This window comes from Aquarana catesbeiana, linkage group LG02 (genome assembly GCF_042186555.1).
Source record: "Aquarana catesbeiana isolate 2022-GZ linkage group LG02, ASM4218655v1, whole genome shotgun sequence".
Lineage (NCBI taxonomy): Eukaryota > Metazoa > Chordata > Amphibia > Anura > Ranidae > Aquarana > Aquarana catesbeiana.
In genome coordinates this window covers 786213988-786341451 of record NC_133325.1, presented here as the reverse complement: position 1 = coordinate 786341451, position 127464 = coordinate 786213988, and the positions used below count along the sequence as shown (strand labels likewise).

Here is a 127464-nt window from a genome sequence, read left to right as displayed (position 1 = left end):
TTATTCTTCTGTGACACGCAACCATGACAGCAAAATAATTAAAAACAATACGCAGTAGCTGTGTACTGTCATCTGCCCCGTCACCAAGAAACAGGGTGGAGGAGATGGATGAAGTGGGAGGAGGGGTGGAGGAGATAGATGAAGTGGGGTGGAGGCGATGGATGAAGGGGGAGACGAATGAAGGGGTGGAGGAGATGCATGAAGGGGAAGGGGGGGGGGATGGATGAAGGGGGAGGAGGGGTGGAGGGATGGATGGAGGGGGGGGTGGAGGAGATGGATGGAGGGGGGGTGGAGAGATGGATGGAGGGGGGGGAGATGGGGGGGTGGAGGAGATGGATGGGGGGGGTGGAGGAGATGGATGAAGGGGAAGGAGGGGGTGGAGGAGATGGATGAAGGGGGAGGAGGGGGGTTGGAGGAGATGGATGAAGGGGGGAGGAGGAGGGGGGTGGAGGAGATGGATGAAGGGAGAGGAGGAGGGTTGGAGGAGATGGATGAAGGGGGAGGAGGGGGGTTGGAGGAGATGGATGAAGGGGGAGGAGGAGGGGGTGGAGGAGATGGATGATGGGGGGGTGGAGGGGGAGGGGGTGGAGGAGATGGATGGAGGGGAGGGGGGGAGATGGATGGAGGGCGGAGAGATGGATGAAGGGGGGTGGAGATGGATGAAGGGGGTGGAGATGGATGGAGGGGGGGAAGGGCAGGGGGGGGAGGGGGGGTGGAGGAGATGGATGAAGGGGGTGGAGGAGATGGATGGGGGGTGGAGATGGATGAAGGGGGAGGGGGGAGGAGGGAGGGTGGAGGAGATGGAGGAAGGGGGAGGGGGGAGATGGAGGAAGGGGGAGGGGGGGGGATGGGGGAGGGGGGGGAGATGGAGGGAGGGATATGGAGGAAGGGGGGGGGAGATAGAGGAAGGGGGGGGAGATGAAGAGGGGGTGGAGGAGATGGATGGAGGGGGGTGGAGGAGATGGATGGAGGGGGGTGGATGAGATGGATGGAGGGGGGGAGATGGATGGAGGGGGGGTGGAGGAGATGGATGAAGGGGGATGAGGGGTGGAGGAGATGGATGAAGGGGGAGGAGGGGGAGGAGGGGGGGTTGGATTGAAGGGGGATTGGAGGAGATGGATGAAGGGGGGTGGAGGAGATGGGTGAAGGGGGAGGGGGGGTGGAGGAGATGGATGATGGGGGGGTGGAGGTGATGGATGGAGGGGGAGGGGGGAGAGATGAACGGGGTGGAGGAGATGGATGAAGGGGTGGAAGGGGGGAGGAACGGTGGAAGAGATGGATGAAGGGGGTGGAGGAGATGGATGGAGGGGGAGAAGGGGGGTGGAGGAGATAGATGAAGGGTGGAGGAGGGGGGTGGAGGAGATGGATGAAGGGGGAAGGAGGGAGGGTGGAGAAGATGGATGAAGGGGAAGGAGGGAGGGTGGAGAAGATGGATGAAGGGGGGTTGGAGCAGATGGATGTAGGGGGAGGAGATGGATGAAGGGGAAGGCGGGAGGGTGGAGGAGATGGATGAAGGGGGAGGAGGGGGTTGGAGGAGATGGATGAAGGGGGTGGAGGAGATGGATGTAGGGGGAGGGGGGTGGAGATGGATGATGGAGGGAGGGGGGGTGGAGATGGATGATGGGGGGAGGGGGGGTGGAGGAGATGGATGATGGGGGGAGGGGGGTGGAGGATGGGGGAGAGGGGGTGGAGGAGATGGATGAAGGGGGAGGAGGAGGGGTGGAGATGGATGTAGGGGGAGGGGATGGAGGAGATGGGGGTGGAGGAGATGGATGATGGGGTGAGAGGAGGTGGAGGAGATGGATGATGGGGGAGAGGGGGTGGAGGAGATGGATAATGGGGGAGAGGGGGTGGAGGAGATGGATGATGGGGAGGGGGGGTTGGAGGAGATGGGTGAAGGGGGAAGAGGAGGGGGTGGAGGAGTTGAATGAAGGGGGAGGAGATGGATGAAGGGGGTGGAGGAGATGGATGAAGGGGGAGGAGGAGTTGGATGAAGGGGGAGGAGATGGATGTAGGGGGAGGGGGGGTGGAGGAGATGGATGATGGGTGAAGGGGGTGGAGGAGATGGATGAAGGGGGAGGAGATGGATGATGGGGAGGAGGGGTGGAGGAGATGGATGATGGGGGGGTGGTGGAGATGGATGATGGGGGAGGGGGTGGAGGAGATGGATGATGGGGAGGGGGGTTGGAGATGGATGATGGGGGAGGGGGGTGGAGGAGATGGATGATGGGGGAGAGGGGGTGGAGGAGATGGATGATGGGGGAGGGGGGTGGAGGAGATGGATGATGGGGGGGTGGAGGAGATGGATGATGGGGAGGGGGGGTGGAGGAGATAGATGAAGTGGGGGTGGAGGCGATGGATGAAGGGGAGGGGGGTTGGAGGAGATGGATGATGGGGGAGGGGGGTGGAGGAGATGGATGATGGGGGAGAGGGGGTGGAGGAGATGGATGATGGGGGAGGGGGGTGGAGGAGATGGATGATGGGGGGGTGGAGGAGATGGATGATGGGGAGGGGGGGTGGAGGAGATGGATGATGGGGGTGGGGGGTTGAGGAGATAGATGATGGGGAGGGGGGTTGGAGGAGATGGATGATGGGGGAGAGATGGATGATGGGGGAGGGGGTGGAGGAGATGGATGATGGGGGAGAGATGGATGATGGGGGAGGGGGTGGAGGAGATGGATGATGGGGGAGAGGGGGTGGAGGTGATGGATGAAGGGGGGGTTGGAGGAGATGGATGATGGAGGAGGAGGAAGGGGTGGAGGATATGGATAAGGAGGGAGGAGGGGGGTGGAGGAGATGGATGATGGAAAACTATTGAGTTCCTTCTTTTATTCTTCTGTGACACGCAACCATGACAGCAAAATAATTAAAAACAATACGCAGTAGCTGTGTACTGTCATCTGCCCCGTCACCAAGAAACAGGGTGGAGGAGATGGATGAAGTGGGAGGAGGGGTGGAGGAGATAGATGAAGTGGGGGTGGAGGCGATGGATGAAGGGGGAGACGAATGAAGGGGTGGAGGAGATGCATGAAGGGGAAGGGGGGGGGATGGATGAAGGGGGAGGAGGGGGTGGAGGGGATGGATGGAGGGGGGGTGGAGGAGATGGATGGAGGGGGGGTGGAGGAGATGGATGGAGGGGGGGAGATGGGGGGGTGGAGGAGATGGATGGGGGGGTGGAGGAGATGGATGAAGGGGAAGGAGGGGTTGGAGGAGATGGATGAAGGGGGAGGAGGAGGGGGTGGAGGAGATGGATGAAGGGAGAGGAGGAGGGTTGGAGGAGATGGATGAAGGGGGAGGAGGGGGGTTGGAGGAGATGGATGAAGGGGGAGGAGGAGGGGGTGGAGGAGATGGATGATGGGGGGGTGGAGGAGATGGATGGAGGGGGAGGGGGGTGGAGGAGATGGATGGAGGGGGAGGGGGGAGATGGATGGAGGGCGGAGAGATGGATGAAGGGGGTGGAGATGGATGAAGGGGGTGGAGATGGATGGAGGGGGGGAAGGGCAGGGGGGGGAAGGGCAGGGGGGGGAGGGGGGGTGGAGGAGATGGATGAAGGGGGTGGAGGAGATGGATGGGGGTGGAGATGGATGAAGGGGGAGGAGGGAGGGTGGAGGAGATGGAGGAAGGGGGAGGGGGGGAGATGGAGGAAGGGGGAGGGGGGGGATGGGGGAGGGGGGGAGATGGAGGGAGGGATATGGAGGAAGGGGGGGGGAGATAGAGGAAGGGGGGGGAGATGAAGAGGGGGTGGAGGAGATGGATGGAGGGGGGTGGATGAGATGGATGGAGGGGGGGAGATGGATGGAGGGGGGGTGGAGGAGATGGATGAAGGGGGATGAGGGGTGGAGGAGATGGATGAAGGGGGAGGAGGGGGGTTGGATGAAGGGGGATTGGAGGAGATGGATGAAGGGGGGTGGAGGAGATGGGTGAAGGGGGAGGGGGGGTGGAGGAGATGGATGATGGGGGGGTGGAGGTGATGGATGGAGGGGGAGGGGGGGAGAGATGAACGGGGTGGAGGAGATGGATGAAGGGGTGGAAGGGGGGAGGAACGGTGGAAGAGATGGATGAAGGGGGTGGAGGAGATGGATGGAGGGGGAGAAGGGGGGTGGAGGAGATAGATGAAGGGTGGAGGAGGGGGGTGGAGGAGATGGATGAAGGGGAAGGAGGGAGGGTGGAGAAGATGGATGAAGGGGGGTTGGAGCAGATGGATGTAGGGGGAGGAGATGGATGAAGGGGAAGGCGGGAGGGTGGAGGAGATGGATGAAGGGGGAGGAGGGGGGTTGGAGGAGATGGATGAAGGGGGTGGAGGAGATGGATGTAGGGGGAGGGGGGTGGAGATGGATGATGGAGGGAGGGGGGGTGGAGATGGATGATGGAGGGAGGGGGGTGGAGATGGATGATGGGGGGAGGGGGGGTGGAGGAGATGGATGATGGGGGGAGGGGGGGTGGAGGAGATGGAGGATGGGGGAGAGGGGGTGGAGGAGATGGATGAAGGGGGAGGAGGAGGGGTGGAGATGGATGTAGGGGGAGGGGGATGGAGGAGATGGGGGTGGAGGAGATGGATGATGGGGGAGAGGGGGTGGAGGAGATGGATAATGGGGGAGAGGGGGTGGAGGAGATGGATGATGGGGAGGGGGGGTTGGAGGAGATGGGTGAAGGGGGAAGAGGAGGGGGTGGAGGAGTTGAATGAAGGGGGAGGAGATGGATGAAGGGGGTGGAGGAGATGGATGAAGGGGGAGGAGGAGTTGGATGAAGGGGGAGGAGATGGATGTAGGGGGAGGGGGGGTGGAGGAGATGGATGATGGGGGAAGGGGAGTGGAGGAGATGGATGATGGGGGAGGAGGGGTGGAGGAGATGGATGATGGGGGGGTGGTGGAGATGGATGATGGGGGAGGGGGGTGGAGGAGATGGATGATGGGGAGGGGGGTTGGAGATGGATGATGGGGGAGATGGATGATGGGGGAGGGGGGTGCAGGAGATGGATGATGGGGGAGAGGGGGTGGAGGAGATGGATGATGGGGGAGGGGGGTGGAGGAGATGGATGATGGGGGGGTGGAGGAGATGGATGATGGGGAGGGGGGGTGGAGGAGATGGATGATGGGGGTGGGGGGTTGAGGAGATAGATGATGGGGAGGGGGGTTGGAGGAGATGGATGATGGGGGAGAGATGGATGATGGGGGAGGGGGTGGAGGAGATGGATGATGGGGGAGAGATGGATGATGGGGGAGGGGGTGGAGGAGATGGATGATGGGGGAGAGGGGGTGGAGGTGATGGATGAAGGGGGGGTTGGTGGAGATGGATGATGGAGGAGGAGGAAGGGGTGGAGGATATGGATAAGGAGGGAGGAGGGGGGTGGAGGAGATGGATGATGGAAAACTATTGAGTTCCTTCTTTTATTCTTCTGTGACACGCAACCATGACAGCAAAATAATTAAAAACAATACGCAGTAGCTGTGTACTGTCATCTGCCCCGTCACCAAGAAACAGGGTGGAGGAGATGGATGAAGTGGGAGGAGGGGTGGAGGAGATAGATGAAGTGGGGGTGGAGGCGATGGATGAAGGGGGAGACGAATGAAGGGGTGGAGGAGATGCATGAAGGGGAAGGGGGGGGGGTGGATGAAGGGGGAGGAGGGGGTGGAGGGGATGGATGGAGGGGGGGTGGAGGAGATGGATGGAGGGGGGGTGGATGAGATGGAGGGGGGGAGATGGGGGGGTGGAGGAGATGGATGGGGGGGTGGAGGAGATGGATGAAGGGGAAGGAGGGGTGGAGGAGATGGATGAAGGGGGAGGAGGGGGGTTGGAGGAGATGGATGAAGGGGGAGGAGGAGATGGATGAAGGGAGAGGAGGAGGGTTGGAGGAGATGGATGAAGGGGGAGGAGGGGGGTTGGAGGAGATGGATGAAGGGGGAGGAGGAGGGGGTGGAGGAGATGGATGATGGGGGGGTGGAGGAGATGGATGGAGGGGGAGAGGGGTGGAGGAGATGGATGGAGGGGGAGGGGGGAGATGGATGGAGGGCGGAGAGATGGATGAAGGGGGTGGAGATGGATGGAGGGGGGGAAGGGCAGGGGGGGGGAGATGGATGAAGGGGGTGGAGGAGATGGATGAAGGGGGTGGAGGAGATGGATGGGGGTGGAGATGGATGAAGGGGGAGGAGGGAGGGTGGAGGAGATGGAGGAAGGGGGAGGGGGGGAGATGGAGGAAGGGGGAGGGGGGGAGATGGAGGAAGGGGGAGGGGGGGAGATGGAGGGAGGGATATGGAGGAAGGGGGGGGGGATAGAGGAAGGGGGGGAGATGGAGGGGGGTAGATGAAGAGGGGGTGGAGGAGATGGATGGAGGGGGGTGGAGGAGATGGATGGAGGGGGGTGGAGGGGATGGATGAAGGGGGAGGAGGAGATGGATGGAGATGGGGTGGATGAGATGGATGGAGGGGGGGAGATGGATGGAGGGGGGGTGGAGGAGATGGATGAAGGGGGAGGAGGGGTGGAGGAGATGGATGAAGGGGGAGGAGGGGGAGGAGGGGGGGTTGGATGAAGGGGGATTGGAGGAGATGGACGAAGGGGGGTGGAGGAGATGGGTGAAGGGGGAGGGGGGGTGGAGGAGATGGATGATGGGGGGGTGGAGGTGATGGATGGAGGGGGAGGGGGGGAGAGATGAACGGGGTGGAGGAGATGGATGAAGGGGTGGAAGGGGGGAGGAGGGGTGGAAGGGATGGATGAAGGGGGTGGAGGAGATGGATTGGGGGTGGAGGAGATGGATGGAGGGGGAGAAGGGGGGTGGAGGAGATAGATGAAGGGTGGAGGAGGGGGGTGGAGGAGATGGATGAAGGGGAAGGAGGGAGGGTGGAGAAGATGGATGAAGGGGGGTTGGAGGAGATGGATGTAGGGGGAGGAGATGGATGAAGGGGAAGGCGGGAGGGTGGAGAATATGGATGAAGGGGGAGGAGGGGGGTTGGAGGAGATGGATGAAGGGGGAGGAAGGGGGTTGGAGGAGATGGATGAAGGGGGAGGAGGAGGGGTGGAGGAGATGGATGTAGGGGGAGGGGGGTGGAGATGGATGATGGAGGGAGGGGGGGTGGAGATGGATGATGGGGAGAGGGGGGGTGAAGGAGATGGATGATGGGGGGAGGGGGGGTGGAGGAGATGGAGGATGGGGGAGAGGGGGTGGAGGAGATGGATGAAGGGGGAGGAGGAGGGGTGGAGATGGATGTAGGGGGAGGGGGGTGGAGGAGATGGATGATGGGGGAGAGGAGGTGGAGGAGATAGATGATGGGGGAGAGGAGGTGGAGGAGATGGATAATGGGGGAGAGGGGGTGGAGGAGATGGATGATGGGGATGGGGGGTTGGAGGAGATGGGTGAAGGGGGAAGAGGAGGGGTGGAGGAGTTGGATGAAGGGGGAGGAGATGGATGAAGGGGGAGGAGGAGATGGATGAAGGGGGAGGAGGAGTTGGATGAAGGGGGAGGAGATGGATGTAGGGGGAGGGGGGGTGGAGGAGATGGATGATGGGGGAAGGGGAGTGGAGGAGATGGATGATGGGGGAGGAGGGGTGGAGGAGATGGATGATGGGGGGGTGGAGGAGATGGATGATGGGGGAGGGGGGTGGAGGAGATGGATGATGGGGAGGGGGGTTGGAGATGGATGATGGGGGAGATGGATGATGGGGGAGGGGGGTGGAGGAGATGGATGATGGGGGAGAGGGGGTGGAGGAGATGGATGATGGGGGGAGGGGGGTGGAGGAGATGGATGATGGGGAGGGGGGGTGGAGGAGATGGATGATGGGGGAGAGATGGATGATGGGGGAGGGGGTGGAGGAGATGGATGATGGGGGAGAGATGGATGATGGGGGAGGGGGTGGAGGAGATGGATGATGGGGGAGAGGGGGAGGAGGTGATGGATGAAGGGGGGGTTGGAGGAGATGGATGAAGGAGGAGGAGGAAGGGGTGGAGGATATGGATAAGGAGGGAGGAGGGGGGTGGAGGAGATGGATGATGGGGGAGGGGGGGTGGAGGAGATGGGGGAGAGAGGGTGGAGGAGATGGATGATGGGGGAGGGGGGGTGGAGGAGATGGATGATGGGGGAGAGGGGGTGGAGGAGATGGATGATGGGGGAGGGGGGGTGGAGGAGATGGATGATGGGGGAGAGGGGGTGGAGGAGATGGATGATGGGGGAGAGGGGGTGGAGGAGATGGATGATGGGGGAGAGGGGGTGGAGGAGATGGATGATGGGGGAGAGGGGGTGGAGGAGATGGATGATGGGGGAGAGGGGGTGGAGGAGATGGATGATGGGGGAGAGGGGGTGGAGGAGATGGATGATGGGGGAGGGGGGTGGAGGAGATGGATGATGGGGGAGGGGGGGTAGAGGAGATGGATGATGGGGGAGGGGGGAGGAGGAGATGGATGATGGGGGAGATGGATGATGGGGGAGAGGGGGTGGAGGAGATGGATGATGGGGGAGGGGGGGTGGAGGAGATGGATGATGGGGGAGGGGGGTGGAGGAGATGGATGATGGGGAAGAGGGGGTGGAGGAGATGGATGATGGGGGAGGGAGGTGGAGGAGATGGATGATGGGGGAGGGAGGTGGAGGAGATGGATGATGGGGGTGAGGGGTGGAGGAGATGAATTATGGGGGAGAGGGTGTGGAGGAGATGGATGATGGGGGAGGGGGGGTGGAGGAGATGGATGATGGGGGAGGGGGGTGGAGGAGATGGATGATGGGGGCGAGGGGGTGGAGGAGATGGATGATGGGGGAGGGGGGGTGGAGGAGATGGATGATGGGGGAGGGGGGGTGGAGGAGATGGATGATGGGGGAGAGGGGGTGGAGGAGATGGATGATGGGGGAGGGGGGTGGAGGAGATGGATGATGGGGGAGGGGGGTGGAGGAGATGGATAATGGGGGAGGGGGGTGGAGGAGATGGATAATGGGGGAGGGGGGTGGAGGAGATGGATGATGGGGGAGGGGGGTGGAGGAGATGGATAATGGGGGAGGGGGGTGGAGGAGATGGATGATGGGGGAGGGGGGTGGAGGAGATGGATAATGGGGGAGGGGGGATGGAGGAGATGATTGAAGGGGGGGGTGATTCAGCATTGAAAACAAGTATGTGGCGCTACTCCATCCTCTGATACCAAACAGCCTGAAACCAAATCAAATATAACAATCAGTGATCATATAATGAGATTAGATGGATAGGCGCTAATCTGTCCTTCAGAGCAAATCTAAAAAGATAAGAGCGCCTATATTAAAATACTGGGTAACGTACAGTCCTCCTATTGAAAAATAGGTGTATAAATGGTACACCTCTATGGCCACTCCACACAGCAGAAGAAACTCAAAATACAGTGTAGAATGCTAGATATGCGACTTTCCTACTTAATATGTGCACCGTGCTTCAAGCCAGAAACATGATATCCACAATAATCTCTGCGTGGCAGTGTAAACTAAAATAATGTGGTACCGTGCTTAATGGAAATAATCTTTCCTAATACCATACCCAAATGCATAATATGGAGTGTGGGATATTTCTAATGTGACATAATGAGTGAATGAAAATCCAACCCGAAACTTGTAAAAAATGCAGCAAATAACAATAATGATGATGAGGTACCTTGTGCTATAAAATATATAAATATACAATATAATAATTAGAAGATGTCACATGTGAATATTAAATCAATAGAAAGGTATCACTAATAATGTGAAATCACAATAAATCAGATAATATAAAATAATAAATAATAAATGGTGATAATTAATGTCCATACAAAGTGCCAATAGTGCAATGCTGTCCACAATAACGTGCAAAAGTGATTAAAAGTGTCCACACAGCAGTCTGTATATTTAAGTGCAAATAGCAGTGCCTTGTGCTGTTCTTCAATTCCAGGTGCCGACGCTTCCCGCTTCCCGGGGACGGCCGAACCTGGAAGCGCTACGTTGTTTTACTGTTCATCTGATACTGATATGTAAGTTACTGCATTTTGTTTAAATAAATCTGACCTTTAACTACTACACTATGGGAGCTGTTCCTTTCTTCATTATGGCTAAACTGGGATTACTGTGAGTGGCGGGAGGTGAGACGTGAGAGCCAGATCCACGGACATCCCTCGGGGAAGGAGAATTGCTTCAGGTTACCCATCCGCTCCACCAGAGCACTATCTATTCTGCCTGATTTGGCCCATTGGGGGCCGCTACTGGAGGTGAGAGGCTGGGGAATTGAAGAACAGCACAAGGCACTGCTATTTGCACTTGAATATACAGACTGCTGTGTGGACACTTTTAATCACTTTTGCACGTTATTGTGGACAGCATTGCACTATTGGCACTTTGTATGGACATTAATTATCACCATTTATTATTTATCATTTTATATTATCTGATTTATTGTGATTTCACATTATTAGTGATACCTTTCTATTGATTTAATATTCACATGTGACATCTTCTAATTATTATATTGTATATTTATATATTTTATAGCACAAGGTACCTCATCATCATTATTGTTATTTGCTGCATTTTTTACAAGTTTCGGGTTGGATTTTCATTCACTCATTATGTCACATTAGAAATATCCCACACTCCATATTATGCATTTGGGTATGGTATTAGGAAAGATTATTTGCATTAAGCACGGTACCACATTATTTTAGTTTACACTGCCACGCAGAGATTATTGTGGTTATCATGTTTCTGGCTTGAAGCACGGTGCACATATTAAGTAGGAAAGTCGCATATCTAGCATTCTACACTGTATTTTGAGTTTCTTCTGCTGTGTGGAGTGGCCATAGAGGTGTACCATTTATACACCTATTTTTCAATAGGAGGACTGTACGTTACCCAGTATTTTAATATAGGCGCTCTTATCTTTTTAGATTTGCTCTGAAGGACAGATTAGCGCCTATCCATCTAATCTCATTATATGATCACTTTGGTTTCAGGCTGTTTGGTATCAGAGGATGGAGTAGCGCCACATACTTGTTTTCAATACTTTTATATTGGGGGGCTGAGTGGACCTATCTGTGTTGGCAGCTCTCTAATTGGTGTTTTGTGTAGTTTCAGCTGTGGTTTTGCGCATTCGTTTTTTGTACTTCTGGTGATTCAGCATTGCAGATCATTGGACCAGTAAATAGGTCCTGTTGGACTTTTTTATAATTTAGAAAATAAAGGGGTTGGTTTACTAAAACCAGAGCATGCAGAATATAGTGCAGCTGTGTATGGTAATTAATCAGCTTCTAACTTCAGCTTATTCAATTAAGCTTTGACTATAAAACCTGGAAGCCGATTGGTTATCATGCAGAGCTGCACCGGATTCTGTGTGCTCCAGTTTTAGTAAATCTCCCTCAAAGTGTCCTCAGATGAACCCGCACTCCACTTTCCTTCATCAACGGCACCCGACAACATCCAGCAATGTATCGGACGTGAAGATTGTGTCAGCAGCTTTGTTCTGCAGCCGAGCAAAGATTCAAGAAGTAGGTGAGTATAAACTGGGGTTGCACCAATACCAAGTATTTTCAAGCGTACTCGTGAAAATGCACCGATACCTTTGCGGTGCAATTTGAACAGGAATGCTGCTTGATTCCTGTTCAAAATCACATGTGGTTCCCGCACTGTACAAGTGTGAACCGGTGTTATGTCAGATTAGGCGACCCGTCAGATTTTGTAACGGAAGGGACCTTCTGTCACGGCCATCTTGGTACACCCCGCACTCAGCCACACTAAGCCTACAGTCTGAAGTCGCCAACTGAACATCATAAACAGTGTCACTGACTTCTAAGTCCTGTATTTCACTATATAAGTTCAGTTTAGTGGTAAAAATAAGTGTGAAATGCGAGACTCTGGTGGGTGTAAAAAGATGTCCGTTTGGTGACTTCAGACTGCAGGCTTGCTGCGGCCAAGTGCGGGGTGTACCAAGATGGCCGAGACGGAACACCGGCGCTCATACAGGAACTGAATGCAATTTGGACAGGATTATCACCACATACCTGTTCAAATCGCATGCAATTCTTTGCAGTTCGATTTGAGCCCATTCATTTCATATGGATTCTAATCGCACCGCAATGGTATTGGTACTCGTCTGTATTAAAAAAAAAAAATCGTAATCAATATAATGTCGCTATTTAGTCAATGACATACGACTTTCCGAATTACAATAGTACAGAATTTAAATGAATCCGAAATAATGAAAAAAACTTCGGACAAAATTTGAATTCGAATAGTTTTTGCATACTTTTCTAATTCAAATAGTTTTCAAATTCCAAAAGTTTTTGAATTCGAATACCGTTCCAATTTCCAAAGAGAATAAAATAGAATAGAAAATAAAGGAATAGAATAGAAAATAGAATAGAAAAGATTAGAACAGACAATAAAAGAATATAATAGAGTAAAACAGAAAATAGAATAGAAAATAAAAGAACAGAATAGACTAGAATATAATAGAAACAAATAGAATAACATAGAAAGAATATACCCATCTTCTGAAATTCAACTTTCAAATAGAATAAATAATAAAAGAATAGCAAAAAAAAAAAAAAAATAGAATGGACTATAATAGAATAGAAAATAATATAATAAGAAAAAAACAATAGAATAGAAAGCATATAACTCCCAAAATTCAAATAGAATCAATTCAAATTTGAAAAGAATATATTAGAATTAGAAGATTTTTATAGTCATTCTATTCTATTTTTTTCTATACCTCGTGTTATTTTCTATTCTATTCTACTCTATTCAAATTTAAATTGATTCTATTTGGATTTTGGAAAATGGTTATATTATTTCTATTTTATTCTATTGTTTTTTTAATTCTATTCTATTCGAACTTCAGAAAATGGTTATAATCTATTTGATTCTATTTTTTTATTCTATTCTATTCCTCTTTATTCTAATCTTTTATTTTCTATCCTATTTTGTTCTGTTTTGCTCTATTATATTCGATTTATATTTTCTGTTACATTCTTTTCTACTTCATTCTATTTTTATATTCTATTTCTTTATTTTCCATTCTATTTTATTCTCTTTGGACATTGGAAAACTATACAAATTTGAAAACTATTTGAAATGGATTCGAATTCGAATCGATCCAAATTCGAAAATTCAAATCAGTTTGAATACCAATAAAGGAAACAAACTCCGAAAACTAATTAAACAAATTTAACTAAATGAATTTATGTAAATAACGAATCAAAACGAATTTATATACATAGCGAATCGAAACTTAAACATTTTTTTTTCGTTCTGCACATGTCTACTTACCTTTTGTAAATCAACCCCAAAGTCTTACAGTGCCTTGTGGGGCTTGACGTTCCTTAACAGCTGAAGGGCTGTACTATGGAGACCCTGATTAAAATATTTTTATTAGAGAAATAGGGTTGTTTTTTTGTTTGTTTAAACATGCTTGCCTCTAACACTGAGAACCGAGCGATCAAACACTGCCGATTGCTCGGTTCAGAGATCTCCCTGAACAGAGAGCTGGAGACTATCAGCCAGCAACTCTCTGCTCTGCCCTACAAAAAAGGCTGTAAGAGATCTGCAGCGCTGAGATATAACAAAGGATGAAAAAACAAGATTTAAAAAAACAAATAAAAAAAATAAATATTCATGATACAAATATATAAAGAATGGAGCTGCACTTGCCCAATATGTAAAACAAACTCAATATAAAAGGTGCTACCGTGCAATAAATATTTATGTGTCACTCAATAAGTGGTACTGAATAGAATCAGCAGAAAAATTCATAAATATCATAAACAAATCAATGTTCTTTGAAAGTGCAACTAAACTGAAACTACACAAAGTGCCCAACGAGTGCCGACCCACAAATGGGTATACCGCCCATCAACATGACTGGTGCTTGACGTTCATCTCCAGCAAGCAATCCTCAGAATGCTACCAACACTTTCTCCCTTCGGGGGGCGCACTCGCCAGTAGGTGGGTATTGACCCCTTCTTAAAAATAAGGAAAGTCAAACTGCGCTCAGAGCTCCTCTGTTGGTCTGGTGCCTCTTGATGGTATCGTGGGAACAGTATGCCTGGTGTGCTCATATATGGGCATAAGAGATAAACCAGGGAAGCCATCATAGTGTAACATGTTTTTTATTAGAAATCCCCCAAATAACATATAAAAGTGATGCGCTCACAAGTTTGGTGCCCTCCTCTGGCACCTGGAATGACTTGCTGACAGTTTCCTCTAGGGGTGCTGCCGCTTTGTGCTGCTATACAGCCAGAATGCAGAATTGACGTGGTAACAGGAAGTCCCACCTCTGCGCGTTTCGTCACATTAAGGAAGTCATCAGGAAGCGTGCTTGTGCTGGTGTTTTATGGTTATTTATCTAATTAATTATGATACACAGTGCACAGAGCAAGCTATAACATCATTCAGTAAGGGGTATATCTCGTTCCAGGTCTATCACTGAAATATTGCCCAGTGTAGAAAAGAATTGACAAGCCGACAATCAAATATTTAAAACAAATACATTCTTTTTAATCAAAATAGGATTCCAGGCGTGGATACGATTATATAGTTACATTGTTTCAGCTTGGACCAACATACCTATATACCATACCTCGACTTGACATGAAGCTTGGAGCCCCACTCTAAGCTATAGAGGAGATTCTTCCCTTTGATCTTAGTAAGTGTTTCCGCAAAGGTGGTGGGATCTGCACCCTCAGCCCCTTCAGGAAGGCCCAAGATGAGCAAATTATTTCTTCTATTGCAGTTTTCTGCATCTTCAGCCGGGCCTCTAGTGCCTTGACTTTAGTTTTTAGGGTATGCAGGTCAGCCCCATTATCACGTACCATATCTTCGATCTGAGAGACCCGCTGCTCCACCTCATTCATTCAGCCATGGAAGGTATCAAAGTCCTTTCTGATGAATTCCACGTTGGCCTGTATATGATCCACCTTGTCAGTTAGGGTGGTTATGGCTTGCATGACTGCTTTGAAATCGGCCACTGTAGCAGGCAGCCATTCGAGATCGTCGACCTGGTTCACCGTTAGGGCACAGTTTTTAGGCGAGACCGTGGCCTTGCCCGCGATGTCCTGCACCGCGGCCTTTTTCTTAGATTTTACCTGGGATCTTCGCCTGTGCATGCCCCAGAGAGGCTACTGAGGCTGGGGGATCGCAGGAGCACTGTTTGGTGTGAGTCTGCACTCTATAATTGAAGGATTCAGCGGCAGTCCTTGGGAGCTCAGACACTATATGTCTGCTCCCAGTGCCATTCTGGACACGCCCCCTTCCCTTTGATCTTAGAAGACGGGGTCCCGGCTGTGACAGACCTAACCAAAATAGGGGCTCCCCTTGAGGACTAGGAGCAAGCCTCTTACCCACCGATTATAGGCCCTGGGTTTTAGGTGAACAATACTCTTTGTGAGTTGTATGCCTGGGGACCCTTGAAGTAATGTTACTTTGGATTCAAGTCCATGTCCCCCCAAGACACACAGACTCTGGGAACCCTGTATAGGGCCTATATGCCAGATTGGAAATAGTGACTGCTTCACACTGTTGGGACTCATAGCAGATGCCGATGTCATCAGCCAACCACCTATCTTAAAAATACAAATCTGTTGCGCTTAAAAAGTAGTATACACTCAAAAAAAGCAGCTGACACTGTATTGCTAGGTGAAATGATACAAAATACAAAAAGAGAGGTGTAGCGCTAAAAAAAACCCCACAAAATAAATAAAAAAGTTTGTTAATTTTAGATAAGTTTTAGTTTTTTAGTTTAAGACGATCAAAACAAAAGTCCTCTGATAAATGAATCTGGATAAGGAACAATAGGAGAGCCACCACCAGCACCCAAAGCTACTGACTCTTACCATCAGTGTGCAGGATATACACATTAAATGTATAGGCTATGGCCCCAATGATCCTAATCCACAGATCGATCGACTTCACAGGAAGTCAGAATAATCCTTTTACAATAGAGTAAAAAAGACCTCCAAAGCCTCCTTCATAAACAGGAATCCCACGAGTAAACTCCAGTGTCCAGCACATAGATATGAGAAAGAAGACCGCTCATTGCGCAGGCATCCAAGAATAAAATTAATTCAGTAAAAGAAGCTGTCACACTCACATGTTTATAACATCTGTCAGGCAAGTGGAAACGACCAGTGTTTCCAACCGACAAAATGGCCGGCGTGTCCCAGTCAGCGTCCTACGTCACACGTCCTTAGTTCCACCCAAAGTTTCGTCATCAAAAATGCGTCATCAGGCACCGATCAGCGTTTTCAACCAACAAAATGGCCACTGTGTCCCAGTCAGCGTCCTATGTCACACGTCCTTAGCTCCACCCAACGTTTCTTCATCAAAAATGCATCAGGGATGACGCATTGTTGATGACGAAATGTTGGGTGGAGCGAAGGACGTGTGACGTAGGACGCTGACTGGGACACGGTGGCCATTTTGTCGGTTGGAAACGCTGGTCGTTCCCAATTGCCTGAAAGAGTCTTATAAACATGTGTGTGTGACAGCTTCTTTTACTGAATAAATGTAATTCTCGGATGCCTAAGCAATCTTCTTTCGCATATCTGTGTGCTGGATGCTGGCATTTACTCGTGGGATTCCTATCGTTGGGGCCACAGCCTATACATCTAATGTGTGAACCCTGCACACTGATGGAACCTGTCTTGGATTGTCTGCTATAATATGTATTGTAGCTAGGGAGCTAGGAGATTAAAAGGCTCGGACCTGAAAGGTCATATCTCAGTCACCTAGTCTGGAAATGATTAGTTAATTAGCTCATGTTAATTTAGGTTTCTGGTTAGCGTTGTATTGTTAGAGTATTATGAGCAGGAGGCAGGAACCTCCCACTCAAATGTTTAAAAGCCTGTATTCTGTGTTCTAATAAACAGTTTGATTTTCAGCAGCCAAAACGAGTACTGTCTAGTTATTGGTTGTCAACGGTTTGGATATCTGATATCTATATTCAGACTAGAGGAAGTGGTATATGACAAAAGCACTCAAGCTGAGTGTGGGACGTTTCGTTACACCGGCGTCTTACTGTATTCATCCACAAAGTCACATGCAAAAGAGTGGAATAGACGCCACTCTCAGCCAGATGAGGAACGGCCTACCCTTCTCTGCAACCCCCACCCGACACGTTTCGCCCCATCCACCGGGGCTTAGTCAGAGGTCATTATAACTCTGTATATACCATGCATGTGGGATCCCCCTAGAACAGGGGTCTCAAACTGGCGGCCCTCCAGCTTTTGCGAAACTATAAGTCCCATGAGGCATTGCAAGGCTAACAGTTACAAGCATGACTCCCACGGGCAGAGGCATGATGGGACTTGTAGTTTCACAACAGATGGAGGGTATCCAGTTTGAGACCCCTGCTCTATAAGCTGGAAATCACTGGAATAGCGGTGTCTATATAGAGATCTCCACTAGCGTCCAGGTCCTTTGCTGAGCAACTTCCCTGGTACATTCTGAACACAGGAGGTCGGGCACAGTTCAGAGATCTAAAGAATGCAAAACGCTCTCCGATTGGACAAGGTGGAGCGATGACGTAAAGATCTCCACCTCTTACAAGGCCCCGGGGCAATATTTGGTCAATGACATTGTCCAAATATGATCATATTAGGTCAATGATGTCACCAGCATCCCTGCCCCTTTGTTACGTGCGGCTGGGGGGCGGGGAATTCCTCAGCCGATTGTGTCAGCAGCTTGTTATCATGAGAGTTGGGCTGAACCTTAGCAGATCACTAGTCTTTAATCAATCACAGCTGGGCCCTGCTCCTCTTGCTGCATGTTTGCAGCTCTACCAGGTTAGGGCACAGCTGCACCAATCACTATCCTATGTGAGCAAACAGCGGAACAGGGCAGCACCAATTTAACGCCGGGCACACACACTGCAATTGTAACATTCGATTATTGCAGTCTTTTTTTTTTATATTACTGCCACAAATCTGCTGGGTTATTTTTTGTTTGTTTTAACTACTTCCCTACCAGGCCAATGTTGCCATTTCTCTCCTACATGTAAAAAAAAAAAAATTCTGGATTTTTTTGCTAGAAAATTACATAGAACCCCCAAAACATTATATATATTTTTTTGCAGAGGCCCTAGAGAATAAACTGGTAGGTGTTGCAATTTTTTATGTCCCACGGTATTTGCGCAGCGTTTTTTCAAACATAATTTTTTTTTAAATACACTTCAATGAGTTGTATTGCAATTACACACTATATAATACCTAATTGTTTGTTAAACTATAAAAGATGATGTTACGCCGAGTAAATAGATACCCAACATGTCATGGTTTAAAATTGCAAACGCTGTGGAATGGCGGCAAACTACAGTACCTAAAAATCTCCAAAAGCCTGTATTGGTTACCAGTTTAGAGTTACACAGGAGGTCTGGAGATAAAATTATTGCTCTTGCTCTGACATTCGCGATGATATCTCACATGTGTGATGCGATCAGCGTTTACATATGGACTTACGTATATGCTCGTGTTTGCGCATAAGCACAGGGGGAGGGGGCACTTTACATTTTTTTAAATTATTTTATTTGAAACTTTTTTTTTTATACTGTAACTTTAGTTTTTGTTTTTTATAATTTTTATTGCTTTCACAAGGACAACAACATCCCTTGTGAAAGCATGGGCAGTGACAGGTCGTCTTTATGGAGAGATATGGGGGTCTATTAAGCTCCAAATCTCTCCTCTGTGTCTGAACGGCTGAATTGGAGCCCAGATTGGTCTGATCTGCTACAAACGGCCAGGTAAACAGGAAGCCGAAACCAGAAGTGCCTTAGAGGTTTGGGGGGACCCACTTGTGCTGCCGACAGAAAGGGAAATCGCCGGCTGCAAATTTTTATAGCGGAATGATGCCTGTAGCTGGAGGCATCATCCTGGTATAACCACTCCAACCCAAGGACGTCCATGGACATCCTACGGTTGGAAAATGCTTACAGAACCAAATCTGTAAGTGGTTACAGATTTGAGGAACAAAAATAAATAAAATGAATGGCTTGCCTTACACACTTAAAAGAAAAATATTAAAAACACGAACAATTTGAAATTTAGGGCAATCGTACAAGCACACCACACACACAGTGATCTCCCTCCTAATATAAAATATAATCTAAACCTGAGAAGGGAAGGGTTAAAACCTCAGCAGGTTATAGCTACCAATAGTTAGTCACATTCAAGAACATTGAAGATGTTTCGTAGCTTCTCTAATGCACTTTTTCGTTTCTAATGAGTGTCAGGAACATATCCTGACATTTATATCCACACAGGTATCTCCGACACCTTAATCCAACCACTATAGAATGTGTCAATGCAGATATTGGTTGTCCAAGGGTTGTGAAAATTGTGGAACCACCCTGTTCTAGTTATATAATGATCCCATCCATGGTGTCCAGAAGTCTGCATGGTTGGTAATCCTTGGGATGTGTCAAGGCAAATGTTGATTTTCCAACTACAAGATGGGAGGTATGAAGGTAGTGCTACCACCTCGTTCTAATTACATAATCCCATCCTTGGTGTCCAGCAGTCTGCATCGGTGGTAATTCTTCGATTTACATGGCAGAAGGTGTGAATTGTCAAGCTTGAGGCATGTTTCTGACACTCATTAAAAATGATGAAGAGGATCTCCATTGGGAAAAAGACCCCGAAAAAAAGAAAAGCTGATGGATCTGTGAAGGTTCTCATGTATCCAAGTCATATATTAGCTAGTATTAGTCAGTTACATTCAATTGTAAATGTTCTGTGGTGTTGGAAGACTTTCCTAGCTTCTCCAATCCACTTCCTCAGTTCTAATGAGTGTCAGGAAGATAACCCAACATTTCTATATACACAGGTAGCACCAACATCTTAATCCAATCACCATGAAATGTGTCAAGACAGATGTTGATTGTCCAAATACAAGATGAGAGGTATGAAGGCTGTGGTACCACCCTGTTCTAATTACATAATCCCATCCTTGGTGTTGTAGATTCTGCATAGGTGGCAACCCCTCGATTTACATGGCTGAAGGTGAGAATTGTCAATCTTGAGGAATGTTCTGACACTAATTAAAAATGATGAAGAGCATCTCCATTGGGAAAAAGACCCTCCCAAAAAAAGAAAACCTGATGGATCTGACTACAGGACAGGAAGTAAAGGGAAATCTCCTCATTGGTGAAAAAATATTCCAAAAAGAAAAACCAGATGGGCCTGTGAAAATTATTGTATATCCAAGTTATAGTTTATCTAGTAGCAGTTGGTTGCATTCAATGGACTTGTTCTGTAATGGTGAAGACTTTCCTAGCCTCTCCAAGCCACCTCTTCAGTTCCAATAAATGTCATGCAGATACCCCAACATTACTATCCACACAGGTTGCACCGAAACCTTAATCCAACCTCCACGGAACGTGTCAAGGCAGATGTTGATTGTCCATATACAAGATGGGAGGTATGAAGGTTGTGGTACAACACTGTTCTAATTACATAATACCATCCATGGTGTCAAGGATTCTGCATAGGTGGTAATCCTTCGATTTACATGGCTGAAGGTGTGCATTGTCAATCCTGAGGTTCGTTCCTGACACTCATTAAAATGAATGAAAATGATCCCCATTTGGAAAAAGACCCCAACAAAACCTGATGGATCTGTGAAGGTTCTCGTTGATCCAAGTCATAGTTTATCTGGTAATAGTTGGTCACATTCAACTGGACTCGTTCTGTAGTGTTGACAACATTCCTAGCTTCTCCAAGCGACTTCTAATGAGAGTCATGAAGATACCACAACATTTATATCCCATTTATAGGGTGCCACCCTGTTCTAATTACATAATTCCATCCTTGGTGTCAAGGAGTATGCATAGATGGTAATCGTTCAATTAACATGGCTGAAGGTGTGAATTGTCACCAGGTGTAGATGTTAAAATGGCATTATGTGTGGAAGACAGATGGTCCTGAAGTCCTCCACCCCTGTTCAATTGTGGTTGTTACATTCTGACATAGTTGGCCTTTTCTTCTGAACCAGTTGTCCTCTAGTAAGAACCTTGGACACCATCTGTCTTTCACATCCTGTTCTTAGACAATCAATATCTGCCTTGACAAATCCCATGGTGGTTGGATTAAGGTGTTGGTGATACCTGTGTGGATTTAAATGTTGGGGTATCTTCGTGACACTCATTAGAACTGAAGAAGTGGTTTGGAGAAGCTACAAAATGTCTTTAACATTACAGAACAAGTCTAGTTAAAACTTGACCATCTACTACTAGATAACCCAGGATTTCTCCACCAGAATTCCATGGAATCCTAGGGTTCCTCCAGAGGATGAGGACTAAAGGAACTAGGGACTAAGGAACTAGGGGTCCTTCAGGAACGAGCAATTTCTGCCTCTCAGATAAGTTCCCACTGACACCATTGATCTTTTTATCTATCTGTAAGGGGGGATTCTTCCCAATGACTACAAGTGTAGGGAGCATTCTTCCCACTGACCATCACACCAATGTATAATGAGTTGTAGATATGGTCATTTTTAGCAGGGGTTCCCTGAGACTGGAAAGCTATTTCAAGGGTTCCGGTGTTGAAAAGGTTGAGATAAACTATGACTCGGATACATGAGAATCTTCACAAATCCATCAGGTTTTCTTCTTTATGGAATATTGTTCCCAGTGGGGAGCCACTTCTTCAGTTTTAATGTGTCAAGAACATACCTCGAGATTGACAATTCACACCTTCAGCCATGTAAATCAAAGGATTACCACCCATACAGACTCCTGGACACCATGGATGGGATCATTATATAACTAAAACAGGGTGTTTCCACAATTTTTACAACTTTTGGATAATCAACATCTGCCTTAACACATTCCATGGTGGTTGGATTAGGGCGTCGGCAATACCTGTGTAAATGTTGGGGTATCTTATTGACACTCATTAGAACTGAAGAAGTGGATTGGAGAAGCTAAGAAAATACAAAACGCCTTTGATATGACAGAACAAGCCCAGCTGAATGTGACCAACTACTACTAGATATACCATGACCTGGATACATGAGAACCTTCACAGACCCATCTGAGTTTGCCTTTTGGGATCTTTTTTTCCCAATGGGGAGATTTCCCTTTACTTCCAGTCTTGTAGGCACAATGTGAAGCAAGAAGAAATCTCTCAAAAGTGAAGGAAGCTTGGATAGCTGTGGTGACAATTAAAAATTAGCGATCTCCCATCACTTTCAGTTCCACTCACAATGATCATCAGGACAAATCCAGGAATACCTGGGCTCAGAGGAATTGGGCTGGATGATACTGTCCTTCAGACATCTAATGGCAGAAATAAAGAACTGCAGGAAAAAATGTATTCTATTCCATGCAACTGGAACTTCCAATCACAGCTAATAAAAAAAGTTGTCAGTTGTACACAGAACATGTACTGGTGAGGGGTACTTTGGGTTCAGAAGTCCAATGTAGAGTATGTGGGAGAGAATCCCAATCCGGCTGTGGATGACACCCAGGTGAGTGTCAGCTGGTGGGGTTGTCACCTGACACTCGGTAGTCGGGCAGAATCTCGGCCACCCTCTTCCTGAGAGAAATCAGCCTCTCCTCCTTCATCCTCAGCTCTTTCATCCGTTTCGGGAACTGTCTCCATGTCCTGAAGGCCGAACTGAGAATCCTCCTGAAAGGTACACAATGATATCATATCAGCGACACGATCACTACAGGGGAGAATATAAAGAGACCCGTGACACCATCACTACAGGGGGGGGGGGATATAGACACCAGTGACACCCTCACCACAGGGGTGATATAGAGGCACCACCACTACGTGGGGGAATATGGAGACACCACTGACACCATAATTACAGGGGGAATATAGAGAGACCACTGAAACCATCACTACAGGAAGAATATAGGCACCAGTGACACCATCACTACAGGAAGTGATATAGAGACACCAGTGACACCACCACTAAATGGGGGAATATAGAGACACCGGTGACACCATCACTACAGGGGGAAAACGATGATACCAGTCACACCATCACTGCAGGACAAAATATACAAACACCAGCTACACCATCACTACAGGACAAGATATAGACACCTTTGACACCATCACTACAGGAGGGGATATAGAAACGCCAGCGACACCATCACTACAGGTACACTAGTGACACCATCGTAGGGGGGAAATATAGAGACAAAATATACAGATATCGGTGACACCATCACTACAGGGGGGAAAAGAGACACAGGTCACATTATCACTATAGGAGGAGGTATAGAGACACCATCACTGCAGGACAGAATATACTGTAGATACACCAGTGACACCATCACTACAGAGGGAATATAGAGACACCGGTGACAACATCACTACAGAGGGAATATAGAGACACTGGTGACACCATCACTACAGGGGCAATATAGAGACACTGATGACACCATCACTAGAGAGGGGAATATAAAGACACGAGTGACACCATCACTACAGGGGCAATATCACTACAGAGGGAATATAGAGATACCGGTGACACCATCACTACAGAGAGGAATATAGAGATACCAGTGACACCATCACTACAGAGAGAAATATAGAGACACTGGTGACACCATCACTACAGAGAGAAATATAGGGACACCGGTGACATCATCACTACAGAGGGAAAATATAGACACCGATGACACCATCACTACAGAGGGAATATAGAGACACTGGTGACACCATCACTAGAGAGAGGCATATAGAGACACCGGTGACATCATCACTACAGAGGGAATATAGAGACACCAGTGATATCATCACTACAGAGGGAAAATAGAGACACCGATGACACCATCACTACAGAGAGGAATATAGAGACACTGGTGACACCATGACACCATCACTAGAGAGAGGAACATAGAGACACCGGTGACACTACCACTACAGAGGGAATATAGAGACACTGGTGACACCATCACTACAGAGGGAATATAGACACTGGTGACACCTTCACTACAGAGAGGAATATAAAGACACTGGTGACACCATCACTAGAGAGAGGAATATAGAGACACTGGTGACACCATCACTACAGAGGGAATATAGAGAGACATTGGTGACACCATCACTACAGAGAGGAATATAGAGACAGCGGTGATACCATCACTACAGAGGGAATATAGAGACACCAGTGACACCATCACTACAGAGAGGAATATAGAGACACTAGTGACACCATCACTACAGAGAGGAATATAGAAACACTGGTGACACCATCACTACAGAGGGAATATAGAGACACTGGTGACACCATCACTACAAAGAGGAATATAGAGACACTGGTGACACCATCACTAGAGAGAGGAATATAGAGACACTGGTGACACCATCACTACAGAGAGGAATATAGAGACACTGTTGACACCATCACTACAGAGGGAATATAGAGACACTGGTGACACCATCACTAAATGTCCTCTGTTTAGGAGATATTCACTTAAGCAGCGCCAGTGTTGTCCCCGGCACATGTTCACTGAACTCTCATTGGACAGCACTCCGTCCATTCAGAGAGAGCTGTGCCACGGCCGTGACTCCCACACGCATGCTCGGGAGTGATGACATCGCGGCTCTGCCAATCAAATGGGCGCAGCCCGCGAACCCGGAAGGCAGCCCTGTCAGTGGAGATAGCGCCCCGCTGGAGGGCTTTGTTTCAAGGTAAGACTGTCATAATGTGCTAGTATGTGGTGCTTACATTATGACATTAACTTGCAGGGAGAAGATTTTTTTTTTTTTTTTTGTGGTTTACTACCGCTTTAAATGCTGTGTCAATGTACCTTTTCAATGGTATTTATTACCTCTCAGAGATCACAGGACCCCCCTAACAATAAGTTAATTTCTCTCCAGAAGGATGGAGCCAACTTTGTTCAGGCATCATCCAGGGTCACCATCTACTTCCTGGACTGAGATGCCAAATTAAAGACGACACAATCCTGGTACCCATGCAGTTCTTTTGTTCACAAATGTCTGACACAGATCAGGCCCCTCTGCCACCTCTCACCTTGCTGCAAAGTTACGATGCTACAGTCTGATCATTGGGGGGAGACTGAGGAAATGCTCTCTCCTGCCTGCAGCAGACTGATGGCATCATTTTAGCCTAGGAAAAGTCACTGCAATTAACTTCAGTAGCTTTTACTGAAAAGGTCACTTTATTACCTTTAGCCAATCATATGTTATCCTCATCCTGCCAACCCCCTTACATTCCAGGTATGTACTCTATATACTTTATACCTATATATATATCTATATAATACATATCCTGGGTGCTCTGATTTCTATGGGGAGGCTAGAAAACGCCGCCCACCTCTGGCTGTGCTCCGCCACCATCCTTTGCTTCTCCCACATGGCAAACTTTTCCTCTTGTGTCAGATCCAGCCAGGCGATAAACATCTTTCTCCGCAGATTGGCCTGATAGCGCCGCTGTGCCCTCTCCTCCTGGACAGACAGGTAGTCCTTGTACTGGAAGACAAGAAAGTCTTGTTAAGGAGAATGTAGTGTAGACACTCACTGTCACCTTATATACAACCTACTGATCCAGCACTAAGTAAATCAAAATAGCTGCGCGCTGCCACCTAGTGATAAGTGAAGAAAATGTTTTATATAGAGAAAGCTGCTGCTATCACCTATATGTTTCCACATCAACAGCAATAAACTAAGCTATCAAATATATTTCTTAGTTTACTGATCCAGCACTGCTTCCTCCCCCTTTCACTTTCGGACACAGCACACACTGTCACCTTAAATATGGATTAACATTCTATTATCTCCCACTAGCCACTTAACTGGGAATGTAGGGTCTAGTAGAGGAGTGTAGCCCATAGGAGAGAAGTCTTAGTGTCCAGCTTCCTATAGGCAGGGCCCCAAGGGTCTGCTACACCCCCCCCCAATAACAGGGCAAAAAATATCTGCATACTCTGAGCCCCAGGTACCATTATGTGAGACAATGAGGTCTCCTGAACCTACCTTTAACCAGCTGCGGAAACTCCTCCGTAATAGGATTGTAGCCCATAGGTGATCTGCCCGTCGGCTCTTCTCAGCGGCAATCTCTCTGACAGTGTGTAACCAGGTCTGCAGGGTTCTTCTCAGAAGAGCAGAGTGGTGATGGGAGTCCGCCCGCTAAACACACCAATAACACCAATCATTTCTAGAATGCATTTTATACACAGAAAGATCACTTTCGTTTAGCAATGACTGGCTGCTCATACATTTCTTGCAGCCTTCTTTTCCCCCTAAAATATTTATGTTGCCTTAAACTCTCACAACCCAACCTCCCAACATGGTCATAAGTGACTTTCCATAATCTCTCACAACCCAACGTCCCAACATGGTCATAGTGACTTTCCATAATCTCTCACAACCCAACCTCACAACATGGTCATAGAGACTTTCCATAATCTCTCACAACCCAACTTCCCAACATAGTAATAGTGACTTGCCATAATCTCTCACAACCCAACCTCCCAACATGGTCATAGTGACTTTCCATAATCTCTCACAACCCAACCTCACAACATGGTCATAGAGACTTTCCATAATCTTTCACAACCCAACCTCCCAACAATCTCTCACAACCCAACCTTCCACATGGTCATTGTGACTTTCCATAATCTCTCACAACCCAACTTCCCAACATAGTAATAGTGACTTGCCATAATCTCTCACAACCCAACCTCCCAACATGGTCATAGTGACTTTCCATAATCTCTCACAACCTAACCTTCCAACATGGTCATAGTGACTTGCCATAATCTCTCACAACCCAACCTCCCAACATGGTCATAGAGACTTTCCATAATCTTTCACAACCCAACCTTCAAACATGGCCATTGTGACTTTCCATAATCTCTCACAACCCAACCTCACAACATGGTCATAATGACTTTCCATACTCTTTCACAACCCAACCTTCCAACATGGTCATTGTGACTTGCCATAATCTCTCACAACCTAACCTTCCAAAGCTCTCATATTGATATTACTTAAAGGGGTTGTAAACTCTTACATTTTTTAACCTTAATACATTAAGGTGAAAAAACTTCTGGCAGTCACTGACCCCCCAGCCCCCCCCGTTTTACTTACCTGAGCCCTGTAATTCCCACGCCGGAGCCGCACTGTCCCTCTCTGGACAGGGTCCCAGCTCTTGATTGGATAGATAGCAGCGCCGCCATTGGCTCCCACTGCTGTCAATCAAATCCAATGATGCGGGCGCCGGGGGGGGGGGGGGGCTGAGTCCGGCATTCGTGTCTATGGAGGCTGAATGCTGGACTCGGGAGTGCGCCCGCAAGGTAACCCCCCCCCCGGGAAAGCACTTCTCCTAGGGGGTTATCTGAAGTGAGAAGGAGCCTCAGGAGCCACCGGGGACCCCAGAAGTCGAGGATCGGTGCCACACTGTGCAAAACGAGCTGCACAGTGGAGGTAAGTATGACATGTTTGTTACAAAAAAGGATCCTTTACAATCACTTTAACCTCCTATAATCTAACCTCTCACAACCTAAACTCTCAGCACTGCCATGGTGACCTGCCTCAATCTCTAATAACCTAACTTCCCAGTTCTGCCATGGTGTCATGCCTCAATGTTCCACAAGCTAACCTCAAAGCATTTCCAGTATTACACTCCACAATCTTCCACAAACTAACCTCCAAGTACTGCCATGGTGACAAATCTCAATCACTCACAAATGAACCTCAGAGCACTGCCAGGGGAACATTCTTTGATCTTCTACAACCTAACCTCCCAGTACTTCCATGGTGACATACCACAATAAACCACAACTTAATCTCCCAGCACTGTTTAGGTGATATCCTTCAACCTCCCACAACCTAACCTCCCAGTCCTCCTATGGCGACATCCCCCAGCCTGTCACAACCTAACTTTTTTTTTTTGTTTTGTTAATTCTTTTTTTTGTCTCACATTTTAAAAAGTAAGAAAAAAAAAAAACGGAAAATAACTTTGCAATGCTTTGTACCAGAATGATAATTTTAGTTTTATTTTAAACAAAACACATTTTTGCTTTTTTTTTAAGATTTTTTTTTTAAAGTTTTTTTAGAATTGCATAAAAAAAATTTTGCACGACAATATCCTGAAAAGAAAGCCTTGTATGTAATACTTTGTTATCTTTAGGAATGACAAGTTATTACCAAATAGGTCTATAGCAGAAATGTAAAAACTGTTCTGGCCCATAGGGGGCAGTACTGGGGTGAGAGGGGAAGGGATTAAACAGTCTGTTTCAGATCTCTCCATAGAGGTAAATAATATGAGTGCACCATAGTGGGGTGCTGTCCCTGATTGCCATGCCCATACCTCCATGTTTTGTTGGGTCTGAGCCATAAGTTTCCTCCAAGGCTCCAGGCCGTGGGACCTCAGCAGCGCCCGCTTGTAGTGTGACAGCGCCACCTCCTGGAGCTCCTTCTCTCTCTGCAGGCGCCTTTGCTTCTCCTCCTCTTTCTGGTAAATACATAAAATTTTAAAGCTGCATTAAACCTTCCTCTTTTTTTTTCACTTTCCACCAAGGAAACCTACAGCATCAAGTATTAAAAATTTTAAAAATATGTCCCCAATTTCTTACATTTTGTAGTCATAACACCCACTCACTTCTTATGGCTAAGTGGCACTTTCCTGAACTTCTGGTAAGAAAGAGCAGGAAGCCTGCGCTGTAGACGTCATATAATGGTCACAGGGCATTGGGAGTACATGGTCCTTCATCCCCAGTGATAACACAGAGCATGCGTCCCCCTGTCCCGAGCATGCACCCACATCAGGAGTATGCCGTCCTTCAACCCTGCTGATAACAGCACATGAGCCCACCCACATCAGGAGTACAGGGTCCTTCATCCCTGAAAACATCACATGCGTACCCCTGTATCGAGCCCACCCACATCAAGAGTACACGGCCCTTCATCCCTGATAACAGCACATGCGTACCCCGGTTCCGAGCCCACCCACATCAGGAGTACACGGTCCTTCATCCCTGATAATAGCACATGCGTACCCCGGTTCCGAGCCCACCCACATCAGGAGTACAGGGTCCTTCATCCCTGATAACAGCACATGTGTACCCCTGTCCCGAGCCCACCCACATCAAGAGTACATGGCCCTTCATCCCTGATAACAGCACATGCGTGCCCCTGTCCTGAGCCCACCCACATCAGGAGTACATGGCCCTTCATCCCTGATAACAGCACATGCGTGCCCCTGTCCTGAGCCCACCCACATCAGGAGTACACGGTCCTTCATCCCTGATAACAGCACATGCGTACCCCTGTCCCAAGCCCACCCACATCAAGAGTACATGGCCCTTCATCCCTGATAACAGCACATGCGTACCCCGGTTCCGAGCCCACCCACGTTAGAAGTACATGTGCGCCCCCCTGTCCCGAGCCCACCCACATCAGGAGTACACGGTCCTTCATCCCTGATAACAGCACATGCATGCCCCTGTCCTGAGCCCACCCACATCAGGAGTACAGGGTCCTTCATCCCTGATAACAGCACATGTGTACCCCTGTCCCGAGCCCACCCACATCAAGAGTACATGGCCCTTCATCCCTGATAACAGCACATGTGTACCCCTGTCCCGAGCCCACCCACATCAGGAGTACACGGTCCTTCATCCCTGATAACAGCACATGTGTACCCCTGTCCCGAGCCCACCCACATCAGGAGTACACGGTCCTTCATCCCTGATAACAGCACATGTGTACCCCTGTCCTGAGCCCACCCACATTAGGAGTACAGGGTCCTTCATCCCTGATAACAGCACATCCGTACCCCTGTCCCAAGCCCACCCACATCAGGAGTACACGGTCCTTCATCCCTGATAACAGCACATGTGTACCCCTGTCCTGAGCCCACCCACATCAGGAGTACAGAGTCCTTCATCCCTGAAAACATCACATGTGTACCCCTGTCCTGAGCCCACCCACATCAGGAGTACATGGCCCTTCATCCCTGATAACAGCATATGCGTACCCCTGTCCTGAGCCCACCCACATCAGGAGTACACGGTCCTTCATCCCTGATAACAGCACATGCATGCCCCTGTCCTGAGCCCACCCACATCAGGAGTACATGGTCCTTCATCCCTGATAACAGCACATGTGTACCCCTGTCCCGAGCCCACCCACATCAGGAGTACACGGTCCTTCATCCCTGATAACAGCACATGTGTACCCCTGTCCCGAGCCCACCCACATCAGGAGTACACGGTCCTTCATCCCTGATAACAGCACATGTGTACCCCTGTCCCGAGCCCACCCACATCAGGAGTACAGGGTCCTTCATCCCTGATAACAGCACATGTGTACCCCTGTCCCGAGCCCACCCACATCAGGAGTACAGGGTCCTTCATCCCTGATAACAGCACATGCGCGCCTGTGTCCCGACTCCACCCACATCAGGAGTACACGGTCCTTCATCCCTGATAACAGCACATGCGCGCCTGTGTCCCGAGCCCACCCACATCAGGAGTACAGGGTCCTTCATCCCTGATAACAGCACATGTGTACCCCTGTCCTGAGCCCACCCACATCAGGAGTACAGGGTCCTTCATCCCTGATAACAGCACATGTGTACCCCTGTCCTGAGCCCACCCACATCAGGAGTACACGGTCCTTCATCCCTGATAACAGCACATGCGTACCCCTGTCCTGAGCCCACCCACATCAGAAGTATACGGTCCTTCATCCCTGATAACAGCACATGCAGGAACAGGTAAGTAAAAAAAACTTCTAAGGCAAAATGCAAAAAAGTGACTGTCTGCAGATAGAAAGAAGAGCAAAACATTGTAAGTCCTGTAGCGACTGTGGCAATTAATTTCAATGAATTGCCTATTGGTTGCATAAAGATTTTCCAGTGTGCTGACAAATCTCTTTCTGCAATAACTTCAACACTTGCAATGGCTCAGTACTGAACCCCTATATGGCTGTATGTTGTGAGTGATCCTTGTCTATGTTGGACCATGCAGGATGTCACACTACACACACAGCTGAATGATCAGAGGAAGGACACGCCCCTCCCTCCTACCTACCAGGGATGTGATCACTGAGATTTACACAGGAAGACATCAAAGTGTAAAGGCAACTCTGGGCTCTCTGATCAGAATGCTCAAAGCAAAAAGTTTCAGCCAATCCCCAATAAACTCTCTGCAAGGATCAGATGACATATTCTAATCACAATACTAATTTCTATAAAAGTATATGAGATAGTAATGATAGCAATACCAGCTTCTGCATCCTCCTCTCCTCTCTCTTCTTCTCCAGCTGGGCTTCTCTCTCTGCCGCCTCCATCTGTACCCGCTGCTCCTCTGCTGCCCTCAGCTGGGCCTACAAAGAATCACAGTCACAGCAGATCAAATCATACACTCGTTAGTGCAGTTAGTTAGTGCAGTTTTTTTTTAAAAACTTGTTTTATTGAGTATATGCAGATAAATGAACATTCACATAGGAATATTCTGAATACAGGATAGCATAATGTCAGTTAACACATAACCAAACTATAAATAATACAGCAGCTTGACCCCTAAAAAAAAAAAAAAAAGGGGGTCATTGTTGTGCTCATCCACGTTCTTAAGCATATTAAACTGGAGGGCCCCTGCCTGAAAAAAAAAAAAATCAAGCAGGTCTCGTCTGTGCTTATTAACCACTTCAGCCCCGGAAGAATTTACCCCCTTCCTGACCAGAGCACTTTTTGCGAGTCGGCACTGCGTCGCTTTAACTGACAATTGCGCGGTCGTGCGACGCTGTACCCAAACAAAATCGACGTCCTTTTTTCCCCACAAATAGAGCTTTCTTTTGGTGGTATTTGATCACCTTTGCGTTTTTTATTTTTTGCGCCATAAACAAAAAAAGAGCGACAATTTTGAAAAAAAACACAATATTTTGTACTTTTATGCTATAATAAATATCCCCATTTTTTTTTTTTTTTAAAGCAATTTTTTTCTCAGTTTAGGCCGATATGTATTCTTCTAATATTTTTGGTAAAAAAAAAACAAAAAACGCAATAAGCGTATATTGATTGGTTTGCGCAAAGTTATAGTGTCTACAAAATAGGGAATAGATTTATAGCATTTTTTATTATTATTTTTTTTTTGTTACTAGTAATGGTGGCGATCTGCGATTTTTATCATGACTGCGACATTATGGCAGACACATCGGACAATTTTGACAGATTTTTTGGGACCACTGGCATTAATACAGCGATCAGTGCTATAAAAATGCATTGTGTAATGTAAAAATGTCACTGGCAGTGAAGGGGTTAACACTATGGGGGCGATCAAGGGGTTAATTGTGTTCCCTGGGAGGTGATTCTAACTGTAGGGGGAGGGGACTGACTAGAGGAAGTGACGGATCGTGGTTCCTGGCTAGTAGGAACACATGATCTGTCACTCCTGTCAGAACAGAACAGGGAAGTGTGTGTTTACACACACTCGTCCCTGTTCTGTCTCTCCTGCTCACGATCGCTCGTGGCTGGCGGTCATCGTGACCGTCGGCCACGAGCATCGGAATCCCCGCTGTGCAGCGGCGCACCTACTATCCCGACTCTGCGAGCCGACGTATTGCTACGATGGCTCGCGCAGGGGAGCCAAATTGCCGCAGTATAACTGCGGCGGTTGGTCGGGAAGCGGTTAAACCATATGGTGGCCAAACATTAGATACAGCCTTCAGGGCAATACACAAATAGGGGAACTATGGTGTAGGATCCGCTATCAAGAAAAGGAGAGAGTCCGCAGTATCCGGTGTATCTTAGCCAGGGTCCCAAAATGTTACAAAATTTCCCCGGGCACCCTCTAGCCTCATATGTCAGCTTGTACAGAGGTAAGGTTTGGTTAATACATTCTCTCCACAAGCTTACAGTGCATCCGGAAAGTATTCATAGAGCGTCAATTTTTCCACATTTTGTTCTGTTACAGCCTTATTCCAAAATGGATTAAATTCATTATTTTCCTCCAAGTTCTACAAACAATACCCCATAATGGCAATGTGAAAGAAGTTTGTTTGAAATCTTTAGAAATTCATTAAAAAAAAAAAAAAAAATCCCATGTACAGAAGTATTCACAGCCTTTGCTCAATACTTTGGTGAAGCACCTTTGGCACCAATTACAGCCCCAAGTATTGAGTATAATGCTACAAGCTTGGCACACTTATTTTTGGGCAGTTTCTCCCATTCTTCTATGCAGGACCTCTCAAGCTTCATCTAGTTGGATGGGGAGCGTCGGTGCACAACCATTTTCAGTTGTCTCCAGAGATGTTCAATCGGGTTCAAGTCTGGGCTCTGGCTGGGCCACTTAAGGACATTTACAGAGTTGTCCCTTAGTGCCTCCTTTGTTATCTTGGCTGTGTGCTTAGGGTCATTGTCCTGTTGGAAGATGAACCTTCACCCCAGTCTGAGGTCCAGAGCGCTCTGGAGCAGGATTTCATCAAGCATGTCTCTGTACATTGCTGCATTCATCTTTCCCTCCATCCTGACTAGTCTCCCAGTTCCTGCCACTGAAACACATCCCCACAGCATGATGCTGCCACCACCATGCTTCACTGTAGGGATGGTATTGGCCAGGTGATGAGGGATGCCTGGTTTCCTCCAGACATGATGCTTGCTATTCAGGCCAAAGAGTTCCATCTTTGTTTCATCAGACAATTTTGTTTCTCATGGTCTGAGAGTCCTTCAGGTGCCTTTTGGCAAACTCCAGGTGGGCTGTCATGTGCCTTTTACTGAGGATTGGCTTCGGTCTGGCCACTCTAATATACAGGTCTGATTGGTGGAGTTCTGCGGAGATGGTTGTTCTTCTGGAAGGTTCTCCTCTCTCCACAGAAAAACGCTGGAGCTCTGTCAGAGCGAACACCGGGTTCTTGGTCACCTCCCTGACTAAGGCCCTTCTCCCCCGATTGCTTAGTTTGGCCAGGCGGCCCGCTCTAGGAAGAGTCCTGGTGGTTCCAAACATTCTTCCATTTATGGATGACGGGAGGCCACTGTGCTCATTGGGACCTTCAACGCTGCTGAAATTTTTCTGTACCCTTCCCCAGATCTGTGCCTCCATACAATCCTGTCTTGGAGGTCTACAGACAATTCCTTGGACTTCAAGGCTTGGTTTGAGGGCCAGTGCGTTTTTGTTCATCGGTTCAGTTGCAAATGAGGTCCGAATTTTTGCCTGAATTTGCACCTGAACGGGACCCAAAAATGCACAGCCCCTTTTGCAATCTGCTTCGCGTCCACCCTGGACCTGTGTGAAGCGGCTCTATTGAGAGCCGCTCACACTTGCATGTCATGCAAATATGATGCAGGTTAACCGACATCCAATTTGCCTATATGTGAACCCAGCCTTAAGTCTGGGCTCTGACTAGGCCATGTAAGGGTATTCACCTTTTTCTCCTTCAACCAATGTGTGCTCATTGTTGCTGTGTGCTTTGGGTCATTGTCTTGTTAGAAGGTAAACCTTCTTCCCATTGACAACTTTCTGGCAGAGAGCAGCAGATTTTTCCTCAAGAATGTGACAGTATTTTGCCCCATCCATTTTTCCCTCTATCCTGACAAGTGCTCCAGTCCCTGCACAGAGAAACACCCCCAAACCAGGATATTGCCACCTCCATGCTTTACTGTAGGAAGGGTGTTATGTGGATGGTGGGCTGTATTGGATTTCCGCCAGACGTATTGTTTGGTGTTGAGGCCAGTTATAACATTTTAGTCTCATCTGACCAGAACACCTTTTTCAATGTGGCCTCAGAATCTTCAAGGTGAGTTTTGCCAAAGCTCAGTGGTGACTACATGTGGCCTTTCTTAAGGAGTGGCTTTTTTCTTGCACCCTCCCATACAAGCCCCATTTGTGTAGAATTTCTGTTATTGTTGTAACATGCACACAATGACCACTCTTTGTCATAAATTCCTGCAACTGCCTCAGAGTTTCTGTAGGCCTCTTGGTGGCCTCTCGGACCAGTTTCCTCCTGGCTGTATCATCCACTTTGGAGCGACGTCCTAATCCAGGGAGGTCTGTGTTGTACCAAACACCTTCCACTTCTTCATAATAGACTTCACTGTGCTTCTAGGCATAAATAAAGCCTTGGACATTTTTTTGTTCACCATCTCCTGACTTGTGCCTGTCCACACTTTATCCCGGAGATCACAGTGACAGCACCTTGCCAGCCATAGTTGATTGTTTGCTTCAGTTGCACTATCAGAGACTGAAATGCTACAGGAAAGCTCTTTTTGTGCTAAGCTAATCAAAATGACCACAGCTGATCACAGTTGAAAGTCAAATGGCTTTGTGTGCCATTGAGAAGGTGATTAGCTACACCTGATTGAGTTTACAAGTCATTTTTCGTTTTTGTTTTTTTTCTGACATGTTGGTGTTATATCTTTCACTTGGATGTTATATGTTGCACGTAAGTAAATACAACTGAATAGAACAAAAACTGTGTCTGTCTTCATTTTAGGCTGCAAAGCAAGAAAATGTTATTATTTTAAAAGGGGGGTGATCCTCACTGTATCCAATACCTAGGGACAAAAATCCCTGCAAATCTAAACTCCATAATTAAACTTAAATTTCCAGTCCTTTTTGTCCTCCTTATCTGCTGATTTAGAAAGATGGAGCAATCTGGCCTTACCGTGTTTCAGCCGCTGTAATAAGCTTAAAAGGAATGTGATGCCCAGGCTTTCATACCTGCTGCAGGCCTTGCCTATTAAGATCCCCTTAGACGTACTTCCGCTCGGTGAGAGACACCTCTGTCATTTTGTCTGGCGTAGTAGACCTCCCTAACTCAACAGAGCGCTTCTACTCAGACCTAAACCTAAGGGGGAATGGGGTTCCGAGACCCGGCTTTTTACTATACTGCGGTCCACTTGAATAGGGTGGTAGACTGGTGCAGACATAGTGCCAATAAATTATGGGTCTCTTTGAAACAGGACAACGCATAGGCACACATTCCAGGCCTACCCTGGGCAGGCAAACTATATACCTCTCACCTTTCCCATCACCCCTTAATTGGACCCACTTTGACTGAAACTGAAAGGTTTTATAAACATTCCTCTCTCAACAGTTTTTCCTCTCCTGTGACACCGATAATAAGTCATCCCACATTTAGTCTAGGACTGTCGGACCCAGCATTTATCACGCATTCGCCCGCGAGCTGGATCACGGGCAGAACCCTATTGTAGGGTAAACCGGATCTCTACCACCAAAAGGCCAGTGCAGCTACATGCTCACGCACATGCACTTATGCTAATATTTATAAGCAAAAGACCAATGTCATTTCTGCAGTGCCAGTTCATCGTGCACATATTTGTGCGCATGCGTGAATACATACGCTCGCGTGCACATACCGATTAGCATTTGGTGCCCAGTGGCCTATTTAAAACTGCTCTATCACTGTGAACAGTTGCTGGATGGTCTTCAGCTTGTTCCTGACTTCCCAAGACCCGATCTGCTTTTCCTGTTTACTTGTGTATGACCCGGCTTGTCTTTGGACTTCGTCTCTGCTCGTGCTCTAGCTCTGTTACCTACCATTCCGACCTTGGCTTGTTTACTGGATCTCATCTGCCTGCTGACTTTGTTTTACATTGCCCAACTGTTACCAACCCTGGTCTATCCTCTGGACTTGCTTTTTCTGCCGATTCGGTGCCTCACTGCCCGGGTGCCGCTGACTGCTGCTTGTCTCCTGGTTCTGTTTCCGTCCCACGTTCTGGTGCCAAGCTGCTTTTGCATCCTATTCCGAGGACTGTGACTATCAGCTCTACCCACCTAAAGAGTGGACATCACCAGCCAGCTGCTACGGCACTCGTGCCACTCCTTGCCTTTATACTCTCTAATTCCTACTTTCAGGAGCGTTAGGCGGGAGGTGCAAGAGAGCCCTCCACAACACTGCTCTAGGTCTCTGTTCCTGGACCACTGGCGAGCCCTCCAATTGTCGCATTTCTTCAGCACACTACCCAAGCCATACTTTTTCCAGAGGCCCCTCAGCTAGTTTGAAGAACTCTGTTTGGGGGGGGGGGAATGGTCTGATATGAAAATCTTTGCAATCTTCATATAAATATCTACTTGATCTCCATGCGCAATCGAAGCCCCCCTTTCTTGCCAAATGGGAAAAGGTCCTTCAGGTCACTTTTACAGAACAACAAAATGATAGGATTCTCTTTTTTGCCCATACATCTTCGTTATGCTGCAAGTATCAGAAAACGGCTATTATAATCGTGACACAGTAGTACAGAACCCCATCCTTACTGGCCAAACTATTTCCGCAATTAGATGATCGTTGTCGGAGATGAGACTCTCACGGGGGAATGGGGGGGGGCACACTTTTGCACATTTTTTGGGAGTGTCCTGGCACCCGTCCATTCTGGTAGCAAGTCCTTGAATTCATTCACAAATTCACGGATATCTTGCTGTCCCGATGACCCCACGGCGGTCCTTCTGAACCTGACCCCTCTTCTCCAAGAAAAAGTACCATAATTCTTTGCTTAAACATTTACTTAACGCAGCTAGAGCATGTATCCCTGCCATGTGGAAACAACAATCCCCTCCTACTCTTGCCCAATGGTTTGCCAGAGTAAATGATATAGAAAGCATGGAGCATCTGAAATCTGCTTCCCGGGGCAAATCAGAAGAACATAAGACCAGATGGAAGACCATCTGGAACCAGTTTTGTTTCTCTGATGAATATCCTCAGTACCTTTGAACCATCTTATACCTACAGTTTTTTCGATCGAGTGGTTTGTGGCCATCTTGGCACTACTGGCAGCCTTTGTAGTAACCGCCGCTTTTGTTTTTTTTTTTCTTTCCCACTACTTTTTCCTTTCCTTACCCACCATTCACCCCCCTCCCCCATTTTTACAACTCTTGAGATCAAAAAGGGTTGATGCACATTGCTACGGCTTGGTGCCAATTTTTAGAGATCCTTTTTAGTTAGATATCTTGTAGTCATTATTGACTTCACATGCCAGCCTTCTCCAGCCCTATTTGCATGGACTGTTGGACTTTGGTTTTTAAGATGATTTTTGTTTTCCTGTTGACTGTATTGTTTTCTGGCACACCAACTGCTTGCAATTTACTCTTAATTTTCCTCTTTTGTGCACCTTTAAATAGCACAGATAAAAATCAATGATTTTTTTAAACAAATTTAAAAAATCTGATTTTTTTGATTTAAAATTTTTTTTTTGATTTTTAGCAAATTTATTTTAATAGAATGCTTTTGGAGTAAAAATCTATATAAAAGATAGTTTTCTATTTAGGATACATTAATAATTTAGTTTATTCAGCATGAAATGGAGCTTAGTTATGTAGCACGAGGCTGTATATTCTGCAATCGTTACATTATTGGTAAAGTCATTCAATGAATCCAAGCTCTACAAGCTGAGATAACAGGCACTGCATTGATGCATTCACACAATTTCACAGTAACCATGAGAAAAAAAACAAAGTTCCGGAATATTCCTTTATCCCATTGGTTTGCAAATCTATGTACACTACAAACTGTATGATTGAATCGGTTCTGAGATCGCCGCTTTACTAACCTGACAGCCTTATTATTCTAAATAGCAAACCTTCATTTTGTTTGCAAATATTAAAGATTCTAACTCCCAGCAAGAATAAGTCCTTACATTTAAAGAGCACCTGTCATTTCAGATCCATCATGGCAGTGCCCGTTAGCGGGCATCCACTCATCTGCTGCCGCCATGTCCCTCACCTTGTTGGGTCACTGCCGCATCAACCAGCCGTCCCATTAAAGTGAATGGGACTGTCGGTGAGTCAACAGCGGGTCAGAGAAGGAGCCGCTGCGGGACAGAGACGACAGTTGCTCTTTAAAAATGATGATCTAAATAAAGCATTTTTACTAGTGATTTAAATTGTGATTTAAATTAACTTGATTTAAATCAAATGCCCCTTTGGTAAATAGATTTGGCTAATTTTATTGTACAAAGATTGGGAACCTTCCTAGTGGGGCCACAGACAGGAACAAAAACCGGACAGATTGTGTGACCCTTCCACGCTATAAAAAAATTGCCTTTCCAATACCTGTATCATGGATTTAGTCCCCAATATGTGTCATTGGCGGGTACTACCCTGTTTCCCCGAAAATAAGACATTGACATTGTCTGCTCCTTGCCATGGCAAACAAGAAGGATATGAGTGCAGCTGCAAACCATTGTCTTTGGGCTTCTATTTTTTTTATGGGGGTCCCTCACTCCTACCCTGTTTCCCCGAAAATAAGACCTAGCGTGATTGTCAGTGATGGCTGCAATATAAGCCCTACCCCCCAAATAAGCCCTAGTTAAAGTCCTTGTAGGTCTTATTTTCAGGGGAAACAGGGTAGGGCTTATTTGTGGGGTAGGGCTTATATTGCAGCCATCACCGACAATCACGCTAGGTCTTATTTTCGGGGAAACAGGGTAGGAGTGAGGGACCCCCATAAAAAAAAAATAGAAGCCCAAAGACAATGGTTTGCAGCTGCACTTATATCCTTCTTGTTTGCCATGGCAAGGAGCAGACAATGTCAATGTCTGTATTTCTCTTATGGTGGAATTACTAGAAAACGACTTGATTTATATCCTCCCTGGTTTGTAGTGGTGGGGAGTTGGCTGGTAGGAGTCACCCACAATACACAAGGCCATTGGACATGCCGGCCTGGCATGGTGGCAGACTTCCCTTTCACTGGTGAACACAGCGATTCCACTTCAAGGCGGGGGTCTGTGTCCAGCTGTGGTTCCCCCTCCCCCCAATGGGTACATCCACTGTTGGAGAAATGTCCCCCACAGTTCACATAAACAGCATACAGGACTCACCAACTTCTCCTCCTCGCGTTTCTTTTTTATCTCCTCCAGCATTCTCCTCCTCTCGGCTCGCTGGGCTGCTCTCTCCTCCATCGCTACAACACAAGAAGACCATAGATGAGAACGTTCCAACCCGCAAAGCCTCTTTAAAGTGGAACTTTAGTCAGAAGATTAAAGTGATATTAAACCTTTGTTTCTTTTCTTTTTAAACTAAAATAACAAACATGTCATACTTACCTGCTCTGTGTAATGGTTCTGCACAGAGCAGCCCCAAGCCTCCTTTTCTGGGGTTCCCCCCACCACCAGCGTTCCAGACCCCTCCTCTTCGGCAAGTGCCCCCATAGAAAGCCACTTTCTCTGGGGGGGCACCTGTGCCTGCTCACTCCTGAGCTGCAGGGTCTGCATCTAATGACACAGACTGGGGGACTCAGCCCTGCCACCCGCCCCCCTCCCCCAGTCCATTCCCTTGTCATAGTGTAGCATTTGATTGACAGCAGCAGAACCCAATGGCTGCTGCTGCGATCACTCTGCCCAATGAGGAAGGAGACAACCACTTTAAGTCCTGCTAGATTACTTCAGGCCGGCCCCTTTTGCAGACATCGCTATGTAAAACATTAAAAATAAGGGCCTATACTGTTTAAAATCCAGTAATACACTGTCTTACCCTGCTCTGCACATGCTCAGTTGCTCTTTATTTTTAGGCACTGTGTCGAATTTGTAGAGGCCGATCTGCTGACAGATTTACTGCTGCTCAGGGGCTCTGGGCATCAACAAAATGGCAGCCTCCAGCAAGAAAAAAAACAGGAACACCACTAGAGGCAATTTACAGCACACAGTCAATTTAGTAGCATCATTATTAATGCGGAATATAAGTTCCTTGCTAAAGAACATCATTTTTTTTATCAAGTTGTTATGAGTAAAGTTCTGCTTTAATACCAGCTGCCTGTACTGCCAACCAGGACCAATCAGATTCAATCTTACCATACTTCTGTTGGTATCAGTCTGTGGGGTGTTAGATATTACAAGTAAATCTTAAAGCTGAACTTCAAGCAGATATAAAAAAAAAAACCATACATTTTATCCAGCAATGCATTTATTAAAATATACTTTCACATACAGCTAACATAAGTACCTAAATCTGTTTTGAAATCAGCCTCCTGGGAGAGGGAGGAGCATAATTCTGATCCATTCAGAGCTCCAATGCTTTGCACAGTTGACACTCCCACAGGAGGAGAGAGCAGACAGATGACCTCAACAGTGTACTGCTGATCCTCCAACGTCCAATCACAGGTTAGGGTGGTTCCTGTAATACTCTGTATTTCTTATCTGCCTGTGTGATTTACAAGGAGGCCAAGGGCCTGAGTGTGCTTGTCTAGCATGGTGTCTGGATTAATGGGGCAAAAAATCTATCAAAGTTGAAAAAGAGAATTGCTGAATTTCTGAGAGTCATCAGCACCACATCCCTTGATTGATAAATTCATAGCAAGAGAAAAGAATATGGGATTTTTGGAGGTGCCAGAACACGACGACGACAAATAATATATAAAAATATATCAAAATTTTATTTAGAAACATCTAAAAATCAACAAGTTGTCGTCATAAATGACCATACAATACATGGATCAAATGCAGCCGATTCTAATCTCTACATGTTTCACCAAAGGATGGCTTCTTCAGGAGAACTTTTATCAGGCACTGCATATAAGATTACTATAAATTGAGAATAACAAAATTTAGACAAAATACAAAACAAAATTATTATTACAAAATGTTATTGTCTAATTATATAATTTTGTTTGTATTTTGTCTAAATTGTGTTATTCTCAATTTATAGTGATCATATATGCAGTGCCTGATAAAAGTTCTCCTGAAGAAGCCATAGTTTGTGAAACATGTAGAGATTAGACTCAGCTACCCATATGATTTCTGAAGTACAATATCTTCATAGAGCCAGTATACAGAGTGTTTATTGTTGTTGTTTTTTTGTTGGTTTGGATGTTCTATATTGTTTTATGTCCCACGTTTTTGTTGTTATTTTCCCTACTATGAACAAGTTTTGTCACTTCCCAGCTTGTGATATATGTCTTTCATATAACAGAACTGTATTGTATTTTTTCTATCCCTAAATAAAAGACGTTTGTATTAAAAAAAAAAGAGATTAGAATCAGCTGCATCTGTTCCATGTATTGTATGGTCATTTATGACGACAATTTGTTGATTTTTAGTTGTTTCTATATATTTTTATATATTATTTGTCGTCGTCGTGTTCTGGCACCTATCAAACAAAAGTGGCCCTTTCTCTCCCACCCCTATGAGCTCAACTAAGGTTAGTTGATAAATAAAATAATACTATTTTGTTGAGACGGGTTCTCTTTAATAAGTCATCAGGGGCCTATTAGACCCCTGATATCTCTTCTGCCCTCCACTGAAGCTAATGGAGTGCAGATCGCGCTGCTGGGGGGTGCGTGGAACTACCCTCCTACACTTAACTAGCTCTTGCCACCGTGGTCCCTCCGCAGTGTTTATATCCTGTGGCCAGCCTATTCCTTCTGATGCCCATACCTAGGGCAGTACATCCTCATAGACTTCTGAGTGTGCTCCGTGTTCCCAGCGGGCTCTGGTTCCAGGACTGACGTCTGGTTATCCAGAGTGCGATCTGTGCACGCCATACACCGATTTCTGCCCCCTTGGTGACACCACATTCTTCTGGTGCCTACTGGACAGTCAATGAGAAGGCAGTGATGTGGATGCTCAAAAGACACTTCTACTCTGCTGTAGGCAAAGGAGACTTCAGGACCCATTGTGTCATGTGACCGTTTCTTTATGTGAGAAAAAGTGTTAAAAAGGCTTTTGGGTAGCTTTTTCTTTTTAACCCCTTTCACTGTCACTGACGTATATCAAATTTCACAGCAACAGGGGGTTTACACACACACTCTGTGTAAATCTGACAAGTCGACTGTCAGGTGGAAGCAACGGGGCGGGTGTACATCCACCCAATCTGTTCCACGCACCCCCAGCAGCGCGATCTGCACTGCATTAGCTTCAGTGGGGGGCAGAAGAGATATCAGGGGTCTAATAGACCCCCTGATAACTCATTAAAGTTAATGTAAACCCATTTTTTTAATGTCATACTGTAGAGTATAAGATTTCCTATCATTTGAGCCCAGTCTTGCCACAAAGAGTTAATCCAGCTCTGAGCAATCCTCTTTTATTGTTCAGTGAGATAAATCTTGGCAAACAGAGAAAAACTTTGTCAAATCCTCCCCCTTGCTGTGAGTGACAGGTGATTTACATATCTTGTGCACTAGCCTAAGACCCGGTTCACACAGGGGCGGCACGACTTGCAGGTCGCCTCAGCGAGGCGACCTGCAAACGACTTCCGCAGCGACTTGCAAAATGACTTCTGTATAGAAGTCTATGCAAGTCGCCCCCAAAGTCGTACAGGAACCTTTTTCTAAGTCGGAGCGACTTGCGCCGCTCCGATTAGAACGGTTCCATTGTACAGAACGGGAGGCGACTTGTCAGGCGACTAGGTCGCCTGACAAGTCGTCCCTGTGTGAACCGAGGCTAAGACATAGGCATTATTTTTTAAATTCCTCCCCCACTCCTTTCTTCAGAAGCTCTGCAAGGATTGGCTGTTCCACACCTCAGCATGATTTGGCATGCTGGAGTCATGTGGTTACTTTCCTGTCTTTTCACTGGATGCTAGAGATCATAGCAGATGTTCAGTGTAAGAAATACACAGGAGAAAATGCATATTGACAAGGGGAGTGTAGAGGGGGGCGGGGAGTGTAGAGGGGGCGGGGAGTCTACTGACATCACGACTCCACCCACCGAGCTCCAGACAACAGACCCGCCCACAGAATCTGCAGTTTTTCAGGTCTCATGACAGAGGGGAGACATTTGACAGGTAAAGATACATGCAGGAGACGTGTATATCCTTATAGATAACCCCTATGGCAGTAGTTTAGAAAGGATGACATTGGGTTTACATCCACTTTAAAGAGAACCCATCTCAACAAAATAGTATTATAAAAGGGGACTTTTGGTTTCCCTATGTGATAAAAAATAAAGTTTAGTGAACGAAAAAGGGTAAAAATAATTAAATTTACACCCAAGCACATACCCGTGGTAGTGTAATCTTCAGATATGTGAAACCCAAAGCCCCGTCTATTTTTTCATTGCCACTAGTCAATGAGGACCTGTCATGGTTACAAAGCCTCGCTGGTATCACAGGGCCAGTGGCGGCTGGTGTTTTTTTTTTGGGGGGGCAGCAAACAACCACCCACCTCGCCGCTGTTTGCCGGTCAGTCCGGCAATTACCCTATCATGGCGGGTGGCAGGCACTGTGGTGCAGCGGCTCTGAGTCCTCTCCTCCATGGCGGCTTCCAGATCCTCCCCTCCTCCTCCTATGTGTCCAATAGGTTCGTCTGTCCTTTCAGCCAATCGGGTGACCGGTGTCAAAACCCCTTTCCTGATTGGCCGGGAGGAGGATCAGTGTTACAACAGTGAATATTGATTTGCTGTTGTAACACACCTTGGTGGGCTCGGAGCGCACACTCTGCGACCCGAGCCCGTCCTATATTGAAACCTATTAGAGCCTCTGGCTCTAATTGGTGCTTAAAAAAACAGCCCCTCATTGGAATCCATGGTCCGGTGTCCTGAAAGGGGCCAGACGCATGGATAGGGGAGGCGGCGATGGGCAGGAGGGAGGGAGCGGCGCCCGTGCTCCCTTAATGGACGGGCCGCCCCTGCATAGGGCACACCTCACAGCAAATGATTTTGTAATATTTTCCCATCCACCTCATTCTATAAAACACTTACCTCTCACTGTAGGGTGCGGGGTGGAGCAGATGCTGGCTCTCCGTGATGAAGACATCGTGCTCTGGCCTGGGCTCCCATTCGGGCCCTCAAATTGAGAAGAAGAAAACGAAAATCTGTGGAAGACACAATAAAACCCTCAATCCTTGCTAAAAGAGAATGTCAATTTGCCCATTCATGGGAGTTCTCTGTAATACATATGTATTTGTAAAACAAAGATCTTTATACAGTATATCTATCTATCTATCTATCTATCGATAGATAGATAGATAGATAGATAGATAGATAGATAGATAGATAGATAGATAGATAGATAGATAGATAGATATAAAAAATACATATACATACATATACACATTTCTTTCACTCATGGTTAGTGTTTGGGTGAAGCCATTTATTATCAATCAACTGTATTTACTCTTTTTAAATCATAATGACAACAGAAACTACCCAAATGACCCTGATCAAAAGTTTACATACCCTGGTGATTTTGACCTGATAACATGCACACAAGTTGACACAAAGGGGTTTGAATGGCTAGAAAAAGGTAACCATCCTCACCTGTGATCTGTTGGTTTGTATTTAGTGTGTGTGTATAAAAGATCAATGAGTTTCTGGACTCCGGACAGACCCTTGCATCTTTCATCCAGTGCTGCACTGATGTTTCTGGATTCTGAGTCATGGGGAAAGCAAAAGAATTGTCAAAGGATCTGCGGGAAAAGGTAGTTGAACTGTATAAAACAGGAAAGGGATATAAAAAGATATCCAAGGAATTGAGAATGCCAATCAGCAGTGTTCAAACTCTAATCAAGAAGTGGAAAACGAGGGGGTTTTGTTGAAACCAAACCACGGTCAGGTAGACCAACTCAAATTTCAGCCACAACTGCCAGGAAAATCGTTTGGAATGCAAAGAAAAACCCACAAATAACTTCAGATGAAATACAGGACTCTCTGAAAACATGTGGTGTGGCTGTTTCAAGATGCACAATAAGGAGGCACTTGAAGAAAGATGGGATGCATGGTCGAGTCGCCAGAAGAAAACCATTACTACGCAAATGCCACAAAGTATCCCACTTATAATACGCCAAACAGCACAGAGACGAGCCTCAAACCTTCTGGCACAAAGTCATTTGGAATGATGAGACCAAAATTGAGCTTTTTGGCCACAACCATAAACACTACATTTGGAGAGGAGTCAACAAGGCCTATGATGAAAGGTACACCATTCCTACTGCGAAACACGGAGGTGGATCGCTGATGTTTTGGGGATGTGTGAGCTACAAAGGCACAGGAAATTTGGTCAAAATTGATGGCAAGATGAATGAAGTATGTTATCAAAAAATACTGGAGGAACATTTGCATTCATCAGCCAGGAAGCTGCGCATAGGACGTACTTGGACATTCCAACATGACAATGATCCAAAACACAAGGCTAAGTTGACCTGTCATTGGCTACAGCAGAATAACGTGAAGGTTCTGGAGTGGCCATCTCAGTCTCCTGACCTCAATATCATTGAGCCACTCTGGGGAGATCTCAAACGTGCAGTTCTTGCAAGACAGCCCAAGAATTTCCAGGAACTGGAGGCTTTTTGCCAAGAGGAATGGGCAGCTTTACCATCTGAGAAGATAAAGAACCTCATCCACAAATACCACAAAAGACTTCAAGCTGTCATTGATGTTAAAGGGGGCAATACACGGTATTAAGAACTGGGGTATGTAAACTTTTGATCAGGGTCATTTGGGTAGTTTCTGTGGCCATTATGATTTAAAAAGAGTAAACACAGATGATTGATAATAAATGGCTTCAGCCAAACACTAACCATGAGTAAAAGAAAAGTTTGTGTGTTATCATTAATATTCTCTGAAAAATGGCCAAGAAATCATAAATTCTGCCAGGGTAGTATATAAACTTGTGAGCATAACTGTGTGTATATATATATATATAATTGTTAACTGATATATATAATCTACTGTATACTTGTGTTTTTAAAATTTTTAACTGAACTGATCCCAAATGATTAAAGTATAACTACAGGCAAAACTTTTCTTTAGCTTTGGATAGAGTGTAGATGGGTTAGAACCCCTGTCAGTTTTTATTGCTGGCTCTGTCTCCTTTAAGGAGGTTCACCCTCTCCATTTGTCCTGTTTACCATTATCAGTGAAAGTTGGAGTAAAAGAAAATACCAAATTTTGGGTTGTCCCCAGAAATGTAATAGAGGGGAAATCTTCCAATGGGGACACTAGGTCTAATTTTGACTTTCCTATCATCCTGGACCATCAGCCTTCCTCACTGTGCTATGTGTTTTCTGCTGCACCATTGGCATGGTTATATCTTCTTAGTCCTCTCCATAAAATTATCAGAAATTTGTGTTTGAAGTAGAACTATAGGCATCAATTTTTTTTTTGGATAGAATAAGGGAGGGTTATAACAGTGTCAGTTTTTTTTACCATCCCTGTCCCATTGCAGAGATTTCCCTTCACTCCCTGCCCCATAGACAAACAGGAAGTGAGAGGAAATCTATGCAAATTAAGGGAATCCACTGCCCCCCCCCCCCCGAACTAGTGTCCCCACTCGAAAATTTCAGGGCGGGGCTTAAACAGCAAGGGGTGTGGCCTTGACATCAAGCGGTGGGTCATATTTAAATTAAGGGGTGCACGAGTTTAGTCAGGCCTAGGGCAGCACAAAACCTAAATACACTACTGAGTAGTGGTAGTGGTGGTGGTGGTGGTGGTGGTGGTGCATGATTCCCTGCACTCACAGTAGGCCCTCAATCTTTCAGGTTGAATGATGTGTATCATTCAACCCAGAAAAGACTGAGGACATCTAGTTGCAAAATGAAATGACTCCAGGGGACAGCGCCAAAGAAATTTCAGACACCTTCTGGGGTCAGGTTTTAAAGTTGTATACAATGTAGGGCCTTATTATTAATCTATCAGTTAATCCCCCACAGTTATTACTTTTTGTATCACTTGACCCTCCCTCTTAGATTGTAAGCTCTAATGATCAGGGCCCTCTGATTCCTCTTGTATTGAATTGTATTGTAACTGTACTGTCTGCCCTCATGTTGTAAAGCGCTGCGCAAACTGTTGGCGTTATATAAATCCTGTATAATAATAATACCTGCGAGGTGCCTCTTGTTTGGCAGGAGAAGATTCTTCAGTCAATGGGACACTTTCTTTTCTTCGGGTCACTCTTGGTTTGGCGGCATTGCCCAACAGTTGTGCAGTCACGGCGCTGGCGTTCTTGGCTTCCCCTCTTGCGATCATCAGTCTCTGGTTCTCCATCAGATCCTGTATCATCTCTTTCTGTTCCTGGAGCTGCCGCCTCTGCTCCGAGATTAGCAGCTCCTGGAACTGATGGCGGTTCTCAAAGTTCTCACCGTAGGGAGGACCTTTCCTCTGGAGCACTGGTGTCCGAGGGGCGGCGCTGGGCTGTAGCCGCTGCTGGTTCAGCTCGTCGGAGGTGAGAGCCGCGTGCTGCCTGGTCACCTGCCAAGCATGCTTAGGGGTCTTTGGTACCAGGGAGGCCTTGTGGAGGACCGGCGTCTGACAGCCGCTGATTGCACTGCCGTTTTCTTCCCCCTGAAAGCCAATATATGCAAAGGAAGATATGTTAGTAGAGCACTGAACCAAAATCTGGGGCCAGCTTTCTGTCAACTAAGGTGTCCTCAAAGGGTCCCCAGGACAGTCTGAGAAATGTAGAAGGGATGAGTGTGCCACAACCGTAGTATGAGTCCAGTATGCTAACCGACGCGTTTCGGGGGGCTTCAGACCTCCTTCCACATCGAGACGAAAAATGCTGGGAATGATTTGAAGAGAAAAATTGGACAAAAATGATTACTAAGCATATGGAATGTGGCCATGGCCTTTTAATTCTTTATGGAAGATGACGCATCATATCACATGTGATGGGACAAAAATGTTTTCTTAACCACTTCAGCTCCAGAAGGTTTTACCCCCCCCTTCATGACCAGAGCTTTTTTTGCTATTTAGCACTGTGCTACTTTAACCACTTAAGGACCGAGCCTCTTTTTATGATTTGCTGTTTACAAGTTAGTAAGGTTTTTTTGCTAGAAAATTACTTAGAACCCCCAAACATTATAGATTTTTTTTCGAACACCCTAGAGAATAAAATGGCGGTTGTTGCAATACTTTCTGTCACACCGTATTTGCGCAGCGGTCTTACAAGCGCACTTTTTTTTGGAAAAAAATACACTTTTTTGAATAAAAAAAAAAAGACAACAGTAAAGTTAGCCCAATTGTTTTTATTTTGTGAAAGATAATGTTACGCCGAGTAAAGTGATACCCAAAATTGCACCCGCTCCTGGAATGGCGACATACTTTTACCCTTAAAAATCTCAATAGGCGACGTTTAAAAATTCTACAGGTTGCATGTTTTGAGTTACAGAGGAGGTCTAGGGAGAATTATTGTTCTCGCTCTACCGATCGCGGCGATACCTCACATGTGTGGTTTGAACACCGTTTTCATATGCGGGCGCCACTCACGTATGCGTTCGCTTCTGCACAGGAGCTCGGCGGGACGGGGCGCGTTTCTTATTTATTTTACCTTTTATTTTTACACTGTTCTTTAAAAAAAAAAAAAAAAATCGTGTCACTTTTATTCCTATTACAAGAAATGTAAACATCCCTTGTAATAGAAAAAAAGCATGACAGGTCCTCTTAAATATGAGATCTGGGGTCAAAAAGTCCTCACATCTCATATTTACACTAAAATGCAATAAAAAATAAAAATGTCATTTAAAAAAACTTTAAAAAGAAATGGCCCTTTAAGAGCTATTGTTTACATAGGCATCTCCCCGTTCTGCCGCTCCGTGACACGATCGCCGAGAGACCGGCAGACATCGAGTCAGCGGGTCCCCCAGGCACAGTCGCGCTGTACGACCATTAATTAAAGGGGACATACAGGTACGTCCATTTGCCCACCGCTGCCATTGTGCCGATGTATATCTGCGCAGCAGTCGGCAAGTGGTTAATTGAAAGCACGTATCAAAAAAGTTTAAAATGACTTGAAATTTTATTAACATGGAAAAGCTTATATGGAAGTTTAGTACTTGGGGAATCCTCATCTTTAACTGACAATTAAGAGCGCAAGTTCAACTTCAATCCATATACATGAATGTGCGGTACAGAAGGGAAGATCACCTTTTGTTCAGCAGTTTCTGGGCTCCCGATGGCCACCTCAGCACCGCTCTCATTGTTTTGTTTGTGGCCCCCCACGGAGGAGGCCGCTTCCAGCAGAGCCGCCATCTTCCTCTTGGTCTCCTCTTTTTGAGCCTCCAGCTCTCTCCTCTCCTTCTCTGCTCGGCACCAGAGCTGCCACTCTATCAGGCAGTGACGCAGGAGGCGTCTGTGGTAGCTCTCTACTGCCACCTTCTGTTTCCTGGAAGGAAGACAAGGGAGATGAAAAACATGAAAAAAAAAAAAAGACTGGAGGTCAGACGTATTCGCGGGTCTTTAGGAACAAAATGGGATTTAAAGGGAACCTGTGGCCCAGACTATGCATGCTAAAGTATTCACATATTCTGAAGAAGCAGTAAAACTGCTTTAACCGCTTCAATACCTGGGACTTTTTACCCCCTTCCTGCCCAGGCCAATTTTTCAGCTTTCAGCGCTGTTACACTTTGAATGACAATTGCACAGTCATGCTACACTGTACCAATATGACATTTTTTAAATAATTTTTTTCACACAAATAGAGCTTTCTTTTAGTGGTATTTAATAACCACTGGGACTATTTTTTTATTTAAAAAATGTGTTTTATTTATTTTTCGCTAAAAAAAAAAAAAAAAAAAAAAAGACTGGAAATATTGAAAAAACAAAACAAAAATAAAAATGTTTTTTCTTAGTTTTTGTCAGAAGATTTTGTAAATGAGTAATTTTTCTCCTTCACTGAGGTGCACTGATGAGGTGGCACGAATATGCAGCACTGATGGGCACTGTAAGGCCTCATGCACACGGACGTTTTTACAGCCGCCTTTTTTGAGCGTTTTTTGCAGCTTAAAAACGCCTGTCTATGTTAGTCTATGGCTTCATGCCCACCTAGGAGTTTTTGAGCTGCAAATGGCATAGGTGTTTTTAAGCTGTAAAAAAAAAAAAAACGCAAAACTAGTGGGTCCTGAGAGACGTTTTTCAGCTGTAAAAACGCTCTAATGCTGATAAACGTCGATGAGCGCTCACCAACGTTTTTGATCCATTGAAAAAAAAAAAAAAAAAAACGCTAATAAAACGCTAAAAAACGATATTGCAAAAATGTTGAAAAAAGCTGAAAAAAGTAAAAAAAAACCTCACTGCAAAGCTACTGGCGTTTTCATTAAGTTATTTTAACGTCCAGTGTGCTTGAGGCCTAAGGCTGCACTGATGGTAAGTATAGGTGGCACTGATAAGTGGCACTAATATGCAGCACTGATAGGCACTGATGAGCACTGAAAGGCAGCACTGACTTGCATCACTGATGGGCACAGATTGGCTTCACTGATGGGCACTGATATGCAGCACTGATGGGCACTGATGAGCACTAATAGGTGGAACTGAAAGGCAGCACTGACTTGTATCACTGATGGGCACAGATCGGCGGCACTGATGGGCACTGATTATCTGTACAGTCTCCCCTGTGAGGAAATGCGGCTGATCAGCTCTCCTCTCCTCACACACAGCTGATCACATGGGTAAAGGAGCCGAGATCCCTGCACCGCGTCCCAGTGACACAACGGGCGCACGAACGCCGTGCCGCATACCCCCTATGACCACCCAAGTGCTGTGAGACTGGGTTGACATCATATGAAGTCCTGAAGTAAGTATAACCGCTAATCCTTGGAGTATATTTAATGCACTAACACCATTAATATTTCGAACTTTACCGATTTTCTTTTTTTTTTCAGATTTTCAAATTTTTCGGAATTCGAAAATTCAGAATTCGAAAATTCAGAAATTCGAAAATTCAGAAATTCGAAAATTCAGAAATTCGAAATTGTGAAATCCGGAATTCGAAAATTCAGAAATCCGAATTTCCGGAAATCCGAATTTTATCATTTTCAAATTTCCGAATTTTGAATAAAAAAGCAAAAAAAAACTAACAATATTTTTTGTCAGTGCACATGTCTAACAGGCAGCAGCTTCAGTTGCCCATTGTTAAAATGGCTGCAGCCAGACTCAGTGGAGGGAGATTTCTGCAGCATATTTTGCAAGTGCAAAATCACAGTGTATATAAAATAATATGCAAAGTGGTTGGAGGGAAGCTTCAGAATGGCAAAAATGTTTTCATTACAAATTATGTGAGCAGACTGCAGTTCCTCTCTAAGTCTGTTTCCACCCACCTGTCTATAGACATGTGTGGACCATCAGGTCTGCATGACACACTGACAGGTGGACCTGATCGGAAACGCCCGCCATGTTCCCTTTAAATCACACTTGTTCCTCCCCGAAGAATTATGCCCCGTACACACGGTTGGATTTTCCGATGGAAAATGTCCGATCGGAACATGTTGTCGGAAATTCCGGCCGTGTGTGGGCTCCATCGGACATTTTCCATCGGATTTTCCGACACACAAAGTTTGAGAGCAGGAGATAAAATTTTCCGACAACAAAATCCGTTGTCGGAAATTCCGATCGTGTGTACACAAATCCGACGGACAAAGTGCCACGCATGCTCAGAATAAATAAAGAGATGAAAGCTATTGGCCACTGCCCCGTTTATAGTCCCGACGTACGTGTTTTACGTCACCACGTTCAGAACGATCGGATTTTCCGACAACTTTGTGTGACCGTGTGTATGCAAGACAAGTTTGAGACAACATCCGTCGGAAAAAATCCTAGGATTTTGTTGTCGGAATGTCCGAACAAAGTCCGACCGTGTGTACAGGGCATTAGTCACCTACCTGTTTTGATCCCGGAGCTCGCTCTCCATTTTTTGGGCCTCTTGTTCCAGCTTCTGTGACCACACCTGTTGCTTCCATGCACGGAATGTCCTCAGCTGAAGCTTCCAGTCTGCCAGTGCCCGGGCTTTGCCCATCTTCACCCGCCGCTCCAGGACCAGCTTATACCAGGCAGAGAAATACTTCTGTAGGCACTGGAGAAAAAGAGGAGGAGCGGTATGAGATCGGGGAGCCTGATTGGATCAGTACCCTAATGCTGACATCTTAGTCCAGGGGTCTCAGAGCTTTCTAAACAAAAGGGCCCAGTTTACTGTCTTAGGAATTCGGGAGGGCCAGGCTGTGTCCAGAGGAAGAAGAAAATGCCCCAGGGTCAGTGGGAGGAAAACAAAAATACATAGCACCCGTGGTCAGTAGGGGGAGAAATAGTGCTTCATCATTGATATCAATGGAGGGAATAGTGCCCCATTGTTAGTGTCAGTGGGAAAAATAGTGCCCCATCATTGGTGTCAGTCAGAAGAATACCTCCTCATTGTTTTAGTAAGTGGGAGGGAGAGTGCCTCACTGTTGCTGTGAGTGGGAGAAGCGCTGCTCCATCATTAATATCAGCAGGAGGAATAGTGTCCCATTATTGAAGTCAGTGGGAGGAATAGTGCCTCATCATTGGTGTCAGTGAGAGGAATAGTGTCTCATCATTGGAATCAGTGGGAGGAATAGTGCCCCATCATTGGTGTCAGTGGGAGGAATAGTGCCCCATCATTGGTGTCAGTGGGGGGGAATAGTGCTCCATCATTGGTATCAGTGGGAGGAATAGTGCCCCATCATTGGTGTCAGTGGGAGAAATAGTGCCCCATCATTGGTATCAGTGGGAGGAATAGTGCCCCATCACTGGTGTCAGTGGGAGGAATAGTGCCCCATCATTGGTATCAGTGGGAGGAATAGTGCCCCATCATTGGTATCAGTGGGAGGAATAGTGCCCCATCATTGTTGTCAGTGGGAGGAAAAGTGCCTCATCAATGGTGTCAGTGGGAGAAATAGTGCCCCATCATTGGTGTCAGTGGGAGGAATAGTGCCCCATCATTGGTGTCAGTGGGTGGAATAGTGCCTCATCACTGGTATCAGTGGGAGGAATAGTGCCCCATCATTGGTGTCAGTGGGAGGAATAGTGCCCCATCATTGGTGTCAGTGGGTGGAATAGTGCCCCATCATTGGTGTCAGTGGGAGGAATAGTGCCCCATCATTGGTGTCAGTGGGAGGAATAGTGCCCCATCATTGGTGTCAGTGGGTGGAATAGTGCCTCATCATTGGAATCAGTTGGAGGAATAGTGCCCCATCATTGGTGTCAGTGGGTGGAATAGTGCCTCATCATTGGAATCAGTTGGAGGAATAGTGCCTCATCATTGGAATCAGTGGGAGGAATAGTGTCCCATTATTGGAGTCAGTGGGAGGAATAGTGCCCCATCATTGCTATCAGTAGGAAGAATAGTGCCCCATCATTGGTATCAGTGGGAGCAATAGTGCCCCATCATTGGTATAAGTAGGGGGAATAGTGCCCCATTATTGGTATAAGTAGGGGGAATAGTGCCCCATTATTGGTATAAGTAGGGTGAATAGTGCCCCATCATTGGTGTCACTGGGAGGAATTAGCTATGGAGGGAATAGTGACATGTATAAATGGGAGGAATAGTGTCCCAAGTGCCAAATAAAAGCAAGCATAGAGCTGCATCTGGCCCACGGGCCGCAGTTTGGAGAACACTTCTCTAGCCCATCCTTCCTCAACCTGTCATAGAGGAACCCTCTAAACAATTATAGGGTCTCTGGGAACCCCTTCCTAAAACAATGATGCCCACAGCTCAGTACCTTGTATGAAGTTCTAAAAAAAAAGAGAATAAAGAATGTGGTGTACCTGCTGTGACATGCAGGGCCAGATTAGACAGGAGACAATTATCCCACCCGGTATGTGTTTGGAGCAGTGCTGGGGCGAGCCTATGAGGAGGAGAGAGAGCACAGCCTGCACCTCCTCCCGGCTCTCTCCTCCTCTCCTTGCTGCTTCCAGCACTGGGCTGACAGAAGTAGTGTTGCCTCTGTCACTACTTCTGTCAGCCTTAGTAAGAACTTGCGGCGCCCCCATCCCTACAATACATGCTGCGCCCGGGGCGGGCCGGCCCTTCTGCCCCTCCCATAGTCCCGCCCCTGGTTTGGAGTGTGGGAGGAGACAGATACAAGCACTAAAAACTGACCCAAATCCCTCATAGTTATTCTTTAGGATTCCTCACCTTGCGATTGTCGGCATAAACCTGGCTGAGCAGCTCTTGGATCTTGGCCTGCCTCTCCCGGGTTCTTCTCTCGGTCTCCAGCTCTTGGACCCCTCGCTGTACATGGAGCGTCTCCTGCATCCTCTTATCCTCCTGCTGCCGTCTCTTCCACTCTCTGCACACAAACAGGGCAATACACGGGGAGATAGAGAGGAAAAATCTGAACTTTTCAGTCTCATCCACACTAGTGATAAACGATGAGCCATAAAACCTGATAATTAGATCTGATCTCCATCCTCTAGTTGTACCGGCTCCCCTCCTGGACTGAAAAAATGGCTTCCACTGATTTCACTGCACACTGCGAGATCCTCACAATGTGCATTAGAAGCTGCAGCAAGTCAGAGAGAGCTCCGCCTCATTTCCTGGCTGGAGGACATCCGGCATCATCTACCTGACTGTCCCTGGCCCCGCCCCCTTTCATTCATTGGATTTTACTTCTTCCAATCATAAAGGCTCAACATGACCCAGAGGGCGGCCTGGAGGAGGATGAACCCTGCCTGGGAACGCCCACAAAGGAACCTCCTTTCATAGGGTGACAACTCGCTTCCTTTTTTATCTCTTTATTCTATTTTATTCGAAATTTGAATTTCGGAAGATGGTTATATTCTTTCTATTTTATTCTACTCTATTATTTTTTCTATTCTATACTTTTATATTATTTTACTTCTTCCAATTTGAATTTATTCTATCTGAAATTTGAATTCCAGAAGATGGTTATGTTCTATATATTGTTGTTTTCTATTCTATTCTTTTATTTTCTGTTCTATTCTAGTCTATTATACTTGCATTTGAATTTATTTTATTCAAATTTGGTGAAATGGTTATATTCTTTCTATTCTATTGTTTTTTAAATTACGGTATATTCTTTTAAATTTATTTTATATTCTATTATTTCAAATTTATTTTATTTGAAATCTGAATTTCCGAAGAAGGTTCTATTCTATTATATTCTATTCTATTGTTTTTTTTCTATTCTATTCTCTTCAATTCTGTTTGTATTCAAGTGTATTCTATTTTAAATTCAAGTTTCAGAAGATGGGTATATTCTATTTACTTTTTTTTTTTTACTTCTACTCTATTCCTTTATTTTCTATTCTATTTTGTTCTCTTTTACTCTATTCATTTCTAGTCTATTCTTTTATTTTCTATTCTATTACTTTATTTTCTATTCTATTTTTTCTATTCCATTTCAAGTGTATTCTATTTGAAATCTGAATTTCCAAAGAAGGTTCTATTCTATTGTTTTTTTTTCTATTCTATTCTATTCTATTTGTATTCAATTTTATTCTATTTGAAATTCATATTTCCAAAGATAGGTGTATTCTATTCTATTTTTTTACTTCTATTCTATTCCTTTATTTTCTATTTTATTCTGTTCTTTTATTTTCTATTCTATTTTTTCTATTCTATTTCAAAATTTATTGTATATGAAATCTGAATTTCCGAAGGAGGTTCTATTCTATTGTTTTTTTCTATTCTATTCTTTTTGTATTCTAATTTATTCTATTTGAAATTCAAATTTCAGAAGATGAGTATATTCTATTATCTATTTTTTTTATTCTACTCCATTCCTTTATTTTCTTTTCTATTTTTGTTCTCTTTTACTCTATTCATTTCTATTCTATTTTTTCTATTCAATTTCAAACTTATTCTATTTGAAATCTGAATTTCCGAAGAAGGTTCTATTCTATTTTATTCTATTGTTTTTTTTCAAATCTATTCTATTTGTATACAAATTTATTCTATTTGAAATTTGAATTTCAGAAGATGGGTCTCTTCTATTCTTTTTTTATTCTACTCTATTCCTTTATTTTCTATTTTATTCTGTTCTTTTATTTTCTATTCTATTTTGTTCTCTTTTAATCTATTTATTTCTAGTCTATTCTTTCAAAGGAATTTTCTTTACCTTTATTTTCTATTCTATTTTTTCTATTCCATTTCAAATTTATTGTATTTGAAATCTAAATTTCCGAAGAAGGTTCTATTCTATTGTTTTTTTTTTTCTATTCTAGTCTCTTCTATTCTATTTGTATTCGAATTTATTCTATTTGAAATTCAAATTTCCAAAGATAGGTATATTCTATTCTATTTTTTTACTTCTACTCTATTCATTTATTTTCTATTCATTTTATTCTGTTCTTTTATCCTCTATTCTATTTTTGCTCTCTTTTACTCTATTCATTTCTAGTCTATTCTTTTATTTTCTATACTTTCTATTTTATTTCAAACTTATTCTATTTGAAATATGAATTTCCAAAGTAGGTTCTATTCTATTTTATTCTATTGTTTTTTATTATTCTATTCTATTTGCATTCAAATTTATTCTATTTGAAATTCGAATTTCAGAAGATGGGTATATTCTATTTTCTATTCTTTTTTTTTTATTCTACTCTATTCCTTTTTTTTTTTTTTTTAATTTCTATTCTATTTTTGTTCTCCTTTACTCTATTCATTTCTAGTCTATTCTTTTATTCTATTCCCTTATTTTCTATTGCTATTTTTTCTACTCTTTTTTTCTTTTGTATTCTGTTCTGTTTTACTCTACTACCGTCTATTCTTTTATTTTCTATGCTATAATATTCTTTTCTATTCTGTTCCTTTATTTTCTATTCTATTTTTTCTATTCTTTTATTTTCTTTTCTGTTCTGTTTTACTCTACTACAATCTATTCTTTTATTTTCTTTTCTGTTCTGTTTTACTCTACTACAATCTATTCTTTTATTTTCCACGCTATAATATTCTTTTCTATTCTGTTTCTTTATTTTCTATTCTATTTTATTCTCTTTGGAAAGTCTAATTCGATTCGAAAACTATTCAAATTCAAATTTCATCATTTTGTTTCGTTATATCGGATTTGTTTAAATTCGTTACTATCGTAATTCACAAATTCGGATACATTCGAATTTCCGAATAACTAAAAATTTGGCAGAATTTCCATTCGGAATGAAATGAACCGCACATGTCTAGGCCCTTTAGCTAGACAACATATTGCTCTATTTGCGGGTCCTTGGGGTCCCTATATGCGGGTCCTTGGGGTCCCTACTACCCCTCCGGCACTGTCCAGCAGGAGAAATGCAGCTTAATGATTGTATTTACCATTAAAAAAGTTACATCAAGGCCTAAAAAGCCCCGTTTATTACTCTGAGGGGAAAAAAAATAGATGAGCTTTATTAATATGCATAAAAATCCCATATTATTGAGCAAATATCCATAAAAACGCTCGAATTCATCCCAAAGGTGTTCTATGGGACATCGGGCCAATATTTGATGCACCATATTCTTTTTAGATGGTTTTATTTCACCCACTCCCAAGGTACCCCACCATGTTGCTCTTCAAGCGATTCTTTACTATGGACGATTGTCCGAAAGCTCAATGTGCCATCTCCAAGTTGCTATGATTGTTTTTATGAATATTTGGTAGACATGTGCGATTAGTTTCGTACGAATCGAAAATTCGTACATTCGGGAGGATCCGAAATACGATTTGCTACGCTTCCGAATTTTGTACGAAATACGAAATTTCGTTTACGAATTTCGGATCCGAATTCCTAACGCACATTCGTGATCGTTACGAAAAGTTAACGAACCTAAAAGTTAAATACCCAGGAAGTCAGCACAGCACAGGGATGGTGGGAGCCCCTCATAATGAGCACAGCACAGGGATGGTGGGAGCCCCTCATAATGAGCACAGCACAGGGATGGTGGGAGCCCCTCATAATGAGAACAGCACAGGGATGGTGGGAGCCCCTCATAATGAGAACAGCACAGGGATGGTGGGAGCCCCTCATAATGAGAACAGCACAGGGATGGTGGGAGCCCCTCATAATGAGCACAGCACAGGGATGGTGGGAGCCCCTCATAATGAGCACAGCACAGGGATGGGGGGAGCTCCTCATAATGAGCACAGGGATGGTGGGAGCCCCTCATAATGAACACAGCACAGGGATGGGAGGAGCCCCTCATAATGAGCACAGCACAGGGATGGTGGGAGCCCCTCATAATGAGCACAGCACAGGGATGGAGGGAGCCCCTCATAATGAGCACAGCACAGGGATGGTGGGAGCCCCTTATAATGAGCACAGCACAGGGATGGTGGGAGCCCCTCATAATGAGCACAGCACAGGGATGGTGGGAGCCCCTCATAATGAGCACAGGGATGGTGGGAGCCCCTCATAATGAGCACAGCACAGGGATGGTGGGAGCCCCTCATAATGAGCACAGCACAGGGATGGTGGGAGCCCCTCATAATGAGCACAGCACAGGGATGGTGGGAGCCCCTCATAATGAGAACAGCACAGGGATGGTGGGAGCCCCTCATAATGAGCACAGGGATGGTGGGAGCCCCTCATAATGAGAACAGTGATGGTGGGAGCCCCTCATAATGAGCACAAGGATGGTGGGAGCCCCTCATAATGAGCACAGCACAGGGATGGTGGGAGCCCCTCATAATGAGAACAGCACAGGGATGGTGGGAGCCCCTCATAATGAGAACAGCACAGGGATGGTGGGAGCCCCTCATAATGAGAACAGCACAGGGATGGTGGGAGCCCCTCATAATGAGCACAGGGATGGTGGGAGCCCCTCATAATGAGAACAGCACAGCGATGGTGGGAGCCCCTCATAATGAACACAGCACAGGGATGGTGGGAGCCCCTCATAATGAACACAGCACAGGGATGGTGGGAGCCCCTCATAATGAGCACAGCACAGGGATGGTGGGAGCCCCTCATAATGAGCACAGCACAGGGATGGTGGGAGCCCCTCATAATGAGAACAGCACAGGGATGGTGGGAGCCCCTCATAATGAGCACAGGGATGGTGGGAGCCCCTCATAATGAGAACAGTGATGGTGGGAGCCCCTCATAATGAGCACAAGGATGGTGGGAGCCCCTCATAATGAGCACAGCACAGGGATGGTGGGAGCCCCTCATAATGAGAACAGCACAGGGATGGTGGGAGCCCCTCATAATGAGAACAGCACAGGGATGGTGGGAGCCCCTCATAATGAGAACAGCACAGGGATGGTGGGAGCCCCTCATAATGAGCACAGGGATGGTGGGAGCCCCTCATAATGAGAACAGCACAGCGATGGTGGGAGCCCCTCATAATGAACACAGCACAGGGATGGTGGGAGCCCCTCATAATGAACACAGCACAGGGATGGTGGGAGCCCCTCATAATGAGAACAGCACAGCGATGGTGGGAGCCCCTCATAATGAACACAGCACAGGGATGGTGGGAGCCCCTCATAATGAGAACAGCACAGCGATGGTGGGAGCCCCTCATAATGAACACAGCACAGGGATGGTGGGAGCCCCTCATAATAAGCACAGCACAGGGATGGTGGGAGCCCCTCATAATGAGCACAGCACAGGGATGGTGGGAGCCCCTCATAATGAGAACAGTGATGGTGGGAGCCCCTCATAATGAGAACAGTGATGGTGGGAGCCCCTCATAATGAACACAGCACAGGGATGGTGGGAGCCCCTCATAATGAGCACAGCACAGGGATGGTGGGAGCCCCTCATAATGAGCACAGCACAGGGATGGTGGGAGCCCCTCATAATGAGCACAGCACAGGGATGGTGGGAGCCCCTCATAATGAGAACAGCACAGGGATGGTGGGAGCCCCTCATAATGAGAACAGTGATGGTGGGAGCCCCTCATAATGAACACAGCACAGGGATGGTGGGAGCCCCTCATAATGAGCACAGCACAGCGATGGTGGGAGCCCCTCATAATGAGAACAGCACAGGGATGGTGGGAGCCCCTCATAATGAGCACAGCACAGGGATGGTGGGAGCCCCTCATAATGAGAACAGCACAGGGATGGTGGGAGCCCCTCATAACGATAAATTCATCATAACGAACATTCGTAATTGTTCCGAAAAGTAATGAACCTAACGAAAATTCGTATTTCGTACGAAAGTTCGGACACGAATTACGAAATGCGAATTAATTCGAATACGGAAGGAAACGGAACAAAACGAAACAAATTTATTGATGGCGCACTTGTCTAATATTTGGTCAATAATATGTGATTGTTATGCTTATTTACTATGCATGTACTCGTATTGCTATGTCATGTTTTTTTTTTAATGAATAAAACATGTTGTGTTACATTGACTCATCTTGTAGCCATGCCAGATCTTTTTCTTGTACGTGTTACTTAACTGCAGGAAACAAAAAACAAAAAAAAAAAAAAACAAACAAGGTCTCCTGTCCTGCCAGACAGGGCTGTGCTGTGTAGCAGAGCTGTTTAACCATAGGACTGGATGGACAAAAATATAAATCTTTTGGCAGGCAAAACAGTTCCCATATACACTATGTTACCAAAAGTATTGGGACGCCTGCCTTTACACGCACATGAACTTTAATGGCATCCCAGTCTTAGTCCGTAGGGTTCAATATTGAGTTGGCTCCACCCTTTGCAGCTATAACAGCTTCAACTCTTCTGGGAAGGCCGTCCACAAGGATTAGGAGTGTGTCTATGGGAATGTTTGACCATTCTTCCAGAAGAGCATGTGTGAGGTCAGGCACTGATGTTGGAGGAGAAGGCCTAGCTCTAATTCATCCCAAAGGTGTTCTGTTGGGTTGAGATCAGGACTCTGTGCAGGCCAGTCAAGTTCCTCCACCCCAAACTCGCTCATCCATGTCTTAGTTCCAGTGAAAGGAACGCTTATGCCGCGTACACACGATCGGACATTCCGACAACAAAATCCATGTTTTTTTTTCCAACGGATGTTGGCTCAAACTTGTCTTGCATACACACGGTCACACAAATATTGTCGGAAATTCCGAACGTCAAGAACGTGGTGAGAAAAATGAAGTTCGATAGCCAGTGCGGCTCTTCTGCTCGATTCCAAGCATGCGTGGAATTTCGTGCGTCAGAATTGTGTACACACGATCGGAATCAAATCCAGATCTCAAATTTTGTTTGTCAGAAATTCCGCCGGAAAATGTCCAATGGAGCCTACACACGGTTACAATTTCCGACAACAAGCTCCCATCGAAAATTTGTTGTCGGAAATTCCGTGTGTACGCGACATTAAAGCGCCAGCATACCAAGACATTTTGGACATTTTCATGCCCCCCAACTTTGTGGGAACAGTTTGGGGATGGCCCCTTCCTGTTCCAACATGACTGCGCACCAGTGCACAAAGCAAGGTCCATAAAGACTTGGATGAGCGAGTTTGGGGTGGAGGAACTTGACTGGCCTGCACAGAGTCCTGACCACCAGATAGAACACCTTTGGGATGAATTAGAGCAGAGACTGCGAGCCAGGCCTTCTCGTCCAACATCGGTGCCTGACCTCACAAATGCTCTTCTGGAAGAATGGTCAAAGCTGTTATAGCTGCAAAGGGTGGGCCAACTCAGTATTTAACCCTACGTGCCAAGACTGGGATACCATTAAATTTCATGTGCGTGTAAAGGCAGGTGTCCCAATACTTTTGGTAATATAGTGCATGTATTTCATATGTGAATGTGTCAGTTTGCCCGGAGTTCAGCTTTCAGAGCAGAGATACCTGACTCCTGACTGGTACACTTTAAAATGTCATTATGTTGGCAAGAATCTCTCTTACAGTTTCCTGGCCTCCTCCATGACTCTTCTACGTTCGTTCATCTCTTTGCGCAGTTTCACCACCTCTCTCTGGATCTCCTCCTCCTCCTTCTTGGCCTTCAAGGTTTTCTTTTTGCCTTCCTCCTGGACCAGCAGTTGGGCCTGAGCCAGAGCCGCCTTCTTCATGGCCCTCTCCTGCTTCTGCTTCTCCAGCTCCTTCTGCCTCTGAGCCCGGTTCTCCTTCACCTGCACAGATCATGTGACATCCCAAACAGCATGTCAGTACAAAACGACAGGGACAGTCAGAGGTTTTACAAGACGGTCTTCCAGTGGAAGTATATAACAAGATTCTGTAGCACTGTTGCCTTAAAGTGGTTGTTAAGCCGCTCTAACCTGTATACACCATCAGCACTGCCTCCTATTGTAGTATCCCCCTCTGTGTGTGATTTATAAATATAAATGCTGTAAATACCTCATTTCACTGCCGAGATTGCGATCACATGACCGGCCAGCTTCTCCTTTCCTCCTCTGAGAGATGCAGTGGGCAGGGCTGAGATTCCTCTGCTGATGTCAGTTTGGAGGAGAGAAGGAGAGAGCTGGCTGGTCATGTGATCGCAATCTTGGTTGTGAAATTAGGTATTTACCGCATTTATATTTATAAATCACTCACAGAGGGGGAATAGGAGGCAGTGCTGATGGTGTATACAGGTTAGTGTTATGAGAGCAGGAGGAGGGGGGGAGGGGTGACTCACACACAGACAGAGAGGGGAGGAGGACACAGGAGAAGAGAGGAGAGCAGATAGCAGGCTGCTGATGACAGAGGCACCTAAACTGACCACGGTGTCTGGTCTCAGCAGCCATGATACACTGTGGTCAGTTTACAGAGGGGAGGGGAGAAACTGGCAGGATCAGCCAGGTTTTTTTTAGGTGTTACAGGGGGCCAAATGACACAGGACAAGCACCGTGTCATATAACATGCTTTAAAAAGGAGCAGGATCCATTTTTTTTTTTTTGGGCGGGTTAACAAACGCTTTAAATTCTGCACACACCAGGGGAAGCTTCTTAGCTGAATTCCCTCCTTTGACTCTAAGTATGAAGTTATTATTGCAGTAATCCCAAAGCCTGATAAGGATCCCTCCAAACCTGATTTGTACTGACCAAGCCCTTTTTTTTGGCTGAACTTGTCTTAAGCCCTGTTCACAGCAGTGCGACTTGTCATGCGACTTGACAGTCCAAAATCGCAACCCCATTTGCGGCAAAGGAACCGTTTAAATTTAAAAAAAGGTTTCTGCACCATTTCTGTGCAATTTCAGTGTGGCTTGTATGGACAATCTGTTAAAATGAAAATCACACAGATGTCAACAAGCTGCACATGAAATCGCACGGATAGTCGGCTTTGAAGTCCTGCTGAAGTAGCTGCACTGGTGTGAATCAGGGTTAGGGGTGTACAGGAGTACATTTAGGCTACTTTCACACTGGGGGGGGGGTCGATGGTAAAGCGCTGCTATGTTTGTCGTTTTTGCGGCCCTTTTAAACCCCACTAACGGCCGAAAAAGGGTTAAATGCGCCCGCAAAGCACCCGCTTTGCCGGCACTTCGGCGGCACCGCCCAGTGATTTCAATGGGCAGGGGCAATGTAGGAGCAGTGTATACACAGCTCCCTACAGCGCCTCAAAGATGCGGCTTGCTGGACTTTCTAGCGTCCTGCCAGCGCACCGCTCTGGCAGGCTCTAAACAGGCGCTATTTTTAGCGCTATAGCGCCTGTAAAGCGCCTCAGTGTGAAAGAAGCCTTTCTATTCTACTCCTGTGCCCATAGGCAGCTAATAGTGGGCTATAAACTAGACATGTGCAATTCGTTTACTTCCGAATTCGTTTAACGAATTTTAACAAAATTCGTTAATTTCCGAACTTTGACAAAATTTGTTAATTTCCGAATTTTAACAAATTCATTAATTTCCAAATTTCGAATTTTCAAAAGTTCTAAATTTCGGAAATTGGAAAATTCTAAATTTCAGAAATTCTAAATTTGGGAAATTCGGACATTTGGGAAATTTGAAATTAGGAAATTCGAAAATCCAAAAATAAGAATGAAAATCTGAAAATTCGAAAACCCGAAAATCTGAAATAACAACTAATAATAAATTATAGGTATTGGAATTTCCTTTCAAATTTGGCTGTCAGTGAACATAAAGAGTACGAATTTATCCGAAGTTACGAATTATCTGAAATAACGAATGCCGCATCTAAACGAATGGAACGTAACAATCTAATAATAATAAATAACAATAATGAAACCTTTTTATTATTATTATTAATTTGTTCCATTCCATTTGTTTAGATGCAGCATTCATTTTTTCGGATAATTCGTAGCTTCAGAAAAAATTGTATTCGTTGCGTTCACTAACAGCCAAATTTGAAAGGGAATTCCAATACCTATAATTTCATAGTTAGCTATTATTTCAAATTTTACTGATTTTCTCTTTCTTTTTTTCAGATTTTCGAATTTCTCAATTTCCAAATTTTCGAATTCCGAAAATTCGGCATTCAAAAATTCAGAAATTTGAAAATTCGGAATTCAAAAATTGGAAAATTCAGAATTCGAAAACTTGGAAATCCGAATTTTCAGATTTCTGAATTTCCGAAAAAAGCAAAAAAACCGAATGAAACAAAAAACGAAAATAAACACATTTTTTTTGTCAGTGCACATGTCTACTATAAACTTGCTATCAGCTGACAGGGCAGAACCAGGCTTGGGAAGGATCCTGACAGTTTTGTTAGCATCCACCTGGCTGCCTGATTGACAGCTGGCTCCACCTTTCAGCACAAGGTCTACCCTCTCCCCAGCCTGGCGCTCCAGTGAGCACTAGAGTAGAGAAGCAGAGAGCGGTGACTGACAGTCGCTGTTCTCTGCTGCAAACAGACCAACAACGTGATCAGTGGTCATGTGATCAGTTAGCTCTCGGTCTTGGAGCTGGCACAGAGATGCTGCAGCGTCACACCAATACTGCAGCATGAATTTAGCACGTAGGTTTGTTTTTTTTAGTAATCCCAAACTTCTCATTTACAGTGAGGGAAAAAAAAAGTATTTGATCCCCCTGCTGATTTTTGTACGTTTGCCCACTGACAAAGAAACAATGAGTCTATAATTTTAATGGTCGATTTATTTTAACAGTGAAAGACAACAAAACGCAACAAAATGCATTTAAAAAAAAGTTATAAATTGATTTGCATTTTAATGAGTGAAATAAGTATTTGATCCTCTATTTATCAGCAAGATTTCTGGCTCCCAGGTGTCTTCTATACAGGTAATGAGCTGAGATTAGGAGCACTCTCTTAAAGGGAGTGCTCCTAATCTCAGTTTGTTACCTATATAAAAAGACCCCTGTCCACAGAAGCAATCAATCAATCAGATTCCAATCTCTCCACCATGGCCAAGACCATAGAGCTGTCCAAGGATGTCAGGGACAAGATTGTAGATCTACACAAGGCTGGAATGGGCTACAAGACCATCGCCAAGCAGCTTGGTGAGAGGGTGACAACTGTTGGTGCGATTATTCACAAATGGAAGAAACACAAAATTACTGTCAATCTCCCTCAGTTTGGGGCTCCATGCAAGATCTCACTTGGTGGAGTTTCGATGATCATGAGAATGGTGAGGAATCAGCCCAGAACTACACGGGAGAATCTTGTCAATGATCTCAAGGCAGCTGGGACCATAGTCACCAAGAAAACAATTGGTAACACACTACGCCATGAAGGACTGAAATCCTGCAGCACCCGCAAGTTCCCCCCACTCAAGAAAGCCCATGTACAGGCCTGTCTGAAGTTTGCTAATGAACATCTGAATGATTCAGAGGAGAACTGGGTGAAAGTGTTGTGGTCAGATGAGACCAAAATCAAGCTCTTTGGCATCAACTCAACTCGCCGTGTTTGGAGGAGGAGGAATGCTGCTTATGACCCCAAGAACACCATCCCCACCGTCACACATGGAGGTGGAAACATTATCTTTTGGGGGTGTTTTTCTACTAAGTGGACAGGACAACTTCAGTGCATCAAAGGGAAGATGGACCAAGGGGCCATGTACCATCAAATCTTGGGTGAGAACCTCCTTCCCTCAGCCAGGGCATTGAAAATAGGTCGAGGATGGGAATTCCAGCATGACAATGACCCAAAACACACGGGCAAGGCAACAAAGGAGTGGCTCAAGAAGAAGCACATTAAGGTCCTGGAGTGGCCTAGCCAGTCTCCAAACCTTAATCCCATAGAAAATATGTAGAGGGAGATGAAGGTTCGAGTTACCAAACGTCAGCCTGGAAACCTTAATGACTTGGAGAGGATCTGCAAAGAGGACAAAATCTCTCCTGAGATGTGTGCAAACCTGGTGGCCAACTACAAGAAACGTCTGAGCTCCGTGATTGCCAATGAAGGTTTTGCTAAGTCTTGTTTTGCGAAGGGGGCAAATACTTATTTCACTCATTAAAATCCAAATCAATTTATACGTTTTTTGAAATGGGTTTTTCTGGATATTTTTGTTGTTATTTTGTCTCTCACTGTTTAACCACTTCCCTACCCGCCTATAGTCAAATGATGTCCACAGATGGGATCTCCCATCCTGGGTGGACATCATATGACGGCCTTGGGTTCCCGGCCGCCTACGGGGCGCGCGCGCCCGCCGCGTTGCTCGGGACCCGGTGCGTGTGCCCGGCGGCCGCGATGCCCGCCGGGCACCCGCAATTGCCCGTTAACTGGGCCGGACCGTGGATCTGTGTGTGTAAACACACAGATCCACGTCCTGTCAGCTCAGAGGAGAGCGATCTGTGTTCCCAGAACAGCGGAACACTGATCGGTCTCCTCCCCTTGTACGTCCCCGCCCCCTACAGTTAGAAGCATTCCCTAGGAAACACATTTAACCCCTCCCCGCCCCCTAGTGGTTAACCCCTTCACTGCCTGTCACATTTACACAGTAATCAATACAATTTTATAGCATTGATCGCTGTATAAATGTGAATGGTCCCAAAAATGTGTCAAAAGTGTCCGATGTGTCCGCCATAATGTCGCAGTCACGAAAAAAAATCGCGATTGCCGCTATTATTAGTAAAAAAAATAAATAAATAATTTTTTTTTAAAAATGCCATAAATCTATCCCGTATTTTGTAGACGCTATAACTTTTGCGCAAACCAATCAATATACGCTTATTGCAATTTTTTTTACCAAAAATATGTAGAAGAATACGTATCGGCCGAAACTGAGGAAAAAATTTGTTTTTTGTTTTTTTAAATTGGGATATTTATTATAGCAAAAAGTAAAAAATATTGTGTTTTTTTCAAAATTGTCGCTCTACTTTTGTTTATAGCGCAAAAAATAAAAACCGCAGAGGTGATCAAATACCACCAAAAGAAATCTCTATTTGTGGGGAAAAAAGGACGTCAATTTTGTTTGGGTACAACGTTGCACGACCGCGCAATTGTCGTTTAAAGTGCGACAGCACTGAAAACTAAAAATTGGTCTGGGAAGGAAGGGGGTGAAAAGGCCCGGTATTGAACTGGTTAAATAAACCGACAATTAAAATTATAGACCGATCATTTCTTTGTCAGTGGGCAAACATACAAAATCAAAAACTTTTTTCCCCTCACTGTAACTATTTACAGTGCCTTGAAAAAGTATTCATATCTCTTGAAATCTTCCACATTTTGTCATGTTACAACCAAAAACATAAATGTATTTTATTGGGATTTTATGCGATAGACCAACACAAAGTGGCACATAATTGTGAAGTGGAAGGAAGATGAAAAATTGTTTTCTACATTTTTTACAATGAAATATGTGAAGAGTGTGTTGTACATTTGTATGGCGCCCCCCGGAGTCAATACTTTGTAGAACCCCCTTTCACTGCAGTTACAGCTGCAAGTCTTTTTGGGTATGTCTCTACCAGCTAATTAGGTGACTTCTGAAGGCAATTGGTTCCACTAGATTTTAGTTAGGGGTATCGGAGTAAAGGGGGCTGAATACAAATGTACCCCACACTTTTCACATATTTATTTGCAAAAAGAAATTTGAAAACCATTTATCATTTTCCTTTCACTTCACAATTATGTGCCACTTTGTGTTGGTCTATCAGATAAAATCCCAATAAAATACATTTACGTTTTTGGTTGTAACATGACAAAATGTGGGAAATTACAAGGGGTATGAATACTTTTTCAAGGCACTGTATATACAATATCTCACAAAAGTGAGTACACCCTTCACATTTTTGTAAATATTTTCTTCTATCTTTTCATGTGACAACACTGAAGAAATGACACTTTGCTACAATGTAAAGTAGTGAGTGTACAGCTTGTATAACAGTGTAAATTTGCTGTCCCCTCAAAATAACTCAACACACAGCCATTAATGTCTAAACTGCTGGCTACAAAAGTGAGTACACCCCTAAGTGAAAATGTCCAAATTGGGCCCAATTAGGCATTTTCCCTCCCCGGTGTCATGTGACTCGTTAGTGTTACAAGGTCTCAGGTGTGAATGGGGATCAGGTGTATTAAATTTGGTGTTATCGCTCTCACTCTCTCATACTGGTCACTGGGGGTTCAACATGGCACCTCATGGCAAAGAACTCTCTGAGGATCTGAAAAAAAGAATTGTTGCTCTACATAAAGATGGCCTAGGCTATAAGAAGATTGCCAAGACCCTGAAACTGAGCTGCAGCATGGTGGCCAAGACCATACAGAGGTTTAACAGGACAGGTTCCACTCAGAATAGGCCTCGCCATGGTCCACCAAAGAAGTTGAGTGCACGTGCTCAGCGTCTTATCCAGAGGTTGTCTTTGGGAAATAGACGTATGAGTGCTCCCAGCATTGCTGCAGAGGTTGAAGGGGTGAGGGGTCAGCCTGTCAGTGCTCAGACCATACGCCGCACACTGCATCAAATTGGTCTGCATGGCTGTCATCCCAGAAGGAAGCCTCTTCTAAAGATGATGCACAAGAAAGTCCGCAGTTTGCTGAAGAAAAGCAGACTAAGGACATGGATTACTAGAACCATGTCCTGTGGTCTGATGAGACCAAGATAAACTTATTTGGTTCAGATGGTGACAAGCGTGCGTGGCGACAACCAGATGAGGAGCACAAAGACAAGTGTGTCTTGTCTACAGTCAAGCATGGTGGTGGGAGTGTCATGGTCTGGGGCTGCCGGCACTGGGGAGCTACAGTTCATTGAGGGAACCATGAATGCCAACATGTACTGTGACATACTGAAGCAGAGCATGATCCCCTCTCTTCAGAGACTGGGCCTCAGGGCAGTATTCCAACATAACGACCCCAAACACACCTCCAAGACGACCACTGCCTTGCTAAAGAAGCTGAGGGTAAAGGTGATGGACTGGCCAAGCATGTCTCCAGAACTAAACCCCATTGATCATCTGTGGGACATCCTCAAACGGAAGGTGGAGGAGCAAAAGATTTATAACATCCACCAGCTCTGTGATGTCATCATGGAGGAGTGGAAGAGGACTCCAGTGACAACCTGTGAAGCTCTGGTGACCTCCATGCCCAAGAGGGTTAATGCAGTGCTGGAAAATAATGGTGGCCACACAAAATATTGACACTTTGGGCCCAATTTGGACATTTTCACTTAGGGGTGTACTGACTTTTGTTGCCAGCGGTTTAGACATTAGAAATCCGTTGTCGGAATTTCCGATCGTGTGTACACAAATTCGACGGACAAAGTGCCACGCATGCTCAGAATAAATAAAGAGATGAAAGCTATTGGCTACTGCCCCGTTTACAGTCCCGACGTACGTGTTTTACGTCACTGCGTTCAGAATGATCGGATTTTCCGACAACTTTGTGTGACCGTGTGTATGCAAGACAAGTTTGAGCCAACATCCGTCGGGAAAAATCCTAGGATTTTGTTGTCGGAATGTCCGATCAATGTCCGACCGTGTGTACAGGGCATAACAGATAAACTGCAATCAACGTATTGAGGGTGTTCCTTAATACAACACTATCCATAAAACAAACCATCCTATTGAACACTTGGAGCAGACCAATACTCTCTCAGGGGTGCCAAACTTAATGTTATCACAGGCTGCATCAGCATTAAGGTTGCCCTCAAAGGGCCAGACTATATACCTGACTATATACTATATACTACGTACCTGACTATATAAATGTATCCAGTGTTTTTTTTTTTCCCCTTTTCGCAGAGAATGAGTGCAGGAACTCAACCATGAGCAGTGGTGGAACACATCGAATGGTGGTTCTGGCCAAAGAGTGGGAGGCTCTTAAAGGAGAAGTTTGGGTTTGCCTTTTTTTCCCTAATCATACTTACCTAGGTGGATGCAGCATCTGTCCCCCCGTGTCTCTGCACTGAGACCCGAGCCATCGAACATCCATTCTCACAGATCCCCGAGAGGAGAGCTGCTGCCTGTCAATCAGCAGCTCTCCTGCTCTGATCCTCCATGCTCACTGGAGCGCTGAGCTGTGGAGGGGGCGGAGACTGGCTGTCTCTGTGTCTCAGCGGCTCGTTGAGAGGCTGAGACTGCCATCAGTCCTGGACTGAACTTGGTGACATCAGCAGAGAGCGGACTTCAGACCGCTCTCTCCTAAAAATGGGTCACAAAAGTGCAAAACAAAATTGCACTCCTGTGACCCTTAGGAGAAGCCCAGTCAAACGAGCTCAGTCTGGACTTCTCCTTTAACCACTTTAGCCCTGGAAGATTTGGCTACTTAATGACCAGGCCAGTTTTTGCGATTCAGCAGTGAGTCGCTTTAACTGACAATTGCGCGGTTGTGCGACATTGCGCCCAAACAAAATTGACGCCCTTTTTCCCCGACAAATAGAGCTTTCTTTTGGTGGTATTTGATCACCTCTGCGGTTTTTATTTTTTGCGCTATAAACAAAAAAAGAGCGACAATTTTGGAAAAAAAAAAACACAATATTTTCTACTTTTTGCTATAAAAAAATTACCCTTTTTTTTTTTTTTTTTTTAAAAGCTAATTTTTTCTCAGTTTAGGCTGATATGTATTCTTCTACATATTTTTGGTACAAAAAAAAAAAAAAAATCGCAATAAGCGTATATTGATTGGTTTGCGCAAAAGTTATAGCGTCTACACAATAGGGGATAGATTTATGGCATTTTTATTATTTTTTTTACTAGTAATGGCGGCGACCTGCGATTTTTAACAGGACTGTGAAATTATGGCGGACACATTTTTGGGACCATTGGCATTTGTACAGCGATCAGTGCTATAAAAATGCACTGATTACTGTAAAAATGTCACTGGCAGGGAAGGGGTTAACACTAGGGGGCAATCAAGGGGTTAACTGTGTTCCTTGTGTGTGTTTCTAACTGTGGGGGGAGGGGACTGACTAGAGGAGATGACAGATCGTGGTTCTTAGCTATTAGGAACTCACAATCTGTCACTCCTCACAGAACAGAACAGGGATTTGTGTGTTTACACACACGTCCCTCTTCTACCACACGTGCCCGCGATCACTCGTGGCCGACCGTTATTGCGACAGTCAGCCACGAGCATCGGCACCCCCGCAATACCTGCTATCCCAATCCTGCGAGCCGACGTATAGCCACGACGGCTCGTAGGATCGTGCCAACCTGCTGCAGTATAATGATGGCGGCTGGATCGGCAAGCGGTTAAAGGGGCAATAAATACCAAGAGTGCGTTATGTGCAGGTTTCATACCGTGTGCAGTTTTAGGAGTGCGATACATACAGAGCGCAGGGTTGAGGCAGGCGCGACAAAAGCTTCCTCCATCTCACCTTTCCTGCCCAGCTCTAGTACCTCCCGGCAGTGTAGATTCCTCCGCCTCCTTCTTTCACTGGCAGAGAGATCGTTGGTGGGTATCACAGTGTAGCTTACCATGTGATGCCCCATCCCACACTGCACCTGCACCTCCCTTGTCCCAATCATGAGTGCAGGGCAGGCGGGAAGGGATCTGTGAGAGCTGCCAAGAGGAATGCTGCCCTTGTAACCACAGAAGTGATAGCAGTGACCGGGGAGTGGAGGGTGGAAGCTGAAGGTGGAGGAACAGAGTTCCACCATGTTCTGGCTGAAAAAAGCCCTGGGTGGGATGGCCACATGAAATGGCTTGGGGGGGCCATATTCAGTCCGCGGGCCTTGTGTTTGACACTTGTGCTTTAGGTTAACGCTGTCAGTGTTGAATAGGATTTGTTAAATGTATACAGCTTACATACTTGGTTGTGAGCGCTGAACTTATTCTCTCTGGAGAAGAGACGCTTGAGAGGGGATATGATTTCAATGTACCAATACCGTACTGGTGACCCCACAATAGGGAGAAAACTTTTTCGCGGAATGGGGTTTAACAAGACTCGTGGCCACTCATTAAAATTATGAGAAAAGAGATTTAACCTTAAACTACGTAGAGGGTTCTTTACTGTAAGAGCGGCAAGGATGAGACCACCGCCTTCCACAGGCGGTGGTCTCAGCTTTGGGCATCGATAGTTTCAAGAAACTATTAGATAAGCACCTGAACGAGCACAACATACAGGGATATACAATGTAATACTGACACATAATCACACATAGGTTGGACTTGATGGACTTGTGTCTTTTTTCAACCTCACCTACTATGTAACTATGTAACTATACTCTCCCCCAAAAGGCCTGAACAGTCATCAACTCTCTCTTGCAACCTGTCCCACTGGAGAGAGGCACTAGACAAGGCTGTACAATTTATGCCAATAGTTGGCGGGTCAATTAACCAGTTACCCCCGGGAGTGAGTATGTTCTCCCTCTATATATATAAAAGGAAGCAGCATTTATCCATCAATACAAGCCCCTTATTTAGTTCTGGTCCTGTAATTCCCCTTGTGTTGTGTTTTCTGCACCCCCACCTGCTGGTGCCTCACTTCCATGGTGACCCGGGGGTCCCTCTGCTTGGCCTTCCTCTCCCCCTCCTCACTCCGGAGGTTCTCAAGTATCCCGGAATCCACCACTTCTTTCTGGAGAAGCTTCTGCAAGAAGTCCTGGGTGTTGGTGTCCTCTGTCTCATGTTCCAGATACTGATAGAGATCTGCAGGAAGACAAGTAAAAAAAAAAGTAAGAGCAGAAGTGACATTTAGGGGTCCGTGTTTAAAAAAAAAATAAAAAAAAAAAAAAAAAAAAAGTGTATGGCCTTAGGCGTGGCGATACCCTTGCTTAAAAGGGAAAAAAAAAAAAAGCTGGGAAGAGAGTCCATTCGTGTGCCCTGACAAAGTTATGTGATTGGCCACTCATTTAATTAATAGTTCTCTCTGCAGCAGTAAACAGAGAGGAGATTGAGGACTTCACACCTTTCATTATATGAATGGGCCACAAAATTCAGCCAGTGGTGTATAGCTAAGAGCAGATCGGGATATCCTCTCTCCCTTACTAATGATCCTTTAGTCACTATCATAGCTCCCAACTGTCCCGGATTTCGAGGGACTGTCCCTGATTTGGAGCAATGTCCCTCTGTCCCTCTTTCCTCCTCATTCGTCCCTCATTTTGGTCTGATCCATATAGTTGTATATAAAATGCACTTTTTATCTATCAAAGAGTATTTCCCAGCACTAAACCTTTCATCTGATTTCTAAATTGCTGCATTTGTAAATTCCATAAGCCAATATAAAGGAATAATAGTGGTAAAAAAAGCACTTGTGGGTTTAACCATTCTTGTTTTTTTTTTACAATTCTCCTTTAAGGAGGTGTGGCAAGGGGGTGTGTCCTATGCCTGCATGCTTTTGCTGATAGGTGTCCCTCATTCCCATCTCAAAAAGTTGGGAGGTGTGGTCACTATTGTATTGGACTTTTCTTTTTGACACACTTGGAGTCAGTGATATATATATTTGTTTCATTGAATATATTTTTTTTTAATTGAATACTATATATACTTTTATACTGAGCTATACAGCGCAGTGAAGAAGTATTAGCCCCCCCCCCCCTCCTGATTTATTTAAATTTTTATTTGTTATATTTACCATACTTAAAGCAGAACTTCAGTCATCGATGTTTCGGTTTCGGTTTTCGGGATCAAGGAAGATTTATTTTCGGTATTGGTTTCGGCACCAAAAAACCCATTCGGTGCATCCCTAATTTTTTCATTTTTCCATCTATTAAATCTTCTTCTCTCGTTGTTGTTGTTTTAACTTTGGATAGTAAAACATTTTTTTTTTCTTTTTAAATCCCTTACACAGCACTTCCTGTTTCTTGTCTGGTCATTAGTCTAGGCTTATGACATCATACACAGCGCTCTCTCTCTCTCACTCTTATGAGAGTTTGCCAGGAAGGGAGGGGGGAATGAGTCATAAGAGGGCCAATGAGAGCTGCAGAGCTGGAGGTGTGCCTCTGTGTGTCTGTGCAAATCCAGGAAGTGAACAGGCAGCAGCTTCAGCTGCCCTCAGTTAAAATGGCTGCAGCCAGACTAAGTGGAGGGAGGTTTCTGCAGCATATTTGGCAGAATCACAGTATACATAGCTCCCAACTGTCCCTGATTTGGAGGGACTGTCCCTGATTTGGAGCAATGTCCCTCTGTCCCTCATTCCTCCTCATTTGTCCCTCATTTTGGTCTGATCTATATAGTTGTATATAAAATGCACTTTTTATCTTTCAAAAAGTGTTTCCCAGTGCTAAACCTTTCATCCAATTTCTAAATGGCTGCATTTGTCAATTTTAAAAGCCAATATGAAGAAATATTAGTGGTAAAAAAAAAAAGCACTTGAGGATTTAAATAACATTTTTTTGATTATGACCCCTTTAAGGGGCGTGGCAGGGGGCGTGTCCTATGCCTACATACATTTGCTAGTAGGTGTTCCTCATTCCCATCTCAAAATGTTGGGAGGTATGCAGTATATATAAAATAATATGCAAAGTGGTTGGAGGGAAGCTTCAGAATGGCAAAGATGTTTTTATTACAAATTATGTGAGCAGACTGCAGTTCCTCTTTAAATGCTTCAGATCAAACAAAATGTTAATATTACACAAAGATAACCCGAGTAAATACAAAACGCAGTTTTTAAAACGATGATTTCATTTATTAAGGAAAAAAAAGCTGTTCAAACCTGCCTGGCCCTATGTGAAAAAGTAATTGCCCCCTAAACCTAATAACTGGTTGGCTGTTTAACCACTTCCGAACCGTCGCACGCCGATATACATCCTTACTTTGAAGAGGGATGACGTTGTTATGGCAGCAGCTAGCTGCCATAACCCCGGTATCCTCTTGTTCGGCCGGCGGTCCGGATTCCGATAATAGTGGTCTCTGTGGCGGATTCGCGGCGAGATCACTTTTATCAGCGGCACATTTTCTTTCACAATATAAAAAAAATTGGGCTAACTTGGTCTTATTTTTTTAATTCAAAAAAGTGTATTTTTTCCCAAAAAAGTGCGCTTGTAAGACCGCTGCGCAAATACGGTGTGACAGAAAGTATTGCAACGACCGTCATTTTATTCTCTAGGGTGTTAGGAAAAAAATGTATAATGTTTGGGGGTTTTAAGTCATTTTCTAGCAAAAAAAGAAAAATGTTTTTAACTTGTAAACAACAAATCTCAAAAAGAGGCTCGGTCCTTAAGTGGTTATGATCATGCCACAGCATCTCAGGGGGACTTAAGTCCGGACTTTGACTAGGCCACTCCAAACCCTTCATTTTATTTTTTTAGAGCCGTTCAGAGGTGGACTTGTTGGTGTGTTTAGGATCATTGTCCTGCTGCAGAACCCAAGTGCTCTTGAGTTTGAGGTCAGGAACTGATGGCCAGACATTCTCCTTTAGGATTGGTAGAGCGCAGAATTCATGGATCTATCAATGATGGCAAGTCGCCCAGACCATCACACTACCACCACCACGTGTGACTGTTGGTGTGATGTTCTTGTTATGAAATGCTGTGTTAGTTTTACGCCAGATGTAATGGGATGCACACCTTCCAAAAAGTTTGACTTTTGTCCCATCAGTATTTTCAGTATTTTCCCAAAAGTCTACGGGAATATCCAGATATTTTTGGCAAATGTGAGACTATCCTTTGTGTTCTTTTTGGTCAGCAGTGACTTTGGCCTTGGAGCTCTTGCCTTGAGGCAAGTGAGGCCTGCAGTTCTTTAGATGTTGTTCTGGATTGTTCTATGACCTCCTGGATGAGTCGTCGTTGTGCTCTTGGAGTGGTTTTGGTAGGCCGGCCATTCCTGGGAAGGTTCATCATTGTTCCAAGTTTTCTCCATTTGCGGATAATGGCTCTCACCGTGGTTTGGCCTTGGAGCTCTCCCATGGACGACATTTTTGCCCAGTCTCTTTCTTATTGTTGAATCATGAACACTGATCTTACCTGAGGCAAGTGAGGCCTGCAGTTCTTTAGATGTTGTTCTGGGTTCTTTTATGACCTCCTGGATGAGTCGTCATGGTGCTCTCGGAGTGGTTTTGGTCGGCCGGCCACTCCTGGGAAGGTTCACCATTGTTCCACGTTTTCTCCATTTGTGGATAATGGCTCCCACCGTGGTTTGCTAGAATCCCAAAGCCTTAGAAATGGCTTTGTAACCCTTTCCAGGCTAATATATGTCAATTACTTTATAAATAAATGCAGCGCTGAGTGAAATGAAAACAATGGGGTGGTCTAGCACTCCTTGCATATATATATTGTGTGTAACAACAAATAATTCCACGTGGTGATGGTTAAACACCACAACAGATAAAGTGAACAAACATACTCCAGTTATTGGAGGCAGTGTCCATAGTAAAAGTTCATCAACATAAACAGTGAGATATTTCTAGTGGTAAGAGGAAGAAACATATGTGGGTGATGTTCAAAATCAAATGAATGGTCTTCATGTACTCAGGATCCACACGTAAATGGAAGGGGTAAATACGCTTACCAGACAGGGTGGACACACTCACCATACGGCGGAGTGTCATTCAGGCTTATGGATCAACCGATCCTACGGGTGCTTGCTGGGAGGTGATGGTAATAGGTTCCAAAGGTCCCATCTAGGGCAACCGTGGGTAGAAATGGTACTTTGATCTCCAACGGATGGATGGATTCCCCTTCACAGCGAGCAGGCAGCTTTCACCACACCAGATATGGGTTCATAAGGAGAAAGAAAAAGGTCTCCACACAGTGCGTGAATCTCGGCTCTCACCGTCTTACAAGCGCACTTTTTTGGGAAAAAATATACTTTTTTGAATAAAAAAAAATAAGACAACAGTAAAAGTTAGCCCAATTTTTTTTTACATTGTGAAAGATAATGTTACGCCGAGTAAATTGATACTCAACATGTCACGCTTCAAAATTGCGCCCCGCTCGTGGAATGGCGACAAACTTTTACCCTTAAAAATCTCTATACAAAATAGAATACAATTATATACAGAACTTACAAATTTCCATTACATAGGTGACGTTTAAAAAATTCTACAGGTTGCATGTTTCGAGTTACAGAGGAGGTCTAGGGCTAGAATTATTGCTCTCGCTCTACCGATCGCGGCGATACCTCACATGTGTGGTTTGAACACCGTTTTCATATGTGGGTGCTACTCACATATGCGTTCACTTCTGCACGCGAGCTCGGCGGGACGGGGCGCGTTTAAAAAATTTTACCATTTTTTCTTATTTATTTTACCTTTTATTTTTTATTTTTACACTGTTCTTTTAAAAAAATGTAAACATCCCTTGTAATAGAAAAAAAGCATGACAGGACCTCTTAAATATGAGATCCGGGGTCAAAAAGACCTCACATCTCATATTTACACCAAAATGCAAAAATAAATAAATAAATAAATTTTGTCATTTGAAAAAAAAAATGGCCCTTTAAGAGGTATGGGCAGTAGTGACGTTTTGACGTCACTTCCGCCCTGCAATGGTATGGAGACGGGTGGGGGCCATCTTCCCCTCACTTCCCACGCCGATAAAAGTGATCTTGCGGGGAATCCGCCGCAGAGACCGCTATTATCGGAAACCGGACCGCCCGCTGAAGAAGAGGATACCGGGGTTATGGCAGCTAGCTATCCCTCTTTAAACAGCTGACGTATATCGGCGTGCGGCGGTCTGGAAGTGGTTAATTGTAATGTGCCTATGTACACAGGCAAGTAAACAAGAGGCGAGTATTCTTCAGTAAAAAAAAAAACAAAAAAAAAAAACAACGCATTTTTGGTCAGTAATTTCCCTCATATGCGCGATTGCGCACAAATGTGTGTAACATATTGTGCAGAACAAAAATGCGAGAGTATGTTTTTCGCGCTCGTGCGCAAATTTGCGCGAAAATTGTGCGAAAGCATATGCGCTTCTTTGAGCTCCTTTAATTGCAGTGTGCATGAGCTCTTAGGTGGTGCAGCTGTTGGCATTGGTCTGAGCGCATGTTTTTTTTTAATTTGTTTTCCACTAATCAACAAATGCCAGGAGAAGTGTGCAACCTGCCAGCTCCCTATTTTACCTGACATAGAATACTATCTTATTGTTTCTTTCTTTTTATCTTCATTTATTTTATTTTTTTTATTAAAATAATAAAAACCTCTTTAAGCAAATTACTGTGCTTGTAAACATGTTTGAATTTTGTATACATTATACTTTTATTAGGCATTATTAGATTGTAAGCTCTTCTGAGCAGGGCCTCTTAATCCTCTTGTATTTTATTGTATTATAACTGTATTGTCTCCCTTTTATATTGTAAAGCGCTGCGTAAACCATTGGAGCTATATAAATCCTGTATAATAATAAAATAATAATATTTCTGCAGCCTACAGGGGGTCTTCCCACCCCTGCTTCCCCTTATCTTGACAGCTGGAGAAGCCCCCCCCCCCAGTAATCTTACCATCAAACCTGTTGTATTTGATGAACTCTGGAGCGGGGGGTTTTGCGGGCTCTGCGGGGGTGTTACTTGGCTCTTCATCTTCTTCATTGGCTAGTTCCAGCCTCAGCTTATTGCCCAGCCACTCGCTCAGCAGCTCCTGGGCTGGAGGGAGAGAATCTGGATTAATGACCCGATTACACATCACAGGGATACAGTCTAAGATACTGAGAGAATGTTAAAGCTGAACTACAGATAAATATACAGATGAAATACATCTAAGGGAGCTGTTTTACATAAGGACTGGATGGACAGAAAGTCAAATCCTTCCAGAGAATTACACAGCTCCGCTACACCGCACAGCCCTGTCTGGAAAGGCAGGAGACCTGATTTTTCTCTGCTGCAGATAAAGCGGAGTTCCAGTCATTAATTTTTTTTTACATTAATCAGCGGCATTAAATCTAAATAGCAACCTTTGGAAAAAAAATTTTTTTTTTTACTCACCTTTTCAGGTCTGTTGCTAGGGGGTCCCTCGTAATCTGCCTCTTCCTCTCCAAGGCGCCTGACGTCATTTCCCTTGGCGCCCGTGCTCGCTAATGCTCCTGGGAGAGGTCTATCATCATTTCCCAGGAGTCGCTGGGCAGCGCCAAGGGGCTTCGCTGCCATCACAACGGGGGCGGGCACTTCCGGCGAAGACGCCTGCTTGTGATCACAATGTCTGAAGTGTACGGCACTGCGTCGTAGATGCGGCGCATGCGCGAGAACGGGCGGTGCATGCTGGTCGCTCAGCTACACCAGAGCCCAGAAGATAGAGCTTGTGGGCTTCACATGCCCACAAGCACTTTGGAAACTGCTTTCAAACAGGAATATAAGTTATATTCCTATATGAAATCGGCAATCGAGTGCAGATTAATCAAACAAACACGAGTTATCTAAATAAACCTTCTAAAAAAAAAAAAAAAAAGATATGCATCCTACAAAAAAAAAAAAAAAAAAAATTTCAACAGTGGGAACTCCGCTTTAAGTAACACTTACAGGTCTCCCCCCCCCAGTCTGTGACTGGACAGTCAAAGGAGAAGCAGCTGACTGATGAGCTCATCTCCCTGTCAAATCTGGGTACTTAACCACTTCAATCCCGGGCACTTTCCCCCCCTTCCTGCCCAGGCCAATTTTCAGCTTTCAGAGCTGTCGCTTTTTAAATGACAATTGTGCGGTCATACAACACTGTACCCAAACAGAATTTTTTATCATTTTGTTCCCACAAATAGAGCTTTCTTTTTGTGGTATTTGATCACCTCTGCGGTTTGCTAAACAAGTAAAAAAAGACTGAAAATTTGAAAAAAATAAAAACATTTCTTTGTTTCTGTTAGAAAATGTTCTCCTTCACTGACAGGCACTGATAAGGCGACACTGATAGGTGGCACTGATAGGCAGCACTGATGGGCACTCATAGGTGGTACTGATGGGCACTGATAGGCGACACTGATGGGTACTTATGGGTGGTACTGATGGGCCCTGATAGGCGGCACTGATAGGTGGCACTGATGGGCATCACTGATAAGGAGGCACTGGCAGTCATTAGTAATGGGCACTGATTCTCATCATTTGTGGACATGGATTGGCAGATTGGCATCCCTGGTGGCCATCAGTGGTGGGCATCCCTGGTGGTATCCCTGGTGGTCCTATGTGGGCATCCTGGGGGGGGGGGGCTCCACTAATAAGCAATCAGCACAGACCTCCCCATCAGGAGAGCAGCCGATCGGTTCTCCTCTAGTCACATCTGTCAGACACAATGGAGGAAAAGCCAATACACGGCTCTTCCTGTTTACAACGTGATCAGATGTGATTGGACACAGCTGATCACGTGGTAAAGAGCGTCAGTCAGAGGCTCTTTACCGAGATCGGTGTTGCGGTGTGTCAGACTGACACACCGCATCACCGAACACTGCGGGAGCGCGCCGGCTTATCCTGAAAGATGTCATATGAAGCCCGGTCAGGATAACGGAACCGCCGCCCGGCCATCATTTTGCTATAGGCCGGGCGGGAAGTGGTTAAAGTGCATGCATAAATACGCACCCACAAGTGTACTGCAAGTGCAGTTGCTCTAGATCTCAGGAGGGCATGCAAGGAAAACAAAAAGCTGCATTTTTTGCTTGCATATGATTGGATGATAGAAATCAGCAGTGCTTCCCTTCGCTTCAGAGCTTCCCTTCTAGTGCACAGTGTATTAGTAAATCAACCTCTATGTCTCTACACCAGTGCTTCTTAACCTTTTTTTCAACCAAGGCACCCTCTAAATTTATTTACAGTCTTGAGGCGCCCCATTCTAAAATGTAAAATATATTTTAAAAGTATTACATAATGCAACAAAATCTACACATGTAGGACACCCAACGTTAGAGGTGATTTATTCTTCCACATCCAACTTTTTGCACGTGGGTACTGACTAGTATTCCAATGTTTCTCTTCTCCCTCAGCTAATGTGACCCCCAACACTGATGGAGAGGGGCAGGGGAAGAGAGTCGTTGGTTGTTAGGATGTCCAAAGCTAGAAGGTTGTAATGGTGCACAATGAAAACCTGTGGCTTTGTGTAACTAAAAGGTGGTCTTCATTCATCTGCTGGTTTGTATACAATTTTGGGGCAATTTTTAGGCACTTTGCCAAGGCACCCCTGAAGAAGTCTCAAGGCACCCCTGAAGAAACCTCAAGGCACCCCTGAAGAAGTCTCAAGGCACCCCTGAAGAAGTCTCAAGGCACCCCTGAAAAAGTCTCAAGGCACCCCTGAAAAAGTCTCAAGGCACCCCTGAAGAAGTCTCAAGGCACCCCTGAAGAAGTCTCAAGGCACCCCTGAAGAAGTCTCAAGGCACCCCTGAAGAAGTCTCAAGGCACCCCTGAAGAAGTCTCAAGGCACCCCTGAAGAAACCTCAAGGCACCCCTGAAGAAATCTCAAGGCACCCTGGTTGAAAAAGGCTGCTCTACTCCACCTCTGGACTACTGAACTTCATCATACTACTAAAACCAGTGCCCACGTCTTCCAAACAAAACACTTCTCCCAGCAAGCACTGCCACCACAGACCCAGTACTATATTTTAGTGGGCATGGAAGGGTAAGGACATAGTCCGTGGTAAACAATAGGGCAAAAGTTGGGATTGATGTAAGAACCCTTTTCCCTTCTGCCTTGCTGTGGTTACCATTGTGACTGCTGCGACCCTTCCTATTGGTTGATTAGTGCGTTAGTTATTTTTTATAAGGTCAATGGCCACAAATCCTTCTTTGAGTACAGAGTATGCTGCAGATCTCATAGACTTGTCTTCATCCTGATGTCTATGCTCCTTCCCCATTCAGTTCAATAGGGTTATAGAACACCCATTCCTGTAGAACAGTTATCCTTTAACCGCTTAGCGACCGCCCACCATAGGTATACTACCTAAGGGTGGCCGCTCTGCGCCAGATCACGTACCTGATACGTGATCTGATACTTCCAGGTCTGGGGTACGCTGCCGGCGACCCGCTCCCGCTGTGATTGGACACAGCGGGAGCCAATCAATGGGTTCCAGCGGACGCAAGGTCTGCCGGGACCCGCCGATGATCTTTCTGGAGAAAGGCAGAATGGCGGTCTGCCTATGTAAACAAGGCAGATCACCGTTCTGCTTTAGGGGAATGTGTTGATCCTGTGTTTCTGCTTAGCAGGAACACAGACCTTTACATTCCTCCAGTGAAAGCACCCCCCCACAGTCAGTAATCACTCCCAGGAAACACATTTAACTCTTTGATCGCCCCTGATGTTAACCCCTTCCCTGTCAGTGTCATTAGTACAGTGACAGTATATATTTTTTTGTATTAAGTCTTTATAGTAAAATTGTACTTGTGAAGGTAGTTTGTGTTTCCACCACTAGATGTCGCCGTCTCGTGGTCCCATTCCGCGTCCTAATTTTCTCCAGTTTAAATTACTGACGTAGTCCTTGTGCTCAATAAATCGCTTTTTTAGCGATACTTTTATGTTTATTATTTGGTACTTTCATTAATAACCACTCTTTTCAATGCCTGGAGGTTTACTGTGCTCTTCCTGTTTCCAGAATTAGTGCATTTTGGGCGTGTGGAGTGCATTTGATTTCCGGTTTTGCAGCCAGTCTGCTCTCTATAAATACACCGCTTCACACATCCTAGACCACGCCCCTGATGACGCATCTTTATGTCGAAACGTCGGACGGAGCTGAGGACGTGTGACGCGGGAAGCTTATTGGAGACACGGCGGCCATCTTTTGGGTTGGAAACACTTATGTTTCTATATGTCTGGCAGTCATTTTAAATACATGTGAGTGTACCAGCTCTTCTTTTAAACAATAAATCTTTTTATTGGATGTCTGCGCAATGAGCTTTTATTATTTTCCATATTCATATGTGGATGCTGGAGCTGTCTGGGGAAATATAAGTGATTTGTTCATCGAGAGAATGTTAGGCTGTTTTGTCATCTGAGGTTATCGATCGTTGCAGAGGGATCGTTGGGGCCATCTATCCATGCTTACTCTGTGCCCAGTGCCGCCCATCAGTGAACATCAGTGCCGCCCATCAGTGTCACCTCATCAGTTACACCTCATCAGTGACACCTATCAGTGCCCATCAGTGACGCCTCATCAGTGACGCCTCATCAGTGACGCCTCATCAGTGGCGCCTCATCAGTGGCGCCTCATCAGGGCCGCCTCATCAGTGACGCCCATCAGGGCCGCCTCATCAGTGACGCCCATCAGGGCCGCCCATCAGTGTCACCTCATCAGTGACACCTATCAGTGCCCATCAGTGACGCCTCATCAGTGCCGCCTCATCAGTGACGCCTCATCAGTGACGCCTCATCAGTGACGCCTCATCAGTGCCGCCTCATCAGTGACGCCTCATCAGGGCCGCCTCATCAGCGCACATTGGTGAAGGAGAAAAAAAATATTTTTTTTACAAAATTTTCTGACAGAAATTAGTTTTTTTTTTAGCAAAAAATAAAAAACCCAGCAGTGATTAAATACCATTAAAAGAAAGCTCTATTTGTGTGAAGAAAATTATAAAAATTTCATATGAGTACAGTGTAGCATGACCGCGGCGCAATTGTCATTCAAAATGCGACAGCGCTGAAAACTGAAAATTGGTCTGGGCAGGAAGGGGGTGAAAGTGCCCGGTATTGAAGTGGTTAAAGTATAGGGAAAACTTTTTTTTTTTTCCATTATGGATAGAGTAAGGGAGGGTTGTAACTCCTGTCAGATTTATTTTTTCCTTCACCAGAGTCCCCTTGTGGAGATTTCCCTTCACTTCCTGTCAAACAGGAAGTAAGAGGAAATCCCTGCAAATAAAGGGAATCCCTTGGGGACCCCCCAGGTCACCAGAACTAGTGTCCCTATTGGAAGATTTCCCCTCTATTACTTTTGTGGGGACAACTCAAAAAACAGAGGAGGGGAATCTCCTTAATTGGGGGCACAGACAGCAATAAAAACTGACAGGGTTCTAATTCCTCTCCACTCTATCGAACACAAAAAAAAAAAAGTTTGCCTTTATGTATTCCATAACCCCTTCAGATCCGAGCTATAGCCGAATGACGGCTATAGTGTGAACCTACTTTGCCGGGAGGCCATCAATAGACGTCCTCCCCTTTGCATACCCCCCGTGCGCCCCCTGCAGGGCACATGCGGCGTGTGCTATGATCACTGAGTCAATGGGACTCGGGTGATCACAGATAGAAGTAAGGGGCTGATCCCGGCCTCTTACCACGTGATCAGCTGTCAGCCAATGACAGCTGATCACGTGATGCAAACAGAAGATCAGTAATCGTTTTTTTTCCCCTCACACTGACAGCGCAAGGAGAAAAAAAAGCCGATCACCGGCTTCTGTGCAAGGGACATCGTTTCCGAAGAGGAAGATGCACAGCCATCTCATCTGTGCCCACCAGTGCCGCCTGCCAGTGCCCACAGTGCATAATCGTGCCACGAATCAGTGCCCACCAGTGCATAACAATGCCAGCAATCAGTGCCACCTATCAATGCCCACAAGTGCCACCTATCAATGCCCACCAGTGGTGGCAATCAGTGCCACCTAGCAGTGCTGCCTATCAGTGTCACCTACCAGTGCCGATCAGTGCCCATCATTACCACCCATCAGTGCCCATCACTGCCACCTATCAGTGCCCTTCAGTGCCGCCCATCAGAGCCACCCATCAGTGCCCATCACTGCCACCTATCAGTGCCCTTCAGTGCCGCCCATCAGAGCCACCCATCAGTGCCCACCAATGCCACCTATCAGTGCCACTTCATCAGTGCCGCCTTATCAGTGCAGCCAATCGGTACCCATCAGTGCTCATCCGTGCAGCCTGCGGGAGTGACGTCATTGCGGCTCCGACCAATCACAGCACTGGAGCCCGCGATACCCGGAAGTAACTCCGGGAGACATGTTGCTGGCCAAAGCAGTGTGCCGGGACCGATATGGGGGCTTCGATCTAAGGTAAGTATATCATAATGAGCTAGTATGCTATGCATACTAGCTCATTATGCTTTTGTCTTGCAGGGAATTTTTTTCCTCCGTGGGTTTACAACTACTTTTAATCGAGCGACAATTGTTGGATGTGGTTGTGATGTGTATAGCCAACATCATAAAAGACAAAGATTGTATTAGAGTTACTTCCTATGGCCCTATACCTTTACCAGCAGCTCTATAACCCGTATCCGGCTTACCTTCAGTGTAAGCATCATCGTGGTCGTGGAGCTGGTCGGTGGTTTCAAGATCCAGCGTGGGACGCGGGGCTCTCTGTGTGCGATGAGTTGGCTTTTTATTGGAGAACACTTCAGAAACGGCGAATTCCGAGGCCTCCTCCACCCTCTATACATACAAAAAAAGACAGAACACAGGAGAAGCAAGAATAGTGACTTTGTATTCACTGATTATTTGATTACAATGCAGCCAGATATCCACAAGGTGGCGCCAGCTGTCATGTTTCTAGTTGCTAATCTGTTGCTTCTTTTAAAGTATAAGAAGACTTTTATTATTAGTGTTATTCATTCAACAATGATAACTTCATAAAATCGCTTCTAAATATCTTTTCTTCAAATTATTCTAGAGGTCACATGACTGCCAATGGGCTTCCAAGCTGTTCTTCCCTTCCCGGCAGTGGGTGGGCTCCAATCACACGCTTACTTCCCTTACTAGACAAGCCAGCGATCAGCAACCCTGTGGGAGGAGTCAGCACGTTGGCCCCGCCCACAACGCCTGTGTCAGGCCTCTTTCACACGATACTACTGTTTGAGCATCTATTTTTTTTAAGCCTTTATTTTCTTTTAATGTATGTATTTGCGCGTATTTTCGTTGCATATGCGATTGCGCAATTTCATGCGTGAAAACGTATTCTCGCGTACACAATATGCTAATGAACATTTTGCGCAAACGCGCATGAGGCCTAAATTACTGACCAAAAATCCAGATTTTTCTATTTTTTTTTACGCTTGTTTACGCGCCTGTGTGCACAGACACATTACAAGTAATGGGCTGTATTTTAGCTCAGTAAAAAAAAAGCTGTACTGAGCTTTTTTAAGCTGCAGTGTGCAAGAGGCCTTATGGTGGAGTTGACGGTGGGCAGCTGTGGGGGGCATGAGCTTTGCTGGCTGCAGAGCTATCGGTCTGGACCTCTCTCGACCTCTGCAGAGAGACCACTGCTTCCTCAAATAGAGAAAGGGTTTTTCTTTACAGCATGCTGGCAGGGGACAGGATTTTCTACAGCACCCCCCCCCTCCCCCACCAAGCGGAATAAAACCACAAGGCACAGCTGTGGGCCACAATATAATCACTTACCATAGAAACATTTATTACATCTTCAATCTTTTTTTATTAAAGAGTTATTATTTACAGGAAAAAAATATATGATTAGGAACATGCATACATATATTCAGTAAGATAGAGTCTGCAGGACCCTTATGTATCATGTGACCACAGAACAGGGAGTACTATTGGATGAATTCTATAAAGTCAGCAGGCGAAGACCCGCCTTGGCTTAGTGGGCTGTTCAATAGGAATGAAAACAACAAATGACTGGTATTTGGGCCTATATATATACACACATACTGTACATATATACTAATTAAAGGTAAAGTCTTATATTGGAGTATACAGAAAGGTAAAGTCCTATGTTGGGAGTGTATAGAAAGGTAAAGTCCTACAATAGAGTATATAGAAAGGTAAAGCCTTATATTGGGAGTATATAGAAAGGTAAAGTATTATATTGGGAGTATATAGAAAGGTAAAGTATTATATTGGGAGTATATAGAAAGGTAAAGTCTTATATCAGGAGTATATAGAAAGGTAAAGCCTTATATTGGAGCATATAGGGAGGTAAAGCCTTATATTGGAGTATATAGAAAGGTAAAGTCCTACAATAGAGTATATAGAAAGGTAAAGTCTTATATTGGGAGTATATAGAAAGGTAAAGTCTTATATCAGGAGTATATAGGGAGGTAAAGTCCTATGTTGGAGTATACAGAAAGGTAAAGTCTTATATTGGAGCATGTAGAAAGCTATGACTAAGGCTATTGCCGAAACGCGTCAGTTTTATTGTTTTATTGTCACTCTGATGTACCAATAAATGACACTTCAAGGATTACCGTTTTGCCGCCTCTTCTTACTACTGGAGCATATAGAAAGACAAAGACTTATGTTGGAGTATATAGAAAGGTAAAGCCCTATATTGGAGTATATAGAAAGGTAAAGCCTTATATTGGAGTATATAGAAAGGTAAAGCCCTATATTGGAGTATATAGAAAGGTAAAGCCCTATATTGGAGTATATAGAAAGGTAAAGCCCTATATTGGAGTATATTAATGTTGATTTATGTTGTTGTTGTTCCTCTTGCGCTCGGTCTTACCTTTATCCAGTGCTCCACACTGTTGTGGTCGAAGGCCGACTGTAAATAGAGACGAGAAGAGTGATCAGGTGACAACGCTCATAAATATTTCTCATCTCTGACAACATTTCTGTAATGAGGCCTCCGTCTGTCTGTCTGTCTGTCTGTCTGTCTGTCTGTCTGTCTGTCTGGGTGGATCTGACCTCATGCTGGGACACCCCAACTTAATATATCACACACATCATTAAAGCAGAGATCCCCAAACTTTCTGGCACCAGGGACCGGTTTCATGGCAGCCAATTTTTCTACAGTGCCCCTTTACAGTGCAGTCCCCATTACATTACAGTGCACTCCCCTAGTAATCACAGCCCCCCCCCCTTTCCTCACCCCTACCTACCTTGTCACCATTGCCCATGTGTTGTCACTCCTACCAATGTTGTCACAATTGCCCATATGTTGTCACCCCTACGCATGCTGTCACCATTGCCCATGCTGTCACCCCTACCTACCTTGTCACCATTGCCCATGTGTTGTCACTCCTGCCTATGTTGTCACCATTGCCCATGTGTTGTCACTCCTACACATGTTGTCACCACTGCCCATTTGTTGTCACTCCTACCAATGTTGTAACCATTGCCCATGTGTTGTCACCCCTACTCATGTTGTCACCATTGCCCATGTGTTGTCACCCCCTACTCATGTTGTCACCATTGCCTATGTGTTGTCACCCCTACACATGTTGTCACCATTGCCCATGTGTTGTCACCCCCTACTCATGTTGTCACCATTGCCTGTGTGTTGTCACCCCTACACATGTTGTCACCATTGCCCATGTGTTGTCACCCCCTACTCATGTTGTCACCATTGCCTGTGTGTTGTCACCCCTACACATGTTGTCACATTTGCCCATGTGTTGTCACCCCTACTCATGTTGTCACCATTGCCCATGTGTTGTCACCCCTACCCACGTTGTCACCATTGCCCCTGTGTTGTCACCCCTACTCATGTTGTCACCATTGCCCATGTGTTGTCACCCCTACCCACGTTGTCACCATTGCCCCTGTGTTGTCACCCCTAATCATATTGTCACCATTGCCCAAGTGTTGTCACCCCTACTCATGTTGTCACCATTGCCCATGTGTCGTCACTCCTACCAATGTTATCACCATTGCCCATGTGTTGTCACCATTGCCCATGTGTTGTCACCATTGCCCATGTGTTGTCACCCCTACCAATGTTGTCACCATTGCCCATGTGTTGTCACTTCTACCAAAGTTGTCACAATTGTCCATGTGTTGTCACTCCTACCAATCTTGTCACCATTGCCCATGTGTTGTCACCCCTACTCATGTTGTCACCATTGCCCATGTGTTGTCACTTCTACCAAAGTTGTCACAATTGTCCATGTGTTGTCACTCCTACCAATCTTGTCACCATTGCCCATGTGTTGTCACCCCTACTCATGTTGTCACCATTGCCCATGTGTTGTCACCCCTACTCATGTTGTTACCATTGCCCATGTGTTGTCACCCCTACTCATGTTGTCACCATTGCCCATGTGTTGTCACCCCTACTTATGTTGTCACCATTGCCCATGTGTTGTCACCCCTACTTATGTTGTCACCATTGCCCATGCTGTCACCCCTACCTACCTTGTCACCATTGCCCATGTGTTGTCACCATTGCCCATGTTGTCACCATTGCCCATGTGTTGTCACCCCTACCAATGTTGTCACCATTGCCCGTGTTGTCACTTCTACCCAAGTTGTCACAATTGCCCATGTGTTGTCACCCCTACTCATGTTGTCACCATTGCCCATGTGTTGTCACCCCTACTTATGTTGTCGACATTGCCCATGCTGTCACCCCTACCTACCTTGTCACCATTGCCCATGTGTTGTCACCCCTACACATGTTGTCACCATTGCCCATGTGTTGTCACCCCTACCTACCTTGTCACCATTGCCCATGTGTTGTCACCATTGCCCATGTTGTCACCATTGCCCATGTGTTGTCACCCCTACACATGTTGTCACCATTGCCCATGTGTTGTCACCCCTACTACTCATGTTGTCACCATTGCCCATGCGTTGTCACCCCTACACATGTTGTCACCATTGCCCATGTGTTGTCACCCCTACACATGTTGTCACCATTGCCCATGCGTTGTCACCCCTACCCATGTTGTCACCATTGCCCATGTGTTGTCACCCCTACTCATGTTGTCACCATTGCCTGTGTGTTGTCACTTCTACCCAAGTTGTCACAATTGACCATGTGTTGTCACTCCTACCAATGTTGTCACCATTGCCCATGTTGTCACCTCTACCTACCTTGTCACCATTGCTCATGTGTTGTCACCCCTACCCATGTTGTCACCATTGCCCCTGTGTTGTCACCATTGCCCATGTATGTATACTCTCGCTCAGGCCCCCAGGTAGTACAATGCTCCTCTCTCACCCCCACTCCCCCCCAGGTATGCCCCCTCCTCCCCCCGGCCCTCACCTTGGTGCCCCCCGTCTTCTGCCTCCTCCAGCGGTAAAGCTCCGGCCGGGCGCCCCCAGCACCTGCCCTCATCTCCCCGGCTCCAGTCAGCATTCTCCCCTCCGCTCCGCTCCCTGCCAGAAACCGTTCCCGCTAAGACTCCTGGGATTGGTAGTTCTACAAGGAGACCTCCCCCTCCACTAACAATAGAGGCCGGACTACATATCCCGGCATGCCATAGGGCGCAACGGAAGCGTCCTGCGGTATCTATGGTAACAGAACTTAATTGCTAGCAACGGGCGGCGGATGATGACGTTCCTGCGGCGGATTGGAGGACGGTGGTGATGGAGAATGTGAGCGACTTCCGGGACACATGCACATGGGACGGGTGAGAGTAATTCAGTGTGTCCGGTGGCACCGATAATTCTGTGTATCCGGGCTCTTCACCGGAGATTCCAGGGAGAGGTAGAAAGCGGGATCCTTCCTCCCCAGATGTGTGCTCCCAATGCACAGATCCCAGACATTGTACTGGAGAGGTGGCAGTTCGGTTACATCGATATTACACCCTCAGTATTTAAAGTGTTACTAAACCCAGGAGCTTGCACTCACTATATGTGATCTCCCACAGTACACAGAACATGGAAATGCAATTATTTTAGTAAATATAAACTGCTAAATACTTTTTCTAATCAGCAGTATATAGCAGTCTTGTGACTTCTATCAGTGTCTGGTTAAAGCTTATAGGAGGAGTTTTTATTCTCCTCTGACTGTCCTATGAGGCTGCAGGACCACTGACCCTCTGTCTGGACAGTGCTGATTGGCCCTGTGCTGATCACATGCACCATTCCAAGAAAACAAAAACCCTCTCTGACAATACACACCAAACTGAGCATGTGCAGCTTGTCCCCCCGCCTTCTATAATATCAGGAGATGGATTGGGGAGAGTGGAAGAAGGGGAGGGTCAGAGAAGACAGGATCAAACTGCATTTGTACACAATGTGTGGGATTAACCCCCTTGGGTTCCACAGTGAGTATAGCAAGCATTCTTTACTGCAGATACAGACTGATTTTACTGTAGTGGGTTTAGTTACACTTTAAGCACTTTCAGCAGCTGCTTGAATCACTTACTGAGTATGCAGCTTCTTTATCTTTTAATCCTTGCCTATGTTCCATGACCACCTCCCCAAAATTCCTGTATCAGGGTGGCTCCTTCCTTGGAGGCCCTGGTGACGTAGCCTTCCCAGGAGGCAGTTGGGAGGCCCCGGTGATGTAGTCTTCTCAGTGGTCAACTGGGAGGCCCCAGTGACTTAGCTTTCCCAAGAGACAGTTGGGAGGCCCTGGTGACGTAGCCTTCCCGGTAGGCAGTTGGGAGGTCTTGGTGATGTAGTTAGAAGGCTCTGGTGTTGTAGCCTTCTCAGGAGGCAGTTGGGAGGCCTTGGTGATGTAGCCTTCTCAGGAGGCAGTTGGGAGTCCCTGGTGACGTAGCCTTCCCGGGAGGCAGATGGGAGGCCCTGGTGATGTATTCTTCTCAGGAGGCAGTTGGGAGGCCTTGATGATGTAGCCTTCTCAGGAGGCAGTTGGGAGGCCCCAATGACGTAGCCTTCTCAAGAGACAGTTGGGAGGCCCCGATGACGTAGCCTTCTCAGGAGGCAGTTGGGAGGCCCCAATGACGTAGCCTTCTCAAGAGACAGTTGGGAGGCCCCAATGACGTAGCCTTCTCAAGAGACAGTTGGGAGGCCCCGATGACGTAGCCTTCTCAGGAGGCAGTTGGGAGGCCCCAATGACGTAGCCTTCTCAAGAGACAGTTGGGAGGCCCCAATGACGTAGCCTTCTCAAGAGGCAGTTGAGAAGCCCCCCGATAACGTAGCCTTCTCAGGAGGCAGTTGGGAGGCCCCGATAACGTAGCCTTCTCAGGAGGCAGTTGGGAGGCCCCAATGACGTAGCCTTCTCAGGAGGCAGTTGGGACGCCCCGGTGACGTAGCCTTCTCAGGAGGCAGTTGGGAGGCCCCAATGACATAGCCTTCTCAGGAGACAGTTGGGACGCCCCGGTGACGTAGCCTTCTCAGGAGGCAGTTGGGAGGCCCCAATGACATAGCCTTCTCAAGAGACAGTTGGGAGGCCCCCCGATGACGTAGCCTTCTCAGGAGGCAGTTGGGACGCCCCGGTGACGTAGCCTTCTCAGGAGGCAGTTGGGAGGCCCCAATGACGTAGCCTTCTCAGGAGACAGTTGGGACGCCCCAGTGACGTAGCCTTCTCAGGAGACAGTTGGGAGGCCCCGGTGACGTAGCCTTCCCCAGGAGGCAGTTGGGAGGCCCTGGTGATGTAGCCTTCTCGGGAGGCAGTTGGGTGGCCCTGGTGACGTAGCCTTCTCGGGAGGCAGTTGGGTGGCCCTGGTGACGTAGCCTTCTCGGGAGGCAGTTGGGAGGCCCTAGTGATGTAGCCTTCCCCAGGAGGCAGTTGGGAGGCCCTGGTGACGTAGCCTTCTCAGGAGGCAGTTGGAAGGCCCCGGTGACGTAGCCTTCCCATGAGGTAGTTAGTAAGCCCTTCAGGGCTGAGGGCTCTTGAGAAGAGTACTGAGTCAGGAAGCTATGTACAGCACCCTTTTGGTCCCTCCCACCAGCCACGATCTGCCTTCATTGTATAGAGAAGCAGAGAGACCCAGCGATAACATCACCGGGTCTAAAATAAGGTTTGTTGTCGGGTTCCTGATCATGTCAACCCATAAACACCTCTTTACTTTCTTCCAGCATCTGACGGGATAAGTCACCATGATGAAGCTGACGATCAGTAAGGTGACGGGAAAAGCTCGTCTTGGAGTCATCACAAGTCTGGGACAGAATGGAGAGAAGTCTCTGGAGGTTCCCAGCTGTCTCCTGTACACGAAGACGGCATCCCCGCCCCATCTCACCCACGATACACTGCAAACCATCGAAGGGGTCCCCCCAGTCACTCATGTCACACTCTCCACACTGTAAGTACTGCTTTATACGGAAATCTCCTGTTAGTTGTCACCAGAGCAGGTGTCCCCATCGGAAGATGTCCCCTCTGGCTCTCAGCACTACGGGAGGAAATGGAGACAATTTGTGGTGTCTTTGTTTGCAGGGCTGAACATCAGGAGGTCCTGGAGGAGTACAAGGACGGGATTGGAAAGTTTGCTGGTGAGTACAACTGAGGCTTTTCTGGTACCGTCACAGAGGAAACCTATTTAGGTCATGCTGTATACCTAGTGATGTCATCGGTCTCTAGTGAATGGATAGGCTGCATTCTCAGTGATGTCACCGGTCTCTAGTGAATGGATAGGCTGTATTCCTAGTGATGTCACTGGTCTCTAGTGAATGGATAGGCTGTATTCCTAGTGATGTCACCGGTCTCTAGTGAATGGATAGGCTGTATTCCTAGTGATGTCACCGCTCTCTAGTGAATGGATAGGCTGCATTCTCAGTGATGTCACCAGTCTCTAGTGAATGGATAGGCTGCATTCTCAGTGATGTCACCGGTCTCTAGTGAATGGATTGGCTGCATTCTCAGTGATGTCACCGGTCACCAGTGAATGGATAGGCTGCATTCTCAGTGATGTCACCGGTCACCAGTGAATGGATTGGCTGCATTCTCAGTGATGTCACCGGTCACCAGTGAATGGATAGGCTGCATTCTCAGTGATGTCACCGGTCACCAGTGAATGGATAGGCTGCATTCTCAGTGATGTCACCGGTCACCAGTGAATGGATAGGCTGCATTCTCAGTGATGTCACCGGTCACCAGTGAATGGATAGGCTGCATTCTCAGTGATGTCACCGGTCTCTAGGGAGTGGGTAGGATGGAATTCTCAGCGATGTTGCCAGGCTCTGTTAACTAGGGCCGAAACACCTAATCCACAACTAATCAATTATGAAATTAATCGATAACTATTTTCATTTCAAAGTATTTTATTTTATTTTCAAAAGTATAAAAGTATAAACAAAAGCAAACAAAATAATACAATAATACAAACCCAATCTCTTGGGTAATGTTCAGATGTTATAGATGAAGGTCAAAAAGCAGAGTATCTATCAATGGAAGGAGCAGCTCCTTAAAGCCCATCCCAAACAACCGACAATCACAGATCCGTCAAGTCTGGAAAAAGAACTGGGAGAGTTCTCGTAGAGAATCCGCCAGCACCCCGGAAGGGATCAAGCTGTGCTCGACCGATTTCGATAACTATTTTCATAATTAATTAATCTGCCAGTAACATAATGGGGTTAAAAAAAACTAAAATGAGCCCTTTAGAATCCAAAAAAAGAAAATAATCGCTACTGTAAATATTACTTTCAGTGTTGCACAGTAAAAAAATGAACCCCTTACAGTAGCCATTATTTGCTCTTTTTGTACTTTAAAGGGCTATTTTTTTTAACCCCATTATGTTACTAAACGTCTTAGGCCTGGTTCACACTCGTGTGTTTTATGGTACTTTTTGCAGAAACGCACTGCAGTTCATTTAACGTTCACATCTATGCTTTTTTCAGCCGCTGCATATTTGGAAAGGGTCAGGTACTTTTTTTCAACGCGTGCTTTTTTGCTTCAATAGACTTCAATGCTGCAGAAAAGCATGTAATGCGTTTTTTCTGCAATTTGTGTTTTTTTTTTTTTTAATCTGCCCAACAACAAATTGGCCAAAAAAAGGCATAAAGAATGCAAAAATGCAAATAGCAGCAAAATCACGTGCGCAAAAAATCAAAACGCACAGCAAAAAGCACTGCAGAAACAGATCAAAAGCAAACTGCATAGGTGTGTACCGAGCCTTGTGCTGGCCACACGGATTGATTTTCAGGCGAGAATATTCAGACGAAAAATCTTTACATTCGCTGAATGAAAGAATGTTGTTTGAAATTTTTCACTTGCTTTTAACATTTTGTTTTTTAAAACGGATGTAATTTCTGAACGAAAACCTCATACATCGTCTGAGAATTCCTTTCACCAAGAAGTTTTCTATTATTTCTAAATTTTCCCGTCACTGAGGTTGAAAACGAACATCGATTTGACCCCACTAATGATTAGAAAATCGAACGAACGTTCTTAAAATTACATTTTTTTTATTTTTTTTTTTTTTTTGAAGGAAGACATTGTTTTTGTATGGCCAGCATATAATATATTACAGTTCTGTTTGAAAATCTGCAAAACCATCTAACCTTCTTTTTTTTTTTCCTTTTAAATAAAAAAATGTGATCTCTGAGTCTGATGATATTTACTAGATTCAACCTCTAATAGTATATACAGTATATCTCTCCTCTAATAGTATATACAGTATATCTCTCCTCTAATAGTATATACAGTATATCTCTCCTCTAATAGTATATACAGTATATCTCTCCTCTAATAGTATATACAGTATATCTCTCCTCTAATAGTATATACAGTATATCCCCTCTAATAGTATATAAAGTATATCTCCTCTAAAAGTATATACAGTATATCTCCGCTAATAGTATATACAGTATATCTCCTCTAAAAGTATATACAGTATATCTCCGCTAATAGTATATACAGTATATCTCCTCTAACAGTATATACAGTATATCTCTCCTCTAATAGTATATACAGTATATCTCCTCTAACAGTATATACAGTATATCTCTCCTCTAATAGTATATACAGTATATCTCTCCTCTAATAGTATATACAGTATATCCCCTCTAATAGTATATACAGTATATCTCTCCTAAAATAGTATATACAGTATATCTCCTCTAAAAGTATATACAGTATATCTCCGCTAATAGTATATACAGTATATCTCCTCTAACAGTATATACAGTATATCTCTCCTCTAATAGTATATACAGTATATCTCTCCTCTAATAGTATATACAGTATATCCCCTCTAATAGTATATACAGTATATCTCTCCTCTAATAGTATATACAGTATATCTCTCCTAAAATAGTATATACAGTATATCTCTCCTCTAATAGTATATACAGTATATCTCCTCTAATAGTATATACAGTATATCTCTCCTCTAACAGTATATACAGTATATCTCTCCTCTAACAGTATATACAATATATACCTCCTCTAAAAGTATATACAGTATATCTCCGCTAATAGTATATACAGTATATCTCCTCTAACAGTATATACAGTATATCTCTCCTCTAACAGTATATACAGTATATCTCTCCTCTAATAGTATTTACAGTATATACCTCCTCTAATAGTATATACAGTATATCTCCTCTAACAGTAAATACTAGGGGTGCAACGGATCGTCACCAATCCATGATCCGAGTGGTTCAGCCTGTTCGGATCGGCACACATGCGCTCCGCGGAGCACGCCGCTGCCTCGGGCTTAGGAAAGGCCGCAGCTTCGGCGCGACCACCATCTTGGTACACCCGGCGGCCGTTTACCACGTGATCGCTCCGTCAAATGAGGGAGCGATCACTTGTAAACAAACTGGCGTCATGTCATGACGCCGGTTCCTCCCTCCCCTCTGTGTACTGATCTGTACAGTGGAGGGGAGAGATCAGATGGCAGCAGTGCCAATACTCTGCCATGCCCTGCCAATACTCTGCAATGCCCTGCCAATACTCTGCAATGCCCTGCCAATACTCTGCAATGCCCTGCCAATACTCTGCCAATACCCTGCCAATACTCTGCCAATATTCTGCCAATACCCTGCAATACTCGGCCAATACCCTGCAATACTCAGCCAATACCCTGCCAATACCCTGCCAATACCCTGCCAATACCCTACCAATACCCTGCCAATACCCTGCCAATACTCTGCCAATACTCTGCCATACTCTGCAATACCCTGCCAATACCCTGCTAATATATTATTACAGTGGGGGAGATTTTTTTTTGTTGATCCGAAAATGATCCGAACTGTGAGTTTTTTGATCCGTTGCACCCTTAGTATATACAGTATATATCTCCCCTAATAGTATATACAGTATATCGCCTCTAATAGTATATACAGTATATCGCCTCTAATAGTATATACAGTATATCTCTCCTCTAATAGTATATACAGTATATATCTCTTCTGTCTGTCTGTTATTCTAATGCCCCGTACACACGGTCGGATTTTCCGATGGAAAATGTCCGATCGGAGCGTTTTGTTGGAAATTCCGACCGTGTGTGGGCTCCATCACACATTTTCCATCAGATTTTCCGACACACAAAGTTGGAGAGCAGGAGATAAAATTTTCCGACAACAAAATCCGTTGTCGGAAATTCCGATCGTGTGTACACAAATCCGATGCACAAAGTGCCACGCATGCTCAGAATAAATAAAGAGATGAAAGCTATTGGCCACTGCCCCGTCTATAGTCCCGACATACGTGTTTTACGTCACCGCGTTCAGAACGATCGGATTTTCCGACAACTTTGTGTGACCGTGTGTATGCAAGACAAGTTTGAGCCAACATCCGTCAGAAAAAATCCATGGATTTTGTTGTCGGAATGTCCGGGTGTGTACGCCCTATTAGAGTGGATTAAAGATTTCACTCCCTAACCATACAGTTGGTTATTTATATTTACCACTACATATAGAGATATTTAAAGAGGGAGTCCACCTAAAAAAAAAATATTAAAAGCCAGCAGCTACAAATACTGCAGCTGCTGACTTTTAATAAATGGACACTTACCTGTCCAGGAGTCCAGCGATGTTGGCAGTCAACGCCGATCACTCGCTCGGTTCTCGGCAGCTGCCGCCGCCATCCTAGGTGAGGGAATCAGGAAGTGAAGTGTTGCGGCTTCACTTCCCGGTTCCCTACTGTGCATGCGCGAGTCATGCTGCGCGTCGTAACTGGTCCCTGCTATCTCCTGGGACCTGTGTGTTTCCCAGCAGACAGCGCGATGGGGACGGGAAGAGGCGTAGACTCCCATTGGAGTCTATGCCAGGAAGTGGGTGCAAATACCTGTCTAAGGCTGGGTTCACACTGGTGCGACACGACAGCCGTCCTACTTTGGATCCGACTTTGCCCTGCGACATGAAGCCGGCATGTGTCCGACTTTCAATGAACGGGGATCCGACTTGGATCCCCGCCAATGCCGGCACTGTGTTTGGTATGAATCTTTAGGGGGGAACTCCGTGCCAAATTTTAAATAAAAAACCGGCATGGGTTCCCCCTCCAGAGGCATACCAGGCCCTTGGGTCTGGTATGGACCTTGAGGGGAACCCCCTACGCCGAAAAAAACGGCGTGGGGGGTCGCCCCCAATCCATACCAGACCCTTATCCGAGCACGCAGCCCGGCCGGACAGGAATGGGGGTGGGGACGAGCGAGCGCCCCCCCCCCCCTCCTGAACCGTACCAGGCCGCATGCCCTCAACATGGGGGGTGGTGCCTTGGGGGAGGGGGGCGCGCTGCGGCCCCCCCACCCCAAAGCACCTTGTCCCCATGTCGATGAGGACAAGGGCCTCTTCCCGACAACCCTGGCCGTTGGTTGTCGGGGTCTGCGGGCGGGGGGCTTATCGGAATCCGGGAGCCCCCTTTAATAAGGGAGCCCCCAGATCCCGGCCCCCCACCCTATGTGAATGAGTATGGGGTACAGCGTACCCCTACCCATTCACCTAGGAAAAAAGTGTCAATTTAAAAAAAAAACACTACACAGATTTTTAAAGCATTTTATTAGACAGCTCCGGGGGTCTTCTTCCGACTTCGGGGGTCTCTCCGGTTCTTCTCCACGCTCTCCGGATCTTCTGCCGGGCTCCTCCGCTCTCTTCTGCTCTTTTGCCGCTCTTTTGCTAAAGCGGAGGAGCCCGGTCTTCAATCTTCTGCCTTCTGCCTTCTGCCTTCTGCCTTCTGCCCTCTTCTCCTGATGTTGACACGACGCTCTCTGGGGCTAGAATGCTCTCTGTGCGCTCTGCTCTGACTTATATAGGCGGTGACCCCGCCCCCTTATGCCGTCACAGTCCCTGGGCATGCTGGGACTGTGACGTTTTAGGGGGCGTGGTCATGATGACCACGCCCCCTAAAACGTCACAGTCCCAGCATGCCCAGGGACTGTGACGGCATAAGGGGGCGGGGTCACCGCCTATATAAGTCAGAGCAGAGCGCACAGAGAGCATTCTAGCCCCAGAGAGCGTCGTGTCAACATCAGGAGAAGAGGGCAGAAGGCAGAAGGCAGAAGGCAGAAGATTGAAGACCGGGCTCCTCCGCTTTAGCAAAAGAGCGGCAAAAGAGCAGAAGAGAGCGGAGGAGCCCGGCAGAAGATCCGGAGAGCGTGGAGAAGAACCGGAGAGACCCCCGAAGTCGGAAGAAGACCCCCGGAGCTGTCTAATAAAATGCTTTAAAAATCCGTGTAGTGTTTTTTTTTTAAATTGACACTTTTTTCCTAGGTGAATGGGTAGGGGTACGCTGTACCCCATACTCATTCACATAGGGTGGGGGGCCGGGATCTGGGGGCTCCCTTATTAAAGGGGGCTCCCGGATTCCGATAAGCCCCCCGCCCGCAGACCCCGACAACCAACGGCCAGGGTTGTCGGGAAGAGGCCCTTGTCCTCATCAACATGGGGACAAGGTGCTTTGGGGTGGGGGGCCGCAGCGCGCCCCCTCCCCCAAAGCACCAACCCCCCATGTTGAGGGCATGCGGCCTGGTACGGCTCAGGAGGGGGGGGGGCGCTCGCTCGTCCCCACCCCCATTCCTGTGCGGCCGGGCTGCGTGCTCGGATAAGGGTCTGGTATGGATTGGGGGGGACCCCCACGCCGTTTTTTCGGCGTAGGGGGTTCCCCTCAAGGTCCATACCAGACCCAAGGGCCTGGTATGCTCTTGGAGGGGGAACCCATGCCGGTTTTTTATTTAAAATTTGGCGCGGAGTTCCCCCTCAAGAACATCTGAGCACAAGTCGCGTGCCAAAGTCGGATCATGCAAGACGGCAATCCGACTTTGATCCGACTTCAATGATAGTCAATAGACTGAAGTAGGATCAAAGTCGGACCAAAGTAGTACAGGGAGCATTTCTAAAGTCGGAACGACTTGTGTCGGACCAGTTAGGACGGCTCCCATAGGGAAACATTAAATTTCACACGTCATGCGACATGAGCTCCCAATGTCGGAGCGTTTGTCGGACCAGTGTGAACCCAGCCTGTGACAGGTATCTGCACCCCCCTCCCCCCTGAAAGGTGCCAAATGTGACACCGGAGAGGGGGAGGGTTCCGAAAAGCGGAGGTTCAATTTTTGTGTGGAACTGCGCTTTAAGAATAAGTTGCCTTTTTTTTTTTTTTTTTTTTTTAACTTTACATATTAACTAAATTATACACCACACTTTTTTTTAAGATTATTAATCAATTAATCAAAACAATAATCGGCCAACTAATCAATTATGAAAATAATTGTTGGTTGCAGCCCTGCTGGTAACCTTTTCCTCTGCTGATAGGTGGAATTGCTGTTCTCTGGTAGGATCAGTTGTTTTGGAACAGAAACTGATGTGATGTTATCAGTTACTTTCTGTGATATTTAACACTAAAGATAGGAACAACTCAAACAAAGGAAGTGACAAATATCAGACTTGATCATTGTGATTTCAGTTCCCCGTAAACAGCGGTCTTCTTGTGGCCTGCTCTCAGCTGCGGTGATCAGTGACGGTGTTCTATATGGGCCCGTCCTGTGGGGGATGTTTGTCTCTTCTGTGATCTGTGTGGTCGGAAAGTAGTGACAGAGAAACAGCAGAACAGGAAGTGGCCCCAATAACGGCTCCGGCTTTGTGCTTTGTTTTCAGGTCTGAGTGACTCTGTTCTGTATTGTTCTGTCAGTGACCCCGTCACTCCCGGCCCGTCTGGATACAACACTATCAAGGTAAAGTCCTCACCGGGGACAGATCTCATCCCACCAGCATCTGCAGATAAAATTCAGTATCATCCACAACTTCATTCTGTGTTCTGTTCCTAAAGCTTGTATGCAGATGACCAGATATATGTCTTCTGTGTGTTCCCCCTGATGAGATATGAGCACACTGTCCACCCAATAATGTATAATAAAGATGTCAGTGGTTGCCTCAAAGTGAACCTGTAACATTAATGCCCTCACCTTACCTTCTGTTCTGTCCTGTAATTTCCTACTTACCTCCCGGTGAAGTGACATGCCCAGTACTTCCAGGTATAGAGAACATACAAGCATTTTGTGACCCTGCCGCTACAATAAAGAAAAAAAAAAAGAGTTACTACCTGTCCCATCATCAATGCGTCGGTAGTACCTTCCCCCCCATCAAAGCTTCAGTAAAATCTGTACCCCCCCCCCCCCCCCATCAACGTCTTTGTAGTTCCTGTCCCCCCATCCATGTCTCAGTAGTATCTGTCCCACCATCCGAACCCTGGTGGTACCCCTCCCCCCCCATCCCTGCCTCTGTGGTACCCCTCCCCCCCCCTCATCCCTGCCTCTGTGGTACCCCTCCCCCCCCTCATCCCTGCCTCTGTGGTACCCCTCCCCCCTCATCCCTGCCTCGGTGGTACCCATCGGTGCCTCAGTGGTACCCCTCCCCCCCCATCCGTGCCTCGGTGGTACCCCCCCCCCATCGGTGCCTCAGTGGTACCACCCCCATCCATGCCTCGGTGGTACCCCTCCCCCCCTCCATCCATGCCTCAGTGGTACCCCCTTCATCCGTGCCTCGGTGGTACCCCTCCCCCCATCTGTGCCTCAGTGGTACCCCTCCCCCCCATCTGTGCCTCGGTGGTACCCCTCCCCCCCATCTGTGCCTCGGTGGTACCCCTCCCCCCCATCTGTGCCTCGGTGGTACCCCTCCCCCCCATCTGTGCCTCGGTGGTACCACTCCCCCCCATCTGTGCCTCGGTGGTACCCCTCCCCCCCATCCGTGCCTCGGTGGTACCCCTCCCCCCCTCCATCCATGCCTCAGTGGTACCCCCTTCATCCGTGCCTCGGTGGTACCCCTCCCCCCATCTGTGCCTCGGTGGTACCCCTCCCCCCCATCTGTGCCTCGGTGGTACCCCTCCCCCCCATCTGTGCCTCGGTGGTACCCCTCCCCCCCATCTGTGCCTCGGTGGTACCCCTCCCCCCCATCTGTGCCTCGGTGGTACCCCTCCCCCCCATCTGTGCCTCGGTGGTACCCCTCCCCCCCATCTGTGCCTCGGTGGTACCCCTCCCCCCCATCCGTGCCTCGGTGGTACCCCTCCCCCCCTCCATCCATGCCTCAGTGGTACCCCCTTCATCCGTGCCTCGGTGGTACCCCTCCCCCCATCTGTGCCTCGGTGGTACCCCTCCCCCCCATCTGTGCCTCGGTGGTACCCCTCCCCCCCATCTGTGCCTCGGTGGTACCCCTCCCCCCCATCCGTGCCTCGGTGGTACCCCTCCCCCCCCATCCGTGCCTCGGTGGTACCCCTCCCCCCCATCCGTGCCTCGGTGGTACCCCTCCCCCCATCCGTGCCTCGGTGGTACCCCTCCCCCCCATCCGTGCCTCGGTGGTACCACTCCCCCCCATCCGTGCCTCGGTGGTACCCCTCCCCCCATCCGTGCCTCGGTGGTACCCCTCCCCCCATCCGTGCCTCGGTGGTACCCCTCCCCCCCATCCGTGCCTCGGTGGTACCCCTCCCCCCCATCCGTGCCTCGGTGGTACCCCTCCCCCCCATCCGTGCCTCGGTGGTACCCCTCCCCCCCATCCGTGCCTCGGTGGTACCCCTCCCCCCCATCCGTGCCTCGGTGGTACCACTCCCCCCCATCCGTGCCTCGGTGGTACCCCTCCCCCCCATCCGTGCCTCGGTGGTACCACTCCCCCCCATCCGTGCCTCGGTGGTACCCATCTCGCCATCCTTGCCTCAGATCTTCACTCTTTTGCAGAGGTACAACTGCCAACGTACATTCAGCATCCAGTACTTCTTGGTATGTCAGATTCCTTTGTCAGCCCACTTTGGCTTCCCCCCCCCCCCCAACCACTACATCTTTTGCTTGTCCTTGCTGCTCTGAATGGGCCCACTAGTGACATAGAGGTCAGGAGGGGAAGGGTGGGCACAGCAGGCATCTGACACCTCCAGAAGTGCTGGGTGCTGGAGATTCCCACAACGGATGAAGTTCTTCAAGAGAGCAAAGAGCCAAATCCAGGACTAGCAAGTATTTTGTGTTTTGGTCTGTGAAGATTTTCATGTATCCAGCTCATGGTATATCTAGTAGTAGTTTGTCACATTCAGCTGGACTTGTTCTGTAATGTTGAAGACATTTTGTATTTTCTCCAAGCCACTTCTTCAGTTCCACTGGGTGTTGGGAAGATACCTCAGAATTTATATCCACACAGGTAGCACCAAACCCTTAATCCAATCACCACAGAGTGTGTAGATTATCCAAGGACTTGGTGGGAGGTGTGAAAATTGCAGAACCCCCTTGTTCTGGTGACCTAATCCCATCCTTGGTGTCAGTAAGCCTGCATAAGAGTTAATCCTTTGGTCCACATGGTTGAATATGACATTATATGTGGGTGACACTTGGTGTTGAAGAAGTGGCTTGGATAAGTTCTGAAATATCCTCAATGTAACTGAACAACTCCATTTGAATGTGACTACTGCTAGTAGATATTATGTGTCCTTCAACTGACTTGGACAGAATTGGCATTTTTTTAACCACTGAATGGACATTTCCTGCTTCACAGACGGTATCGGTGTGGGGATCCGGAGGACGAATCGAACTGACAACTCAGAAGTTCATGTCCCTTCAGAGCGCCCTGAAGGTGGACTGGTTCCAGTGTCTGGCTGATGGTGAGGTGATGCCCGGCGGTTCCTCTAAGAAGAGGGCGAAGAAGTCAGTTGACCGATCTCTGAACTTCTTGGATGAATGTCTGCAGCTACTGGCCAAAAATGACGTGAGTGCATTGTGTGTATGTGAAATGACGTGAGTGCATTGTGTGTATGTGTGTGTGTGTGTGTGTGTGTATATATATGTATATATATATATATATATATATATATATATATATATATATATATATATATATATTATATTTATATATAATATATTTATATATAGTAAAACCTTGGATTGTGAGCATAATCTGTTCCGGAAGCATGCTTGTAATCCAAACACTTGTATATCAAAGCGAATCTCCCCATAAGAAATAATGGAAACTCAAACGATTCGTTCCGCAACCATTTATTCATAGGTTCTTCAGTTTATAGTTCATATAAAAAGATTATAGCAATGTGACCATAAAATGCCCATCCACAAATGGAAGCCTCCACAAGGGGATTAGAAGCAAAATCCAGCAGGAGCTCCAGAGTATAAAAGAGAAGAGAGGCGCCTCTAAGTGTAGCAATATGGTTACAATCTAATGAAGGTACAACATTTAGCAACTCATGGTTGATGATTAAAAGAGGCACATCTAAGTATACAGGCATCCAGGGTAAAGCGGTTTACATAGACCATCCCCCGCACCGCCGTCTCTCACTGCTATCAGTTTGTACTCATGACCAGGAAGACTACCCTGCAGTAGAGCGATCAAAAAATGAGGCTTGAAGTGCTTGTGGAAGGAACGATGTCTATGGCAGTGCGGGGGATGGTCTATGTGGACAGCTTTACCCCGGATGCCTGCATACTTAATGTGTTTTAATCATCAACCATGTAAACTCTTGGAGGGGATGATAAGGGACTATATACAAGATTTTAGTAATAAGAATGATATCATTAGCAGTAATCAGCATGGATTCATGAAGAATCGTTCTTGCCAAACCAATCTATTAACCTTTATGAGGAGGTGAGTTGCCATCTAGATAAAGGAAGGCCCGTAAACGTGGTGTATCTGGATTTTGCAAAAGCATTTGACACAGTTCCCCATAAACGTTTACTGTACAAAATAAGGTGCGTTGGCATGGACCATAGGGTGAGTACATGGATTGAAAACTGGCTACAAGGGCGAGTTCAGAGGGTGGTGATAAATGGGGAGTACTCAGAATGGTCAGGGGTGGGTAGTGGGGTTCCCCAGGGTTCTGTGCTGGGACCAATCCTATTTAATTTGTTCATAAACGACCTGGAGGATGGGATAAACAGTTCAATCTCTGTATTTGCGGACGATACTAAGCTAAGCAGGGCAATAACTTCTCTGCAGGATGTGGAAATCTTGCAAAAAGACCTGAACAAATTAATGGGGTGGGCAACTACATGGCAAATGAGGTTCAATGTAGAAAAATGTAAAATAATGCATTTGGGTGGCAAAAATATGAATGCAATCTATACACTGGGGGGAGAACCTCTGGGGGAATCTAGGATGGAAAAGGACCTGGGGGTCCTAGTAGATGATAGGCTCAGCAATGCCATGCAATGCCAAGCTGCTGCTAATAAAGCAAACAGAATATTGGCATTAAAAGGGGGATCAACTGCAGAGATAAAACGATAATTCTCCCGCTCTACAAGACTCTGGTCCGGCCGCACCTGGAGTATGCTGTCCAGTTCTGGGCACCAGTCCTCAGGAAGGATGTACTGGAAATGGAGCGAGTACAAAGAAGGGCAAAAAAACTAATAAAGGGTCTGGAGGATCTTAGTTATGAGGAAAGGTTGCGAGCACTGAACTTATTCTCTCTGGAGAAGAGACGCTTGAGAGGGGATATGATTTCAATTTACAAATACTGTACTGGTGACCCCACAATAGGGATAAAACTTTTTCGCAGAAGAGAGTTTAATAAGACTCGTGGCCACTCATTACAATTAGAAGAAAAGAGGTTTAACCTTAAACTACGTAGAGGGTTCTTTACTGTAAGAGCGGCAAGGATGTGGAATTCCCTTCCACAGGCGGTGGTCTCAGCGGGGAGCATTGATAGCTTCAAGAAACTATTAGATAATCACCTGAATGACCGCAACATACAGGGATATACAATGTAATACTGACATGTAATCACACACATAGGTTGGACTTGATGGACTTGTGTCTTTTTTCAACCTCACCTACTATGTAACTATGTAACTATGTGAGTTTCTAAATGTTGGACTTTCATTAACCGCTTGCCGACCAGCGCACGCCTATTTACGTCGGCAAAATGGCACTGGTGGGCAAAAGGGTGTACAGGTACGTCCCCTTTAAGAAGCGGTGTCGCGAGCGTGTGCGCGCCGTGGTCACCGTGACCGCGGGTCCTGCGGACTCGATGTCCGCCGGGTGACCGCGATCGTGTCGCGGAGCGGAAGAACGGGGAGATGCTTTTGTAAACAAAGCATTTCCCCGTTCTGCCTAGTGACAGGACACTGATCACAGCTCCCTGTCATCAAGAGCAGTGATCGCTGTCCTGTGTGTTCAAGCCCAGCCCCCTCACAGTTAAAATCACTCCCTAGGACACACTTAACCCCTTCACTGCCAGTGTCATTTACACAGTAATCAGTGCATTTTTATCACACTGATTGCTGTATAAATGACAATGGTCCCAAAATAGTGTCAAAAATGTCCAATGTGTCCACCATAATGTCGCAGTCACAATAAAAAACGCAGATCGCCGATATTACTAATAAAAAAAAAAAAAAAACAATAATAATAAAAATATCATAAAACTATCCCCTATTTTGTAGACGATATAAATTTAGCACAAACCAATCAGTATACGCTTATTGCGGTTTTTTTTTTTTTTTTTTTTTTTTACCAAAAATTTGTAGAAGAATACATATCGACCTAAACTGAGGAAAAAAATAGGGGTTTTTTTTATGTATTTTTGGGTTATATTTATTATAGCAAAAAGTAAAAAATAATGCGTTTTTTGTTTATAGCGCAAAAAATAAAAACCGCAGAGGTGATCAAATACCACCAAAAGAAAGCTCTATTTGTGGGGAAAAAAGGACGTCAATTTTGTGACGCAGTGCCGAATCGCAAAAATCGCTCTGGTCAGGAAGGGGGTAAAATCTTCCGGGGCTGAAATGGTTAAATGTAACCATATTGCTACACTTAGAGGCGCCTCTCTTCTTTTTTATACTCAGTTGTGACATGACGCTACTTGTATATCAAGTCACAATTTTGTAAAAAATGTTGCTTGTCTTGCAAAACGCTCTGAAAACAAGATTTTACTGTAAATATATATATGTATCACAAAAGTGAGTACACCCCTCACAAAATAACTCAACACACAGCCACGGTTTAGACATTAATGGGTGTGTGTTGAGTTATTTTGAGGGGACAGCAAATCTATGTATGTATGTGTGTGTGTGTGTATATATATATATATATATATATATATATATATATATATATACATACATACATACATACATACATACATACATACATACATACATACATACATACACACATACACACACATATATATATATATATATATATATATATATATATATATATATATATATATATATATATTATATGTATGTATCTAAATTTGAGTGAATAAATAGTTTTTCAAAACAAATCCACCAAAAACAAGTGATGTTGAAACTTCACACAACTGCTCAGTGCTCACAGAACTCTCACCTCCACAAAATGATGAATCGGCCTTAAGGATAACTCTGGTGATCCCCCACTTCTGGGCTCCCGGCTAATAACTCTTGATATTCCACTCAGGATTCCAGATTACATGTGGGAATTAAATAAATGCCTCCCATAGTGTAGTATATTTAAACAATCAAAGATTTATTGAAAGACAAATGGAAGCAAATTTATTTAAAAGGATTAAAAAAGTGCACTGAATAAAACAGCGGCGTTACAAACACCTCTCACGTCACTTCCGGTCCGTTCCTTACGTCCAGCCACGCCCTACGCGTTGCGTCACGTGACCCCCTGATGAAGTCACGTGACGTAACGTGAAAATAAGCCAGGTGCAAAGTAATAATCCCAGATCACCTGTTACTTTGAGTTCATTTAAATCTTCATAGTAACTTCAAGCCCCACTGAGAGGGGGAGTGTGTCAGCCCTAAACTGCTTTGCATGTTATATCTGTTCATATTATAAAGCATTAAGTTTTCCTTTTAATAAATGGACTCCATTTGACCTGTAATCTTGGATATTTCTGGCCTCAGGTACTAAAGGATAAGGTTGTGATTGGAGCCATTGAAGGAGGCGACCTCCTCGAGGAGAGGCTGAGATCAGCGCGTGAGACAGCGAAGAGGCCAGTGGGAGGATTCTTATTGGATGGATTCCAGGGGACTGCTATGACCCAGGAGACTAAACTGAACCTCCTCACATCCGTGACGGCAGAATTACCGGAGGATAAGCCAAGGTTTGTTCTTTTCTACCGTCTGCAGATTTTACTAATTAAATGGACACTTTATCCAAAACTGAGATTTCAGCGTTTAGGTTGGGATCATGACAAGTTAACTTGTACAGCCTGGATACCTCCGTTTCCAGCCTGGGATTGAACAGTGAAGGATAAGCAGAAGACTGATGAGCTTGTCCCTCTGTTCCCTGGATACCAGGTTCCTAGCAGCCACCCATTCTCCCAGTGATGCTAAACTGCGCACTGCAAATGTCTGATTTACTCAGGGCTCATTTACATTTTTGCGGTGTGTTAATGCACATTATGTTACATGTTAAGACGGCCAGTTCAAATGAATGGGCTACCATTGCAACCTGGCATGCTGAAAATTCAGGTGTTTTTTGTATTGCAATGCACTGTAATGCACTACTGAAGAACGCTGATGTGTGAGGGGCTCTGATGGGGACTCTGATGCAAGGGAGACTTTGATGGGGATTCTGATGTAAGGGGGTGGGTTCAGATAGGGACTCTGATGTAAAGGGAGATTCTGATGGGTACTTTGAAGAAGCGACTCCAAGGACCCTGATGTAAGAGAGGCTCCGAGGTGGTCTCTGATGCAAAGGAGGCTCTGAGGGGGGACCCCGATGTAAGGGAGGCTCTGAGGGGGGACCCCGATGTAAGGGAGGCTCTGAGGGGGGACCCCGATGTAAGGGAGGCTCTGAGGGGGGACCCCGATGTAAGGGAGGCTCTGAGGGGGGACCCCGATGTAAGGGAGGCTCTGAGGGGGGACCCCGATGTAAGGGAGGCTCTGAGGGGGGACCCCGATGTAAGGGAGGCTCTGAGGGGGGACCCCGATGTAAGGGAGGCTCTGAGGGGGGACCCCGATGTAAGGGGGACCTTGAGGGGGGACCCCGATGTAAGGGAGGCTTTGAGGGGGGACCCCGATGTAAGGGAGGCTTTGAGGGGGGACCCCGATGTAAGGGAGGCTTTGAGGGGGGACCCCGATGTAAGGGAGGCTTTGAGGGGGGACCCCGATGTAAGGGAGGCTTTGAGGGGGGACCCCGATGTAAGGGAGGCTTTGAGGGGGACCCCGATGTAAAGGAGGCTTTGAGGGGGGACTCTGATGTAAGGGAGGCTTTGAGGGGGACCCCGATGTAAAGGAGGCTTTGAGGGGGGACTCTGATGTAAGGGAGGCTTTGAGGGGGACCCCGATGTAAGGGAGGCTTTGAGGGGGGACTCTGATGTAAGGGAGGCTCTGAGGGGGACCCTGATGTAAGGGAGGCTTTGAGGGGGGACCCTGATGTAAGGGAGGCTTTGAGGGGGACCCCGATGTAAGGGAGGCTTTGAGGGGGGACTCTGATGTAAGGGAGGCTCTGAGGGGGACCCTGATGTAAGGGAGGCTTTGAGGGGGGACCCTGATGTAAGGGAGGCTTTGAGGGGGACCCCGATGTGTGGGAGGCTTTGAGGGGGACCCCGATGTAAGGGAGGCTTTGAGGGGGGACTCTGATGTAAGGGAGGCTCTGAGGGGGACCCTGATGTAAGGGAGGCTTTGAGGGGGGACCCTGATGTAAGGGAGGCTTTGAGGGGGACCCCGATGTAAGGGAGGCTTTGAGGGGGGACTCTGATGTAAGGGAGGCTCTGAGGGGGACCCTGATGTAAGGGAGGCTTTGAGGGGGGACCCTGATGTAAGGGAGGCTTTGAGGGGGACCCCGATGTGTGGGAGGCTTTGAGGGGGACCCCGATGTAAGGGAGGCTTTGAGGGGGGACTCTGATGTAAGGGAGGCTCTGAGGGGGACCCTGATGTAAGGGAGGCTTTGAGGGGGGACCCTGATGTAAGGGAGGCTTTGAGGGGGACCCTGATGTATGGGAGGCTCTGAGGGGGGGATCTTGATGTAAGGGAGGCTCTGAGGGGGACTTTGCTGTAAGGGAGACTTTGAGGGGGACCCTGATCTAAGGAGGCTTTGAGGGGGGACCCTAATGTAAGGAAGGCTTTGAGGGCTGACCCTGATGTAAGGGAGGATTTTAGGGGGTACCCTCATGTAAGGGAGGCTTTGAGGGGGGACCCTGATGTAAGGGAGGCTCTGAGGGGGGACCCTGATGTAAGGGAGGCTCTGAGGGGGGACCCTGATGTAAGGGAGGCTCTGAGGGGGGACCCTGATGTAAGGGAGGCTCTGAGGGGGGACCCTGATGCAAGGGAGGCTCTGAGGGGGGACCCTGATATAAAGGAGGGATTCCTGAGTTAATATGTAGGTCATATGTCTGTCATTACCAACTGTACTATATACCATAGGAGTAGTAGAAGCAGTTCCTCTTAAAAATAAACAATTTTTCCTTTGCACAACATGTATAGATTTTCTCACTATATGCTATATGCTGCAGACTGGTTCTGAGGTTTTGCATAGGCTCCCTGCTGAAATATTTTAAACTTTTCTGTGTTTCCAATCTGCAGGTTCATCCACGGCGTTGGGCGGCCAGATGAGATTCTAGACTGCGTAGAGTGCGGCGTGGATCTGTTTGACAGCAGTTTCCCTTATGAAGTGGCGGAGAGAGGCTCGGCTCTGACCTTCGATCACCAGTACGAGCCGGACCCGGAGACTGCAGGTGGACATCTGAGCCCTGACCGTACCCCCGAGTCTAATGGTATCTGTGTGCCTAGTGTTGCCCTATCGTTGTGCCTCTCACCGCACTGTGATGATGTCTTCCGTGATATTGAACTGTAACCCCAATGTTCCTTTCAGCCATTAAAGAGAAGGGAAATAGGAATGTCATAGCAGAAGTTCTGCAGTTCTCAAAACGACTCACAAAAATAATTTAGAAAAGGGAACTAAGTGAGTTTTATATGTACATGAATGAGAAGGTTTCTTACCACGACTGCCAGGCAAGACTGTACTCCAGAAGAACATATTAGAGAGGCGCTGGGATTTCAAAACTGACTTGAGTAATCCAGGGGTCCCCAAACTATGGCCCATGGGCCAAATCTGGCCCTCTGCAAGGTTTTATCAGACCCTCTGATGTAAGATGGAGCTCTGATGAGGACCCTGATGTAAAGCGGTACCCTAATGGGGACTCTAATATAAGTGGGACTCTGATATAAGCGAGACCTTTTATGGGGACCCTGATGTAAGGGAGAACTCTGATTGAGGACACTGATGTGAGAGAGAACTTTGATGGGGACCCTCGATGTAAGGGGGGACTCTGCTGGGTACCTTGATGTGGGGGGGGACTCAAATTGGGACACTGATTTAAGGGAGTATCCTAACTGGGACCCTGATGGAAGGGGAGGCTCTGATGGAGACCCTAAAGTAAGGGGGGATTTAAAGTGGATTCTGATGTAAGGAGAGGCTCTAAAGGAGACCCTGATGTAAGAGGGAGGCTCTGATAGGGACCCTGATGTAAGGAGGAGGGGCTCAGATGGGGGGGGCCCTGATGTAAGAGAGGGCTCTGATAGGGGCCTGATGTAAGGGTGGGCTCTGATAGGGACCCTGATGTAAGTGGGGGGGCTCTGATGGTGAGCCTTGAAATAAGGGGGGCTCTGGTGGGAACACTAATGCAAAGGGGGACTCTGATGGGGATACTGATGTAAGAAGAGACACCAATGTAAGGGTGCATGTTGAGGTGTCATGTACTGCCTACCAATTAGAGGAAGGGCACCTGCCAGGATAGCAGGTAAATGTATGAATTAACTGTACTGAACAGCTCCAGTTTTAAGGTAGCTCAGGACTATTTAAGGCTCTCCATTTCTATTTCCCAGCATGCTCTGCTACTCTCCATTGTTTTATCAGTGAATCTTTTCTTGGCCTCAGATATTCCCACAAGGGTGATCGTGTGATTCTCATTTCCAGTACTAGACAAGGCCGAGCTCTGCGATGGCGAGAAGAACGGGGAAGAGAAGACGAAGAGCGAAGAGCCAGAGATCGATCAATCCCAGATAACCTCCTATGAGATCTGCCTGAAGGAGAAGAGGTCTGTATTACAAGGGAGAAAACATGGAGGTCTGGCCAACTAATCAGGTGTTGTTTTCTGGCCAAACGTGAGCTGCAGTCTTATCGATTGCTGTGTCCAATTCCTATTACAATGCGCCAATATGGCAGCACACGTGGAAGTATGCTGCCATGGATTGGTGCCAGGAAAGGAAAATTAGAGTAAGTTTTTCTTATAGACCCCCCTCCCCCCCCCATTCCCCTTACTGATCCACACTCATGTCATGGGGAGGACAACACCGGTTGAGATGGATCCAATGTTGTGACATTTCATCAGTTCCATAGTGGGGAGCTACTCCTCTCAGGAGAGTTGGAAGATTAAAATGTTCCATTCCCATCGATAGTCTATTTAGCTGCCAACTGGAAAAGCTCTCTCACAATTTTGCTGTACCTCATTCCCTTTTTTTTTTTTTTTTTTTTTTTGTGACAATGCAAGAATAGGTTCTTCAGCTACATTAATAGCCAATATATGAGTTTTTACCAAAGAAAGTAGAAAAGATGGTTCCTATAGGTGCTCTGACGGCAGATTATTTATTTTAACCAATGCCATGTGCTGTTTGGCAGCTTATCGTGGCAGAAAGATGTGCCTGAACCAGGTACATATGTCTAAACAAGCCTTTCTCCTCAATAGGAACCCTCAAAATAATTTTTAGGTCTTGGGGAACCTCTGCTAAAACCAATTAATTGGGAGTCGGTGGGAAAACTGCCCATTAGGTTGCTAGTGGGAAGGATGGCCCCTTACATTGGTGATCATTGAAAAGAATACTCCATACATTGGTGGCCAGTGGGAAGAATGCTCCATATATTGGTGGCCAGTGGGAAGAATGCTCCTTACATTGGTGATCAGTGAGAAGAATGCTCCTTACATTGGTGGTCAGTGGGAAGAATGTTCCTTACATTGGTGATCAGTGAGAAGAATGTTCCTTACATTGGTGATCAGTGGGAAGAATGTTCCTTACATTGGTGGTCAGTGGGAAGAATGTTCCTTACATCGGTGATCAGTGGGAAGAATGTTCCTTACATTGGTGATCAGTGGGAAGAATGTTCCTTACATTGGTGATCAGTGAGAAGAATGCTCCTTACATTGGTGGTCAGTGGGAAGAATGTTCCTTACATTGGTGATCAGTGAGAAGAATGCTCCTTACATTGGTGGTCAGTGAGAAGAATACTCCATACATTGGTGGTTAGAATGCCACCCTTAGACAGCTAGAAAAGATCGTTGGTGTGTCATGCAGCTGGCTCTGCCAAGCGGCGTTGGTCTGGGAACTATGCAGGCACCACCAAATGGGAGGTCAATCAACCACAGCTCAAGGCTTTGATGGTATGGAGCAATAGAGCTCCTCAACCTCTGGAGGAACCCTATTGTTTCTAAGAACCCTGCTTTGACTTTTGGTAGGTTGACCTAAGGTATGAAGCCCGGCAGATATATACCCAGTGAAAATCACGTAGGCAGTTGGCCTGTTGTTTTAGGCTGTGGTCCCTCCCACGAGGATCGGCAGTCTGGGCTGAGTTGATTGCAGGATTTATAGGTCACATCAGGACAACAGGGACAGGGCCTCTTGACCAATGTTTTTGGCTTTGGGCAGATTTAATTCACTCAAAGGCCACCCCCCTTGCACACCACATGGCTGAAAATTGAGTGCCTTAGCCTGTTTTTAGAGCTTTGTGAATTGAGCCTGTTGTATTTCTATCACTTCATGTCCTCCAGGTTCCGGGAAGACTTCAGACCACTGCTTCCAGGTTGTACATGTTACTGTTGCCGCAACCACAGCCGGGCCTACGTCCACCACCTCCTGATCTCCAAAGAGTTACTGGCGGGCATCCTGCTGATCATACACAACTTCCAGCATTATTTCAGCTTCTTCGGCTCTGTGCGGGGGGCTCTGAGAGACGGCAAGCTCCACGTTCTAAAAGAAGTCATCCAGAGGAAGGCGTCCTGAGTCCATGGCCAGTCTACATTCCGCCTCCATTCCCCAAGAGCAGCCAATCGCAAATCGGCATTTATTGTCGGTGGGGGTCTAAACTGAACTGCACAATTTTCATTGCTTGCTAAGATGTGTACTGCACACATGTCACCCCCCCCCTCCATATTTATATTAAAGCGAACCTGTCCTTGAAATACAATTCCCAACCCAACCCATGTCTTCCCAGTACTTAAAAGCAACACTTTTTTCTCTAACGGTCATTAAGGGACATAGTGGGATCCATATATCATTACCAGTGGGTTATAGTGGCACCTGCAGGAGGGGAGCCCTAGGTGGAAGGGAAAGCTACCACCTTGTGGCCAAACCCCACAACTGCCAGAGGGACTCACTTTTTTGCATAGCCTCCAAGTAGAAATGACCTCTATCACCCAGCTCTGCAGGTTCAAAAACCTTACCCTTAGCACCTGCCTTGTGCTGGAAGAGTTGTTGGTGCCCAACGTGTATCCAAAGGGGAAACGTTTTTCTCTATCTTTTATTGTGGAACAGCAGAGGAAAGCACCAGGTGCAAATAAAGGGAAACTAAAGGAACAGCGCCATCTTTTGGTCAAACCCCATAATTGCCAGAAAGGCTTAGTTTTTACCTAGTGTCCAAGAAGGAAGGACCTCTCAACCACCAGCTTTGTGCTAGACACTATCTGATGATTAAAGTGTATGTAAAAGGCAAAGCAAGAAGTAAAGAAAAATCCTCCAGTTGGGACACCTGTTCCTATGTCAACCCTCTAAGGGTTCACTCACACTTGTGACCAGGGGCTGGTTATTGAGGCAGTTGAGCTGTGTTTTTACTGCCCCCCCCCCACATGCCCACCTGAACACATACATGCAGCTGCTCAGGGCTGTACACATTGTGTGGCAAACGTTCAACAGCAAGTCACATTCAGCAAGCAGTTACCGTGGCTGAACACGACCCATACAAGTCTGTAGTGCACAGGATTGTGGCATTTACAGGGTTAAATTGACTACCGACAGAACCCAGTATTGTCTGCAGTTGCTTACTCTGTTACACCCTCTGCCACCACTTGACAGCTATAGGGCCCCAAGTGCTGCATTATGAGGAGCCAGGGGATACGTGCTCCCCCCATACCTAGAAGTACATTTGACTGAACTGCTGTGGGGATCTGGGTGACAATGAAGGTTAAGTTTAGGTATTGAAGGGTACTTGACCCATAGTGGAGGAGGTAGGTTCCCGGTCTGTATTATATAATCGGTTTGCTTTCAATCAGATTGTCTGCTCTTGGTTCCTAGTGTGCAAATACACCAGAGGAAAGCTCAACTTTCGTTAAAATATTTTAGTGTGTCTAAATGCCGGGATAACTGTTTTGTATTGTGATATTAAAAATTACCTTTTCATTTTAATCCAAAGCTTCTGTGATTTTCTAAATCGGCCCAAAAAAATTCAAATAGGGCTTCTTTGCAGCCACGGCAATGGTATAGGATTCTGTGCATGGTTTGCATAGAGCACATTCCCAAGAATCTCCTAGACAGTGATTGGTTTGTTTAACCCAGCAGCTTTTTGTTTTTTTTTAAATCTTGGCACAATGCTGGGGATGATCATGTGATTATATCAGGCAAGCCTGCCCATTTGCTTTTAGGTAAAGGAAAGTTAGTGGACAGGTTTACCTCAGTGTATGCAAATAGTAATGTATAGTGTTGTCTCAGAGAGGATATATTCCCCAATCAAATGTGATTTTTACCTTTTAGGAGGTCTTTCTACAAAGTAAAAACAGCAACCCTCCCCCTAACACTAATTGCCAAATTAACCCCCATAACCCCAACACTAACCCTCCCTGTAACCCTAACACTAATCCCCATAAAATTAAAATTGGTAATATTGCGCCAGTCCTAAAAAAATGTGTAAAAAGCTGCCAACACAACAACTAGACAAATTGTGAATCAAAAAATAGAAAATACAGTGTGGCGCTAAAGTGAACTTGTTCCTCATTTGGGTCAGACCCACTGAAATATCAATCAGAGGGTCAAAAACTCCCCCATGAGGTATTTAATCAAATAGAATTTTATTCAAATCCTATAGAAAAGAAATAGTAAAATCCCTAAATAAACCCCCTATAATCTGTCACATCGGATGTATATTATACTGTATCCAATCAAGTATAACCAGACAGAAGGTTGATGCAATACCCTGAAGGGGATATCTAAATAAGGATTAATAGATGTACTATCTAAAGAGAAAAGATCCCTATAAGGGGGAAGAGAAAAAAAAAAAAAATGATGTTTGAATTAGAATCCCGTGAATGAACACAAAACGTGATTTCAGCAGACGTATATATCCGCTACAAACAAGTATCATATAAATAAATACATGTGTTATATTGGTGTAAAAAATATGGAAATTATAAAAAATTCCTCCCAATAAAAGTGCAATGATATAAATAATGTTCATAAACAAACTAGATTTAAATCAGATGTGAGTCCCAATATTGGACCTATGGAGGTACACCTAGATACTTGGCCGCTTGAACTCCCTCCGAACAGCCAGGACGGTTCACGTATACCGAAGTGGTAAAGCTGAAACTGTGGATATAGATAAGTATAAAATACTCTTACCAAGAGTGGTGGACTCGTCGGCCAGCGGCTTCGGAGTCAAGGTGAGCTTGTGATAACACGAACGGCAATAAGTGGAATGCTGCTTCATCTGTTAGTAGAGATGCTGGAGGGTGAGGGTCCCCACCAAACGGTCCCCTACCTTCAGGTATTCCATTCACCGTATAGCTCCTCCGATGGAAAGATCAAAAGGAAAAACTCCACATAGCGTAAAACCGCTTCAAAAAACTTTAATGAAAGCTTTACAATAAAAAAGACACACTGGCTCATGGACCACACCAGAGACCAGATATAGCAGAGGTCTAATGGCCCATAGACAATAACAGAGGCCAGGAGACAAAAACTGATAAAATCAATAAAAAAGCGCTTAATTTGGTTGTGGCATAATAGGCATATCTAACCCGACGCATTTCGTCCGCTAGGACTTCAACTGGGGTGTATGCCCACATGCCACATCAATGCCTATATATATATACTAAAACATCATTTAAAATTAACCGCACCTGCTTACACTATGTGAGACGCCACTTCCGGGTCGCACAAGATGATGTCAGCAAAGTGATTATCCTATCATGATGGACAAAAGTAGGGATATAGAACCTGGCTTACAAGTGAATGAACTAAATGCCCATTGGACAGAAGGGATACCGTCACTATCGTGACGACCCATGAGTCAGTTGGTTACATCTGGGCCAATGAGGGCCATCACAGGCGGCCGTGATTTAGCACTAGCCCACATCGTCCAGGACCGCCCAAAGCGACTCATTACAAGTCATGTGGCAGTCGCAGACGAAGGATCACAAGCTGGATAGTGTCCCGTGGAGCCGGCGGCCAATCAAGGCTTACGTAGGCACCACGTGACGTCCACTATAGAAAATACCGGAAGTAGATGACAGTGTATCTACGAGGTGAAGCGCATATGCGGTGCACACCTCGATCTAAGAAATATCTACACTTGTACAGAGTGAATGGAACGCAAATGCGTCTCATCACTCTATTTCTCAATAGAGGAAAAGGAAATGTACTTAGTCAATGGGATTCTACAGCTTCCAAACTGATAATCAACATGATGGGGCTCTACATTCTTCTAACTAAAATATTCAGTGGTAATTGAAAATTAATAAAAAATAAAATAAAATAAAAATTAAAAATGTTAAACTAATATACATTCACTAAGTTTACATAGGAAAAAATCAAATGGGATATATAAATAATAAATAAATATAAATAAATAAATATTTTATTAGCTTGGATGCTTGCAATAAAGGATCGTATAATCAGGAGTGAATAGTTCAAAACTATGGAAATATAAGGCGTCTCACAGGGCGCAAGCAGTGCTCACATCCAATAATTGTAATATACAGTAAATAATAACAATAACCTGTAATAATTAAATATAAAAATAATATAATATTATATATATTATAATAATATAATATACAGTAAATAATAACAATATCCTGTGATAATTAAATATAAAAAGCTGTCAACATCCAATAACAAAAATATTACCCAAATAATATAATATTTATCCCATACGTAACAAATGCCTCTAACATCAAAAGAGATTGTATAACCTAAAGGGCAACCACCAGGACGGATAGGGAGACAACTATTTAGGCTCGATTGATAAATGCGTTAATATCCCAGTCAATGTTGAGGCCAAATGGCGAATAACTCTTTAATTGATGGATCCAGGAAGTCTCCAGCCTGGACACACCCTTTTTAAGGGACTCACCCCTCCAGTGTGGAATAAATTTGTCTATTACCTGAAACCGAGTCCCAGTAGGGTTCCGATCATGACACCTTAAAAAGTGTTTAGGGACACTATGATTTGTCAAGCCCTTTTTAATATTAGCAATATGTTCATTCCCTCGTACAGAAATTGTGCGTATGGTCCTGCCAACATACTGTTTGTTACACGGACATGTGATCAAGTAGACCACATAACGTGTCTCACATGTCAAGAAGTGCTTAATTTGATATTCTTTTCCTGTAGAGGTCGAAATAAACGTATCACTTTTCTTCCTACCGCAAACGCTGTGTAGACAAACGTTAACGTCGGCAGGGAAAAAACCCTTTCATATTTTGAAAGAAGGGAGGGCGTACAGCTGGGGGGTCAACAGTATTAGGAGCAATCTGATTCCTAATTGTTGGAGCTCCCTTAAAAATGATCCCACTATATTCAGGGAGTACAGGGCCCAATATCGGGTCGTTTTTTAGAACCTTCCAATGTTGGGATATAATCTGCTTGATCTGTCTATGCTGTATAGAAAATCCTGTTACGAGGGACCACTTATGTTTATTGTCTTGTATAGGTTTGGGTTGCCCTACCAACAAAGACTCTCTATTAATTAAAGAAATCTTTTTAATTTCATCCTCAACCAACATTGGGTCATAACCCTTATCAATAAATCTAGATTTTAAGATCTGTGCCTGATAGTGGTAATCAGAAAGATTACTACAATTCCGCCTAATCCTGGTGAGTTGGCTGCGTGGTACCGATTTCAGCCAAGTCGCGTGGTGGCAACTATCGACCGGAATGTAACCATTCCGGTCGGTAGGTTTGAAAAATGTCTTTGTTTCTAGATGATCATCGACAGCCACTATCTCCAAGTCGAGGAAATGAATAGTTGAAGTACTAATCTCATACTTCAACTCTATGCCAATATCATTAGCATTCAGTGTAGTCAGAAAAGCTTGTAGAGACTCAACACTCCCTCTCCATAGGAGGAGGATGTCGTCTATGTACCTGGCCCAAAGAACCAACTCTGGGGGATCCAGGGCATAGACGACATCCTCCTCCCACCGGGCCATAAAAATGTTAGCCAAACTCGGGGCGAATTTAGCGCCCATGGCAACTCCCTTCTGTTGGATAAAAAAATCGCCGTTATACCAAAAATAGTTATGTTTGGTAGCGAACCTCAGCAGATCCAAAATAAATCTTTGCTGAGTTCTTGGGATGGATTCTTCCCTAGACAAGAAGAGTTCCACTGCTGCTATCCCCAAATTATGAGGTATACAAGTATATAGCGACGTCACATCAGCCGTGACTAGAAGTAAGTCCTTGCTGTAAGTAACGTCATTCAACTTAGTAATAGCATCTTTGGTATCCCTCAAATAAGAAGGTACAGCCTGTACAATAGGTTGGAGGAAATAATCTATATATTTCCCTATACGGGAAGTAACGGAATCGATACCGCTAATGATGGGGCGGCCTGGGGGCTGGGTAATACTTTTGTGCACTTTAGGTAAGTAGTAGATGACAGGAATCCTAGGGGCAACTGGAACTAAAAAACTCCTTTCTTTTTTGTTTAAGATTCCTAATTGGAAGCCCGTATCAACTAGGTCAGTGAGTGATTTCTTATAAGAAGTTGTAGGATTAGCATACAATCTTGCATAAGTTTCCGTATCACTCAGAATCCTAGTCATTTCGAGGTGGTAGTCACTTTTATCCAAGATGACTATCCCACCCCCCTTATCGGCGGGTCGGATAATTAAATCCTTGCGCTCGCATAATTGTTTAAGTCCGATTCTAATGCTAGGATTACTAGAAATCTTTTTGACAGGTAACTTATCCAGATCTTTTAGCACTAGGTCACGAAAGACCTTAATGGAGGGGGCCGTAGAGCCCGGGGGATTCAAAAGTGAAGGGTTTGCAAGCCCTGTGTGGACAATATGTGAGCTCACCTCAATTTGTGGTCTCGTAGGATTAGAAAGTATATATCGCTGCACGTTGAGTTTTCGTACATATTTTTGTATGTCTATAAAAGTGTTAAACTTAGTAAGTCTTTTTGGGGGAGCAAACTTCAAGCCCTTATTAAGAACTGAAAGTTCCATGTCTGAGAGATTGGATTTACTCAGATTGAAAATCCCACCATCAGTTAAACCCGTTGCTTTTTTTCGGGCGCGCCTCCCCCCTCTAGTCCCGCTTTTTCGTCTATAGCTCGTTTGTGTCTTTCTTGTACGTTGGGAAAATCCCTATTGTTGGAAGGTCCCAGTTGCTGTTGATTATAGTTAAAAGGTGACCTATTGTGGTACCCAGAATCCATCTCTCTGTAGGAGTGATAGGGATTGTAATTATCACGTGGTCTCTCATTTTCTAGTGGTGAATATCGGTTATACGTATGAATAGGTGTTCTTGGTGGATAATAATGTTCATATTGATCATGATGTCTATCATATTGATATTCTCTCCTTGGTGTAGACCTATAATGGTCATAGTTAGAAGACTGACCTCTCTGTACACGTCCCCTACCTCTTCCACCTCTACCTTTACCGTGGGGAGGGGGGGGGCCCTCTATTCGGGGGTCTTGGGGTACTAGGAGGAATCAGATGGTGATTGTGAGTAGTAATTTTTCTTTTTTCTGAAGGGTAGGAAGGTTGCTGGGAATGAAGAGTCTGTGGTTCCGAGGTGTCCATTTCACATGCACCTTTCTCAGGAACAGCAGTCTCTTCCTGTTTATTTTGCCAGGCAAAAACACTTCCATTTTTATAGTCGTTAACATCTCTGGTATACTTTTTTGTTTTTTGATCTTTTGATCTTTCTCCTCCTTCTCCAAATGATTCCTCAAAGATGTAGAATGAGAAGCATATTCTGGGGTAGACCTATGGGAAGCCAGTTTTTCTCTGATTTCCTTGATCTCCTTATCTATCGTAATCATTCGTGTTCGTTTTTTATCTATCAAAAATTTCAAAAGCGAGATTCCTGCCCGCCGATAAGGGGGGTGGGATAGTCATCTTGGATAAAAGTGACTACCACCTCGAAATGACTAGGATTCTGAGTGATACGGAAACTTATGCAAGATTGTATGCTAATCCTACAACTTCTTATAAGAAATCACTCACTGACCTAGTTGATACGGGCTTCCAATTAGGAATCTTAAACAAAAAAGAAAGGAGTTTTTTAGTTCCAGTTGCCCCTAGGATTCCTGTCATCTACTACTTACCTAAAGTGCACAAAAGTATTACCCAGCCCCCAGGCCGCCCCATCATTAGCGGTATCGATTCCGTTACTTCCCGTATAGGGAAATATATAGATTATTTCCTCCAACCTATTGTACAGGCTGTACCTTCTTATTTGAGGGATACCAAAGATGCTATTACTAAGTTGAATGACGTTACTTACAGCAAGGACTTACTTCTAGTCACGGCTGATGTGACGTCGCTATATACTTGTATACCTCATAATTTGGGGATAGCAGCAGTGGAACTCTTCTTGTCTAGGGAAGAATCCATCCCAAGAACTCAGCAAAGATTTATTTTGGATCTGCTGAGGTTCGCTACCAAACATAACTATTTTTGGTATAACGGCGATTTTTTTATCCAACAGAAGGGAGTTGCCATGGGCGCTAAATTCGCCCCGAGTTTGGCTAACATTTTTATGGCCCGGTGGGAGGAGGATGTCGTCTATGCCCTGGATCCCCCAGAGTTGGTTCTTTGGGCCAGGTACATAGACGACATCCTCCTCCTATGGAGAGGGAGTGTTGAGTCTCTACAAGCTTTTCTGACTACACTGAATGCTAATGATATTGGCATAGAGTTGAAGTATGAGATTAGTACTTCAACTATTCATTTCCTCGACTTGGAGATAGTGGCTGTCGATGATCATCTAGAAACAAAGACATTTTTCAAACCTACCGACCGGAATGGTTACATTCCGGTCGATAGTTGCCAGCACGCGACTTGGCTGAAATCGGTACCACGCAGCCAACTCACCAGGATTAGGCGGAATTGTAGTAATCTTTCTGATTACCACTATCAGGCACAGATCTTAAAATCTAGATTTATTGATAAGGGTTATGACCCAATGTTGGTTGAGGATAAAATTAAAAAGATTTCTTTAATAGAGAGTCTTTGTTGGTAGGGCAACCCAAACCTATACAAGACAATAAACATAAGTGGTCCCTCGTAACAGGATTTTCTATACAGCATAGACAGATCAAGCAGATTATATCCCAACACTGGAAGGTTCTAAAAAACGACCCGATATTGGGCCCTGTACTCCCTGAATATAGTGGGATCATTTTTAAGGGAGCTCCAACAATTAGGAATCAGATTGCTCCTAATACTGTTGACCCCCCAGCTGTACGCCCTCCCTTCTTTCAAAATATGAAAGGGTTTTTTCCCTGCCGACGTTGTAACGTTTGTCTACACAGCGTTTGCGGTAGGAAGAAAAGTGATACGTTTATTTCGACCTCTACAGGAAAAGAATATCAAATTAAGCACTTCTTGACATGTGAGACACGTTATGTGGTCTACTTGATCACATGTCCGTGTAACAAACAGTATGTTGGCAGGACCATACGCACATTTTCTGTACGAGGGAATGAACATATTGCTAATATTAAAAAGGGCTTGACAAATCATAGTGTCCCTAAACACTTTTTAAGGTGTCATGATCGGAACCCTACTGGGACTCGGTTTCAGGTAATAGACAAATTTATTCCACACTGGAGGGGTGAGTCCCTTAAAAAGGGTGTGTCCAGGCTGGAGACTTTCTGGATCCATCAATTAAAGAGTTATTCGCCATTTGGCCTCAACATTGACTGGGATATTAACGCATTTATCAATCGAGCCTAAATAGTTGTCTCCCTATCCGTCCTGGTGGTTGCCCTTTAGGTTATACAATCTCTTTTGATGTTAGAGGCATTTGTTACGTATGGGATAAATATTATATTATTTGGGTAATATTTTTGTTATTGGATGTTGACAGCTTTTTATATTTAATTATCACAGGATATTGTTATTATTTACTGTATATTATATTATTATAATATATATAATATTATATTATTTTTATATTTAATTATTACAGGTTATTGTTATTATTTACTGTATATTACAATTATTGGATGTGAGCACTGCTTGCGCCCTGTGAGACGCCTTATATTTCCATAGTTTTGAACTATTCACTCCTGATTATACGATCCTTTATTGCAAGCATCCAAGCTAATAAAATATTTATTTATTTATATTTATTTATTATTTATATATCCCATTTGATTTTTTCCTATGTAAACTTAGTGAATGTATATTAGTTTAACATTTTTAATTTTTATTTTATTTTATTTTTTATTAATTTTCAATTACCACTGAATATTTTAGTTAGAAGAATGTAGAGCCCCATCATGTTGATTATCAGTTTGGAAGCTGTAGAATCCCATTGACTAAGTACATTTCCTTTTCCTCTATTGAGAAATAGAGTGATGAGACGCATTTGCGTTCCATTCACTCTGTGCAAGTGTAGATATTTCTTAGATCGAGGTGTGCACCGCATATGCGCTTCACCTTGTAGATACACTGTCATCTACTTCCGGTATTTTCTATAGTGGACGTCACGTGGTGCCTACGTAAGCCTTGATTGGCCGCCGGCTCCACGGGACACTATCCAGCTTGTGATCCTTCGTCTGCGACTGCCACATGACTTGTAATGAGTCGCTTTGGGCGGTCCTGGACGATGTGGGCTAGTGCTAAATCACGGCCGCCTGTGATGGCCCTCATTGGCCCAGATGTAACCAACTGACTCATGGGTCGTCACGATAGTGACGGTATCCCTTCTGTCCAATGGGCATTTAGTTCATTCACTTGTAAGCCAGGTTCTATATCCCTACTTTTGTCCATCATGATAGGATAATCACTTTGCTGACATCATCTTGTGCGACCCGGAAGTGGCGTCTCACATAGTGTAAGCAGGTGCGGTTAATTTTAAATGATGTTTTAGTATATATATATATAGGCATTGATGTGGCATGTGGGCATACACCCCAGTTGAAGTCCTAGCGGACAAAACGCGTCGGGTTAGATATGCCTATTATGCCACAACCAAATTAAGCGCTTTTTTATTGATTTTATCAGTTTTTGTCTCCTGGCCTCTGTTATTGTCTATGGGCCATTAGACCTCTGCTATATCTGGTCTCTGGTGTGGTCCATGAGCCAGTGTGTCTTTTTTATTGTAAAGCTTTCATTAAAGTTTTTTGAAGCGGTTTTACGATATGTGGAGTTTTTCCTTTTGATCTTTCCATCGGAGGAGCTATACGGTGAATGGAATACCTGAAGGTAGGGGACCGTTTGGTGGGGACCCTCACCCTCCAGCATCTCTACTAACAGATGAAGCAGCATTCCACTTATTGCCGTTCGTGTTATCACAAGCTCACCTTGACTCCGAAGCCGCTGGCCGACGAGTCCACCACTCTTGGTAAGAGTATTTTATACTTATCTATATCCACAGTTTCAGCTTTACCACTTCGGTATACGTGAACCGTCCTGGCTGTTCAGAGGGAGTTCAAGCGGCCAAGTATCTAGGTGTACCTCCATAGGTCCAATATTGGGACTCACATCTGATTTAAATCTAGTTTGTTTATGAACATTATTTATATCATTGCACTTTTATTGGGAGGAATTTTTTTATAATTTCCATATTTTTTACACCAATATAACACATGTATTTATTTATATGATACTTGTTTGTAGCGGATATATACGTCTGCTGAAATCACGTTTTGTGTTCATTCACGGGATTCTAATTCAAACATCATTTTTTTTTTTTTCTCTTCCCCCTTATAGGGATCTTTTCTCTTTAGATAGTACATCTATTAATCCTTATTTAGATATCCCCTTCAGGGTATTGCATCAACCTTCTGTCTGGTTATACTTGATTGGATACAGTATAATATACATCCGATGTGACAGATTATAGGGGGTTTATTTAGGGATTTTACTATTTCTTTTCTATAGGATTTGAATAAAATTCTATTTGATTAAATACCTCATGGGGGAGTTTTTGACCCTCTGATTGATATTTCAGTGGGTCTGACCCAAATGAGGAACAAGTTAACTTTAGCGCCACACTGTATTTTCTATTTACTAATCCCCATAACCCCAGCACTGACCCTCCCTGTAACCCTAACACTAATCCCCATAACCCCAACACTAACACTAATCCCCATAACCCCAAAACTAACCCTCCCTGTAATGCCCACACTAACCCCCATAACTTCAACACTAACCCTCCCTGTAACCCTAACACTAAACCTCCCTGCAACTCCAACATGAACCCCCATAACCCCAACAACTAAGCATCCCTGTAATCCCCACACTAACCCTCATAACCTCAACACTAAGTGTCTCTAACCCCAATGGTAACCCTCCCTGTAACCCCAACGCTAAGTGTCTCTGTAACCCTCACACTAACCCCCATAGCCCCAACTCTAACCCTCCCGGTAACCCCCATAATCCCAACACTAAGCATTCCTGTAATCCCAACACTCACCCTCCCTGTAACCCCAACACTTGGATTTTACAAAAACGTTTCACACAGTTCCCCACATATATGGCTAATGTGTAAGGTAAAGTCTACAGGCTTGGAAAGATCAATTTGTAAATGCATAGAAAACTGGCTAAAAAAACAAATTCAAGGAGTTGTGGTTCTTACTCTGAATGGTCTAAGGTTATCAGTGGTGTACACCAAGGTTCAGTGTTTGGCCCCTTCTTTTTAATAACTTTATAAATGATATTGGGGTTGGGATTAAAAGTACCATTTCAGTCTTTGCAGATGACACTGTGAAGATATATAAAATATAGGAACCATATCTTCTTGTATATTCAGAGTTCTCCTTTTCTTATTAAAATATATATATATACTGTATTTTTGAGAATCTGTGTTCCAGTAAACAGTTTCTGAATTCTTTTCGGTATTGCAACACATGTGGCTGAGTCGACCAACATCTAAATGTTCTGCCAATGATTCTCGGAATATGAGATAGGGAAAGATGTTGACATAAAAAGTCCCTGTCCAAATGTCAACTTGACCTCTTTTCCAGTAATTATTTCTTGTAATTATTTCTCCCTTTTCTGTCAAAACAACTTATCAGTTTGAAATATTCTAGGTTATGATGACCCCTAAAAGTTGGACTTTGTGGCCAAAATCGTTAGCCAAGCATGTGTTGAAATACTAAGTGAAATGCGCACTTGTGACGCATAACTGTGGGCTTTGTGCCCTTTATAGGATCCAATGTAACCACTGTCTATAAATATTGTACTTTTATTCTTGTATGTCACTCTTCTCCTGACTTTAAGGAGAAAGGGTCCGCTGTACAGTGTATATTCTGAAGTAAACCATATGTGAGACGAATGCAGCTCTATTGGCGTTGATGTCCTTTATTTCAAGGTTCAACTTTACATTTGGTGACCCCTGGACGTTTCTTCTTGTTTGCATCTCCACCACCGGCTCCCCACCTTCTCCAGGACAGACAGCAGCAATGAGGCCTCAGGTGAGAAAACTTTTATTTTCTCATGATAGATACTGTCTTTTCTGTGCGGTGTGGAGGGGTCGGTTGGGGGAGTGCAGCCACAGAAGGTAACACGTTTCCTATTTTGATTTTGCCTGCATACTTGTCTCTGTATGGTTGCTAAAGAATGTTAAAGGTACCTATTATAATTTAAAGCATGCTAAGA

At 45.5% G+C, this 127464-nt stretch overlaps 2 protein-coding genes and 1 long non-coding RNA gene across 4 annotated transcripts in view; 2 read left to right on the top strand and 1 right to left on the bottom strand.

Moving 5' to 3' along the window:
• Window positions 1-16494: 16494 nt before the first annotated feature.
• Window positions 16495-90556, bottom strand: CCDC191 (coiled-coil domain containing 191). The gene is made up of 17 exons (XM_073617401.1): window positions 90411-90556; window positions 87927-87965; window positions 85750-85894; window positions 79067-79207; window positions 73161-73339; window positions 62316-62539; window positions 54694-54847; window positions 52424-52614; window positions 49692-49929; window positions 47650-48110; window positions 44532-44644; window positions 39720-39802; window positions 31175-31276; window positions 28257-28400; window positions 25919-26071; window positions 25260-25414; window positions 16495-22588 (listed from the first exon to the last, which is right to left on the bottom strand). Exons 1-17 carry the CDS (start codon window positions 90501-90503, stop codon window positions 22435-22437), a joined length of 2769 nt encoding a protein of 922 aa, XP_073473502.1. The 5' UTR covers window positions 90504-90556; the 3' UTR covers window positions 16495-22434.
• A 137-nt stretch (window positions 90557-90693) lies between these two features.
• Window positions 90694-115803, top strand: QTRT2 (queuine tRNA-ribosyltransferase accessory subunit 2). 2 transcript variants are annotated; one of them, XM_073617400.1, is made up of 9 exons: window positions 90694-90777; window positions 93137-93360; window positions 93492-93547; window positions 101090-101166; window positions 103961-104170; window positions 108310-108509; window positions 110935-111086; window positions 112328-112448; window positions 114174-115803. In XM_073617400.1, the coding sequence occupies exons 2-9, from the start codon at window positions 93158-93160 to the stop codon at window positions 114403-114405; spliced, it is 1251 nt and encodes a 416-aa protein (XP_073473501.1). In that variant the 5' UTR covers window positions 90694-90777; window positions 93137-93157; the 3' UTR covers window positions 114406-115803. The 2 variants fall into 2 exon arrangements, with proteins under 2 accessions (XP_073473501.1, XP_073473500.1); XM_073617399.1 differs by having other exon boundaries at window positions 110935-111125.
• A 10590-nt stretch (window positions 115804-126393) lies between these two features.
• Window positions 126394-127464, top strand: part of LOC141129389 (uncharacterized) — a 9901-nt gene continuing 8830 nt past the window's right edge. Inside the window, exon 1 of the long non-coding RNA XR_012241819.1 lies at window positions 126394-127280. This is a non-coding gene — a long non-coding RNA (uncharacterized lncRNA). The remainder of the gene's footprint in view (window positions 127281-127464) is intronic.

What these genes read in the sequence shown, in the direction of transcription:
- CCDC191 (XM_073617401.1), bottom strand. Translation starts at nt 90,503, where the DNA reads ATGCTGACTGGAGCCGGGGAGATGAGGGCAGGTGCTGGGGGCGCCCGG. An exon ending in GTGTGGAGCACTGGATAAAG is followed by an intron (nt 85,895 to 87,926) that starts GTAAGACCGAGC and finishes TTGTATGTATAG; the next exon opens with AGGGTGGAGGAGGCCTCGGA. An exon ending in GTGGCGGAGCACAGCCAGAG is followed by an intron (nt 22,589 to 25,259) that starts GTGGGCGGCGTT and finishes TGTACCTTTCAG; the next exon opens with GAGGATTCTCAGTTCGGCCT.
- QTRT2 (XM_073617399.1), top strand. Translation starts at nt 93,158, where the DNA reads ATGATGAAGCTGACGATCAGTAAGGTGACGGGAAAAGCTCGTCTTGGA. An exon ending in TTACCGGAGGATAAGCCAAG is followed by an intron (nt 108,510 to 110,934) that starts GTTTGTTCTTTT and finishes TCCAATCTGCAG; the next exon opens with GTTCATCCACGGCGTTGGGC. An exon ending in CCGTACCCCCGAGTCTAATG is followed by an intron (nt 111,126 to 112,327) that starts GTATCTGTGTGC and finishes TCTCATTTCCAG; the next exon opens with TACTAGACAAGGCCGAGCTC.